Source organism: Ruditapes philippinarum, unplaced genomic scaffold (genome assembly GCF_026571515.1).
Source record: "Ruditapes philippinarum isolate M1 unplaced genomic scaffold, ASM2657151v2 ctg6804_1_1_1_1, whole genome shotgun sequence".
NCBI classification, from domain to species: Eukaryota; Metazoa; Mollusca; class Bivalvia; order Venerida; family Veneridae; genus Ruditapes; species Ruditapes philippinarum.
In genome coordinates, this window is record NW_026859616.1 from 1 (window position 1) to 118,845 (window position 118,845).

The following is a 118,845-nucleotide window of genomic DNA, read 5'->3' on the forward strand; positions in this document are numbered from 1 at the left end:
CTCTTGCCAATAAAAAACTTTGTAGGGTATTGGAATCAATTTTTTTACCCTCTTCAAATTGCTTCAGTGAAAAAACACATCATATTTCGTGTAAACATTGTTACATACATACTTCAGTAAATCAAATGAACACATCATTCTGCTTGTAAAGACAACATAAAATAAGTACCAAATCTTCCATCAATCCTTTGCCAAATTTCATTGTTTTGCTTGGTTTAAGTGTTCTTTTATGTAATGCAAACAATAAGAAAGTCTTATGGCAACTTTCCAGGCTTTACTGGTGGAGAAAAAAGAATACCCCTCTGAATTATTCAGGGCACCAAAAGGGCAACTGTGCTGTATTCAAAAACTTAAATTTAAAGATTCCACAAGAGTCTCAAAACACTCACCCCCTGGGGCCGGATCAGTTATTTTCACCCGAGCGTTTTCTCTGGCAGGGTTGTGAGCACCGGTTGGTACGTATCTTCGTAATAGCATTCCCGTCCTCGTACTGTAATCTCCGTCCACTTAGAGGGCAGGAGGTAACATTTGTCACGTCGCATTGAGGCTAGTGCTTCACACAATCCACTTTAAAAAATCATTCATATTTTTTTATAAAATCAAAATAGATTAAAACTTTTCAAAAGACAATCTGATCACTAAGGCTAAGCCACAATGCAAGTATAGTTTTAGTTAATTCTGAATTGTTTTTCAGGTTTCTATGCCAATTTTAACACATTTTTGGTCATACTTCGGCAAATGATTGCCTGCATGCTCTCCTGGATAACCAACTAGTGATACCCAATTTTGGGTGAAAGTTAGAAATTTTAAAAATCCAGACAATCCTGAATTAAGAAGTTTAAATTGCTATAGTTTTACATAGGAAATAGAAGGCTTTCAGGAGATTGAAAATCCTGAACTTCAGGAAAAATCCTATAAACTTTCACCCATGTGACAATATCTCCCCAAGTTACAGACTACCAATCTTACATGATTTCTAAATCTACAGTGAAGACATATGACCATTTAAGCCTCAATGTCTAAGATAGATATTCAGGAATAAATTTCTCTTTGGCTACAAAAAAAACAAAAACAAAAAATAACTTTTCATAGATACTAGTGAAGTATGGTTCAAAGTATAGAATTTTTTTTAACTTGGAAACTTCCTTCCAAACTTGAGAGGACAATAAAGTAAAATAATGACACTATCTAAGCTTTAATCTTGTGCTTCCACATACCCATATTTCATTTTCTTGATTATAATATATAATTGCAAAGATTTCAAAGCCAGCCAACAATGTAAAGAATGCTTGCATAGATCTACCAACATTAAAACTCCTATCTCATTTCTTGAAGAATTTAACAAACTTACTTGTATCCCAGGCTCCAAATGCTGAAGTATGGAGACATTTTCTAGCTGCATTTAACATTGGTATGACACTACCAGGTGGAAACAAATCTGTAAAATATAAAAATTATCTCTTCATTTACATTGGTAAAGGTTTGAACAAGTACCTTATTTAACTGCCCATAAGACAAGTTATATAAATCAAGACTTTATAACAGCCAGTCTGTCTTGTTAATGAATGAATTATGGCCCTTGCAAGAGCAAACATTTTGATTATATCGTCCCCTTAACACTTCTATAACAATTGAATTAACACCCCATTTTTGGGGATGTGAAATTATTCTTGTACTAAGTTAAAATTCTTAAAATTGTCATAAAAGATTTTTTAACATTTATGTTGAAAATTATCTTCAATATATTACAGAAGCCTGAATTCATATATTGAGAGTAAATAATAAACATTCTCATTTTATATATTGTAGTCAATAAAAATTCTCAACAAAAGTTTAAAGTGTGTACAATTTAAATTGTTTGCTTCTATTGATTTTTTTGTTGTCCCCCCCCCCTCACAAACTTCAAGGCCCTAAGCCTCACTCACAGTGTTATCAAAAACATCTCCTCTAACACTTTAATGTAATTTAATTAAAAAGAAGCATAGAAAGAGCTGAAGAGCTGTTGGAATAAAAATGATAACAGAACCCGATTAACCCTTAGCCAGCAGGTGGCGCCGTAATTTACTCATGTGACCAGTGCAAACCAAGATCAGCCCGGTATATCCAGTAGGTATATCTGAGCCGTCTCATAATGGACTACTTTGTTCGCTTATTCTTTTTTTATTCATAATTTGGCCACTAAAATCCTTTTATTTTTGTGGAAGAGAATAACAAAATCCTACAAGTCTGAAAGGAATATTTATTCCAGGGGTGTGTTCATAAATATGTTTAATTGGAAAGATTTTAGCATAGAAAGAGCTGTTGGAATAAAAATGATAACAGAACCCGATTAACCCTTAGCCATCAGGTGGCGCCGTAATTTACTCATGTGACCAGTGCAAACCAAGATCAGCCCGGTATATCCAGTAGGTATATCCTAGCTGTCTGATAATGGATTACTATGTTCGCTTTTGTTCGGTAATTCTTTTTTTATTCATAATTTGGCTACTTAAATCCTTTTTTTTTTGTGGAAGAGAATAACAATTATTCTACAAGTCTGAAAGGAATATTTATTCCAGGGATGTGTTCATTAATATGTTCACATTGAACACAGCGGGGAGTTACTTGTACAAGCAATTAGTGATAATTTTCTGTCTACTGTAAAGAGCTATACAGACTGCGGCCTTTTATGAATGTCAGACGTTTCCTTAAGAAAGTCTTATAATCGTACAATAATTATAAATAAATGATAACTACATCTCCATCAATGCAGCCCTGTTTATTATACAGTATATTTCCCTGACGGCATCATTATGAGACCGTATAAGAGAGAAATGTAAGTTTAACTTGAGCCTAAATCCTTAGTACTCTCGCTGGGAGCTGAAATAATTTGTCTGTGACAATTTAATTTGTACAAGAAACAGAAGCATCATTAACTATACATTGGCATCTAAATTTTATCCTGCCCACTCTAAATATCTTAAATGGACTTGTCCATCTTTTAATCTGGACAAAAACATTAATTAATTTGGGGAAATTTTTGAATTGGTACTGATTGAGTAGCAATCACGGTTGTGATCTATGAGGGGCTCGAACTAAATTATATATGGACTAAGCTGTAGACACCTAGAACACCACTATATGCTAGACTTTACTTTTGAAATTGTATCTTATTCTGAATTAAATTTGTTATACTTATTTTTCAATTGCTATACTTATTATATTTATATATTCCTTCAAATTACTATACATATAATAATATGTCCAATTTATTTTTTATCTTTTATTATAATAAAAATAAATATATGTATATTATAAGAAAGTTCTGTGTTCTTAAAGTTGCAAATGCATATCTTTTATACAAACAACACCTGTCACCATGCAAAAACCATGCACACCATAATTTGTGATTACATACACAAGCCCATTCATATAGCGCACTCTAGCAATGCAAACAACCCCAAATAGAAGCACAAACAACATGCAACACAGAGAATATCTCATGAATATCAATTTTGCAAATTTCTAATTGATTATGTAACAAACCAAAGACGCATACAACTGATAACCCTAAAGCTGTTGAATTTCTTATACTTGTACTAATATTCTGCCTTTCATTTTTGAAACTGTTTATTATCAATATAGGATATAGAAGATAAAAATCCAAAGTCAGACACCCAACAGTATTTGGTCAGACCAAATAAAGGTGAAGACAGGCCTGGCTCTACACTAGTGGAAAAGGTTAATCATCCTTAAATGGCTTCAGATATGCTGGTAAAATATCTTTAAAATATAGCTCTACTATACATGTACTAGTATATATATCCACAGGAACTTGACATTCTATCAATAATAGAAAAATATAAGTAAATATAAGAAATAATGCCAAATATACCCCTCTATACTATGAATATTATAAAGCTGGGGGTGTTTCAATAATTGAGCCGCGTCATGACAAAACCAACATAATTGGTTTGCGACCGGCATGAATCCAGACCAGCCTGCGCCTCTGCGCAGTCTGATCAGGATCCATGCTGTTCGCTTACAAACCCTATTACAAGTAGAGAAACTGATAGCGAACAGCATGGATCCTGATCAGACTGCACGTAGGCACAGACTGGTCTGGATCCATGCTGGTCACAAACCCACTATGTTGGTTTTGTCATGACGCGGCTCATATTTCTTGTTTATTTAAATATTTTTCAATTAATGATAAAAAATTGGAAAATTTGTTTTACAAATTAGAGTTTTATGAATAAATAATACTTACCTGACATTACTATATGGATTTCTCTCTCTTGATCCGCATAATAGACTCATATCCGGAAGATAAACTTTTGACCTCTAGTAGGTCACTTCCGGTAGAAACCCATGCTTGATTCAGTATCTTTATCTGGCGAAAGTGTTCGCCAACAAAATACTAAATGACTAGTGGGGTAGGTCCCAGGGTGGGTAACATGTAATGTCAGGTAAGTATTATTTATTCATAAAACTCTAATTTGTAAAACAAATTTTCCAATTTTATTTCATAAATAAACTTACCTGACATTACTATATGGAATTAATTAGATTTTATAGCAGTAATGTAGGTGGTGGGAGTCATTTAACACATATTAATCTATAAATTCCCACCAAAGATCTTAGTAAAATATACATTTGGATACATACATGCATATGTATTAATAAAATATATTTCAAATTTGATAATTTACTCACCACATAGAGTAGAGTGAATGCAGCAAGACTTGATGAAGACTTCATAACAATATTCTTCCCAATTCTCATAAATACCCAATGAAGTACAAGTACTTCTTTATGTACAAACACATCCTATACAAGTACTTATTTAAGTACATCTATACAAGTACTTATTTAAGTACATAAGTAAAAAATCATAACAACCCTGCGATCCGCAAGATAGGAGATACCACACATTATATTCAATATATACCCAGCTGTGTGCCATCACAGCTTCATGAAATCTACATTTACTGGCTTTAAGTAGTATTTAGTGAAAGTGGTCTCCCTTGACCAATCTGCCGCTTCCATTATCTGTTGAAGAGATGCACCTTTGAATAACGCCCATGAAGGTCCAATGCTACGTGTAGAATGTCCTCTAATTTTCCCAATAGATTTTTTCTCCTTTTTGTAACAAAATTTGATAATGTCCACTAACCATCTTGAAATTGTATGCGCTGTCACTGGTTTATGTGGTTTTTTCATAGATAAAAATAACTTGATAATATCTTGTCCATTTTCAGAAATACGAAAAGGTTCAGTTCTTTTTAAATAGTAAGTTAAACAACGTTTAGGGTTCAAAAACTTGTTTGGCAACGCAGGAACAAAAATGTTTTTACCACAATGATTTGGTCTATCCTGCTTAGATAACCCTGGTCTAATAAATGTAAGTCCATGTTTTTGAACATTAACAGAGCCTTCACCTAATTGTAAAGACTGTAGATCGCTGCAACGTCTAAAAGTTGTTATAGCCAGTAAAAAACAGGTTTTCCATGTTAAATACTTCAATGGTACATCTCTCAAAGGTTCAAATGGAGCTTTTTCCAGACATCCTAAAATGAAAAGAAGATTCCATTCAGGCACAAGTTTTTTAATTGGAGGACGTTCGTTAAAAACAGCTTTAAGAAGGCGAATAATAAAAGGATGTTGACCTATAGGAATATTCTCCACAGGTGCTAAAACTGATGATAGCATGGATCTGTATCCATTAATAGTGCGATATTGTAAGCCTTTTTCAAATAAATGTGTCAAAAAGTCTGCACAATCAGTTAAAGAGGCTGTATATGAATCAATTTGCCGTTCACAACACCAGCTACAAAATTGTCTGAACTTAGATTTATAGTCTTTTTGAGTACCATGTCTCCAGGATTTGGCCAAAAGTTTTCTTGCTTTTTCAGAAAGGTTTTTTGACATGAACTTTCGGTCGATAACAACCATGCAGTCAGACTCAACTTCTCTGGGTTGGTATGAAGAACCCTCCCCTTGCATTGTGTTAAAAGAGTCGGAATGCATGGAAGTCTCAATGGACATGCTATCAAGAGGTTTAGTATCTGTGTGTACCAATGTTGTCTCGGCCACTGTGGAGCAATGAGAATCATAGTGCATCGGTATTTCTTCAGGTGACTGAGAACTTTGGGAATAAGAGGCAATGGCGGGAACGCATACACAAACATGTTCTGCCATGCAATTGACAGGGCATCCTGAGCAAAGGCTTGTGGATGGGGAATCCAAGAACAAAACAGGAGAGTTTTCTTGTTCTTGTGAGTGGCAAAAAGATCTATCATTGGTTGACCCCAAAGACTGAATATTTTCTCTACTACAGCACTGTTCAGAGACCACTCTGTTTCCCTTATTAGTTCCCGACTCAAAGTGTCTGCTAACACATTCTTTATACCCATTATATGAACTGCTTTTAACTTGATATTGTTCTTCAGAGCCAAATGCCATAAATCCCAAGTTATACTGTTCAGTTGAGCAGACCTTGTCCCCCCCTGATGGTTTATGTACTGACAAACTGTAGTATTGTCCGATTTGACCAGTACATTGCAACCCTTCAAGTGAGACAGGAACTGCTGAATACTGAACATCACTGCCATCATTTCCAGACAGTTTATGTGTAATAACTTCTGTGTTATGGTCCACTGACCCTGACAAGTTAGGTTGTCCATGTGACCACCCCAACCCCATTTGCCACTTGCATCTGTGGTCACTGTAACTGGAAAGGCATCTTTCAGAAAAGATTTGCCCCTTGCTATGTTTTGATCCAGTAACCACCGATTTAGATTTAAAATCAGCTGAGGAGTTAAAGGAACCACATGAGAAAGAACCATTCTGTGTGGACTCCAATGCTGAAGCAAATGCAGTTGAATTGGTCTCATGAACAACCTTGCATTCGGAATCATTTCTAGACAAGATGCAATTGTGCCCAATAATATCAGATAATGTCTGGCTGTTGTTTGACCTGCCAGAATGTTTGACACAGATTTTTTTAACTTTTTTAATCTTTCTAGAGTTGGAGAGACACTGCCGTTTATCAAATCGAACTGAGCCCCTATGTAAGTCAACGACTGAACTGGTACTAATTGTGATTTGTTTTTGTTTACAATGAAACCTAGTCGATAAAGGAGACTGAGAACTAGTGCTCTGTTTCTTAGAAGAAAATCTTTCTTTTGATTTACCAGTAACCAATCGTCCAGGTAACTGGCAAGACGCACATTGAGCTTTCGTAGGTGGGCCACCACTACAGATATTACTTTGACAAAAACTCTTGGTGCACTTGTCGGACCGAAACAAAGTGTGCGAAACTGGTAAACAACACCTTTGTATTGAAAGCGGAGATATTGCCGATGACCCTTGAATATCTTTATGTGGAAATATGCGTCTTTTAAGTCTAGAGTGAGAGCCCAGTCTCCTTTCTCGACAAGGTTCAAAACTTTTGATAATGTGTCCATTTTGAAATGTTGTTTGTGGAGATACTCGTTGAGGGGTTTCAAGTTTATGACTGGTCTCAAATCCCCAGTCTTTTTTGTCACTAGAAACAACGTACTGTAAAAACCTGAATGAATTTTGTTGGGAGACACAATTTCTATAGCTTTTTTGTCTAAAAGATTGTTTATTTCTGTGTTTATAACAGTTTCGTCCTTTAAAGGAACTTTTGTAGGTTTTATACCCTGAAAAGGTGGTATTTTTAGAAACTCCAGTTTGTAACCGTGTTGGATTATTTCTAAAACCCATTTGTCTGTGGTTATTTTCTGCCATTCTGGAAGGAATAGTGAAAGTCTCCCCCCAACGGGTATCTCCGGCCATTTTGCAATTATACTTACAGAGTCATTTTCCATCTGATTTTGCCAATTTTCCTCTACCTGGAAAGGATGTTGATCGTCTTGGGTAACTACCAAAACTGCCCCTTGACTTATATGATGACTGCGGTCTGCTGTCAGTTTTATCTCTTGACAGTCTTGGGATACGAAAATTATCCCACTTAGAAGTAGAAGCTGACGGCCTGTCAAAAAATCTATCTGGAGTAGGTCTTTTACTCGAATCTGGTTGGGCACCCGAGAACTTCCTTTTAAAGCCAGACCTTTTAACATCTGGAATTAAATCGTCAATCTGTTTCTTTTTCTCTTTGCGAGCTTTTAACAAAGACTCTAAACCGGCACCAAACACACCCTCACCAGTTAAAGGTAAATTAGAAAATTCCAAATTGTCTGGTTGCTCAAAAAGAGCAGTATCTGTCATAGCTACCGATCTTCTGATAACATGGTGGAACGCCCCTGAACGACCTAACTGGTCAAGAGCCTTAGTTGACATGGCAAACACATCTTTAACATGTTGGGTTGCCTTCTCTTTATTGAAATCGTCTGATTCCAGAAACTGTAGAAAATTACCTAAGCTCTGTTGGATGTACATCTGTATAATTAAACCTAGACGAGCTGCTTGTTGCCCTTTGTAAGCAATTTTTTCTACCATTTTACAAGGCTGAGTAAATAAAGTCCTGCCTTTACTTTTAACAAAAGAGGCTCTGTTACCAAAACGTTTAGTTAAGCAACATTCAACTAAAGAATCAAGAGGAGGCACCTGTAACCATTTTTCTGATTCACTGTCCACAGGAAAAAGATCAAAATTTTCCTCAGAAAAGGCAGACAGAAAATTTGGCTCTTTACATCTGTAACTGTTATTTAACACTTCAATTTGTGATGAATCTAACACCAAACCATCTTTTTTTTTCATTCTTCTTAACCAGGGCATCATCCCCAAACATGTCCACGAGACATTTCTTTTGCATGTCTGATAAATGTTCTTCTCTTTGTGAAAGAGCACTTGCAGAATTTTCTAACTCACAGTCCGATTTTTCGGAGTCATAATCACGTGGGGAAATTTGTCCATGAGCCATAATAGAAACTTGATCTTCTAAATCACTTTCATTATCGCTAAATAATCGTCTTTGTGACGAATTTTGTACCGAAACCGTCGACTTGTTTGTCAAGTCCCTAGAACTTCCCTCACGAGGGCGAGACTGTTCTTTATCTAACATTTTGTGTAACATGTCTTCAATAACAGAAAAACGTCTACTCAATTCATAATACTTAGAATGTTTTTTACCCTTTTTCTTCTTACTTGACCTTGAATGGTGAGGAATTTCACTCGATCCACGAGGCGAGTGCGACGACGTGTTTGTCACGTCGGAACCACTATCCGAGGCAAGTTCTCCTTCTTCCGCCGATTTATTCGACGCCATAATCCAATAGAAGTTGAATAAAACGAAACTCAACTAATAAAGTAACTTTCTAAGTCCAAAGACTTTGAAAAGAGTCTAAATTCACGGAGATGCGAACACTTTCGCAAGATAAGAGAAACTGAATCAAGCATGGGTTTCTACCGGAAGTGACCTACTAGAGGTCAAAAGTTTATCTTCCGGATATGAGTCTATTATGCGGATCAAGAGAGAGAAATCCATATAGTAATGTCAGGTAAGTTTATTTATGAAATAAAATCAAGCTCCTGTGATATATCATAAGCATCACTCATTAAGCACTACAATTCATTTGAAAAGTTAAAAAATAAACACATGAAACTTACAGTATAAAGCTTGACCTATAGTATTACAGTTTACAGTACAATGTAAAGACTATATACACAGCAAAGCTTGTCCCAAAAGACCAAAGCAACTCACTTTTAAAGCACACCAAATGCAAGTACTTTTTATTACAAGACCTGTGATTAGGACAACATGCCCGACTTTTGTCATAATGCTTGATAGTAAAACGGAGTCTGGACAATGTAATTTTTTTTAAGTTCAAAAAGGAGCATAGTTCTGTCAAAATCCATGTTGTAGGCCTTGGTCAGTGACCTCCTATTATGCACTCAAAATAATACCTGAAGTTTCAACCTATTCCTTTCAGATTAGAGAATTCCTTTCAGATTAGAGATAAAACCAACCTAAACAAAAAACGGAACTAAAGTGTGAAGCTGCCGCCTATGCGAGTACAGCAGCTCTCCCTATTCTTCAAATAGTTAAGCTAAAAATCAAAGTTTGAATAGTTTAGCATTTATAAAAGTAAGTTTCAAGGATAAATCAGCCAATTTACTTTGAAGCTAATAAACTTTTGGCACAAAGTCTTAGCATTAAATCAAATAACAACAAAAAGTATGCTGTCCATTTCTTTGCTCTGGCTCAGGATTCAAAATGATAATGTTTGGCCTAGGTAACCAAGACTCAATTGGTACTGTAATAACACAGATAAAGTTTAGGCATAATCATTATTGTGTTTCATGGTGAATAAAAAGAGAGAAGTTTTGATCAAATTATTAAGATCCATAAATAATAATTAGCATTTCATCAGATAACTATGCAGAAAAGCTTGACCTTATAAGTAGCAAGGATAAACAAATTTCTTGCATTCTTGGCATCATAGTTAAACATTTATCATAATCACTTTAATACAACAAAGGTTACAGTTTATTACATCAATTCACAGCTTGAACAGTTAACTTTATATAATGGACTTGCCCATTAACTCAGTGGACCTTTCCATTAATGTTTTAAGGACTTTCAATTTCAAAAATGTCCAAAGTGAGCTATACACAGTACAGAATCAAGCCAGACTGTAGAAATGTTCAGGCTGGCCTGATTCTATACTTGTAGCATTTAGGCAAGTCCTACTTGTAGCAAAGGCAAGTCCTATATGTAATAAAGGCAAGTCCTATTTGTAGCAAAGGCAAGTCCTTATAAATGCAAAAACAGCATGCAAAGAAATTAGCATTCATTAAATTCCAATAAAAGCTAGCATTCACATAATTTTTACAAACCTGGGAAAGGATCAGGTAGGATTATTGGAACACCAATGTCAGGATACTTTGGGTCAATGGGGTGACGCAACATATTTGGGGGTCCTAAAACAACATGATGGTGTTTATTCACACACGCACACACAGAGTTCATGCAAGACAAACAACAATATGGTAAAATACTGTTACAATGTGATGGTATTATTATTAAATTAGAAAAATACTATGTGGTATCATAAGTTATCTAATTTACCCTTTAACTTGCTGGATTTCTTGAATTGACTCATCTAACTTTTTTAGTTTTGGAATTTGAAGTTGATCAGCCAATAGTAAAGAGCCTGGTCAGATTAGGGGGATGTGCAGGCTGGTCTGGCTCTAGCTATCTTTCATTTAACAATATTTAGGAATATCAAATTGAAAATTTGAAATTGGTCAGCCAACAGTATAGAGCCTGGTCAGCCTACACGGATGTGCAGACTGACCTAGCTGGCCATTTACTAGTGGCAAAGTCTAATATCACTTCAAGTCCAGCAGGCTAAGGGTTAATGAACATTGCTATAATATATTAATTATTGCATGTTTGTAACCTATATTTTCACAGTAAAATCATGACAATTATATTACCTATCTTATAATGGCAACAACAAATTTATTAAAGTGGATTGGTCTGCAATACAGTATGTTGTTGATAAAAACAATAGAAATTTAATATATCATTTGGATATTCTCATGAACTATTAAGTGAAAGATAAATGTTGATTTAGTGATTTAGTATGAACATTTATATGAATAATAATAATATTTTGTTCCAGAACAATTTATATCATCTGCTATATAAATATATGTAATAATTCAGATCAGTTGTATCTCATACTTGCCAACAACTGTTATATATATTTAGTTTGTGCTTTGTTGTTATGTCTGTCTGATACTAAACATTATATATCAACATAATCATTTATTGTTTTACATACCTTCCATCATTGACCAATTCACTTTAATTATTTATAATTTTATTTAAAGAGTGGACTTGTGCAGTATTATAAATTTGTGCAAAGACTTTCAGCAGGTTATATGACCATATATAAATGCCAGTATGCTATATAACCATAATACCTAGCAGCTGGGGGCATAAGCTTTAACTTTGTACCTCATTTTAAACTGTTTATGCCATGTCGTAAATATTCATAACTAATAATGTTTTTATAAGGCAGAATTTTAGAAAATGGACGCATATTTACAACTGTGTGTCAATTAAAGATATGCTAGCAAATTCAGTTTCAAAAACCTTGACCTTCAATTTACAAAATCACAAAATAATACTGATGATTGAAAAGATTAATGCCTGTACAATTATATCTGCAGAATAATTTACCCATCTCTTTAAGTATTGAATTCCGAAATGCACTTTTACAATATGCTACATCAATTAACAACTATGCTCTTTGAATCACATGTTTTCTAAATTGTTTTCTGCTAGGAAATTTGCCATATTCTAAGATACATAATAGATTCTACTTCACTTTATCAGATCATTAAAATTTATCAAGTGCCAATTTCAAGTTCACAGTTGGTGTAGATGTAAAATTATAGCAGAAACATGCTCGTAGACTTTAAACAAGATTGCATTTGAGAAAAATGCTATGCCACCGCATTAATACAACACTAAATAGTAGTGTAGGAACATATTTATTTTTGTTTCTATACAATTGAAGATTGCTCTGGGGCAGGGCAATTTCAACACTAGGGGCATAATTAAAACAACTTTAGTAGAGGACCTAAAGATGATATTATATACCAAATATCAAAGCTTTAAGCCTTGTACCTTCAGATAAGAAGATTTTTTAATTTATTACTCTATGTTCATAGTGAAAATCAATGACCCCGAGGGGTGGGGCCAATTTTGACCCAAGGGCTATAACTTGAACAATCTTGCTAGAGTTTCACTACACAATGTTTCATGCAAAATATCTTACCTCTAGCATTTGTCAATTACTAGAAGATTTTTTAAAAAGTTTTTACTATATACATATAAGGATAACCAATGACCCCCGGGGCGGGGTCGATTTTGACCCAAGGGCTATAATTTGAACAATCTGGGTAGAGGTCTACCAGACAATGCCTTATGCAAAATATCTAAGCTCTAGGCCCTTTGGGTCCTTATAAGAAGGTATTTTAAGTTTTAACTATATGTACATATAGTGAAAATCAATGACCCCTGGGGCGGGGCCGATTTTGACCCCAGGGCTATAATTTGAACAATCTTGGTAAGGGTCTACCAGACAATGCCTTATGCAAAATATCTAAGCTCTAGCCCTTTTGGGTCTTTACAAGAAGGTATTTTAAGTTTTTACTATATGTACATACAGTGAAAATCAATGACCCCCGGGGCGGGGCCCATTTTGACCCCAGGGCTATAATCTGAACAATCTGGGTAGAGGTCTACCAGACAATGCCTTATGCAAAATATCTAAGCTCTAGGCCATTTGGGTCTTTACAAGAAGGTATTTTTAGTTTTTACTATATGTACAGTGAAAATCAATGACCCCTGGGGCGGGGCCGATTTTGACCCCAGGGCTATAATTTGAACAATCTTGGTAGAGGTCTACCAGACAATGCCTTATGCAAAATATCTAAGCTCTAGGTCTTTTGGGTCTTTACAAGAAGATTTTTTAAATTTATTCTTATAATTCCTTTCGGTTGCCATGGCAACCAGATTTCTGCATGGAATGAAATTCTTTGAACAACTTTGGAAGCGCTTCACCCAAGGATCAATCCTGCCAAGTTTGGTTTAAATTGGACCAGTGGTTTTTCACAAGAAGATTTTTTAAGTTCACTATATAATCTATATAACACACACACACACAAACAAACACACACACAGGTGAATCGCTATATGCCACCGCATCGCAGATGCTGCGGTGGCATAAAAAGTAGCCGATGCCTCAAGTATTGGGCCTTACGGGTTTGTATACTGTAAAAGCAGAAAATTTTGCAAGGGCTCAAATTTCTTTAATTTCTTAAATTGAAGATTGTATGGCCCCTGAAAAAGAGAAATATTTGCTAAGTATCTAAATATCATATAAATTCAACAGAACTGAAGGTAGAAATCAGAGAAAATTTCACCTTGTCAGAAATGTTAGTTTTGTAGCCTCACAAATACTACTGTTTTACAGTATTTCTGCAGCCTAAGCTGATAGCTGAACAGCTCAATTTAAGTTTTTTAATACTGAAATCACATAAACAAAATTAAATTTGGACAATTCCAAGTTGCTCTTGAATGTGCATGCAGGTTTGCAAGTCACATATTATTAGGCAAATCTGTAACACCACTTGCTTTTTGGAGAAATCTAACACTGTTAATTTATTTGATAGTTTTAACTGGTAAGTACTTCTATTTTAAAGACAAGTTGTTCTTTGAAAAAAAAAATGAAATTCAGAAATTAATAATGTACTGTTTCATATATTTTCTAAATTCTAAAATCTAAAACCAGGCTTTCAAAAGAACTGAAATGAAATTCATAAACATTTAACAATAGAACATGCAGAACTTTACAGTAACATTTGAATTCAAAACATCCATAATATACAACAATTATTGAAACATTTCAGTTGCATTCACTTAACAATTTCCATGACAACTAATTACAGGATAAGAATTATTTAAGAAAGTTTGCCGTGTAGCTACTTTCATACTTATTGTAACCATGGCAACAAACCCCTCAAGAATTGTCGAGACTCTGCCTTTTGGATTTTCAAAGCCCTTGAAATAAGCCCTTGCGCCCCTCCCCAGCATGGAAAGTCAGATGCTAAAACTGCTAAAACCTCAGCACTGTGACTTTTGCACATATTCCTGGTGATTTTGGTGCCAAACAAAACCTCTGCATTAATCTATCAGTTCTGAGACAGATGAAAGTAAAAATTTGGCTTAATTTCCTATCATTTCCAATTAGTTACAATTGACTTGTACATAACAAGTTCCGATCAGATATTATAATTATTGTATTTACCCGCGTACATTAGCCAGGTTGCCTATATGACAGGCATCCTGATTTAGCCTTAAAATCTGAAGTCTTATAAGGAGAATGAAATTTTTGGGGAAAATTACAAGTCAGTTTATTAATTTCAAAGTAAAAAAAATCTAAAAAAAAACTCAATGTTAACAGTCACTAGCATATCAACTGAAATATTTCAAATATATGTAAAAACAATAATTATTGTTTATTCAAAAAGAAATAGGAATTTCTAAGTGAAATCTAACAAGCACTCTGATAGGATAACAATAATAACATGTGGGAAATGTAACATGCACTTTGATTGGATAACAATAACAACACACAGTGATGAAAATGTAAAAAGCTACCTGATTGGCTAGTTGAATCCTTGTCTAAAGGTGGTGATACTGATCATGCAAGAACAGAAATAGTAATACAATAATGTGATCAATCTACATGGGAAAACTACATGGAACTGATATGTGAAAAGTTATAAATAAGTTATCCAGTATTGAAAGGCACAAGTCTTTTCATATCATTAAGACAGCCTTATGTTTAAACATATTCTTCAATTTCTGGCTCTTTTTAAAGTAAGGAGTATTATTCAAATGATTGGCTACTTCTTCTGAAGGACAAATATGTCCTTTACCAGATACCAAAAATCTTTGATTGAAAATTTCTGAGTTTTGAACAAAGAATATAATTTTTTTTATAAAGTTTGTTGATATAATTTTCTCACCTTTTTTAAAGTATAAATTTATTTTACTTCAAACAACCTTTTTTTGATTACACAAGTCAATTTTTGAGGAACTGACATAAGTATAAACTAACAAGTTAACTCCAGGTTCAAGAAAATGGTAATAAATAAAGACTTGGTCAAGCCAGGATGATTATTCAAACACATTGCGCAATAGCAACAATTGATAAAAATGTACATGTACGGATAACTTCTAAATATATGTCAAGTAAATTTACAAAATGAATATGGAAAAAGGTATGATATGTAGTTTCTTTAAAAAAAACTAGACCTATCACTGAAGGTGATTAATACCCCCACCAGCAACTTTGACTTTTTGAAAAAAAAGTAGTCTGAAGAAAAATTTGAACACAAACTATCAACTGTGTACAAAGAAATATTTCAATTAATTGTAATCACAACTGGGGTCTCGAAATAAGCTTGCTATACACCAAATTTGATTACAATATCTCATTCCTAACTCTAGTTATTGTCCGGAAACAATTTTTCAATTTTTAGTAACACTTTAAAGGTGACCTTGACCCTAGGGGGTCCAAATGCAGTACCAACCCAGGTCTTCATATAAGCTTCCTTTACGCCAAATTAGATTACAATATCTCATTCCTAACTCTAGTTATAGTCAGAAAACCATTTTTCTATTTTTCCTTACGGTGACCTTGACCATGACCCCAGGGGGCCCAAATGCAATACCAACCCAGGTCTTCATAAAAGCTTGCTATACGCCAAGTTTGATAACAATATCTCATTCCTAAGTCAAATTATTGTCCGGAAACCATTTTTCTATTTTTAGCAACGGTGACCTTGAACTTGACCCCAGGGGGCCCAAATGCAATACCAACCCAGGTCTTCATATAAGCTTGCTATACAGGGCCCAAATGCAATACCAACCCAGGTCTTCATATAAGCTTGCTATACACCAAGTTTGATAACAGTATCTCATTCCTAAGTCAAGTTATTGTCCGGAAACCATTTTTCTATTTTTAGTAACGGTGACCTTGACCTTGATCCTAGGTGGCCCAAATGCAATACCAACCCAGGTCTTTATATAAGCTTGCTATAGGCCAAGTTTGATAACAATATCTCATTCCTAACTCTAGTTATTGTCCGGAAACCATTTTTCTATTTTTAGTAACGGTGACCTTGACCCCAGGGGGTCCAAATGCAATACCAACCGGAGTTTACACATAAGGTTGCTATATACCAAGTTTGATTACAATACCTCATTCCAAACTCTAGTTATCGTCCGGAAACCATGATGTGGACCGACCGACGGACCGACCGACGGACCGACAAGCTGACTCCTATATACCCCCCCCTAAACTTCGTTTGTGGGGGTATAATTATATCTTTTTACAAAATGTTGCTGAAAAATAAACGCTAGGAAGTTTCTGACCATGTAAACATGATTGTCAGTAAGGTCATACCTCAGTTTCGTGCCATGTAATACTACATAATAATACTAGCTTAAGGTCACTAAGTACCGAAACATAAACATCTAAACTAACTATACAATAGTGATTTATAAAAGGTCTCAAAGATTCCTTACAACACTGAAATAACTTGCTCTTAAAATTTTTAAAGAAAAAACTAGATACTGATTATTTTACCAATTATTTATCAATGATATGTAAAAAGATGAATTGAGTTTAGATGATCAGAAAATGAAATTCCACCTTTATGTAAAACAAAAAATATACAATTTTCTCATCTGATGGACTAGGACATATCTTAATCACTGATAAAATAGAGGTAATAGACATCTATAGACTTTGATTCTAGAAACAAATCTTACCATAGATATTCTTCAGGTTTTGATAACATGGGAGTAAAATGGATTAGACTCCTCATTCAATCATGATAATGCCAATTAGACATCACTGTTGATGTCATGATCTTTTACCAAGCATGCATACAGAAATTAATGAGTAAATTTACTTGGGAGTAAATTGTAACAGCTATGTTTTATTTTATGATGCCAATTAGAGATCACTGTTTGCTCAAGGTAAAGCCATGATCTTTTGCCAATCATGCATACAGACACTAATGAGTTAATTTAATTGGGAGTAAATTGTAACAGCTTTGGAGTAAATTACAACAGCTATGTTTTATTTCAGGATAATGTAAAGGTTGGTTAATCATTATCATACTTCTATGGGAAATGTTCTGCATAGCATTAGAATATAAGTCTATAAGGTTAATTCAGTGTTATAATAAATCTCTATTTATTTGTGTGACAATTTGTAAAAATAAAATGTTTATTTTTACAAGAAATTTCTTTTATTTCTAAAGATATACTATGCTAAAATTTGATATTTAAAAATACTGATAACTGGTATACAGTCTCTCTTTAAAAGTAAAATAAACACCTTTCGAATAAACACAGAGAAGATAATGTGAACTACATTTTAACACAGTTTGAAATATATAGTGACATTAAAAGAACAAAATAATCTTGACCAGTAATTGGGAAAGCAGCTTTCAAAACATAGTTTTGTACTCTCTCACTCAGTAAGAATTTTCTAGATTTCATTAAATTTCGGATATAAAAGTATTTTACCAAAAGATGAGCATAGTATATCTTAAAATGGCATTTTTTACATTAAAGAAAACTAATAATCTCTACTAATCATAAAAATATTAATTTTTAAGACACAAAACTATTTGAAATACACTATAAATTGTACTTGATGCAAAGCATGATGTCTTAATTACAATTCGCATATTAAAAGCTATGTGCAATCTAAAGAAATGAGAGAAAAAATCGTTCAATATAAATTTTTTTCCCTATTTCACTGTGAGCTTTTGTGAATAAACATCTACCATCCTGTTACATCTATTAAATGTTTTGATAAATAGAAACCTATACCATACCTTTGAGGCAGACATGTTGAATCATATGTTTGACAAGGGCTATCACTGTGGTATTGAGCATTAAAACACTACCAATCTCGGAGAAATAAAGCGACTTCTGCCGTACCCAACATGGTTCATAAAACATCATGTATAAACTGGTTCCAAAATGGTTCCAATATGAATCCATGTACCTAAAAATAAATAAACACTAAATAACAGTGTTATGTACATGTGTTTCTCTTTTTTTAAACATGTCCCTTAAAGAGACCTCTTTACTATGTCAGAAAATGTCTATACTGATATTTTTTCGAAAATAGGGTCTAAAATTCCCAAATACTATAAATATTCATAATCTGACAATTGTCGTGGGTTTTGATATTCCCCAATTTCCCTTATACTAATTTCACAACTATAACTGAAAGATTTTTTGCATTGAGCAAACTCAGATTAATTATAAAAGAATGAAAGATTAAATATTAATTCTGATAAAACATAATTATGAATGATGAAAATTACATATACTGTGAGATTTTTGAAAAATGTGTTTTTCCAACAATGTACTCTTTTAATTTTTTTTCTTATTAAACCTTGTGACTACGCTCTTGGGTGTAATAATAATAACTTTATTTAAAGAGGCAACACAGTTAGGCAAGCCAAGTCTTCCCTATGTGTGTATATAACCAAAATCCAAAAGCTAACTAACTTGTTCTCAAACGATTTAAATAAAAACCCAAACAGATCATCATCTTTGTGCAGTAACAGGTTAATTCCTATTAAATTACCGTATATGTTAAATTATATGAAGAATTTAACCCATTACTGCAATAAGGTGACAATATATAGTTTTTCTACCAGCATTATTCTACCAACACACCTTTGTATTATGCACAAAGTTACTATCTGACATCATGAACCCTTTTAGAGTGGAAATATTACCCCTGTCATGTCCTTGGATTAAAATAGCGGCACACATCAGTCATTCCGACAGTAAATAATATAGCCATGTCATGCCTGTGTACATTATATACTCAGGTTACAATTTACAAGAAACTTGAATGCATGGACACAAATAGCATCAAGATGAATGACACTGTTCAATAATGCTATGAACTTAAAACCACAACTGTGCTACTATGAATGTGATATTAAAGCTGCACACCTACAGATGAGCCAAATATTTCAAGAAAATCAATATTGAGGAAAATGTACTAACATTTTAAGAAAGGGAAAAACATTCAAGATCCATGTTATATTTTACATGTTTATAATGCGCGGTTTAAGACTGATTTTGCAGTATTTTATCACCATATTTCTACTGCGTTACTAACACAGTAGGGGCTGTTTTTACATATGTTGACCACTTTTTTGGTATTTTTCTTGGATTGTAAGTGCCGATTGCAATATGTAAATTACTTTCTTTGTTCACCTCACAATATTTTACTTTTAAATACATGTCCACAATTTTCATGAAAATTAACATGAATCTGGAGGCGTGCTGCTTTGTAATACGAACGATAGGTCCCTTAAAAGTAGCACACAAAAACATGTTTAATTCCAAGTCAGACAAACAACTTGACGAAATCTCAAAGAATCCCTTCCTATATTCAAAGATGGACAAGTCAATTTTGTACAAAATGGCTTCAGCAAGTCTGATGATTCATAGCTTTATTGTCAGTGACAGTCTAAACAATATTCTATAGGCCAGTTCTCCCCATCAAGAGAGGACCTAAAATGCTTTATTAATATTAATTCTGCTAATCTTCCAAAAATTTGCATTCCAAGGTGCTTAAGTTCAAAGTTATGCTGACAACTATTTAAAAAAAAGTTTCATGGCTCTTGCAGTTTTGGGGTTACACATGACACAAGTTTTAAAATGCTATTACTTACTAATCTCAAAGGAAAACTCAGATGATCTCAAATAAGTTTGCATCAAGAAGTTCACATGCTGACAACTCTTTTTAGAAAGTTTAATGACTCTGGCAGTTACATGCTACTAACATCTGGCTACACAAACCAGTCTTCTTATGGACAGCAGGGCAGTGTGAAAGCAGGTCAGACAGACAAGAGCAAAGCTTTATGCCCCATCACACAGTGTTGCGGGCATGCATGTATCTTGGCTGGATTAATAAATTAGAATTACAAGCAATAACCACAAAACGAGACAAATTTTCTCACCTTGATGTAAGCTGCGACTTTATTGAGCTGTCTGCAGAATCACCCCAGGAGACCGACTTCCTCAAAGAATCACTTCTTGAAAGCACTGGTGTATCACCACGCGGAGGTTTACCCGAATTCATCATGCTCTGACTGTACTTGACAGCTCGCCTCGATTTCTGATGGTCATTTCTCCGCAAAAGGTTCGTCGAATTGCACACAATTAGTAGAAAGTTTTCAGCAAAGGAGTGTTCTCCTCGAGCTAGTTCCACTAAAGGAGATTCCGAGTCTGACAAATCAGGCGCACGTACACTGCCGACCTTAAGTATAGCTGCACTAAGAGAGGTCTATTAATATGCTACAATACAGGTAGCAGTATCCCATAATCTGAATTTAATGGGTGTCGTTTTATCAGGGCTCGATTCATTGTTTTAATCATGACTAGATTTCCTACCGTCCAACAAAGTTACGGTGCAATTGATGAGGTTTATTCCTGAATAAAGAAGTTTCACAAATTCGTGATTTGTCGTAACAAAAACCAGAAATGTGTTTCCAAGAGCTGAAATATCTTGACCTCTCATGGCAATTATACTTAGCACCCTCGAAAACTGGAATAGCATTTAAACATAATTTCTCCGATATTTGCTACCAGAGTTTGTAGAATCAGGACTTAGAGCACTTTATATGTTGTAGGTACAAAAAGATTTAATAAGGCCTATTTTAGAGGTAGATGTATGATTGTCAATGTTGTAAGCCATTTATAATTCGGTTCAGATCTTCGAGACCACGAGTTATGTTCCATATCATTTCATGCGTTAAGGCGTCCACATTTCCGTGAGCAAAAACTTGTAAACCTATCTGAACAAACTTTTCTAGCCACCATATAGCTTTGTTTTGTAAATGTATCAATGATAATTTTATACGGTCGAGCTGAAAATGCAATGAACCGAGAACCGGTTGTAGCCACCGATTTGTGTGCAGTTTTTGTTTTATACATTTCCAATGACCTATTAAAGTTCGTAAATCTTCACATAAAGCATTAAGGCAGAAAATTTTACTAACAGGAAATTCATCGACACAATCATGCGTAATTTGATATAAAATTTTATGCTCCTCCATAACTAATTGCTGTAAATCACGCACGAACGTGATTGATAATTTCAACCGATACAAACAGTCTCTCATGAGTTCCACGCGAGCTCGTTCCTCTAATGTCTGACGTAGGTTAACATATCGCCGCCCAATCTGCGTCGAGTGCCGACAATGAGTGAAGCTGGAACCTCCATGATCCGGTCCCCTTCTTGCTATGTGATATCCTGGTTCTAATACCTTTAAGATAAACCAATTGAGCCGCGTCATGACAAAACCAACATAGTGCGTTTGCGACCAGCCTGGATCCAGACCAGTCGCGCATCCACGCAGTCTGATCAGGATCCATGCTGTTCGCTTACCAACCTTATTACAAGTAGAGAAACTGATAGCTAACAGCATGGATCCTGATCAGACTGCGCGGATGCGCAGGCTGGTCTGGATCCATACTGGTCGCAAACGCATTACGTTGGTTTTGTCATGACACGGCTCAACTGCATTTCTTCACTGATTTTTATCATTATCTTTGCATTAAACTTTTTCAAATCATTCAATATAAAAAAATACAGAATATTGAACATAAGGCCATTATTTTTTGATATTTCGGTTTACTGACCCGCCGACTCTGTATTTTGGGAAAGTGAAAAAAAAAAAAATCTGCCCCCAAAAAAATTCTGTGTTGTCTTGAAATAAGCCGCTAATAATACGACTTGTCAAAGAAACGTCACGGTAAGTATTTAAACTACCTGGTAGTCATATGCCAGACTATTTTACATACGATTTATACAGTGAGATACGCAACCGGTTATCTTTATTCAAGAATAGCCTGTCGTCTGCTAGTTGGGGAAAGTGTTTATTGGTGTATTATGAAAGAATGTCTGTTAAATGGGTCAAGCCATTCTCACAGAATTATAATTAGGCTTTGATCATATTTCATCAATGCATTTAAGGTCCAAATGCGTAAAAATGTAAAAAAAAAAACAACTACAAAAACAAACAAACAAAAAAAACACGCCAAATTACGTAAGCAATTACATTCAAGGACAGAGCGAGAGAAATCTGCTGCAATTGACAAGATCAGTATTTTCAGATTTAACAAAAAAAAAAATAGTCTTTAAAAGCAGATTGAATAGGTTTTCAAACAGACAAAATAAAAAAATGCACTTACTATTAATAGATTTTTATGTCAAAAATTGACTCGCTAATTATCGGATAAAAATATTTTCACAATGGGCAATAATTAAACATGTGTAATTTTTTCTTGACAGTTTTTTTTTTAACTTCTGATCTACAAAGAAATGAGTGCAAGTCAGCTGAGTTTCGGCACCTTTGATGATTCAGATTACACAGCAGTGTGTAAACATCAAAGAATGACAGATTCTTTTGAAGGGCTGGCTTGCCACTTGTCATAAGTCATCGTGTGTAGATTTCATGTGTGTTTTTAAACAATGGCAATGTGAGCAAAAGTTGTGTTTTTTTTTTTGTATTTAGACAATCTTTGGAATAGACAATCGGCGATGTATTTAATTTCATTGCTCTAGTAAGTACTATGTATATGATGTATGCACCACATTTATAGTTATGAAAACCTTTTTTTTTTTTTTTTTTTTTTTTCCCGCCGCCGACCCTACCCTTTTTTGGAAAAAATCAGTAAACCAAAATATAAAAAAAAATTGGCCTAATTACAACAATACTTGTATAAGTACAACTGGTCCATTTTCTTACATTGTCATCACTATTTAGCTGAAACGGTGTGCCAATTGATCAGTTAGGATGATTATGTTAATGTTTGTTTGGTTGGTAAGATTTTATGCAATTTTAACACATATTTGGTCATCATTTTTCACATAATTTTATTAAAATCTAATTAAAAGATTGAACAATAATGATATTTAATGATTTCTCTTTGACAGCCTTTATATGAATATTAAGCTAGTCTTTATATGTGTATTAAGCTAGTCATGTGTGGTCAATTTTTCACTTGCAATAAAACAACAAGAAGACAATTAATTTAACAACCTATAAATAATTCTTTAACCACTGGGCCAAAGCTAAAATTACATCACTGGTAGATATTTTACTCTTGCCCTACAGTCTCACTTACATCCTTGCAGAGCCCCAGTAGACGTCTGGGGTGATTAGGAAACGACCGGGAACAACCAGAGTACATCCGCAACTCTGCCAGCAACGTCCGGGATGATTTGGGCACACCCCACTTTCGACCCCGGATGGAATAAAATATCTAATATCACCGGGGTTGTCCAGGATGATCTGGGAGGTATAGCTTTGCTGACTTCATCCTTAGCTCTGCTGGGAACAACCGGGTAACACAGAGGAAGCACCGTAGCTCTGCCCGCACAAACCGATGTTTGATCCGAGGTATGATACAGCTGGTAGAGCTATGGTGAATGCCGACAGAGCCCCGGAGGATGACGATGGAGCTACAGTTGAACCCAGTAAAGCCTGGTTCATTTAAAAAGAATCATGACAATTTTCAATGACTGCACTTGTTTGTATTAAAACCTTCCCATTTCCCTTCTATCCAGTCTTGCGTAAGGATGTTTCAGAAAAGCATCATAAATTACTTTTCTGGAACAATAGATATTATATTTAACAAGAACCGGTTGAACAGGGTGATGCTCCCCAAGAAGGTTTTCGACACAGGAAAGTATAAAAAAAATGAACAAAGGGCAAAACTCCAAAATAAGGCAAGGCAGATGAATCTCTTATAGTTTCAGAGTTATGTCCCGGGTAAAATTCAAAGTGTAAAAATGAACAAAGGGCAATAACTCCAAAATTAGACAAGGCTGTGTTTAGGTTCTTAAGCATTGCAGTTCTATCCAATGAGATCTATCTACCTACAAAGTTTCATGTTGATATCTCTTATAGTTTTAGTGTTATGTTCAGGACAAAAGTAAAAAAGTAAAAATAAACAAAGGGCAATAACTTCAAAAAAGGTAAGGCAGAGTTATGGTTCTTCAGCAATGCACTTCTACCCAATGAGACCTATCTTCCTACAAAGTTTCATGTTGATATCTCTTATAATTTAAGAGTAATGTCCCGTTCCAAGTGTCAAAATGAACAAAGGGCAATGACTCCAAAATTAGGCAAGACAGAGTTATGGTTCTTTTACAATGCACTTCTACTTAATGAGATATATCTACCTACAGGGTTTCATGTTGATATCTCTCATACTTTTAGAGTTATGTCCCGGACAAAGTTCAAGCGTAAAAATAAACAAAGGGCAATTATTCAAACATTAGACACAGCAGAGTTATGGTTCTTGTGCACTGCAAACCTACTCAATGAGATCTATCTACCTACAGGGTTTCTTGTTGATACCTCTTATAGTTTAAGAGTTATGTCCTGGACAATGTTCAAAGTGTAAAAATAAACAAAGGGAAATAATTCAAAATTTAGGCAAGGCAGAGTTACGGTTCATGTGCACTGCACACCTACTCAATGAGATCTATCTACCTACAAAGTTTCATGTTGATACCTCTTATAGTTATAGAGTTATGTCCCAGACAAAGTTCAAAGTGTAAAAATAAACAAAATTATCAAAGGGAGATAAAAAATGTCAGATATAAACTAACTGCACAACAGAGTTATCTTCATAAGAGGAAGTTAAAAATAAATCCAGTCTAATTGGGAAATTCCTGAAGTGTTTTGTTTTGCTTTTTAAATATTGAAAATCTAGTGACTTCAGGACCTTTAATCTTCTGCAGATATAAACAAACAGGTAATAATTTAATGATTATTGTATACTACTGACATGTTTCATTAAAATTTATTTCAAAAAGAGGTTAAAGTTTTGTATTTGATTAAAGATTATATGCTATGCTCAATTTTGAATTTGCGACCATATTTTGACTGCATCTACAAGAAACAATACCAACGGAAGGATAATAATCAGCACTCAAAAAATATTTACAGCGGTTAAAAAGTTATGGAACGGACACAAAATGTAGACTTTTTATTATGAAATGAAGACTTTTTAACATTTGACCTTTAAGTGTGACTTTGACCTTGGGGTAGCAACCCAATTTTTGCGCTGTGCACATCATCTCATTATGGTGATCAAATGTGCCAAGTTATTTCAAAAAAAATTCAGCGGTGTTAAAGTTGCGGGAGGGTTTAATCAAATCAAGATGAATAAAAATAAAAAAGGATTATTTCTTTAATTGAAACCCTTGAATACACTTGTTTTATTTTGATAAGCATAATGTGTTGATTATCAATATAAATTGACAAGGTGTCACCTTGCTAAAATTGTTGATTTTTATTGTAATGTTTTTATTGTATTAAATGTTTTAAGTTTGTCAGATTTAGTATGAATAAAAAGAAATTCTCATAAAAAGTAACTGTTGTTCTTCAAAATATTATGACACTTTTGTATTAACATACAAGAAACATGAATCTAGTACAGTGTTGAATAACTTAATTACATCAGTATGCAAAAATCACATACATGTATATGCTAATCTATTCTCAATATTACAGCTAAAGCACATTCAAAGATTGTTAAATTAATAAAGGCAGATCATAATTTAATTGTGAAGAATAATACAAATTATCTTGTATAAATATCTTGTGTCAATCAGTTTTCATCATCAAAGGGAGGTGTTAAAATCAATGTAATTAAAAATACAAATAAAAATAAAACATTTTGACTTTGTTTTGAAATCAATTTTAATCAACACTTAAATCAGGAGTATAGTCTGTATTCATTAAAGTTTACAAAGTTTTACTTTTTTGTTTATATCTGCAGAAGATTAAAGATCATGAGGTCACTATTTTAAAGCGAAACAAAATTTTGAGAATTTTGCAAATGTTAGTATCTAGGATCTTTGGTTTTCTGAAATGATTTTACTTCCTCTTTCTCTTTTAATTATAAGAAGATAACTCTGTTCTACAATCACTTGATAAACAAACATCATGTTAAAAAAATGTTAAACATATTATTTATACACTGCTTATAAAACAACAAAACTTGATAGATAAATATTTGTATAAAAAATTCTATGAAGGAAAATTTATCCATTTAACAATAAAAAAAATCTGATTGTGGTGATCTTAAATGGAAAATCAGTAAAGAAATTACATATGTCAGAAACTTAATAATATTTTAAAACATTAATGACATCAATATAATATTTTCAGAATGTATCAAGTACCAGATTACAACCAGACTGTGTCAATGAAGCTATCAGAGGTTCTGGCTGATATAGGTGTTGATGAGAGAATAGTGATGAAGAGGAGAAGAACATGGCTTCTGATAGAATCAATAGAAAATATAACTCACCAACTACTTGATAAAAATGCTTCAGCATACATTTTTGGGAGTCAATCAGAGGGTACAACTACAATAGATTTGCAATCAGACCTAGATCAACTAAATTGCGATAAAGCATTCCCTGTGATACAAGACTGGAGTGACTGGATACCTGGTTTATATAATCTATTGATGATTCAAGATAATTCTATATCTCCTGGATATTGTTTACTTCAAGTGCTGAGAGATGATGCTCCTCTTCCTCTTGATGGTGAATCTCATCACTTAGTATTCAAAGACAGAACAGGAAAATTACTTTTAAAGAAATTTATAGTATCTTTATTCAATATTAACCGTGAAATACATGGGCCAGCAGGTTTTGAACAAGGACAACCAGGCATTAGTGATAAAGATTCTGTGTTTGCTCTACATTGTACAACATGGCCACAACAAGCTAGACAATGGTTGGATCAGCAAGGTGAAGGTCAATGGCCATCTGCTGAAATGAAACAATATTGCAGCAGAACTGGATGCTTCGTTGTTGGTGTTGGATGTAGAGGCAGTGAACATGAGCAACTTGAATGGAGAATATCAACATCTTTAGCAGAAAGGTGTTTAATGTTTAACCTGAATATTACGCAGATTCGCTGTTATGTCTTAATGAAAATGATTTTAAAAACATTTATAAATCCACTGTTTAAAGATGTTATTACAAGCTTTATGTGTAAAACTGTACTCTTCCATTGCATTTCTAATGCACATTCTAACATCTGGAGAGAAAATAACTTACTTTCTTGTCTATCACTGTGTTTATATCTCCTGTACAACAATATCATTAATGAAAATTGTCCACATTTTATCATACCTGGGAACAATTAATGAGGGGGAAAATTTCACCTGCAGTCAAACCATATATCCTGGAAATATTAAGCAATATCATCAACAGTGAAGGAGTAGCACTTCTTTGGATTAAATGTGATCTTGGTTCCAGGCTGCAACGTAAGGTTTTTAATTTAGGTACAATCAAGACAAGTGACATTATTTCAGGATCACTATTATTTAGTCTAGCTAAACATATATATATGACACTGAAAAGAATTAATAATCATCTTAAGGACAGTAGTCCTAATGGAGCTGTAGAAATATTAAAGAACTATGTATCGAAGACAATCAACTGTCAATATGAAGGATTAGATAAGACAGCCAGTCATTTTCTGTTACCATGGTATTGTACAACACTTGGATCTGTCCTGGCTTCACTAAACATCTATCATTACAACACTGTATCAGCAGATACCCTCAAACTCTTTCAACTTGGTCTGAATACAGATGTTGCATCAAATAAACTGAAACTAGCTTCAATCTTATACTGTGTTCAAAAAATACAAAAAGCAGGCCTAGTACTCAGTGAGATTGAAAGAAAATATGATCTACAAATTGTTGAGTCTGTCTGTATTTGCCATCTATTTAAGAAGGAAACCATTTGGACCAGGATTCAATCAATTTATGTGACAATCATAATGAAGAAATCTTACAGTATACAACAGCATCATGTGTTACATTTATGCCATGTGAAATTCACGGTGTACCAAATGAACTCAGATATGAAATGTTTAGATCTACACAAGAGGATAGAATGTTTCGTACAGAAGAAGACAACACATGGATGGATAGTGCTGTGGTGGATTCCCTCCCTTACCTTTACTTTCTACAATACAAAGTTTACAGCCATTTAGGAAGACATGACCAGAAACAAGCTGCGCTCTTCAAACTTATCAGAACCATAAAAGAGGAACTAAACCTTGGACATCGGGAAACAGCTCTAAATATTCTCGGAAAATGCATGGAACAAGAAGGTAGAGCAGGAGACGCTTTTCAGTGTTATTCAATGTCACTTAATATAAGGGGGAGAAACAATGCTGCAAAGATTCATATCACCACACTCTTATCTGTACTGATAAATACAAGGACATAAAAAGGTATGCAAAATATGTGGAAATGACTAAAGCAAGACAGTGAGACAAATGAGTGGTAGCTACAAGCTAGATTATGACACCAACATTCGTGCTCAACATCATTTTTATTTTTCAAATAGCAAATTTCTTGTCATAAGAAACACTTTTTGATACATATGTGTATGTCATCCATAATTCCATATATGAAAGAGATAAAGCAAACTGTCATATAGTCTGGCTTTCATGTCTGATTGTTGATATTTCATAGTCTGGTTTTCATGTCTGATTGTTGATATTTCATAGTCTGGTTTTCATGTCTGATTGTTGATATTTCATAGTCTGGTTTGCATGTTTGATTGTTGATATTTCATAGTCTGGCTTTCATGTCTGATTGTTGATATTTCATAGTCTGGTTTTCATGTTTGATTATTGATATTTCATAGTCTGGTTTTCATGTTTGATTGTTGATATTTCATAGTCTGGTTTTCATGTCTGATTGTTGATATTTCATATAGTCTGGTTTTCATGTCTGATTGTTGATATTTCATAGTCTGGTTTTCATGTTTGATTGTTGATAATTCATAGTCTGGTTTTCATGTCTGATTGTTGATAATTCATAGTCTGGTTTTCATGTCTGATTGTTGATATTTCATAGTCTGGTTTTCATGTCTAATTGTTGATATTTCATAGTCTGGTTTTCATGTCTGATTGTTGATACTGTATTCCTAGAAATGTTCGCGGATACAATATTTCGCGTTTTTCACAACGACGGCATTTTCGCGGAGACAAACTTTCGCGGAAATGTAGTAACCGCGAATTCCGCGAATGATAAGTCGCTACGGCCCTAAATTACGTTTTTGGAGGCCTACGTTTTTATGCATGACTTGCCTGTTGGGTGTTTTAATTATTTTTTTCTTTGACAAGTCGCGCCCAAAGCGCAACGTTACTCGATACATTTTCATCTATTGACTAGTCGAAAAAAAAAAAAAAAAACAAAAGGTCGGTTTTTTTGTTCCTGTGAACAAAATTCATATTTCCATCACCTTTTTCATTATGTTATTAAGTAAAGATTTAGTCTGACCCGTTAGCTTTGATTCTCATTTAAATCATACCTGACTTTATCTGTCATAATTTCGATACGTATTTTTTTACACATTTTTACACATTATCGGACTGTACATAGCTTTTTATTATAACAACTGTTTATCAATGTAGCACTTGATCGCTATTGTACTTTTAACAAAGGATTACACCATACTCCAAGCAAAATAAATCCAAGTCATTCAATGTTCGCAAACTGTAAAATGCGTTTGTCAACGTCCGTGACTAGCCAAATAACGTCAATAAGCATGTTAATTACTAATAATTGATTTTTTCTTTTTCAGCCTGCAAACTAGTATCATACATAAATAATTCTTTACACATTTCTATAACACCTGTGTTTATATGTTAGTTTTGTGTAAGTAATCTATATATTTAAATATTCTACACTTTTTATGATATATTTGGTTGAAGCTAGAAATGTTCGCGGATTTGTTATAAGTGGCATATTCGCGGCTATAAAGATTCGCGGAATCATGCCTACCGCGAAAACCGCTAACTTAAAATGCGCGAAATCTTTTCTAGGAATACAGTATTTCATAGTCTGGTTTTCATGTCTGATTGTTGATATTTCATAGTCTGGTTTTCATGTTTGATTGTTGATATTTCATATAGTCTGGTTTACATGTCTGATTCCGTTGATAAATTTCATAGTCTGGTTTTCATGTATCTGATTGTTGAGTATTTCATAAGTCTGGTTTTCATGCTCTATGGTTGATATTCATAGCCTGGTTATTCAATGTCTGATTGTTGATATTTCATAGTCTGGTTTTCATGCCTGATTTGTTGATATTTCAATAGTCTGGTTTTCATGTTTGAATTGTTGATATTTCATAGTCTGGTTTTTCATGTTTGATTGTTGATATTTCATAGTCTGGTTTCGATGTTTGATTTGTTGATATTTCATATAGTCTGGTTGTTATGTCTGAATTGTTGATATCATTCATAGTCTGGTTTTCCATGTCTGATTGTTGATATTTTCATAGTCTTGGTTTCAATGTCTGATTATTGATATTTCATAGTCTGGTTTTTTCATGTTTGATTGTTGATATTTCATAGTCTGCGTTTTCATTGTCTGAATTAGTTGATATATTCATATAGTCTGGTTTTCATGTCTGCATTGTTGATATTTTCATAGTCTGTTTTCAATGTCTGATTTGTTGATATTTCATAGTCTGATTTTCATATCTGATTATTGATATTTCATAGTCGTGGTTTTCATGTCTGATTGTTGATATTTCCATAGTCTGGTTTTTACATTGCCTGATTGTTCAGATATTTCATAGTCTGGTTTTTCATGCCTGACTTCCTGTTGATATTTCATAGGTCTTGGTTTTCATGTTTGATTGTTTATATTTCATAGTCTGGTTTTCAGTCCTGATTGTTGATATTTCATAGTCTGGTTTTCATGTCTGATTGGTGATATTTCATAGAAATTTCCTTTTATGGTTTAGTTTTGAAAAAGAAGATGGTACTATTTCTTCATTAATTCATGTAGTTGATTTGAGTACCCGTAAATAAATCCTGTCAATTTACCATAATTGTTTCTTTTCATTTTAATTTGTTACCATTAGTGTTAATTTTCAACAAATTGATTAAATCAAATTTTGTATGTTCACTTTGTACTCATTTAAGGATTCACTGGGATTCTGACAATTTTGGATTTTGGCTAATCTAAGTGAAACTTGATTACTTCTAGAATCTTATATAATTTTCTAAACGCATCAAAGGTTATAAATACATTTTATGTAGAGCGTCACTTCCCAATTGGTCAGGGAACAGCAAATGATGTTGAAAGATGCCATTATTTAAATTCTATCAGATAGTCAATACAAGAACTTAGTAAGTTACCATTTCCTAAATGCTGGTTTAGTCCAGGGCTTTTTTGTCCTTCTATAACAGGGGCCGATATAAGGCCCCTTCACAATTCAAAATTGCACTTTTTTCACAAAGTGGTGGAAAAAAATTCACAATTTCAAAAGAAATTTCAGAAATATTGGGGCTTTGTCTTTGAAATGCATTGTTTACCCTCCAGTTAATCATGATTTACGCCAATTTCAAGAACACAGAAATAGTTTTAATCAATTTAAATGGTTTAAGCACATGTTAAGCGGGTTAAAGTACTGACTTGAAGACATTTTCCTTATTGTCCCCCGCCTTTTCGAAGAAAAAAGGGGAATATAGAAATAGGCTCCTTCCGTCCGTCTTTCCATCCGTCTGTCCGTCACACTTTCGTGTCCGTTCCATAACTTTGTCATTTATCAAAGGAATTTGATAATTTGGCACAAAGTTTGTTATAATAAGACAATGTGTCATGCGCAACAACCAGACCCCTACCTTGAGGGTCAAAGTCGCACTTGCTCATTCAAGGTCAACTTGTCTATTTGAGGGGATATGTCGTGTCTGGTCCATAACTTTCTTATCTATGAAGGGATTTTGTAAATACTTGCCACAATTGTTCAAAATAGTCAGATGATTTGTCATGCGCAAAAACTGGTCACCTACCTCCAAGGTCAAAGATTAACAAGTCACACTTGGAGGTCAAAGATTAACATAGTCTGTTAAAGGGTATATTTTGTGTCCGGTCCATAACTTATTCATACATCAAAGGATTTTGAAAATACTTGGCACAAATAGTCACTATAATAAGAGGATGTGTCATGCGCAACACCTGCATCCCTACCTCCAAGGTCAAGGTCACACTTAGAGGTAAAAAATTAACATAGCCTGTTATAGGGTATATTTTGTGTCCGATCTAGAACTTATTCATAGTTCAATGGATTTTGAAATAACTTGGCACAAATAGTCACAATAATAAAACGATATTTCAAGTAGAACACCTGGAAGTCCTGAGATCCATACCTCAATCTTTTGAAATAGCACAATTTTATGCTTCATATAAAACTTCCCCGAGGCGGGGGACGTTGGTAACTCTGTTACAAATTCTTGTAAATAAGGATCTGGCCTGGAGTGCTCATCAAGGTGCATGTACCTTTGATGTTTAGATGCTCTTGATGGAAGGACTTTGTTAAAGTTAATGGTCAATGTTTGTGACAAATAAACAAATGGAGACTTCTTAACAGATAGACCAAAGGAATTATGCTCTCCAAAAATAATTCGCGTATTTGAAAACTATGAAGTATACAAAATAAAGTACACAAAATGTATTAAAGAAAATATAAGTTATTTATTTGAACTTTAACCTGTAAGAACTGAAAGTAATCAGCCTTTGCCACCTGTATTGAGAGGAAAGAGTTTGCCCCTATACCCACCTAGAATATGGTCTGCACATGAATTTAAACTTTAAGCGACGCCCCTGAAAATAATTGTTTGGTGGGCTATAAAACTTTAAGTCTCTAAAATGCTTTGGTATTGTCATTTATATGATATGGCCACAGGATAATATGTTGTAGATACCAGTGATTTTTTTCACTGTATTTTACAGGCGAATAAAGGCTGTTTCCCCTAGCCCAAAATAGGTATATTTTCCCCTAAAAATGCTAATATTTTCCCCTAAAATGCCTCGTGCTCTTCCTTACCAGAACCATAACTTAACAGCATCTGACTTAATCATCTAGAAGACAGAAATCTGTCCCTACAGATAGCCTCTGCTATGTACCATGCATGGTAAATTGAATTGAACTTAATCTTTTTCACAAGAACAGGTTGAACCGGGTGATGCTCCCTCAGAGAAGGTTTTGGACACAGGAAAGTATAAAAAAATGAAAAAGGGCAAAAAATCCAAAATTAGGCAAGGCAGAGTTATGTTTTTTGCACTGCACTTTATATTCCATGAGATCTATCTATCTATAAAGTTTCGTGATGATATCTCTTATAGTTTCAGAGTTATGTGTTGGGTAAAATTCAAGGTGTAAAAATGAACAAAGGGCAATAACTTCAAAATAAGACAACGCTGGCATTTCTAAAGGTTCTTAAACAATGCACTTCTACTCAATGAGATCTATCTACCTACAGAGTTTCATGTTGATATCTGTTACGTCCCAGACAAAGTTCAAAATGTAAAAATAAACAAAGGGCAATTATTACAAGAAAAGCTGATAGACAGGTGAAAGGATGGACTGACATAGCAGCGACTATATGCTCATCCTTCGGGGGGGGGGGCATTACGAAAATTATGTATATGTATACTGTAACCCAATTTATATTCGCAAATACAAATTTTCGCGTTTTGCCGAGGTCGGACATATTCGCGAATATTAATTTCCGCGTTTTCTTGATTTCCGAAAAAAAAATATTCGCGGATTGGAAAGTCTCGATGGGGCCGTAAATTCCATTAGCCGACTATTAATCTTCAATAACTGAGGTCATTATTGGTGTCTTAAATAGGTTTACGATACGCTAGCCTTATATTGTATTGGTAAGTGAACTGTGATCACAATTCAGCAAAACATTTTCTCTATATATGTACATGTACGCATCGTTCGTCTTCATTTCTAAACATGCCGTTAAAAGGGTGGTTGATAAAAAATAAACCCTCAGAAAAAATACCTTCTCCAATCAGGGATCGAACCAACGCCGAGAAAATTATGTTATACAAGTCGCGCAATCTAACCAACTGAGCTAGACAGGCTGTTAAATTTGACTGGTAAAAATCGATACTAGTATGAAACCATCTTGTATTTCACTGTTTGTAATTATGTACACCCAATACCCTTTTGTGATGCCCGATAGGTTTATACCACCTTTGTCTAACAATTATTTTATAGGATCCAAAAACAATAGCCTTTTGTGATGCTCAATAGTTTTCCCACTTTTGTCAAACGATTTATTCAAACAAAAATTTTATAGGTCCAAACAAGTAGCTTTGCATGAACAACGTCTAAAATAAAAATTTCTCTCCAATTTATTCGCGAAATCGTGCGGACTTATTCGCGCAAACAAATATTCGCACTTCGTGGCCATCCGTTAATAAAGCGAATATTAATTGGTCGCGAATATTCGTTGGTGTTACAGTATGTAATAATTTTCCTGTGTTTTTAATCCACCGGAATTCTACCAAGGCTCTGCCTGGATTGACCGTGGCTCTGCCTGGGTAAACCTGGTCTCTGCCGGCGTAATCCGGGAACCACACTGGGGAAGCGCCGGCATGAACCGTATCTTCACCTGGGCTCTGCCTGGATGGTCCGTATCACTTCCTTGGTGGTTAGTTGGGAATTACCGTAGTAACTAGTGGTAAGTGTGACTGCAACAATAATTTCACCCAGGATCATCCCCGATCATCTCAATAATTTACCGGGGTGGTCCTGGGCTCAGCTGGGAGTAAGTGAGACTGCAGCATAAGAATCAAAGTATATATTGGGAGGGACAGAGACTCTCTCAAAATTAGGCTACCAAATTAATGAAATTAATTTTCTAATATTACTCTCAATGCTCTCAAATAATATTTGATGTTTCCTTACTGTCAATAAACCATCACACAGTCCACTGAACAGATTAACTTATATTAAATTATTCATCAGCAACTCAATAAAAACATGAAATTATTTCCCTATGGATGGCAATTAAAATCATTAATATTGCTATTTTGTATCATATTTTGTACTCATATTTTGTACCATTTTCATCAAATATATATCTAAAACACTATTAGTGCATCACTTTTACCATTGGGGTTTAAACTATATTTTGTCAAACGAAATGCTTCCATTTTTCAAATTTGTTGAATCTAGTTTGATACATTTCATCAGGACCAACTATCTGTTAAAACAGTGTATCCGTCAGACATGTACTCCCAAGGGTGTAAAGATTCAAAATACATTGTATAATTTTAATTTAGTGCTTTTTCAGTCCTAATTATAATTTAGTGCTTTTTAAGTCTGCATTAATTCCCTTAAATTTATTGCTAAACAGTGCATGTTAAGAAAGGACCCACTTTACTTGTACCCTAATAGGGAACACAGCTTCCCATACATAGTTTATTTATTCTTTTACTTAAAGGGAAAGACAAGGTTAGAATAGAAACTTGATTTCAGAAAAAGAATACTATAAATAATAAATCTGCAAATTTTCTGCCGCCAAATTATAATATTAAACGAATGATAACAAAATTTAAATCGCTAAATCACCGATTTCTACAAATCGGTAGGCGCGGCCATGTTTGTGTATTGGCCATATAAAAACAGGTGCGCGTGATGTCATTTCCCCACATCTTTAGATTTATGATAAATCTAGTTGAATCGTAGCGAAATTTATTATAATAAAGTATTTTGATCAGACAATTTAATTTTCACAGGAGGTGTAGAGAGAGATTTTATTCTGGTTTCCAAATACGTAAACAATATCAAAAAAAAAAAAAAAAAAAAAAAAAAAAATAATAATAAAGAAACAGAATAAAAAATCAACGTCTACTGGTCGCACCACTTCAGGCCAGTGATGCTCGTTACTCCAAACAAATGCTATGTAACATTAAAGTCTCATCTTAATGTAATTAAACAATATTTCACAGATTAAATAAATACACATGTATTATTTAACAAAGTTTCACAATCAAATAATGCAATTAAATAAACAAACGCACCAGACGACATAATTGGCACTGTTAATTATTGAACGGCCGATAAATTATCATTATTATGAAAAAATCTACTAAGCACGCTGTTTTAATAGTACATGTAATTTTAAATTTTTGCAGTTGATTTCTGACCTTTTTCAAAATTAAAAGGTGTGAACATATATGTTATAATTTGATGTAACACCATTTCAAAAATATAAGCAAACTATTTTGAAAAGTAAATTTGTTAACATGTCTGTCAACGTATGAATCGTGCGTGGTTATTTATTAACTTTGTAATCGTAGCCTAATATTAACTGCAGGCACAAAACATTTTATTGGGCTGCTCAAAAATCTAATTTGCATAATTTATTCACACAATATCTAGTTCTTACTACTCATGTCTAATACTGTGCATTATCAATTTCAATTGTTCCTAATATGCACCAAATGTTCCTGTCACACTGTGAACTGACGATTTTTATTGCTCCTTGTATGCCTCTGTGTCGACAGACCTTTTGATCATGCACAATGATTGGTTAATCACCCTTGTCAAATATTCTGATGACGAAATAGACATCTATCTTTTATAACTGAATGACCTTAGAGGAAATTTAGTTCCGCACCTGTCAAGTTATACTGTAAATTACAGCATTTCAAAAAATAGCAACACATTTTTTTTCAGTTACCAATAATCATTTTAAATATTAAGTAGAATTATGATTTTTTGTTTTATTGGAGTAGAAATCGAGTGGTGAAAGCGAAAGGGTTCTATCTGCATTTCACAAAATTTTACAGGAGAGACAAAAAACTTGATTTATTTTTTTTGAAAAACAAGTTATTTTGCTTTATTTCTGTGTTTAGATACAAAAATTTTGTCATATAAATGAATTTTATAAGTTTGAAATAATTAATATGGTAAAAAAAAATAAGATATTTTGATAAAATGTCACTTAGAACCATGTCGCATTAACATAAAGTGAAAAGATGTTAATTTTGTCAAGTTCTATGTGCAATGCAATTTTCTCTTTTTACTTATTTTAAGGTTATACATATTATTCTAAGACATACTTTTAATGCTTTTTAATCAATTTAGATAATAAAATGGACAATGTCACATAGGACCTTTTTACACTTAAACTGAAAATTTGTATTTATTTTAAGCGCGAAAGAGTTCTAAGTGCCATTGATTTGTGGTCTTGAATGTTCTACTACTCAAGTAAAAATCCAATTTTTAGCCAAGATTTGTTTTAAATCTATGTTAATGAGAAATATAGCTTTAAGTTAAAAGAACTGAATTTTGAATTTTAAAAATATTTTTTATAACATACTGCACATAGAACCCTTTCGGCATTTAACTAATTCAAACCCGGTTGACTGAACAGGAACAATTTTGGTAGTTATATTTTCATTTTCATTCAAAAAATAAAAGGAGGTCAATGCTTAAAATTTTGCATGTATATACTTGCAAACTTTTGTGTATTTTTCATAGAAATAAATGGTAAAACAGTAAACAGAATATGAAAGCCATTACATTTTAAATGTTATGGTCAAATCAGATTAATCTGGGTTGTTGAGACATTTTTTTTTTTTAATCCTATAAGAAGTCACTTAAACACTCAACTTGATTATTTAGTGGCATCACTCATCAATTTTTTTATCATCCCAAACAGTGTTCAAACCAGATGAACCTGAACAATATTTATGCGGTAATAAAAAACAAGAAGTTCAAAGCTGTTACTTGGCATGCATTTTCATGTACATGGAAGTCTTAATCTATTATTTTTCATTACTAAAAAATAGTAAAAATCATAAAAAATGGAAGTATAAAATTCAAACATTAAATTATGGTCAGAGCAGTTTACCAACACTTCATTAAAACACATAATTTTGCAGCTTTTGTTTCTTAAACAGCCTTAAAAACAAACAATACAATCTATTTTTTTATTATAAAGAATGGAAAAAAAATCATTCATCTTTAAAAAAAAAAAGACCACTTTCAAAGAATGTTTTTTAAATTTTGACTATGAAATCAATAACCATTGGGTTTACTCAGAATCAAGCTATTTAAAATGTAATTTACTTGTTTGTTGTGGCATTTTATTAGCAATTGTATCATTATTTTCATAATGCAAACATGATCTCTCTCATGAACAAATTTACAGTCATTTTTTCAACACTGGATAACATTAAACTTAAAAATTTTTAACCATCATGTTGGATAAGCCCAATTCCCACTCTTTTGTAGTGAATTCACCCCATTAAAACCAAAAGGGTAATTTTGGTTTGATGTTAGTAAAATAAGGGTATTTTTTACAATTGGGGTTTGTGGGTTTTGTGATAAAAAAAAATTTTTGTTTACTGGAGCACTTTCAAAAAATTTTTTTCAATTCTGCCAACATAGATTTTAACCCAATGATCTTACCCATTCCAGAATGTCATTACTAAGTTCTTTACTGTTCCCAGTGTTAGCAATTATGGGGTAAACATATCTATTTCAGTTGTTTTTAAAAGTAAATTTGCCCGTCTTTTGCAAGACTTTTCATTTTTGACCAATTTAGACATGGACTTTAGTGTCTTATTTAATTTTCCTTCAGCCCTGAAATACCATTTTTTTTAAAGAGCACACATCTGTCAAATTATAAGTTAAACAGCACACAAATGAGATTGTTACATTTCTGTAATTGAGGACTCCATCCTAACTGAACTGGAAAACCCGGATCAATTGGTACTTGAGTCCCAGGTACTTTGGTAAAGTTGAGGAAAAAATCTCTAACCCACTGGTTCTTTTAAAGAATATTGTTGACTTAACTGGGGTTTCTTGCTAGCCATTTCCTTAGCAGCCGGATCCTCACAAAAGTTCTCAAGTTGAGTTTGAGAAAGTGTTTGCCCTATAAGGAGAAATAGAACTAATTTTTTGGGAAAACTCTGGTATTTTGAAGAAACCAGGGCCTGTGGATTCAAAGAAAACCCACATATTAACAATGTAGTTGGAGTATTCATTAGGCGCACCAGGGACAAACAGGTCTTTCACTCAAATTAAATTTCAAATATTTTTGAGGTAGGGACTTGGGGTTCAAAGGGCCAAGGGTTTCATTATGTTTACTATTTTTCAAATACACTTTTGTACACTTTACCATATTAGACAAATGTCAAAGTCTAATTTAAAAATAATTATTATATTCCCAAAAAATAGATATATTTTTTTCTAAAACTGAAGGGACAAAAACGCAAAATGGTTTCAATTATCATCAATTGTATTTACAAGATGTAGATAAAAATATTTGCATGGACCATTTCTGTCTCTTTCAACAGGTTTTTTGGAATTATTGATTTTCAGACTTAGATAATGATTTTTGCAGCAGATATACAATAATACATCAATTATAGCTTTTCACCCCCCCCCAATAACTTTTTTTTAAAGTTCCTATAGAGTTTTTTAATATTTATTCATGGTGACACAATAAAATTACAATTGCATTTTTACACACTTACTTCCAAGATTAACCCTGAATTTGATTGCCTTGCTACGGTTTCTTTTAGGTATTTTGTCTGGGTGTGTTTAAATATTTGTATTGGAAAAAGTTAATATTAAATTCTTTAAAACTTTCTTTCATTGAAAAAATAGTTTTTTGGCTGATTTAAGGGGCTGTAAAACAATACAGATTGTTTGGTGGTTATCCCCTTGCCGTTTTTTAAGTTGAAAATTATGAAATAGGGTTTATAACTGTGGGCTGATTCCTGCCCTACATGCATTACTAGTATGGACAATTGCTTTGCCACTATATGATCCCTTTTTTTGGTTGTTTTTAAACATTAGATTACTTTGGTTGTTATATGACCCTTAAAAAAAACATTCTTTCAACATCGGGCTGTATGGCCTTTACTTATTGTTTTTGTAATGGAAGTTTAAGATGCTGTATCACATCACTGTGGGCTATATGAGCTGTATTGTTTCTGATTATCTCTGTGATATATGATACAGTACATTTTTATATTTAGCTACAAGTATATATGTATATGGCATTGCCTGTTCGCCCTGGCCTGTTTGGTTTCCCACTGGGCTCCTTTTGGGTGGTCCTGTGTATAGGATGTGTAGCTGAATGCCGCCTATTCTTGTTGATCTTTATTTTCATATTTTGTGGTTATAGCATTATTTTTCATGTTGCTAAAATGTTAGATATTATTATTCGTCTTGGGCTGTATGAGCTATACTACATTGGTCTTGGTTATCACCATGCTTTGCTTCAGATTAAAGATATAAGATAGTGTTGTCACCATTGGCTTTACAGCCTATACTGCATTGCTCTTGGTTGTGCTTAGCTTGAGGTTAAAGATATAGAATTGGCTGTGATGCCTTTGATTATCACTGTGCTTTGCTTGAGGTTAAAGATAGAAGATAGTGCTATCACCATTGGCTGTATGACCTTTACTGCATTGCTCTTGGTTATCACTGTGCTTTGCTTGAGGTTAAAGATAGGTAATAGTGCTCTTGCATTGCTCCTCACTGTGCATTGTGTGAGGACAGCGGTATGTTATAGGGTATATAAGCAACATTTATATAGCATTGACAGTTGTAGTTATAACTGCTCTTAGTTTGAGTTTAAAGATAAGAGCTAGTGCAATCATTGTGGCCTTTATTGTTTTGTATCACCTTTGGCTGTAAGAAAGTTCTATCACCATGGACTGTAAGAGAGTGCTTTCTCACTAAGCAGATAGAAAATTCCATAAATGTTACTAAAAAAAGCGGTGTTGGAAAATTTTATCTCACATGGGCTTATCTCACACTCAACGTGCAGCACTTCTAAAAACGTATTCCTACACATATGTGATTCACTCCTATGTAAACAAAAATGAAACGTCAAAATGTATTAAAAATATGTGAGCTTATCTATTAAATTGTTCACGGAATCAAAAAAGCTTGATATTAACTTTCACACTGCAATGAGTCCTACTCTACCTAGGTCCGCCCTTGTCAATAATGATCTGTACTAAAAATAGCACACTTTAAAATATGGCAAAATCCCCGCCCCGCTTTTTAAAACTAGGCGTAGCAAGTAGATTCTACTGATATTTATTGTGTCCAGGTGAGTGAGAAAAATAATCAATCATTGGGTTAGATAGAGGATAGGGAAATCCCAACCCTCGGGCAATCGGTTCCATTGGGAACTCGCCAATGTTCGTTCCCGAGGAACCGATCACCCTCGGGTTGGGATTTCCCTGTCCTCTGTCTAACCCAATGATAGATTCTATAAATCACCATGGGCTGTATGAGAGTGCTGTTCCCATGGGTTGTATAAGAGTGCTTTCACCATGGGTTGTATGAGAGTGCTATCACCAAGGGCTGTAAGAGAGTACTATCACCAAGGTTGTATAAGAGCGCTTATCACCCAACGGGCTGTATGAGAGTGCTATCACCAAGGTTGTATAAAGGGCGCGCTATCACCAAGGCTGTATGAGATGCTATCATAAGGGCTGTAAGAGAGTGCTAATCACCAAGGGCTTACTGAGAGTGCTATCACCATGGGTTGCTATAAGAGCGCTATCACCAAGGGCTGTATGAGAGTGCTATCACCAAGGGTTGTATAAGAGCGCTATCACCAAGGGCTGTATGAGAGTGCTCTCACCAAGGGTTGTAAGAGAGTGCTATCACTAAGGGTTGTAAGAGAGTGCTATCACCAAGGGTTGTATAAGAGTGCTATCACCATGGGTTGTATGAGAGTGCTATCACCAAGGTTTGTAAGAGATCGCTATCACAAGGTGTTATAAGAGTGCTATCACCAAGGGCATTGTAAGAGGAGTGCTATCACTAAAAGGGCATGTAAGAGAGGTGCTATTCACCAAGGGCTGTTTAAGAAAAAGTGCTATTTCACCCAAGGGCTGTAAGAGAGTGCTATCACAAAGGCTGAAAGAGAGTGCTATCACCGAGGGCTGTATGAGAGTGCTTTCACCATTAGCTGTGTAAGAGAGTGCTATCACCATTAGATATAAAAGGGTACTGGTACTATCATCATTGGTTGTATGAGGGTGCTATAATCATGGACTGTAAAAGAGTACTTTCACCATGGGGTGTAAAAGAGTGCTATCACCATGGGCTGTATGAGAGTGCTATCACCATGGGTTGTATGACAGTGCTATCACCATGGGTTGTATGACAGTGCTATCACCAAAGGCTGTCACCATTGGCTGTAAGAGAGTGCTATCACCATTGGCTGTATGTGAGTGCTATCACCATTGGCTGTATGATGATACTATCATCATTGGTTGTATGAGAGTGCTTTCACCATGGGCTGTATAAGGGTGCTATAATCATGGACTGTAAAAAAGTACTTTCACCATGGGTTGTAGGAGTGTGCTTTCACCATGGGTTGTATAGAGTGCTATCACCATTGGCTATAATTGAGTACTATCGCCATTGGCTGTATGAGGGTACTATCACCATTGGTTGTAAGAGAGTGCTATCACCATGGGCTGTAAGAGAGTACTTTCACCATGGGGTGTAGGAGAGTGCTTTCACCATGAACTGTAAGAGAGTGCTATCACCATTGGTTGAATGAGAGTGCTATCACCATTGGCTGTAATTGAGTACTATCACCATTGGCTGTAATTGAGTACTATCGCCATTGGCTGTATGAGGGTACTATCATCATTGGTTGTATGAGAGTGCTATCACCATGGGCTGTAAGAGAGTGCTATCACCATTGGCTGTGAGTGCTATCACCATGGGCTATAAGAAAGTACTATCTGTCTATCACCATGGGCTCTATGAGAGTGCTATCACCATAGGCTATAAGAGACAGTCATCAAATTTAGGTGGCCGATTGCCAGTAAAAAATAGTTCGGGCCAGTGAAAATTTTAAGAAAATTTAGGTAAATATATAGTAAATTCAAAACTGGAATTCAGGCTAGTAAATTCATTGACTGAAGATAGTGATATTACCATGGGCTATAAGAGAGTACTTTAACCATCCCAATTATGAGAGTGCTATCACCATTGGATGTATAGGAGAATCATGACCACTGGCTTTGCTTTATCCACATGTTTTGTTTGACTAAACTAAATATCAGTGAGTATGGTTATCAGTGTATCTTGTTTTGACTTCAAAATATATGATAAAGTTTTAATGGTCACAGTGAACTAAATTGAGCTATAAGGCATTGCTCCCTCTGTTATAGGTTAGAATATTTAGACAGTGATCATTGTGGCCTTTGTGCGCGATACTACATGTGGTTGCTATCCCTGTGATTTGCTTGAAGTTATATATATTACAAAGTTCTATCACTGGCTATATGAAACTTGTAGTTATGCTTTGATTTGAGACTAAAAAAATATTATATATAGCTATCACCATGGACTGTCACTATCACCGTATGAAATATTTGCATTTTTTGGGTGAGTTTTACGTCCAATGACATTGCGATGTCATATTGCAATTTCCAGATTTAGTGGAAGAGATAATATTTCAGGCGCGCCCCCTCCATGAATTATTTCAGGCACCTGATAGAACACACCATTTTCTATAAGCAAGCTGGATAGCTTCCTGACAAGAATGATTTCAAAGTTTCCTGGGTGGCATTTTGCTACACTCCATTGTGAGGGGCAAGTTGTTGAGGTCAACATCCTTAACCACCGGCCGAAGATCTAGTTTATTTTCACTCTCCATCAAGCTTCCTTAAATAATTCATTTAGCTAATAAGAATGAATATAATAAATAGAATTTATTACACAGGCAAGTACAAGAAACATTAGACCATGTTAAGATTAGTTAAAGAGGTTATTCTAGGTGCGCATTAATAATAATAATGCGCTTTGTAATCTCCAAACTTAACTTTTCAATGCTAATTCTAAAACATAAATATTTCAATTTAATACAAAAAAATATTATAATAAAAATAAATACATTGTTTTTTGACAGAATAATCCTAACTTTTGTTGAAAATGGTAATTTGGACACTGATCCCTAAAATTCATGCTAACACTTAGAACCTTTCAGAAGTCAAATGTATTGCATGGATTTTTAACAGTTAATGCGAAAACAGTTCTATGTGCACTTTCAATTTTTTTATATTTTTTTTCTAAATGGCAAAGTTGAATATTAATAATATCTAAGAATGCCTTTACCATTCAAATACATTCATATTTATGCTTTAAAAGGACAATAATATTTTGAGTTAGATGAACCACTTGCCTGTTACTTTGTTAAATGCAAACAGTTCTATTGCTTTCTGAATAAACTGTTTCGATTTACAACAATTTTCATACTGCACATAGAATTTAGGAAATTTATGGTTCACATATTTATGTTTAATTCAAGTTTGATATTTTATCCATAGATGTGTTATACCTTATAATTACAAATACTGCAAAAAGTGGGATTTATGGAAAAATGTCAGTTAGAACCCTTTCGCTTTCACCCCTCGAAATGCTTATCTGTTGGAAGGATTGCGGTAAAGTATATACGTGGAAAAAAGCTATAGAGATTGGATAAAAACCCCGACAATATGCACATGGACAACCTGTTGCTGTTGGACCAGTTTTGACTGGGTGCCTAAATAACCTAACGGACAGTTTTTGTTTTCATACGTTTTAGTCAGAAGTCTGGATGCCCGATTTTCCTGCGCCATTCTCATTTTTAGCGTCAATGGCGGAAAATCGCGTCCTGAGCAAATTTCTGCATATTGGATTTAGTTGGATATTTTACGCTGAAAAAAAGATACATGACCGGCGATGTACCCAGTATTCGCGACAGCTTGTCTTAGCAAAAATTAAGTACAAAATAAAGGATATATCGTCATTTGAATAAAGTTTCTCATAGTACCCAAATTAAATTGATGTTTATCTATGAAAAAATTAAGCGTCATTGCTTAAATCATGGTGTAGGGGATCTTCAGCAAGCTTGAAAATCGGACAAATGATACTTAAGTAAACAAGAGGGCCATGATGGCCCTGAGGTCGCTCACCTGTATATAGGCCCCCAGGGCGGGGACAGTTTAAACCCCAGGGATTTTATTTGAACAAACTTGGAAGACACCCGTTAGAGATGTTTATGATGTTAAGTTTTTACTACACACATATAAAGAAAAATAATGACCTTTCCCCCTTTCTCCTCTCCACTCCTCCCCCCCCCTCCCCAGGGCCAATTTTAACCCAAGAGCTTTTATTTTGAACAAACTTGGTAGACACCCATCAGAAGATATTTCATGCTAAACATCTAAGCTCCTAGCTCATTTGGGTTTTTTTAAAAAAGATTTTTTAAGTTTTTACTATACACATATAGTTAAAAAAGAATGACACCCATTGGGCGGGCCAGTTTTGACCCCAGGGCTTTTCATTTGAACAAACTTTGTAGACACTTACTAGAAGATGTTTCATGCTTAATATCCTAGCTCTAGCTTTTTTGGGTTCTTTCAAAGAAGATTTTTAAAGTTTTTGCTATACATATATAAGGAAAATCAATGACCCCCGGGGCGGGCAATTTTGACCCCAGGGCTTTTATTTGAACAAACTTTGTAGACACTCACTAGAAGATAATTTCATGCTTAATTATATAAACTCTAGCTATTTTGGTTTTTTCAAAGAAGATTTTTTAAGTTTTTGCAATACATATATAAGGAAAATCAATGACCCCCCGGGGGCGGGCCAATTTTGACCCAGGGCTTTTATTTGAACAAACTTGGTAGACACCCATTAGAACATGTTTTCATGCTAAATATCTTAGCTCTAGCTCTTTGGGTTTTTTAAAAGAAGATTTTTAAGTTTTTACTATATGCATATAGGGAAAATCAATGACCCCCGGGGCGGGCCAATTTTGACCCCAGCGTTTTTTATTTGAACAACTTGGTAGACATCCATTAGAACAATGTTTCATGCTAAATATCTTAGCTCTAGCTCTTTGGGTTCTTTAAAAGAAGATTTTTTTAAGTTTTTACTATATGCATATAGGGAAAATCAATGACCCCCTGCGGGCAGGGCCAATTTTGACCCCAGGGCTTTTATTTGAACAAACTTGGTAGACACTCACTAGAAGATGTTTCATGCCAAATATCTAAGCTCTAGCTCTTTGGGTTTTTAAAAGAAGATATTTAAAGTTTTTTCTTTCGGTTGCCATGGCAACCAGAGTTCTGCATGGAATTAAATTCTTTGAACAATTTTTAAAGGAGACCACCAAAGGAACATTCCTGTGAGTTTGGATGAAATTGGCTTAGTGGTTTATGAGGAGATGTCATTTAAAGTAAAAGTTTACAGACGGACGGACGACGGGCGGACGCCGGGGACGAAAAGCGATCACAAAAGCTCACCCTGTCACTTTGTGACAGATGAGCTAAAAAGTAGACACCAACAAAAAGATGTTTCCTGCTTAAAAATCTAACCTCTAGCTCATTGGGTTTTTTAAAAGAAGATTTTTTAAGTTTTTACTGTACACATATAGTTAAAAACAATGACACCTCTGGGGCGGGCCAGTTTTAACCCCAGGGCTTTTATTGAACAAACTTTGTAGACACTTACTAGAGATGTTTCATTCTAAATATCTAAACTCTAGCTATTTGGGTTTTTTCAAAGAAGATTTTTTAAGTTTTTGCCATACACATATAAGGAAAATCAATGACCCCCTGGGGCGGGGCCAATTTTGACCCCAGGGCTTTTATTTGAACAAACTTTGTAGACACCCATTAGAACATGTTTCATGCTTAATATCTTAGCTCTAGCTCTTTGGGTTCTTTAAAAGAAGATTTTTTAAGTTTTTACTACATGTATATGCATATAGAGAAAATCAATGACCCCCTGGGACGGGGCCAATTTTGACCCCAGGGCTTTTATTTGAACAAACTTGGTAGACACTCTCTAGAAGATGTTTCATGCTTAATATCTAAACTCTAGCTATTTGGGTTTTTTCAAAGAAGATTTTTTTAAGTTTTTTGCCATACACATATTAAGGAAAATCAATGACCCCCGGGGCGGGGCCAATTTTGATCCCAGGGCTTTTATTTGAACAAACTTGGTAGACACCCATTAGAACATGTTTCATGCTTAATATCTTAGCTCTAGCTCTTTGGGTTCTTTAAAAGAAGATTTTTTAAGTTTTTACTACATGTATATGCATATAGAGAAAATCAATGACCCCCTGGGACGGGGCCAATTTTGACCCCAGGGCTTTTATTTGAACAAACTTGGTAGACACTCTCTAGAAGATGTTTCATGCTTAATATCTAAACTCTAGCTATTTGGGTTTTTTCAAAGAAGATTTTTTAAGTTTTTGCTATACACATATAAGGAAAATCAATGACCCCCGGGGCGGGGCCAATTTTGACCCCAGAGCTTTTATTTGAACAAACTTTGTAGACACCCATTAGAACATGTATCATGCTAAATATCTTAGCTCTAGCTCTTTGGGTTCTTTAAAAGAAGATTTTTTAAGATTTTACTATATGCATATAGGGGAAATCAATGACCCCCTGGGGCGGGCCAATTTTGACCCCAGGGCTTTTATTTGAACAAACTTTGTAGACACTCACTAGAAGATGTTTCATGCTTAATATCTAAACTCTAGCTATATGGGTTTTTACAAAGAAGATTTTTTTAAGTTTTTGCTATACACATATAAGAAAAATCAATGACCCCCGGGGCGGGGCCAATTTTGACCCCAGGGCTTTTATTTGAACAAACTTTATAGACACCCATTAGAACATGTTTCATGCTAAATATCTTAGCTCTAGCTCTATGGGTTCTTTAAAAGAAGATTTTTTAAGTTTTTGCTATATGCATATAGGGAAAATCAATGACCCCCTGGGGCTGGGCCAATTTTGACCCCAGGGCTTTTATTTGAACAAACTTGGTAGACACCCATTAGAAGATGTTTCATGCTAAATATCTTAGCTCTAGCTCTATGGGTTCTTTAAAAGAAGATTTTTTAAGTTTTTACTATATGCTTATAGGGAAAATCAATGACCCCCTGGGGCGGGGCCAATTTTGACCCCAGGGCTTTTATTTGAACAAACTTGGTAGACACTCACTAGAGGATGTTCCATGCCAAATATCTAAGCTCTAGCTCTTTGGGTTTTTTAAAAGATGATACTTAAAGTTTTTTCTTTTGGTTGCCATGGCAACCAGAGTTCTGCACAGAATTAAATTCTTTGAACAATTTTTAAAGGTGACCACCAAAGGAACATTCCTGTGAAGTTTGGATGAAATTGGCTTAGTGGTTTATGAGGAGATGTCATTTAAAGTAAAAGTTTACGGACGGACGGACGCCCGACGGACGCCGGATGAAAAGCGATCACAAAAACTCACACTGTCACTTTGTGACAGGTGAGCTAAAAATAGTGTCTTAAAACACGAATTTCTCACTTATAGAGTTTATGTCAACAGAAAAACTGTCATGGTACCTCTTTTCAAATGATGAATATTTATATTAGACGGACATCAATCCATCAATTCCTATTCCTTTAAATTAGACAAATTCAGTAAGAATTTAATATAATTCAATAAATTTCTGTGATTAAGTGTTTTACTCAAGAATGAGCACAGTATATCTTTAAAGAAGAAAGGTTTTACATATAGAATAAAGAGTTGGAACAGTGAAAAGAATCTCTAAGCATGTTTTATAAAACTAAGTTGACACTTTAAGGAATCTCAACTGTTTCTTCATTATATCAATGTTTAGAAAAATTAAGATACATTTTCATGTAATAGGTTGACTGTTAAAATTTCAAATTTTAAGATATTTCTATAGGAACAAATTATTATACATTGTAATTTTAACATTTGAACTGCAAATTATATTTCATTAAAAATAAATTCATTAATTTTTCAAATGTTAAGATCAAAGACCACAAAGTTTTTTTGACAGTGAATTGATCCCAATATTCAAAATAACGTTTATTTTCTAAAACAGAAATCAAGCACAGTGATAACCAATGTCCTAATTAAGTCAAAAATTGCAAACACAACTGCCAAACAAAACAATTCAATTTAAAATAAAAAATAATGGATGCACTCCATCAAATGAATGTTCTCTATCTTTATCAAATTAATTTCATTCCATAACAATCAAGATTATTCCATAGACGAAAAAAAAGTAAGAAAAAAAAAGAGAACAATTCTGGGAAAAACCTATTTATTGGTAAATAACCCACCCAGTTATTGTCTGTCTATGAGCGACAATGCTACATTCTGTTTCCATGGTAACCAGAAATCAAATTGCATCAATCATACCGTTTCATAACATTATATAGAACAACAGTGTTATCAAAGTGTTGAGATACAAAATAATTTATGTATGCTGAAAATTTTCAATCTAATCTTAAAACAAGGCCATGAAATTATTCAATCAAGTCTTTTTCCAGCCAAACAAACTAGCCAAAATATTTTTGGAAATATTTAATCTAATCTAATAAATGGCCAAAACACATGTTTCTGTTAAAAACCATAAAGAAATTTTACAACACCTACAATAAATAGATTTTTAAATATCTAAAACTAGAAATATGCCCATCAGGAACAGATGCCCCCCCCCTCCCATTTTCTACTGTTTTGTCATTCTACAGACGGACAAGTGCAAATCTAAATGATGCATAGATAGCTAGCAATATCAGGTCATTAACATAAAGGCCTGTCTGGGTTATTTATCTGACTATTCTCTAAAAATGCTTAAAAAAAAATGTCAATGAATTTTAAAATTTAATGACCTTGAAAATAATTAATCTAATCTTTTTAGGTAATTTTACAAGTCCCTTTGCTTTTCTATTTTGAATATTTTTTCTTTATAATATAGAAGGTACTCTTGTTCATTATGAAAAAAAAAAAGTCTGTGTGATCACCATAATCTTACATTTCTTGTTTTGGCCTATATTTAGATAATAACTGATTTTTTTTAGAATTTAGAAACTGATGTAGATTTTAGAAACAAAGGGTTTGGGCCAAATTTTTTCCTTTGGGTCTTATTTTCATTTTTACATTAAAAAAAGGGTTTATTAAGCCCGGAAAAGTTAAAAGTGTTGAGTTGCATTTGTTTTCAATTTGGGGTGGTTTCGATATTAAAAAAATTTAATCAAAAAATTTTTGATAAGAAATTTGCAGCAATTAAAATTTTGATTGTCTACTTAACAAAAACGCACTCCCTTTTTAGATAATATTTTAAATTATTCAAAATCGCAAAATGTTATAAGAAAAAAGATTAATTTTTCGAGGGTTTATTCAAAAAAAAAGTAAAATCTTTGGAAAGTAATTTTCCGGGAAATTTTAAAAAGTCCTGCCCAAATTTAGGGGAAATATTTACAATCAAATTTTTTGGGGCAAACAAGAAATTAAAAATTGAAGTTTTAGTTTAGCCCAAAATATAGTTAGCCAAAGTTCAGGCTGCATTTGGGTGTAGAACAATTATCCAGTGCACAAAAAACCACTATAAATATAATATTATAAACATTATGTACCTGAAAACATCTACGTAGGCATTTAACTGCTTCTTCCCCATCGTTCTCATTGAATGATTTAACCTGGCACGGATCATCATCCTGGTGATTGTCCCTGTTGTTAAGTATACCCAGATATTCCTGCACCAATGTCATGGAATTCTACAGAACTCCGAGCATTCGCAATTTGCCCTTGTAGTGGTGGAGGTTGGATAAGTCCATTTCCTAAGAGCTCACCAAATGCTTTTCAAATCAGATTCCTTCAATAACATCATTGCATACTTGAATGTTCTACCATCTTCTTTTAAGCCCTGGCTGAAAAATATAGAGAAAATTAATTGTACATCAATTTATAAGAGCTCTGCATGTTTAATGCATTATAGAATCTACTACTAATTTATGCTGTCATAAGATTTTTTGTATTTCGCACCAACACAGTATAGGTCATATGGTGACTTTCAAGCTTTACTGGTGAAGACAGACCTTAGGCACAAACAGGCACCTGATTAGAACTACCAACGTTCTGTAAGCCAGCTGAATACTTTCCTCACAAGAAAGAATCTAAAGTCCCTGTCGCTACTCGGACCAACATTTTACAAACCTATGTATAGCTCTTGACAAAAATTTTACACTTAGTGTTACAATGACCTTGACCTTTGATCTAACAATATATAGAGGTCACCAGCAGTCTATGGACAATGTTACTAACAAGTTTCACAAACTTTCACTAATTCTTTCTCAGATAATTGATTATTAGAAAGGGTTATAAACTATTTCAAGTGTGACCTTGACCTATGACCTAATGACTTAATAATCAATTAGGATCATCTTCTGGCCAAGAGCAATGTCACAAGAAAGTTTCATAAATCAAGAAGTTATTGTGCAAACATGGATTTTTCAAATAAGCACCACTATGACCTTTGACCTATCAAAAGAGGGTCATCTTCTGGCCATGATTATCTGTCCTACAATGTATGAAGACATGAGACAAGTGATTGAGTGGACAAAGATGTGGCTAATGGATGGAAAGACAGACAGACAGATAAGCACCAAACCAGAATATGACTGAGTGTATAAAAAGTAATCAATACAAATGTATATTGGAGAATCACCACTTATTTTTAAATAACACAAAATTTGTAACAGAGTTACCAACGTCCCCCGCCTCGGGAAGTTTTATATGAAGCATAAAATTGTGCTATTTCAAAAGATTGAGGTATGGATTTCAGGACTTTCAGTCCAAAATTATGATTAATGCTAGATCTGCAAATGTAACAATAAATTTATTAAAGAAATACTAGTAAAATGAAACACGGAATTTAAAATTCTATCATGTTAACCTTAGACCTCTAAGTGACCTTGACCTTGGAGGTAGGGGTGCAGGTGTTGTGCATGACACATTGTCTTATTAATATTAATATTTGTGCCAAGTATTTTCAAAATCCCTTTAACTATGTAGAAGTTATAGATCAGACACAAAATGTTAACTTTTAACCTCTAAGTGTGACTTTGAACTTGGAGGTAGGGATGCAGGTGTTGTGCAAGTGACTACTTGTAGCAAGTAACTAAAAAATCCTTTGATCTATGAAAAAGTTATGGACTGGACACAAAATATACCCTGTAAAAGACTATGTTAATCTTTGACCTCCAAGTGTGACCTTGACCTTGGAGGTAGGTGACCGGTTGTTGTGCATGACACATCATCTCATTATTGTGAACAATTGTGGCAAGTATTTACAAAATCCCTTCAAAAATAAGAAAGTTATGGACCGGACACGACATATACCATCAAATAGACAATGTTGACCTTGAATGAGCAAGTGCGACCTTGACCTTGGAGGTACGGGTCTGGTTGTTGCTCATGACACATCGTCATATTATAACAAACATTTGTGCCAAGTTATTTCAGATTCCTTTGATAAATGAAAAATTTATGGACCGGACACAAAAGTGTGACGAACGGACGGACGGAAGGACGGACGGAGCCTATTACTATATCCCCCTTTTTTCTTTGAAAGGCGGTGGACAATAATCAAATTAATACTGTAAAATAGATATATACATTTTTCTTTTCTAAATAAATGAAAAAAAAACAAAATGCCATTATGATTTTAATATATAAATATGAAATTTATCATTTTGCTGATAAAACAAAATGAATAAATTATAACTTTCTCTCTTTTTAAAGAATTTCTTCATCTGAAACTGACTAAATTCATCTAACTGTAATAAAAATGATTGATCAACCAAATTAACACATTAAATTTGTACTTATAAACTGTAACCCGCATGCCATAAAGAAAAGCTAAAGCTATGGATGAAAAAGTTGACTTTATATTGCAGTAGATAAATAGACTAACTTTGAAGTACCAGTAATTACTAACTGCATGCAACACCAGCTCATTATCACCATATAAAATATAGATGGCAGAAATGTTTTCCCTGACATGTCAAAGTCAGAAGTTATTGATTGGAAGAGCATTATTATTACCAGGTAACCACCACTACATAACGTTTCCATTAAATGTGACATAATTTGTTCCATTAAATGTAACATTATCATTCAACTGATCTTTGTAGTTTTACTTTGAACAATTACCATAAAAAACTCTTCTTGTCTCATGCAAGAATATTTTATTTCTTTTTTGTTGTTGAATTTTTAAATTTTAACCCCTGATAAGGTGGTTCAGTACTTATCTCTCAATTTAGAGCCAAGGTCAGATTGCAGTGGGGATTTTTTTCTGGCCCATTTTGATGACTGATAATAATGTCATGATCCTAATGCCAAAAAGTGAAATTACTACTTTGTTTACATTTTACTACTTTTATGACAAGCAATTTCACATTCAACACTACTTTTTGTCAATTGATAAGCATCTTTAACAATGCTGTAAAAACCATTTATTTAAACACCATAAATCACATGTTTGACCTAGTTTCTAAAGAATGAAAAAATTTAATAGTCTCCAAGGCTTAATGTGCCTTTAAATCATTTCTTTTTTTACTTAAAATACTTCAAATCAAATATGGACATTGCAAAATTCAACACAATAAAATATGTCCCTTACTCAAAGAGAGTCAGTTAATAAAGGGTTTAATATGTATTTATTGACCATATTAATTAATTAATATACACTGTACATTATACTGATAACTACCGACAAACCGTACCTTTAATTGAGATAAAGAACGTCAATTCTTTCTTGATGAAAACAATTGATTTAACATCGCTATTCTCATTGTGGATAACAAAAAACCTTTAAATTGCCCGTAGAAATTGTATTGATTTAGAACTTTGCCGACAGAACTAGTCAATTGTAAAATAGTATTACTTACGCATAACTGCCTTACCTTATTAAACTATAATGAGTTACTTAAATATAATGTAGTTACTTTAAAATACATGAAGCAAAAACATTGAATGATAAAGAGTTATTTATAAGTCATAGAAAAAAAGCTTGCAAATAATCAAATATTCAAAATCCATTCTTAACTCTATTTGAGTGAAAAGTGTTGCAACTCATTTCAATTTTGGGTTATTTTCACAATGAGAATAATAATTCTTGAAAAACAGAGCAAGCGTATTTTGATTTGAAATTTTGCACACTAGTTACTGGTCACAAATTTATGGAACATAATTAACGAAAAAATTTTTACAATCCCGCCTTGTCAAAAAAAAGCTCAGTGGAGTCCCTTTAATAAATGAGTTTAAACTAATAATTGAGTAAGGGTCCTAACAAAATCAATAACCAGTCACTACAAAATATACATTTAAAAAAATTACATATAATTATATTTTACAATGTACATTCCATACATTCTACCAACCTTTACAAATTCAAATAGTTTTATACATCAAACAGTTTTATATCCATACAAAACAAATTTAATGCCTCATTTCTATTTATAAGATCTCCATCCACCACTACATAAAAAACGTTATCAATAAAATTTCAATTGAAAATTTGTACTTCAATTAAAGCACAATTTTGCTCATTTTCTTCATATTCAAATACAAAACCTTCAGCTGCAAAAATACACACCTCAGTAAAAACAGACCTTGAAAAAGGTTTTAATTTTAAATATTTTTCTTTTAACGGATTAACTTGACCTAAATTAAAAAAAAGTACAGGAAATATTCAAAGCATTACAATGAGACCAAAGAACTTGCTCTCACAGAATATTTTTAAAAAACCTACATTGGCTTGAAAGTTTAAAAAACCATCCAGCGTGGTTTTAAGCATAGCCCCATAAGAAATTAAATTTTTTATTGTAAGAAGTTAAATATTGGGCAATATTTTATTAAGGTTAAGAGATCATACCTTAAAATATGAATTACCAATTTCAAAAATGAAATTTCATGCTCGATATTTGCTTATCCAATTTTTAAGCCTTTATACAAAGAAAAAGAAACTGTTAGAGCTTGAAAATTAAGTATGTAGGTAAACAAATATGTGATTGTGAAATTTTTCAAGGTGAAAACTAAACAAGTGTTTGTGTTTAAACAATCAATCTTTGAGTGTGTAAACTTAAAATGCTGTTAAATAAATTTATAGAAGGTAACTTTATATCATTTATAAACATGTCAACTAAAAACAAAGAAGGCTATAAACAAAATACCTCTTATCTTAGCATGAAATTATATTAAAGGCCCATCAAGCCTCAAAACCTTAATTTATTTTTTGGTTGGGTTTTATATAGCTTTACTGGAGGATACCTCAGTTGCTCCTGTGTGCATTATTTCAGGCACAATCCAGCTACTGAGTACAACCTCCAACGTTCCTTAAGCTAGCTGGATAGCTTCATCACATCATAAAATTTGAAAGTCCTTGTTGGGATTCAAACCCACAGCAGTGACGGGCAAATGGTTTGAAGTCAACAACCTTAAACACTCAGCTATAGATAAATATCTTGCATTTCTTATTTCATTATCACAACATTATAATATTCCATTTGTCATGGGGTGAGAAAAATGTGCAGCCTGACTGGGACTCGAACCTGGGACCCTCGGAATACCATACCACGGCTCCACCGACTGAGCACCCGGCAATTACAATCTTCTACCAAATAGTGAATTTTTAACCCATGACATTATTACAAATAAAAAACACTTTTTGTTGTTAGTTTTTTGTTTCACAAAGAAAGTAAAATTCTGAGGGTTTAAGGGGCCCCTTAAGTAAAATAAATAGCTCGCACTTAAGCAATAAAGGGAATTTTTTAAAGGCCATTATGCCCCAAAAAATCTTTTATGTTTTTTAAAAATTTTTTTTTATTTTGTTCTTATCAAAGTTTATCAAACATTATATTTTGCTACTTTCATAACAAATAACTTCACAACCAGCTCTACTTTCTATTCATCTAACATGCTCTGGAACAATTATTTGAGCTGCGTCACGACAAAACCAACATAGTGCGTTTGTGACCAGCATGGATCCAGACCAGCCTGCGCATCTGCGCAGTCTGATCAGGATCCATGCTGTTTGCTATCAGTTTCTCTACTTGTTATAGATTTTGGTAAGCGAACAGCATGGATCCTGATCAGACTGCACGGATGCAGCTCATTTAAACATTATGAAACTCATGTTTGCCCTTTCTAGAGAAGGGAAAATCAATTTATTTCTGAGTCATACTGTGCCTTTAAACAAAGATTCCATTTTAAAGATCATTAGCAAATATATTATCATGTACTCGTAAAGTGAAGTATATTATGTAATATATCTGATTAGTATACAATACATATACAAAGAAGTCATTCATGTAATATTGTACCTTATCAGATTAAGTGCACTGCAGTTCTTGAGGGGAGGGGGCGGGCGGTTATTGGTCCAAAACAAGCAAAATTCAAATATCACATTTTCTGGCATAGTTTGATTTAAGGTGGCAGAAAATTTAAAGATTCATTCACCTCTTAAGGTGCAGACAAAAGAAGGAAGCAAACATGTCAACATCAGAAAGTTTTAAGAAATTAAAATTAATAATTTAATCTTAAATACCAGTTTCGAAGGGTTGCATGCAGTTCTTTGTTGTAAAATGCAAATTTATTTCACAACACAAAATTTGTCACCTTAGTGTACCAACTGGTTAACTCCTATCACCTTCGTGCACCAACTGGTTAACTCCTATAAGATCTAGGAGGACTTAACCCATTACTGCACTAACATGACAAAATCAAAATCTACATAACTCAATTTACAATTTCAACAATACACCATCTATTGGACAGATTTATCTCCCCTATTCTTACATTTCTGATAGTCAAATTTCAAAACAGTTATTGAAAAGATCCCAATCAAAATTACAGTTGTCACACATCCAAATATATACCTGCGTATAATGACAAGATAAATTAATTAACGACAGACTTTTGTCAAATGCATTGTGCAAAATTATGTAAGATGACTGTTAAAGATAATAAAAATTATGCATAAAAAAGATCACAATTTTCATCAAATCAACATGTTCTATCTTGAGATAAACCACACAGCTTTGTTTAGTTTTAAAATGTACGTCACTCTGGCACAACTAACTTAATCTGGTCACAATAATGTGATGATCTAATTTTAAGTTGGAGGTCTGCCTTATTTATATGGCATTGGCAATCTTGGCAAAGTTATAGTACTAAACAGATTTTTTAAGAAGGTAATTTAACTTTTTTCTGACTGCAAACTGTAATACCTACTTAATACTTCTAAGTCAGTCAGTGAAAAAAATCCATGCTAGAGTAAATCAATGATTTTTAAAGTAGCTAAGTTTCAAAATGAATACTTTCAGTGGCAGACCTTAAATGCAAAACTGTGACCAAGTATTTTCTAAGTATATAAAGGGGAATAATTCAGCAAAAAATTATAAAGAGGAATAATTCAGTAAAAATTCATGCCAGAGTAGTGGGTCTTGGCAAATAATTTAAAATTGATTGCAAAAATTGATTTTTCAAAAATAAATACATGTACTTTCTATATTAATTGTTCTGGAGAACCTTTAAAAGCACTGGCAAAAGCTTAAATTAATCATGACATCTAAAATTGCAAGCAAAAGATATAACAATGGCAATAACACCGACAGAACTTTCAACACCACAGGTGAGCAAGATAACCTTTAATAGTATTTATAACAACAAGCTTAATCTATAACCTAGAAATATACAAAGAGAAAAATAATATGTCTTTCAACCACAGACAAGTGGTTCAGCCTTTGTCTTCAGACAACATTTTCTTTTCCTTGGAGATTGTAGTTACAGTAATAAACAAAGCTCATCCACCCCCAGCATTCCAAACATCTTTCTGACACACATAGATATGATGTATGAAATCCTTATCAATATAGAATTGAGCCGCGCCATGACAAAACCAACATAATGGGTTTGCGACCAGCATGGATCCAGACCAGCCTGCGCATCCGCACAGTCTGATCAGGATCCGTGCTGTTCCCTATCAGTTTCTCTTCTTGTTATAGAGTTTGTGAGCAAACAGCATGGATCCTGATCAGACTGTGTGGATGCGCAGGCTGGTCTGGATCCATGCTGGTCGCAATCCCATAATGTTGGTTTTGTCATGGCGTGGCTCAATTGTCAGTTTCTCTCAGGCCAATTAAAAAACAAGAGGGCCATGATGGCCCTGAGTCGCTCACCAGAAACAACTGTTTTTTTTTCAGTGTTATTTTTCAAAGAACTTGCTGAAAGACCATTCCAGCTCAACTTTTACTTGCCCTTCTAATTTAAATTATTGAAATATTTTGCCCTAATATTTTGGAGGCTTTGTTAGAAATATCTATGTTGCAAGTGTGTTCCCATAAGACTATGTAGAATAAAATAATGCAGAATAAACAGGACTAGGATTTCATGATATTTACGGACAGTCTGTAAATTTTTGGACGAGCCATAATTTTACAGATTTTTGTATCTGTAAATATACTGACATTAAGTAAGAAAATAGTAGAAGCTGCATTAAAATTCTAAACCACAGGTTAAAATTAATAAGGTTACATACTATATGATTAAATGTAACAGTATGGTGAGATTCAAAACAATACGATGACTTTCAATTTTCACTTTTATTAAATATTTCAAAATCATCATACAAAGATGGAACTCACCACATCACCTTTGTAAATATAAACAATCAATAAAAAAAACTAGTCAGAAGCTGCGGATTTTAGTGTAAAATTAAAAACAGCGAATTTCACATTTAATATAGATTTGTAAATTTATGGATTGAAAAATCTTTAAATTTCTAGACTATCCCTGGGATATAAGATAATGTCCCAGACTATCTATAAATTTACGGACAGTCCATAAATATCATGAAATACTAGACCTGATAAATGACCACTACAGCAGGGTTAATTTTGATAGAACATTTTTTCTTGATAACTTTGTAAATGAATACAAAAAATGTCACATGCAAAATATGTAAGGTGTTTACAGTATGGGACAACAAACTTTTCATTTGAGGGCAAATATGTGCCCAATCGGTAAAATTAGGGTATGACTAAATACCGAATATGAATTCATATTCGCGAATATAAAGAGAGTACCAAATATGAATATTACTTTCATAAAATTTTGGCATAGGGTCAAATATGATACCATATTGAATATTTGTTACTTGAAAAATTAAAGCATAATAGTATATTTTATAAGCGTTGTTTTATATGCATGTATATAGAGTGGGTGGACCAACGTTCGGCGTAAAAATACTATATTTGATATGGCAAATTCAAATCTACGTCAACAAACCTCAATGTTTTATGTCCATTTTTCAAGACTGATGATATTGTTTTAAATAGCCATTGTGTAAAAACTAAAATTCGCTAATCACATAATGATGTGCATGGCTTGAGCTATAGATACTGATAGTCCGGATAAACAAGAGTGGTTTGCGTGAAATTGTACCATAGCTCGGCGGACAAATCTACATAATGCAGGATTGTTTTTCGAATAAAATCTCATTTTTATCTTACAAGAAAACATATTGAATAAATTGTAACAACCAAATTAGGTTCATACATTTACAAGTACCCAACTTTTAGTTGAAATTTAATAACCCCAGAACTCTAGTGTTAAAAAAAATTAATAATTTATATGTTGGGGATTACATACGGTTGTTCGTCTGCTATTAGCATTGTCACGTGACTTTACCAGCAGTGAACTACACCAGGATAAAATGGTGAAAGATGTAAATAAAAGCACCAGTCGGCAGTGACCTCAATCGGAGATAACTTGAGACATTTTCAAATATTCTAAAAAAAAAAATTTTTACGCCGAGCATTGGTATGCGCGGAGCATTGGTCCAACCACTCTAGTATCAAATTAATGTTCATATTTTGTATTCATGTCATTCTGGTATATTTCTGGTCACAATAATTTGCAAACAATGCATTAAATTCATTTAATTTCATTCAATGACATGATGCAAGTATATAATATTAGTCTTTGTTTACGAAACAATTTCAGACAAAGTTCATTTATATCTATTTAATATTCATATTCGGTATCCTCGTTCTTACCGGTAAAATTATGGAGCTTTGGTAGCGTCTATCAAGCGTAACAGACTAGTTCGGAACTTCCGATTTTCAGTCAACTCTCATGACCAGTACCATACGGTACTAAAGTACTCTAAAGTTTGTGCATCCCGATGTGAATGATTTGTTTATTTCAGTAATACAAACTGTGCAAGTAATTTTAATAACCAAAAATTCCTTACATGCCTTACGAAAAAAATATCATTTTGCTTGGATTTCTCTGTTGTTCCAGCATTCGCCGATTGATTTGGTTTGGAAACCTCATTTGGTATAGGCGCAGAGTTGTTTACGGTAAATTCTGTCGCTCCATCAACGTTAACATTGTTGTAGTGATTACAGGTCTAGGCCATTTCCAACAGCCTTGCTGTTGGGTTAACCCTTCAGCGACGTGGTTGAGTGTCCGCCTTGTAATTGAGAGGTCCGGAGTTCAAAACCCGGTCACCACCTGAGGATTTTTCAGGTTTACAATAATGGCGACGAGGTAAAACAATAATGACAATGCATAGAGTGTTTCAATTGACTAGCAATCAATTATAGATCTATAGAAAGACGGGACTGTGCATCTAGCATGTAACTGTCTCCTACAGGGAACTTTATAGGTAAACATTAAGCATAAGGTATTCACGACGGTTTTCGCGGGACTGAAAAAGTACCCGGATAGTTCTAGGAATGAGTGAATTGAGTTCTGCGTTGGCTGGCGAAGTGCGAACATCAAGAACAAGCTTTGGTAAGCTCCCGGCCTGTTTTCCCTTCTTTAGGCTATGATTTAAGGAAATACAACATTGGCGACGAGGATTAAAACTGGATAGCAGGGCAGTGACTTTTGCATGTCATAAACGTCGTTCATTTGTAGTCAATTTTCGCGACATTCTGGACCGTTGCATAAATTGGAAAATTGACTTTGACATTCAGTTGACATTGTGAAATAACCACTCGACGATAGCCTAAAGGGTTGATGTACTAGTATTTTTTTGATTTTGTGGCTTCTAGCTTTTATTTAAAAAATACTTGGTCAACATAAAGTTTGGGAAACTGCAGAATGGTATGCTTTTTATAAATAAATAATTCCACTCTAAATTCATAGTAAAGCACGCCCAGTATTGTCTTTTTATTTACTTTAGCCCTTTTCAGAAACGACTTTGAAGATATTAGAGACAGTGACAGCATAAAGACAGCGTGAAAGGTATACAAGTTATCTACCTTGAATATCTTATTTCAGTTGTTTACAAGTGTACCAGGATCACCAAATAAATTATTTCTTGTATTCTATATCAGAAATAATTGCGGATAATTAATTTATTGTACATTTTTTTCAGAAATATTTTACAGAATTTCACATAAATTTTTGATTTAAATCTTGAATGTGAAGTAAAATAAATTAAAGCAGCTGTGACAAAGTAAAGTCTGTATTATTTAAAGGAGCTGTCTCAAGTATTCAGTAAAAACATTTGATTTAAAGAACCTGTCTCATATAAGTCGATTAAATTTTTTAAAGTAACTTTTTAATTAATATTCGGTGTATTCTATACTCGAATAAGTGGAATTTATTTTTAAAGCTACTTTCACATATATATTCGGTGTATTCTATACTCGAATAAATAAACTTGTATTAATTTTCAATTGTACTCTATACATTGAAAATTTGTGATTACATTGTGTCCGCAATGCATTGACTGACTTAAGTTATCATCATGTCAACATTTAATGTAAACACAATGACTAAAGAGGAGTTGATGAAATTGCCAGCTATTGGTGCGAAAAGGGCAACAAGTATAGTCCAGTTTCGACAAATGCATGGCAAGTTGACGAAAGATGATTTCATCACCATAATGGCAGGTCATCTTAACCCAGATATGTTGAAATACATTGATTTTTCAACACCAGTCAACTCCGAGTACAATATCTTCAAGTGGGGGGGGGGGAGTGTTGCTGTGACATTTACCACAAGTACCACGCCTGTTGCAGTAGTTTGCAAGCCCATTCATGTTGGTAGCAGTGCTACAACAACAATTACAGTAAGTAGTACAACTACGCCTACTGTAACTAAAGGATCTAGACTTGCAGCTGGATTTACCTTGCGAACGCCAGTTACTAAAGCAGTTTCGAAGGTAATGACTACATCAACTACAACCAGCAGCGTGAAAACCAAGGTAATTACAGTTCCGGTTACCAAAATAACAACTGCTGTGACGGTTGCAGCTAGTAGCACATACATTACAGTGAGTGCAACCGGTGCAACACCAATTATGTCAGCCCCTACGTCTTTAACAATACCGGAGATGGAGGCATCCCGAGGTACGCCACACATTGAAGATGTTTTGACTCAACTTCTTACCTTAAGTCAGGGTATGACTAAAAGAGATTTAATAGACTTGATATCTGCATTACCAGAAGCAAATGCAAGTGATACGGATGAAGATTCTACTGCAATAGATACACCTTGTACTTATAGTACAGGTTATATGCACTATCAAATGGATCCTTGCAATACAGGTATACTTGGTTCTTCTAGAACAAGGTTTACAAGTACGGTAGATGATGTCAAGCCTAAATATTTCAGTAACAGTGCATCCAGGTCATACAACACTAAATTGGACACAGGGTATGGCAACCCTAAATGTATATCTCCTAAGAAAGAATATACATCTGCTACTTATGTATATGGAGATACACAACAACAGTCGAGGTCAACTAAAGGGTCTTCTAGACATTTAGATAGATATGAATGCCAGAAGAAAAATTCAAGAAGAGACCATCGAAGTTACCATACCAGATCAGAAAAGTCAAGTGAAAGTAGCGGTAATAGTAGAAGCAGATCAATCGGTAGAAAAGATGTTCAGTCCAGATACAGTAGTGATGGTAGAAAGAATCGGGACAAGATTGGTTACAGCAATCGGTCTTCTTCTAGAAACCGTTTGTCAAGAGATGACAAGTACAGTCGTAGATCACGGTCGTCTTCTAGACACCAAAGATCAAAATCCAGAAGTCCGAGCTTTTCAAGGTCAAGATCATACAGATATAGGAATAAATCTTCAAGCAGTAGCAGTAGCACGAGATCTCGATCAAGAGGCTATGGTCATTCAGGGTCAAGACGTCATAAGTACGGGTCCCATGATAAGTATTGCAAGCCATCTAGACGACATGACAGAAGTCGCTCTTCCAGTTATTCTGATCGAAGCAAGTCAGAAAAGAGGGGTAACCCGAAGGAACTTCCAAGTATTTTGCGGTATGATGGGAAGACAAGCTGGTTATCTTTTAAAGAACAATTTGAAAGTTATCGAGCTGTTTCGAACTGGACTGACAGTGAAAGTAAAGATTACCTTACTTGGAGTCTTCAAGGTAAAGCGTTAGATTTCTTCACAATAACAAATAAAGCAGGGCATTGCTATTCATATAAGCAAATGATGAAGAAATTAGAGACCAGATTCGGCGACCAGGAACTTACCGAGACGTCACGTGTTAAGTTCCAGCAGGCTAGACAAGCATCAGATGAATCTTTAGATGATTGGGCAGATCGAGTGCTGACACTTTCGACATACGCATTTAAGGATCTATCCGAAGAATACAGAATGCGAGAGGCAATTTCGAAGTTCTGCCAAGGATGTATTGATAGAGAAGCAGGAAAGCATGCATGTTTCGAACATCCTAGGAGTATACAGGCTGCACTTAACGCTGTGAAGCATCACCAGTATATCTCTGAGGCAGTTGATGGCAAAAAGCATTCTAGAAGATCTAAAGATGATGTTTCAATTAATGCAGTAAATACATCAACTGAAGCCAGGGTGGAACAATTGCTGAACAAAGCTATGGAACAGCTTAGCAGTAAAATTCAGCAATTGACTACAACCAATAAAGAAACTGAATCTAGGACAGGAAGAGGGCTATCATGTTTCTTTTGCAAACAAAGGGACCACATTAAGAAAGACTGTCCAGGATTTAAAGAATGGTTGAAGAAAAAGGGGCTATCTAACACTACGGAACAACAACGAAATCCAGCAAATCGTGATTTAAACAAGAAAAGGCTGAATGGAATGGCCAACCGTTCAAGCCCGCAGAAGTAACTGGTCAAAATGGTAAAGATTCTGCGACTTCTAGTCCGGAAGCTGATGTCATCTGTGAAGAACAACCAGTTACAGATCACGAAGATGTTATTAGCCTTCGTAAAGGTGACAAGACTTCTAGTCAAAGTCATCAAAAATCATCTCAACACCCTAAAGTTACTGCAACAATTAAATCTGATGAAAAAGACCATACAGATGGCATGACTTCTAGTCATGTTAATGAAAGTGAAGATATTTTGAAAGATGGTAATACAGTCAAATTAAATTTAGGTATCCAAGAAACACAGAATGACGGAATTGTCAGCGTTCATCAAGTGCGAGCTGGTTCTTCTTTTGTGTTACTGACAGTCGGTGATCAAGAAGTCAAAGCAAGAATTGACTCTGGTGCTGAAATTACCATTCTCTCTTCAAAAGTCTTCGCTACCTTGAGCAAAAAGCCTGCAAAAGAAAAATATGTAGTTATGCAAATGGCAGATCAAGAAGCAGTACTAAAAGGCTTTATCACTAAACCATTAAGATTGCAACTCGGATCTCAAGTATTTCATGAAAGAGTTTATGTTGCACCTATTAGTGATGAAATGCTGCTTGGACATGATATAATGCATCATTTAGGAGTTATGATGGATATGCATTCAGACACTTTAATTGTGAATGGTGAGCAGATTCCCATGAATACAAGCTTTAGAGAGGGAAAGCTGACTATTGCAAGAGTTTCAGTGGCAAAACGTACTGTGGTTCCGCCAAATTCAGTTGTTCGTATGTCATGCAGTCTCAACACACATCTGAGTGACTATTTTATAGAACCAGATGAAAAGTTGAATACAGTTGGTATATTGATGCCAAGGACATTGATGTCTTCAGATACGGAGCCAATTGTTTGTTTAGTCAATCCTACTGACTTTTACAAGACATTCAAGAAGGGTAAAGTGATTGCAAATGCATATGAAGTAGACAATATCCTAGATGAGCAAAGCGAAGTTGCTACATCTCTGCCTAAAGAAAATGAAGTGACTTCTAGTCATTCTAAAACTACATCGTCTAAATCTCGAAGGATTTCTAGTTCTACGAGATTAAGAGTTAGAACAGTCGCCGAACAGTTGTGTGAATCATTAGAGACTCCAACAGAAGTAGTTCCAGAGCATCTGCTAAAGTTGTATCAAGCTTCTACTGAACATCTTAATCAAGGGCAAAGTAAGAAGTTAGCTAAACTCCTTAGCGATTATGAAGATGTTTTCGCTAAGAGTGATTTCGATTTGGGAAGCTTTACTACAATAGAGCATACCATAGACACCGATGATGCAAAACCCATAAAACAACGCATGAGGCGCACACCAGCTTGTTTTGTTGGGGAGGAAGAAGAGCATCTGAAGAAAATGGTGGATGCCGGTGTCATACAGGAGTCTGTATCAGAATGGGCGTCCTCTCCAGTTCTGATCAGAAAGCGTGACGGATCTGTAAGATGGTGTATAGATTACAGAGCCCTTAATGATGTCACGGTTAAAGATACTTTCCCATTACCATTGGTCGAAGATTGCTTAGATACATTGTCGGGAAGCATCTGGTTTTCTAAATTAGATGCAAACTCAGCGTATTGGCAAGTCAAGATAAGTGAAGAAGACCGAAAGAAAACAGCGTTTCTAACAAAATACGGTTTGTTTGAGCATGTTAGAATGGGGTTTGGTCTGACCAATGCACCAGCCACATTTTCCAGAGTGATGAATCTGATATTGCGTGGATTAACTTGGAAAACGGTACTGGCATTCTTAGACGATATATTGGTGCTGGGAAGGAATTTTGAGGACCATCTGGGAAATATAGCCGAAGCCCTAGAAAGATTCCGCACACATGGTTTGAAGCTAAAGCCAAGAAAATGTGTTTTCTTCCAAAAAGAAGTAGAATTCCTTGGAAGAACAGTTAGTGGGAATAAAATGGCCATGACTTCTCGAGATATAGAAACAGTAGCCAACTGGCCATGTCCAAAGTCATCCAAAGATGTCGAAAGGTTTTTAGGCTTAGCAAATTACCATCGTACATTTGTCAAGAACTTTGCGGATATAGCACTGCCGTTATACAAACTAACAGGAAAGAATGAATTTCATTGGGGCGATAAAGAACAAGAAGCATTCAATACTTTAAAGGTAGCTTTAACATCACCACCAGTTTTAGCTTTACCAAATCAAGAAGATTCTTTTATATTAGATTCGGATGCTTCGGATTCGGCTATAGGTGCAGAATTTCTTCAGGTTCAAGATGGAGAAGAGAAAGTCATTGCTTATAGCAGCTTTTCATTGACTCCAGAACAAAAGAACTATTGCACCACCAGAAAAGAACTTTTGGGCATTGTGAGGTTCACGAGGCAGTTTAGGCATTACCTTTTAGGAAAAGTCTTCACTGTGAGAACTGATCACTCCAGTTTGACCTGGTTATTAAGATTTAAGGAACCACAGGGTCAGCTGGCTCGATGGATAGAGGAATTTTCACAGTACAACATGATTGTTAAACATCGAGCTGGATCGAAACACGGCAACGCGGACGCGCTGTCAAGAATTCCGGAAATTTTGACACCGTGTAAATCGTATATAGCTGGCATGAAGCTTGCAGATTTGCCATGTGGTGGATGTCCTTACTGCATTAGGGCTGACGAGCAATGGGCCAGATTTATTGATGATGTCGACGACTCAGTAAGATTGGCTCAGCAGGGTATAACGACATCCAATTCAGTGAACGTTCATATGGGGGCAACTGCAGAACTGTGCGGGTCAAGTCTTGAAGATGTAGCAAGTATTAGGATCCAGGTTCATGATGAATCTGACTTGAGTACATCATGCAGAACAAGAGATGCCCAAAACTTCAAACAAATAACTTCAGTAAAAAGGCAGTGATATGATGAAGAAAACAGTACAGATCTTCTAGATCGTACTGAAACAAATACAGATAGCATCGGTTTTCTATACCATGCTGATACCGGAGAAGAATGGAGTCTTATTGATTGCGTGCTCACGGCAGATGTCACAAGTTTAGGCGGAAGTGATTCTCATTTCGATATAGTAACGTCAGGCATCGGAGAGGGAAGGCAAAATTTCATTAGTCTTTGTCCAGTAATGTCTATGGATGAAGATAGTTCAAGTCTTCCTTCTTGCTGGGGATTCACTTTCGAGGATCTACAGAAATAGCAATCCAAAGATAAAGATTTTCATTTCATAATTGACTGGTTGAAAGACAAGAAAGTACCAGATGAAGGAATTCTATTCCTCTCTAGTCCAGAATCCAAATTCTATTGGCTTAATAAAGAGCTATTCCATTTGGTTGATGGTGTTCTTTTTAAAAACAATTCAGATGCTGAAGATCTACAGTTAGTTATACCTGATAGTTTAAAGGAACAGGCATTACTTTGGCATCATGACATTCCTTCAGCAGGACATCAGGGAGTAGCTAGAACAAAAGCTAAACTAAAGGAGAAATTCTTTTGGGTTCGTCTTTCAAGAGATGTTGAATCTTATGTGTCATCTTGTGCTGTTTGCAATCAAAATAAGAAGAAAAAGCGATATGGTAAGGTACCACTTACTGAATATCAAGCAGGGGCACCTATGGAACGTGTGCATATAGATTTTCTCGGACCTTTGCCTAAAACGTCGAGGGGTAACCAATATTGCATGATGATGGTTGACCAGTTTACAAAGTGGGTAGAATGTGTACCACTACCATCCCAGAAAGCGGAAGTGACTGCAAAAGCTACCATTGATGACTTCTTTAGTTGCTTTGGTTTCCCATTCCAGATATTTACAGATCAGGGAAGAAACTTTGAAAGTCAATTATTTGAAGCTCTTTGCAAGGCTCTTCATATACATAAAGCAAGAACAACGCCATATCGGCCATCCAGTAATGGTCAAGTGGAAAGATTTAACAGAACGTTGCTCGATGCTGTTAGATGTTTCATTGGCAAGTCTCAAGATAGTTGGGATCAAAACATTCAGCAGATAGCGATGGCGATCAGAGCTTCCGTAAACCGCAGTACTGGATTCACACCAAACATGTTAATGTTGGGAAGGGAAGTTAATACACCAGCACAACTGATGTTTCCCAATGCAAAAGCTGAAGCCCCAGAAGAGTATGGTGAATATATATCAAATCTTTTGCAAACCATACAAAAAGCACACATAACAGCGAGAAATACTCTTAAGACATCTCTGAAGCGTATGAAGCGTGATTATGACCTAAGAGTATTGTACAGACCATATTCAGAGGGAGATGTTGTCTATCTTCTAGATACAGCATCTACTAAAGGTAAATCTCGCAAGTTATGCCCTCCATGGAAATGTCCAGCCATAATAACAAAGAAGCTGTCAGCAATATTGTATCGGGTGAAATTGCGTAATGCTATATTCGTCACCAACCATGATCGGATGATGCCATGTAGAGATCGAACATTGCCATCATGGATAAAAAAATACAAGGATACGCCTGAATCCGACGCTGACGAGCCAAATACTGAAGATAATGAAGTATACTGCATCTGCAGGAAGCCATGGAACGGAAGATTCATGATACAATGTGAATATTGTGATGAGTGGTTTCATGGATCATGCGTCAACATCACCTCTACAGATGCCCTTGACATTGACCGATATAAATGCCGATCATGTTAGGACAATAACGTTAGACTGAGATGAGGGTGAACGTTGTAACTTTGTTATTCTTTTTGTATTTTTCAGTTATGGCACAGAAAATGAATACAGAGAATTTTGAGGTTATCGCTCTGAAATACCTGGAGCAAGGACGCATATACACACCAGCCAGGGAATTTATTAATAAGATTAGTTTGAGATTCCCTGGCGTTCAAGATACTGAAAAACGTCAGAAACTGATATTGGATATGGTTAATCTGGTGAAGACCAGATTAGCAACATATAGAAACAAGAAAACCTGGAGAGCTTGGTTACAGGAAGCAGCAATCCAGTTGGACTCAGCTCAAATAGCCCACAGGGATTGGATCTCCAGCAATATCTGGATTCTAAAGGATAAGCCAGTAAGGAAGCCAGATCCTCCAAGTCCAAGGGAGGATGATATTTCGGATGATATCTTGGCATTGTCGGCTGGAGAGGAAGAAGTGGCGGCTCTTCTAGAGTCCCCTTCTAGTTCACCGAAGGTACCGATGGAAGTGTCGATTCTTCTAGAGTCCCCTTCTAAGGTGTCCGTGGAAATTGATCCAGATATTGTTGTGAGCAGTCCTAGAAGATCACCAAGGAAGGCCATAAAAAAGAGTCTTATTCAGGAACCTTCTAGGAATACAGGAAATCCAAAACCCATGGTTAGAGCTGAATCCTCAGGGAGACGGGAGAAACGGGCTTCTAGTCCGTCTTCCAGGCATGCTTCACATCAAGAGCGTAAGAAGGCGAAACTTCCTGTGGCTTCTAGTTCAGAAGTTCCTCATTCGCAACCCGCACAACCTACCAGATTGTCTGTTACTTTCGGACGAACGGGTGGAGATCGTAGTGTCGCTATGGGGAGGGGTATGACCATAGATTACCCCAAACCATTTCATCCTGAAAGGCGTGCGGCTCCTCCACCTGCTTCAAGCTGGAAGAAGCAGAGGACAGAAGATACATTGCTCAAAGTCAGGAAAGCGATAGAAGAGAAAAGATCTACAGGGAAAAGGCGGTCTAACAAAAGGATGAACGTTAAATGCTGGGTGCCAAACTGTTTGGAACCGGCCCAGTATATGAAGGTTCATGCCTTCAAGCATCATGTCCCTGGGATTTTCGATGAAAGGCTACAACATGTATACAATCATTTATAATCCATATGTGTAACGCATGATCAACACCATACTTGTGTAATTGTCCCTTATTATGTTATCGCTATTAGCGAGGACCCCCTCTTAAGGTATCTGTTCACACTAAGTAACAATATGACACTTGTTATATTACCATGTTGATCATGTTGAGCATAATTGTTTATTATACAATAAATGTAATTTCTATTTTAATAAAAAAAAATACAGATTTTATGAATATTGTTTTCTTTTCGTTTTTTGTGTGTGTTTTATGCGCTATTTTAATACTGAGTTTTTACGTTTACTACTATATTAAGAATTCAATAGGGAACGATCTGAGATAAGCATCGTATACGTCACTGATAAGAGACCTGTTCTAAAAATAGCCACACATCGATAACTTTCGGACAAGGAAACTGGTTAATCTACATGTAGATTATACAACATGTAATGTTTACGAATACTTTTAATCACATTTCTTTCAATGGAAATGATGTTCCTGGGGTTAAACTTGCGTAAAGCATGATTGAGATGGTTTAAAACCATCAGGAAAAAAAGATGATATGGTGAAAAAGAAATAACTTTCGGGGCAATACTTTCCCTGCATGTCAATTTGAGAAAAATGCCGGCGCTTGGCAATTTGTTTTTGTTTCACTGTTTATCAAAATTAGAAATGGTGATATGATATGGTATGATTTTAAGAAATTGGGACTAAAAATGAAAAAGTATCTTTCTGTCCCAGATATACCGTACAAAATTTTGTTTATATGTAAAATACGCAGATTGGAGAAGTCATGAATCTATCCACCAAAGTGCTACGAGTATTATATTAATGACTATAATATCTTAAATTAATTCTTTAATAATTTTAGAATACGCAAAACTCTGCATTTTTTCTATTTTACCTAATAAAAAATGCCAATTCTAGTAGTTACTTTATCAGAAATAATGTATACGTACACGCATGCTTGCATGTATATTTAAACTGAATTGACAATTGAGGTCCGTGATTTAACATACACTGTTTACGTATAGACAATAAAATACATTTGTTTTTTATTTTATGTCTCACACAAAATATTTGTTGTTAAAATCATCGCCAATTTAGAATTACTGGTGCATTTTGTAAACTTCGCCTCATCAATCAAAAGAGTCAAACTTTTTTTCTGCCTGAATGACAAATGACAAATATAGAGGCCAGAACAGAGTGTGACATATGTTTAAATTTAACTTTTCAAAAGTACAGTGTGTAATATAGTTGTCCCTTTTCTTTTCACACTAAATTCCATTTCCAACTTGTTTGCATTCTACAATTTCTTAAAATATTGCATGTAAACAAAGTAAATATACGCTGATTAACATCATGTATAGTGTGAACTCCCTAATCCCTTGTCCGAAAGTCAGTACAGGTGATGTAGTGGTGATAAGGTAAAATCTATTTTTAGAACAGTGTTACCTTCAGATCGAAGGATCGACGATTATAAGTCAAAACTTAACTGGAAATAGTCAGTAAATCATGGTTAATCTTTCAATATATAATATTGTTTATTCTAAAACCATATACCTGTACATTTGTATTTTTCTTTATCATTTTTGAAATTATCAATCAATTGAATAATTCATAAAATCTGATTTGTAACTTTGAATAATTCCTCGGAATCTTTACTAAACACGAATAACAAATTAAATAAAATGTTTTAAAGTTGATAGTGTCATATTAATGCCATAAAAATGTACATTTTTCTCAATTATTGTACATATTTATTGTTTTCATCTCATATAGATAAAATATAACATGCGATTTGTGTTGTTGGTTTTTTTTTTCGAATTGTATGTTTATGTATAATAATAATCAATCAATTCGAGAGTTGATCTGTGTTTATTAATTATTGTAACCAAACTAAGTGACAAACATTCATTTTGAAAAAAAGCTTATTTATCTGTAAAATATTTGTTCTGTTCTGTAACGATATCAAACATCTACTCTAAAACCGGGAGAGACCGGACAATAAACGTGTGGTACTATTCGCCGGTCATTAGTAAATCCCGGGAGAGACCGGGAATTACCGATAGGAGTACATCCCTCTATAAATAGATTTTCGGAATATTTAGGTCATCAACTCATTATTCTATTAACAGCTTTCGGAATAACATACCATAATAACCCACTGTGTACTACAAAATGATAAGCAAAAATACCCCGAAGAGCGCGATTTATTGACGGAAAAGGTTATTTCATTTGAAAATGTTTGCATTGCGAAATTCTCCAGTTCGCCATTCATTGTACATATCGCGACTAATTAATAATCAAGCACCCTCATACCGATCGGAATGATCGGCTTTTATTATTGGCAACTATAAAAGGCTCGAGAAGTTGCTGTCGCCCTTTCACAAAATCTCATTTCATTCCAATAGGCGCCGCGCTTCGGCGCGGACGCCAATAACTTAAGCACATTATACAAGATATATAAAAACTTAGTATAAATTCCATTCATATTCACTTAATTACATCACTTCATGCAGTGTTTTCTCTAGAGAGCGTTTTCTGCTTTTTTGACACAGTACTTTTGCATTTGATGCCGTGTGTTTTCCGTGACGCATATTTTTGCTACCGTCGTAGTATATATTTGTTTTCTATAAATAGCATGAATTTCATCAGCTGATCGGTCACATGATTTATCTTAGACGCTTTAGTGATTATTACATGTTAAAAGCGCTCAGGCGCTTCAGATTGTGACGTCATTATCCGGGTAAATTCACAAATGTCTGCTTCGAAAAAAAGCAGCCAAGATTGACTTCATTCTTCAATAAAGACAATGTTGTATTTCCTTAAATCATAGCCTAAAGAAGGGAAAACAGGCCGGGAGCTTACCAAAGCTTGTTCTTGATGTTCGCACTTCGCCAGCCAACGCAGAACTCAATTCACTCAATCCTAGAACTATCCGGGTACTTTTTCAGTCCCGCGAAAACCGTCGCGCATGCGCATGCAGTCCGGTAGGTCTAGGACCACTAAATCATTTCCTGCATTCACAACACTCCCCCCCCCCCAACTTTATGAATGAAGGCTTCGGTCTTGGGAGTAATGCTGTGAATGCATCAGTAAAGAACTAGAAGCTCGTTTACTTCCTTAATTGTGAATTAATATCACATCGCGGCTTTAACTTACCCTAAATAAGTAGGCTGTAGAGGAAGGACTAGAAGTCCTTTTGGTACACTGGCGTTTGCTGTAAAGATTCTCAAAGGCTAAAAGCCACCTGGAACTTCATTTTTTCACAACCACCAGCCTGGATGTTATCGGAGAAGATCTCCTTGATACTCGGATCAAAGAACACTGGAGTCTTGATCTGTATTGAGGTTATTTCTGTTGTGGTATATACCTGGAGCAATCTGGATCATTTCTCAGATGAACTAGAAGTTTCAAACTGAATATAATAATGACGCTTTTACTGAAAAACTTGGAATCCAACCAGCACCTTACTTGGATGAATTATCAACTTTAGACTGTGAACTAGAAGTTCCACCAGTTTCCTGCTGGTTTTTACTGATACTGCCCTTCATAGAGACACAGGGCGTTTGCGACTGTGATCTCCAGAATCCTTTCAGGCGATGATTTTTGAAGACGGTGAGCCACTGCATTCGCTGCTCTATACAGTTGTCCAGGCGACGATACTCTGGATCCCCTACCGGGAAAATATGGTGCATCGGACTCAAGAAGCAGACGAGACTCTTTAAATTTCTCGGAGCGCTGCTATCTGGTCACGATTAAAGGAATCCACCAGACTAGTGAAGCCAAAGTACGTCCTTGGAAATGTCTCCAACCATTTCTTAAGCACAGACTGGTCACCTGTGAAACAATGTAGATGTATAGGGTGACGTGATCTAACGTACTTCTTTAGAACATGTAGAAGAAGTAAATATGCTTCTGTACCACAGTCACCCTCTATTCCACGACAATGAATAACCAGTACATGTCGTTCTTCCAACTTGGGCAGTATCGCTTCAATCAATTCCACCTGATAGTGCCAATACTTCATTGGCTCTGTATGATCCAGTCCAATTTCCCCCAAGAACTGTCACTTTTGGGAGCTGTAGGAGGTTGAACAGACGTTCAAGGCCCTCTTGTCTTTCCCGATGTCCTTGCTTAGCATGTCTTGGATGGAAACCGACAGCAACTTTCATATCCCCTGGCAGGCCTAGAAGGCTCCGCTCAGAAGGATACGTTCTTGGATCACAGAAGACGGCAACTTCTCCCTACCAACTTGATCCTTTTGTCATGATCAACAGGAACCTTTGCTAGAATATCTTCTAATGTACCTGATGAAGGAAGACTCAGTTCTCGCAAAGTCCTGTCCAGGTGGAAATGACTGTCATAGGCTTCTGGTAATATTTCAGCGGGTTCCTCTTCAGGCTCATCAAATCACCATGCCCGTCTGGAATAGGAAAGCTAGACTTCCAGTACTCCCTTTCTTCAGCATCTAAACCTGCTGCGATTAACTGAAGTACCTTCCAATGGATTAGAGCACCTGGTGAATTGATGGGCTCCAAAAATAAATTCCTTCGGAACTTCGGATTTAAGAAACCCACAGAAAGCCTGCATAGCTTCCGTCTGAGTTGATGACACCATTGTATCCCCTGTTGATAGTAACAGTTTCTGAATCCTAACAAATGACATCAACTCATCAAGGGATGCTGCTGGTTTTACCAAAAGCCACCTGGCTGCTTGGATCAGAGCGTTCCTTCTTCCCCGCAATACCCACTCATTGTCAGGTTTGTAGCCTTTCATCGAAAATCCCAGGGACATGATGCTTGAAGGCATGAACCTTCATATACTGGGCCGGTTCCAAACAGTTTTGCACCCAGCATTTAACGTTCATCCTTTTGTTAGACCGCCCTTTTCCTGTGAGATCTTTTCTCTTCTATCCCGCTTTCCTGACTTTGAGCAATGTATCTTCTGTCCTCTGCTTCTTCCAGCTTGAAGCAGGTGGAGGAGCCGCACGCCTTTCAGGATGAAATGGTTTGGGGTAATCTATGGTCATACCCCTCCCCAAATAGCGACACTACGATCTCCACCCGTTCGTCCGAAAGTAACAGACAATCTGGTAGGTTGTGCGGGTTGCGAATGAGGAACTTCTGAACTAGAAGCCACAGGAAGTTTCGCCTTCTTACGCTCTTCATTCTTCAATAAAGACAATGTTGTATTTCCTTAAATCATAGCCTAAAGAAGGGAAAACAGGCCGGGAGCTTACCAAAGCTTGTTCTTGATGTTCGCACTTCGCCAGCCAACGCAGAACTCAATTCACTCAATCCTAGAACTATCCGGGTACTTTTTCAGTCCCGCGAAAACCGTCGCGCATGCGCATGCAGTCCGGTAGGTCTAGGACCACTAAATCATTTCCTGCATTCACAACACTCCCCCCCCCCAACTTTATGAATGAAGGCTTCGGTCTTGGGAGTAATGCTGTGAATGCATCAGTAAAGAACTAGAAGCTCGTTTACTTCCTTAATTGTGAATTAATATCACATCGCGGCTTTAACTTACCCTAAATAAGTAGGCTGTAGAGGAAGGACTAGAAGTCCTTTTGGTACACTGGCGTTGCTGTAAAGATTCTCAAAGGCTAAAAGCCACCTGGAACTTCATTTTTCACAACCACCAGCCTGGATGTATCGGAGAAGATCTCCTTGATACTCGGATCAAAAGAACACTGGAGTCTTGATCTGTATTGAGGTTATTTCTGTTGTGGTATACCTGGAGCAATCTGGATCATTTTCTCAGATGAACTAGAAGTTTCAACTGAATATAATAATGACGCTTTTACTGAAAAACTTGGAAATCCAACCAGCACCTACTTTGGATGAATTATCAACTTTAGACTGGTGAACTAGAAGTTCCACCAGTTTCCTGCTGGTTTTTACTGATACTGCCCTTCATAGAGACACAGGGCGTTTGCGACTGTGATCTCCAGAATCCTTTCAGCGATGTTTGAAGACGGTGAGCCACTGCATTCGCTGCTCTATACAGTTGTCCAGGCGACGATACTCTGGATCCCCTACCGGGAAAATATGGTGCATCGGACTCAAGAAAGCAGACGAGACTCTTTTAAAATTTCTCGGAGCGGCTGCTATCTGGGTCACGATTAAAGGAATCCACCAGACTAGTGAAGCCAAAGTACGTCCTTGGAAATGTCCTCCAACCATTTCTTAAGCACAGACTGGTCACCTGTGAAACAATGTAGATGTATTAGGGTGACGTGATCTAACGTACTTCTTTAGAAACATATAGAAGAAGTAAATATGCCCTTCTGTACCACAGTCCACCCTCTATTCCACGACAATGAATAACCAGTACATGTCGTTCTTCCAACTTGGGCAGTATCGCTTTCAATCAATTCCAACCTGATAGTGCCAATTACTTCATTGGCTCTGTATGATCCAGTCCAATTTCCCCAAGAACTGTCACTTTTTGGGAGCTGTAGGAGGTTTGAACAGACGTTCAAGGCCCTCTTGTCTTTCCCCCCGATGTCCTTGCTTAGCATGTCTTGGATGGAAACCGACAGCAACTTTTCATATCCCCTGGCAGGCCTAGAAGGCTCCGCTCAGAAGGATACGTTTCTTGGATCACAGGAAGACGGCAACTTCTCCTACCAACTTGATCCTTTTTGTCCATGATCAACAGGAACCTTTGCTAGAATATCTTCTAATGGTACCTGATGAAGGCAAAGACTCAGTTCTCGCAAAGTCCTGTCCAGGTGGAAATGAACTGTCATAGGCTTCTGGTAATATTTCAGCGGGTTCCTCTTCAAGGCTCATCAATCACCATGCCGTCTGGAATAGGAAAGCTAGACTTCCAGTACTCCCTTTCTTCAGCATTCTAAAACCTGCTGCGATTAACTGAAGTACCTTCCAAATGGAATTAGAGCCCCTGTGTGTAATTGATGGGCTCGCAAAATAAAATTCCTTCGGAACTTCGGATTTAAGAAACCACAGGAAAGCCCTGCATAGCTTTCCGTCTGAGTTGATGACACCACTGTATCCCCTGTTGGATAGTAACAGTTTTCTGAATCCTAACAAATGACAATCAACTCATCAAGGGATGCTGCTGGTTTTACCAAAAGCCACCTGGCTGCCTTGGATCAGAGGGCGTTTCCTTCTTCCCCGCAAATACCCAACCTCATTGTCAGGTTCATAGCCTTTTTCATCGAAAATCCCAGGGACATGATGCGTTGAAAGGCATGAACCTTCATATACTGGGCCGGTTCCAAACAGTTTGGCACCCAGCATTAACGTTCAATCCTTTTGTTAGACCGCCTTACCCTTTTTCCCTGTAGATCTTTTCTCTTCTATCGCTTTCCTGACTTTGAGCCAATGTATCTTCTGTCCTCTGGCTTCTCCAGCTTGAAGCAGGTGGAGGAGCCGGACGCCTTTCAGGATGAAAGGGGTTTGGGGTAATCTATGGTCATACCCTACCCCATAGCGACACTACGATCTCACCCCGTTCGTCCGAAAGTAACAGACTCAATCTGGTAGGTTGTGCGGTATTGCGAATGAGGAACTTCTTCTGAACTAGAAGCCACAGGAAGTTTCGCCTTCTTACGCTCTTTGATGTTGCAAGCATGCCTGGAAGACAAGGACTAGAAGCCCGTTTCTCCAAACCGTCTCCCTGAGGGGATTCAGGGCTCTAACCATGGGTTTTTGGATTTCCTGTATTCCTAGAAGGTTTCCTGAATAAGACTCTTTTTTTATGCCTTCCTTTTGGTGATTCTTCTAGGACTGCTCACAACAATATCTGGAATCAATTTTCCAACACCTTAGAAGGGGACTCTAGAAAATCGACACTTCCATCGGTACCTTCGGTGAACTAGAAGGGGACTCTTAGAAGAGCCGCCACTTCTTCCTCTTTCCAGCCGACAATGCCCAAGATATCAATCCGAAATATCAATCCTCCCTTGGACTTGGAGGATCTGGCTTCCTTACTGGCTTATTTCCTTTTTTAAAATCCCCCAAAAAGGGAAAATTTTTATTTGGGCTGGGGGAAGGGATTCCCCCCCCAATCCCTGTGGGCCTATTTTTTGAGCTGAGTCCAACTGGATTCTGCTTCCTGTAAAACCAAGCTCTCCAGGGGTTTTTTTGGTTTCTATATGTTGCTAATCTGGTCTTTCACCAGATTAACCATATTCCAATATCAAGTTTCTGACGTTTTTTTCAGTATCTTAACGCCAGGGAATCTCAAATCTAATCTTATTAATAAATTCGCCTGGCTGGTGTGTATATGCGAAAAAATGCTCCAAGGTATTTCAGAGCGATAAACCAAAATTCTTCTGTAAATTCATTTTCCTGTGCCATAACTGAAAAATACCCAAAAAGAATAACAAAGTTAAGAACGTTCACCCTCATTTCAGTCTTAAAACGTTTATTGTCCCTAACATTAAAAATTTCCCGGCCATTTATATACGGGTCAATGTCAAGGGCAATCTGTAGAGGTGATGTTGACCGCATTGATCCCATAAAAACCAACTCAATCAACAAATATTCACATTGGGTAATCATGAATCTTCCGTTCCAGGCTTCCTGCAGATGCAGTTATACTTTCATTATCTTCAGTTATTTGGCCTCGTCAGCGTCGGATTCAGGCCTATCCTTGTATTTTTTTATCCAATGAAATGGCAATGTTTCGACTCTACATGGGAAATCAAATCCGATCAATGGTTGTGACGAATATAGGGCATTACGCAAATTTCCAAACCCGATACAATATTGCCCTGACAGCTTCTTTGTTATTATGGACCTGGACATTTCCATGGAGGCCATAACTTGCGAGATTTACTTAGTAGATGCTGTATACTAGAAGATAGACAACATTCCCTTCTGAATATGGTCTGTACAATACTCCAGGTTATTAATCACGCTTAATATTACGCTTCAAAGATTCTTGAAGAAATATTTCTCGCTGTTATGTGGCTTTTTGGTATGGGTTTGGCAAAAAAGATTTTTTTTGATATATATTCACCATACTCCTTTCTGGGGCTTCAGCTTTTGCATTGGGGAAACATCAGTTTGTGCTGGTGTTTAACTTCCCTTTTCCCAAACATTAACAGTTTTGGTGTATTGAATCCAGTACTAAGTTTACCGGGGAAGCTCTGAATAGCCATCGCTATCTGGCTGAATGTTTTTTGATCCCAACTATCTTAGAGACTTGCCAAATGAAACATCTAAAAGCATCGAGCAACGTTTCTGTTTTAAATCTTTCCATTGACCATTACTGGATTGGCGAATGGCGTTGTTCTTGCTTTATGTAATATGAAAGAGGCCTTGGCCCAAAGAGCCTTCAAATTAATTGACTTTCAAAGTTCCTTCCTTGATCATGTAAATATCTGGAATGGGAAACCAAAGCAAAACTAAAGAAGTCATCAATGGTAGCTTTTTGCAGTCACTTCCGCTTTCTGGGATGGTAGTGGTACACATTCTATCCACTTTTGTAAACTTGGTTCAACCATCATTCATGCAATATTGGTTACCCCTCGACGTTTTAGGCAAAGGTCCGAGAAAATCTATATGCACGCCGGTTCCATAGGTGCCCCTGCTTGATATTCAGTAAGTGGTACCCTTACCATATCGCTTTTTCTTCTTATTTTGTTGGCCCACAAACAGCACAAGATGTCACATAAGAATTCAACATCCTCTTGAAAGACGAACCCAAAAGAATTTCTCCTTTAGTTTAGCTTTTTTTCTAGCTACTTCCCTGATGTCTGCTGAAGGAATGTCATGATGCCAAAAAGTAAAATGCCTGTTCCTTTAAACTAATCAGGTATAACTAACTGTAGATCTTCAGGCATCTGAATTGTTTTTTAAAAAGAACACCATCAACCAAATGGCAAATCAGCTCTTTATTAAGCCAATAGAACTTTGGGATTCTGTGACTAGAGAGGAATAGAATTCCTTCAAAATCTGGTACTTTCTTGTCTTTTCCCAACCAGTCAATTATGAAAATTGAAAATCTTTATCTTTTGGAAATTGCTATTTCTGTAGATCCTCGAAAGTGTGAATCCCCAGTCCAAAGAAGGAAGGACTTGAACTATCTTCATCCATAGACATTACTGGACAAAGACTAATGAAATTTTGCCTATCCCTCTCCCGATGCCTGACGTTACTATTATCGAAATGAGAATCACTTCCGCCTAAACTTGTGAACATCTGCCGTGAGCACGCAATCAAATAAGACTCCATTCTTCTCCGGTATCAGCATGGTCTAGAAAACGATGCTATCTGTATTTTGTTTCAGTACGATCTAGAAGATCTGTACTGTTTTCTTCATCATATCACTGCCTTTTTACTGAAGTTATTTGTTTGAAGTTTTGGGCATCTCTTGTTCTGCATGATGTACTCAAGTCAGATTCATCATGAACCTGGATCCTAATACTTGCTACACTCTTCAAGACTTGACCCGCACAGTTCTGCAGTTGCCCCCATATGAACGTTCACCCTGAATTGGATGTCGTTATTACCCTGCTGAGCCAATCTTAATGAGTCGTCGACATCATCAATAAATCTGGCCCATTGCTCGTCAGCCCTAATGCAGTAAGGACATCCACCACATGGCAAATCTGCAAGCTTCATGGCCAGCTATATACGATTTACACGGTGTCAAAATTTCCGGAATTCTTGACAGCGCGTCCGCGTTGCCGTGTTTCGATCCAGCTCGATGTTTAACAATCATGTTGTACTGTGGAAAATTCCTCTATCCATCGAGCCAGCTCTGACGCTGTGGTTCCTTTAAATCTTAATAACCAGGTCAAACTGGAGTGATCAGTTCTCACAGTGAAGACTTTTCCTAAAAGGTAATGCCTAAACTGCCTCGTGAACCTCACAATGCCCAAAAGTTCTTTTCTGGTGGTGCAATAGTTCTTTTGTTCTGGAGTCAATGAAAAGCTGCTATAAGCAATGACTTTCTCTTCTCCATCTTGAACCTGAAGAAATTCTGCACCTATAGCCGAATCCGAAGCATCCGAATCTAATATAAAAGAATCTTCTTGATTTGGTAAAGCTAAAACTGGTGGTGATGTTTAAAGCTACCTTTAAAGTATTGAATGCTTCTTGTTTCTTTATCGCCCCAATGAAAATTCATTCTTTCCTGTTAGTTTGTATAACGGCAGTGCTATATCCGCAAAGTTCTTGACAAATGTACGATGGTAATTTGCTAAGCCTAAAAACCTTTCGACATCTTTGGATGACTTTGGACATGGCCAGTTGGCTACTGTTTCTATATCTCGAGAAGTCATGGCCATTTTATTCCCACTAACTGTTCTTCCAAGGAATTCTACTTCTTTTTGGAAGAAAACACATTTTCTTGGCTTTAGCTTCAAACCATGTGTGCGGAATCTTTCTAGGGCTTCGGCTATACCGTATAAGTACTTATTTCTGCGGGCTTAATATTTTGCGATTTTTGTTAAAATAAGGGGTTTTAAATTTCTGCGTATCTTATTTCTGCGGTGTCATCATTCTCGCATTGATGCTGTAATTTCTGAGTTTTAATCAGGATTTCTTTTACAAAATTAACCGATACAAACAAACATCATTTCAAGATGTGTTGATGTTACATATACATTACTTCCAGTTAACATGCAGACAACAGGAAATGTACATTATTTTTGTCGTTATCATGTTATATCGGTATATACACGTTAATAAACAAAAATAAAAAACGTGCAATGACAACAATTTTAATACTGTATGTGTATAAATTTGAAGTGTGAAAAATAAACAATGGCAAAATCGCACGCAAGACACAAGATATTGTACAACAACATTGTTGTATGTGTATTGCACGCGTCAAACTGTAACAGTTTTATTTTACAAAAAAATCAAGTTAAGGGTGAACGAAAATCAGACAAACATTATATTTATTTAAACAAAAAGAACAAGCAAAGTAACATTTCTTTTCTAATAATATATTCACGACTGATACATAACTAAAAATCCCATTTACAAAAGCCGATAACGGTAAATGGTAATGTATATGTAATGTATACAATTCCGGTAGTTGACATATTCCGACATATACAATAGGGAAAGGCTTAATTTTCTGCGGTTTTTAAATCTGCGGGGTCGTTATGAACCGCAGAAATAGCAGAAATAAAGTTCCCGCAGAAAAAAGTACTTATACGGTATATCCGTTGCTATTAATAACCACGATCATAAAGAAATAACAAATAATATTCTAATTTCTAGCATGCCGATCATGAACAATGTCTTTCGTCCGTTCATTCAAGTGATATACAATTCTGGTAAAACCCAATGAACCATTGAAAAGTTTATAAGAATATCTTGTCATCATATATCTACTAGTTCATCTGCACCTGCTGTTTGGACGCCCTTTGATGCTTTGCATCAATGCTTTTCTTATTTCATCCTCAAATAATTTCATCAGCAAACAGCAGGTCATTCACATGATTGTATGAAAAAAATTCCAGCATGAGTTGTTTCCCTTTCATTAAACTATAATTTGAAGAAATGCCATGGTTTGGGGTATCTTAGCTTTAGCAGTCCCTAAAAGGGGCCAATCAAATAAATATGAGCATTTTTTATAAGAGATTACTATAAGAATGCTAATAACAAAGTTTGGTGATCATCCATCAATAAGTTCTGTAGAAAAAGCTGTCTAAAGGTTTATATCATTTTTAGCTCCCTTGACCCCTAAAAGGGGCCTATCAAATTAATATGAACAAATTTGCAAGAATGCTTGTGTCTGGTCATATCCGGTAAACTCTGGGATGTGAAAGTATCTCTGGAATTGTGTAAAAAGTGTTTTATTGAAATGCTACTATATTTATATATTTTTGTTTGTTTTTCAAGATTTTACACAGATTTCAAAAAATGTTTAGTCCACCTAATCATCTTTTATGGCCGACGAAACATGTGGAAAAGTGGTCAAGGTTGTTCACTTTATCTCAAATGATTGTTGAGATTAGAATAATGCCTCCTCTTCGTATATTCAAGCTTATGAAAGTGTATATTTTCGTAATTATTATAATAGATTTTACACAGATTTTGTTTTGAAACTGGTTGTTTTTATGTATTATTTACGTGTGTATATATTATAAATTAAAGTGATACAACATTACAAATGGATAGACTCAAGGGTTTCAAATATTGGTATTTTATCCGGAAGACGCAAGATGGCCTCTGGGGACCATCAAGAGTGAGAGCAGCTTGTTGGAACCACCGGCCTTCTGCTCTTCATTACTGGAGGAAATGAAAGAATCTATATATCTAGCTACCTGAAAGGAGCTCGAACAATCATCAATTAAAGGCAAATCATCTTCACCACTCGACCAGGAGCTCTGATTATTAATAGCGAGCTCGACGAGCTGGCCCGAAGGGCCTGCTCGCAAAAGCGAGCTTTACGGTAACGCGAGTACCTGCTAAGTGATGGTTTTGAAAACTTTCGTCCAAAGTACCGAATTGGACACATCGCAACCTTTCGAATATAAAGATAACGATAAAAACTGAGGAATTCTGACTGAAAACGGATGTGTAGACTGGTCACCCGCGCACGTCTATGGGAACCATAATTGGACAGAGAACCAGAATAACGGAAGCCGAGTATAAAAAATGAAATTGAAGGCGCCATTTTGTTTGAAAAAATCTGATAATTATAAACAATTTTTTGTCGAATTTTGTTGTGAAAACTATCTAGAATGAAAGAAAATAGTATAACTAAGAAAATGAATCCGAACACCAATATCTTTTATTCAGTCGTTAACGCTGTACAGACGTTTAAGTATTGTTTACGTGACGTCACAATGTAGCGCCAAACAGCACGTGCAAAACAAACAAATCAAGTACGCTATTTTAATGTCGCAAACGTTTTAAGTTTTACATTTAGATCTTATTCAATTTTAATAATCTTTATTTCGCTTGAAAAAATTATAGAATGAAATAAAATAAACAAAGTTTTATCAACGTTTTCAAAACTCGTTGTCATTTAACGACAGGGGCGGAGCCATATTTAACACACAGTACTGTACGTGTTACGTCACACGCACTCGTCACTGCATTTGACATAAAAATGAGCGATTATTTCCTACTATTTCACGTTAAAAGTACATCTGGGACATAACTTATGTCCCAGAGTACATCGAGCTCGCTTTGAGGCTTTGCCTTTTTCATATTAACGGTTCATTCTTAAACATAACTATACATGTATCTGTATCAGAAATTTTCAAAGGTATAAAGCTATAATTATCTTCTGAACTCTTTGGTTTTTGGCTTGCAGCCCTATTTGTTTTGGAAAAGTTGTTCCGGTTAGGTGGTTTCCTGCTTACATTTGTTAGTGCATGATTGAACGGGAAACCAGTTGCAATCGTGCCAATCGCAACTTTTCGGCCCTTTCCGTTACTCTTCGGATTAATTATAATAGCCGAGGTTGTTCCGATTGCAATCGCCACAATTCGGGCGATTCCGTCATACTGCGGAATCAGACGAAGTAATATTACGGAAATCTAAGCTATTTTAGTTACTTTGGAAATCCCAGTTTGTTTTTCTATTTTTACTTGATTCCGTTTAAATTCTTTTTCAAGACGCAAAAGTTAGTTTCTTTTATAATTGGTTTTTGTCTTTATTAGTGTTATAAAATAGAGAATGGTTACTGTAGTATTATTCCGTCTCCAAAGGTCGGTCCTGCTTACCAAAATGTCGTGACCGAATCACGCATGGTCAAGTTATATTTAGATCTACTGACATAGTTTAAACGTCTTGCTGAGCTAATCTAAAAATAGCCCATGCATATCATTAACCTTACCACGTCCATAGATATTTTAGGTGTAACATAGTTGATACATGCTTATTAATTGGTACCACGTAACGAAGTCTTTTAGTGCATTCACTTGTCTCTAAAGCTGCTATAGAAATGAAATTAGCAACTGCCAAAACGAATGACTCTCTCTGCGAAAAAAGTGGAAATGAAATGTCCTTCAGTACGATAAATTGATCTCCACGTGAGAGCCAATGTTAGTATTTTTACGATTGATTATTTTAATAGAGAATAGATTTCGAATCGTTTTTGACAAAAAAATATTCATTTATACAAAAAATGTTGCAACTGTTATCGTCATCATGTTCCCCGTTCAGTTATAAACAGTGGACTTTAAGTCCCTATTTACGCATAACCACTGGTGCTCAAACAAATGGGCACAGGTGCTCGTCCAGTCTTGGGCTTACCCTACCTATCCCTTTAAAGGTGAAACTTTTTTTTTCGAGAAAAAACTGTATAAACCCTTTATGATATACAAATACCGTAATTCAAAACAAATTGTGATAATAAATTGAAACAAGAAAAAAAAACACAATTTTAAAGGGAAGCTAGGGATGAAGACACACTGAGCAAGCCTTTCCTTTTAAAAGGAAACTTTATTTCTGTTGTTGTTTTTGGGTTTTTTTACAGTAAATCTATATTGTTTCAATAATCTTATGGTTGATTCTTGAAAGATAGGAACATAGAATGTTTCCGTTATCGTCTGAAAGGCGACTCATCATACTTACTTTTATCCCCAGTAGCTATACTTACCTTTTACAATCTGGTGCCATTTGTCATCTTACTTTTATCCCCTTCAGTTTCTTCCCTTTGACAATATTGTGCCATTTGTAATCTTCCTTTATCCCAAGCTGTTACTTCCCTTTGACAATCTGGTGTCATTTGTAATCTTACGTTTATCCCCAGCTGTTACTTCCCTTTGACAATCTGGTGCCATTTGTAATCTTACTTTTATCCCCAGCAGTTTCTTCCCTTTGACAATCATGTGCCATTTGTAATCTTATTTTCATCCCAAGCTGTTACTTCCCTTTGACAATCTGGTGCCACTTGATATCTTTTATCCCAAGCAGTTACTTCCCTTTGACAATCAGGTGCCATTTGTAAACTTTTATCCCAAGCAGTTACTTCCCTTTGACTATCTGGTGCCATTTGTAATCATAAGGGTTAGACTTTCATATTTTGTCAAACACAAGTAAACATAACTCAAACACTGTATATAAAGATCATTTTATTAATCAACAAAAGGGGCTGATCAGCAATATAACAATACCATTAATGACTAAATACTTTGGTCAATGTGACCCATTTCGATGAGTGTTTTGATGTTATTAAATAAGACTATGCAAGTGATTTCAAATATTTCCAATAATAATTATTTTTAGTTGAAGCATTTGCACTTCTAGTCTGTTTTGTGAGTAAAAAAATTATGATACCAGATTTTAGCAGGAACCATATATGGTAATGGACATTAAAAAAAAGTGCGAATAAATTAAAACGAAAATCCATTTAAGTTGATTTAAAATCACTTTTGTTAAGCCCCTTTTTAACTACAGTATGAAATACACATTCATATTTTTATCAAAACAATTTATTGACTAACAACATTTTCAAATATGATCACAGGCTTGGCAAAATAAATAAATAAATAAATAACAAAACTATAACTAATGTTGAATGTGGTCCATACACTCACTCATACACTCACCAATGTGCTTAAATCAAAGTTTGGAAGGGATGAAGAGGGGTTGGGGCAAACTTAAATACAGTTTGAAAGAACATGCCTCTCAGTTAAACGGGGAGACAACAACAATGTACATGAATTAATATATTGAGAAATTTTTATCCCAAAAAATCAAGTTTTAAAATACGTAACAATAAACTGTTAGTATGCCAATTTATGACACTCGCAAAACTTCAGGACATTTTCTAAGTTTCTAAGTAAAAAGAACATAATTATGTTAAAATGCAATTTAAGAGTTGTGAATCTTAGCCTCCCGAGTAATTTTATTGAAAATTTTAAATTAATATATAAACTAAACTTAAAGATAAAGAAATACTATCGCAATTGGACATAACAAAGTGATTCCTACACAGTCTTCCCTAACACTGTATGGTGAAGGTATAAAAATTTAATAAGCAAAAAGCTACAAAATACAACAATAATAAGTTAATTATAGAGCTATGCACAAATAAATTAAGAAAACAAAACTAGCCTAAAGTTTTTATACAACCTATTGTTTAAAAGTATCAACATAATGTAGCAATATAATGTGTCCCCTTCATGCAGTAACAGGTTAACTCCTTATATAATTTAATGGGTGTTAACCTGGTACTGCACTAAGGTGACAAAGTATCTGACATGAATTGGAGTGGAAATTTCTGTCCACATTAAAAACATTTCAATTAACCATATAGAAATTGAACATTTAAAAAAAAAACATTTTGCCATGTTTTCTCGTTGATTTGATTGTATATTTTAAAAATCTATTAAAACCTTACCTCAAATTAATGATTTAAATTTACCATATATTATAGTCAGTGAAAAACAAAGTAAATATATCAAACATTTTGTTACTTACAACTACCATTTCTTATTTCAGATTTTTTAGGTAAAAATGTTTTAAGATTTCTGTGAAAATCATGTGGTGCCAAACTGACATAACAGAATAATGACATTCTATATTTAATGAAGACATCTGGCAAATCATGTGAAATTATCGTATAGTTATTTCTTTCAAAATGTACCTGTACCAATGAATAAGTAACAGAGCATAATAAACATTTATTTGGCATTAAATAATCATGACATATTTATAGCCAAAGAAGCTATAAATTATAAAAAAAAGTAGAAACAAAACATGAAATAACAAGCATTTGATAGTATTGCGGGCAATACAGTAGTCCCCTACCGGTCCCTCAAAAAGTTCTTTAATTGTCATACACTCCTGTGTATTGCCATTTATAATAATTTGAGGATGAAGTCTGTATTTGAAAATATCGACCACAAAACATAATAAAATAAGTTTGTCTATATCACAGTAATGTGTTAAGTTTCCATGCTTAGTAAGGAAATTATGTTTATACAACCTTGTCATATTATTACGATGTGGGATTTTAAAGTAAATCCTATAAGGAATGAAGAAGTTGGAGTGAAAATACCAGTTTCTCGAAAAAAATCTAAGTTCAAGGGGGACATAATTCTGGAAATAGTCTTGCTAGAGTATTTAACCTTCTCAAAAATGTCGAGTGATAATAAGAAACATATATATGAAGTTTGAAGTAGATACATTAGGAAATATAAAAGTTATTTAAAAAAGACAACATTTTTTCCCCTAAAAAATCTAAGTTCAAGGGAGGTAATACTAATAATTTTTTGCTAGAGTTATAAACCTTGTCACAAATGATGTGGTTGATGACCAAAAACTTATATTTAAAGTTTGAAGTAAACACCTTAAGAAATAAAGAACATATAGTGAAAAAGCTGAAAAATTTTAATCAGAAATCTTGAAATTCAGGCTATTTGTTGCCATAGCAACCAGAATTTTCAACATAGGAAGAAAAAAAAAGACGTGCATAATCTCCATACTGCCATCTATCCATATATCAAGTTTCATAAAAATATTTTCAGTACTTTTAGCGTTATCGCGGGATCCAGTTTTGTGGACGGACGGACTGACAGACAGACAGACAGACAGACGGACGGAGGGTAAACCTAAAGTCCCCTCCGGTTAAACCGGTAGGGGACTAAAAATACCAAATATATTTCATCACAAGATATATAAATAATTTGGCAGCAGCTTGTCTAACATTCTCAACCCAAAGTCAGAATATCAGCATAGGCAAAGGTAAGAATGCAACGTTCAATCTTCAAGATCAACAATTTGTCGCATATAATATTCATTTTTATTAAACTGAAAAGAATTAAGTAAAGAGCACAAGGTTAAGTTTCTCTATTAACACATTGTTACTGTATGTGTAAAAGGGGAGATAAATCATTGAATGGTTTGACTTAAGTATCGTAGCAGTTATATGCCCTTAAATTAACTGAATGACATTCATATTAAAAGTAACAGCATGGTTAAATGACCTGGGGCTTACATATCCAAGCAAGTCTAGGAAAGAGAAATGTTTCATACAAGCTTTATAACCTTAGTATCTAGGTGGTGTTTATGAAATGATAACATTATCAGATGAAAAATATTTCTTTGTTACATAATATTCATTCAAATAGAAATTATCCTAACTCGGGAAATGTGCGTTTTTCCCCAGCTGATCCGTAGATACAAACAAACTTTTACCGCTATAGCTTCAGGGTGCACTACAAATTACAATGGAATAGTGAACCTTTTTTCACTTATTTCAAAGCTGTAACTGAAAAAAGTTTGTAACTACAGATTAGCTGAGAAAACCCCCAAATAGTCTTAATTCCGGAGATAGTCTATTAATTTGAAAGTCAGTTCTACATAATACACTATGTATTGACAATTATTCATACATTTTCTAAAATTAACATTCAGGTCTCTGCCTATTTCCGCAGTATCTACAGTTTCAGTTAAGATATGATTTTTATGAAGTGAGTTATAGCACTTATTAACTGTTGCACATACATGTCATGTGATAGTTATAGCACATTTTCTGCAATAAATTTTTTTCCACATCAGTTACGTCTGATTTTGATACAGCAAAAAATATGTGTTTAATAAGTCAAATGTAATTTCTGACTCTGAAAAGTAAGATGATTTTATGATCTAAAAATAGGTTAAGTTAATGAAAATATTTCTATCTAATCTAGCAATAACGAGAGTGAGCAATAGGCTTACAACAGTAAAATGTTACTATTAAGAATTCTATTCATAATGTACATGTATTGTGATATCAACTGTATAAAAAAAATAATTTTCATACATAAAGTACATGTAATGACAAAATAATAATTTGTAAACAAAAAATGAAGACAAAGATCTATGTAAAGCCACAAGCAAAAACTAAAAAGCAAAAGCTCTACTTTCCTTCAATTTAACTACATTGTGTAGATTTCAAATTCTATAAAGCTTGCCAAAGTATGGAAAAATTATAGAAATAAATAAAAAAACAATAATTATATCAAATATACAAGGTACTGGCAAAATGTGATAAATCTCAGCTTTGTGACATATAGATTGTTTTTCTGAGCAATATAATGTGTTCCTCTCTTCTTCTGCTGCAGCATCAAATATGCTGACCTCACTTCCTCTTTGATTTCATTGGTTCCCAGTAATATGAAAGCCAGCCAATAAATATCAAGTATTCAAACTGAGGCTAAGGAAGGTTCAGCTGGTTTCCTAAAATCTAATTCCTCCATTGTTATGGATCTAAAGATCTAAACACAATCGTGTATGAACATTTCATTTACATGTATATATTCAAACATTGCTTGCAAAAACTGGCAAGGTTCTTCATGTCTTAAATCAGTTAAAATTCTACTAATCTACCAATAAATTTCAAAAATGAGCCTAGATGTAAAGATTCAAAGATTCTCCTCCTTGCAAGCATTAATTTCCAGTATACAAAAAAGAAATAAAAAACCTATTCAGGAATATCTAAATTTAGACATGATGAAATTCATATCTAGCTGCCATTGATTCAACAGACCTTTAAAATCATCCACACATTAAGAATATAAATTATAACCAGGACAGGCATTTCTTTCCTTTAAAAACTGATTCCTTGTAAACAAAAAGAAAAACAATAAAAGCTTGTTTGTAGATGTTGCTATGGCAAGTTGAAACTCGATTCCTGCTCCCATGGTTTCCATTTGTTCTCGAAATCGACCAATCATTACTTAGAAAAAACTCAATTCCAGTTTCCATTGGTTCCCTTTGTAGTACCAATTGACCAATCATTATTGAGGATCTGGATTTAAACATGATGAAATCCCTCGCCAGCTTCTGCCAGTTCCCTGCACTCTGAGTGCCAGCCATTCGTTTGGATTGGACACGTGGCTAATTTTGTCCTCACTTTCATAGACTGATCTCTCGCCTTGAATATAATCCATTGAATTGTCTTCACCTGCAGAAGGAATATGTCATAAAAATAAATATCATATTGTAGATTACCAAATAAAATCCATCTGGACTTTAAACTACCATTTATTATATTCATATATGTTTTTTGTTCTCCAATCAGCAAATAATAAATACTTCCATGCAAATCAAGCTTAAATGATTGAGATGTTTACATTTTAGTAAGAAAGCATTATCAATTTAGATTTTGAACATTTTTGGAAAAACTGCTCTTTCTTATCCAAAAAGAGATTGATCCTGAATAAATGTGTGAAATTTCGAGTCAATATCTTCATTGGTTACTTTCACAAAATGTTTTAGCAAGACCTATTGGTTTTGGACAGCAACCCTCAATACTTTAAGCAGTAAATAAGCCTCCCCACCAAGTGTCACTCGGTTACTGACACCAGGGCTAATACAAAAGCCACACTACTCCTTTATTTATTAACATAATGCAATTAAAAAATAAATCTTACTATTTTCAGACGCAGATCCCCTGAACTTGCTGGAAGATCGCTTGAATGGCTGCTTCATTAGGATAAGCACAACACCACTGAGTGTTTTGAGTACTGGCAGATCTAGAATGCTTTGTTGTACCGTTTCCATGACGATACTCTGATGTAACCATGACTTCATGTACTTTACATCACAACCTAGTTGACACGCCCCTGTGTAACTGTAGCAATGAGAGCATTAAAAAAATGATGAAATATAATTATATTGTCAACATCCATGATTATTCAACTACTTACAAACTGACAAGATTTGTTTATATCAAATTTCTGTTTATGAGCCCTGTCTATCCATCATTCCTAGTTTATCACCAGTATAATTTCCACCATGCTGTTACAATACTTGCCATGTCTAGATCTAAATTTCAAATTGATCATTTTTAGGAAATTTCAAAAACTAAAATTCTCGTGCTATTTCAATACTAAAATTCATAGCCAATTTCAGTGCTAAAATTTCCAATTCCCAGCCATATTCAATACTTATATTGTCTGTCAACTTCTATACTAAAATAATTAGTTAAATTGTCAATTCTTAGCAAATTTCAATACTTATATTGTCCTTTCTTAGCCAGTTTCAATGAAAAAAATTGTCCATTCTTAGCCAATAATAATACTAAAATTGTCCATTCTCAGCCAATTTCAGTACTAAAATCGTCCATTCTTAGCCAATTTCAATACTTAAATTGTCCCTTCTAAGCCAATTTCAATACTAAAATTGTCCATTCTCAGCCATTTTCAATACTAAAATTGTTCATTCTTAGCCAATTTCAATGTAAAAATTGTCCATTCTTAGCCAATTTCAATACAGAAATTGACCATTCTTAGCCAATTTCAATACTAAAATTGTCCATTCTTAGCCAATATCAATACAGAAATTGACCTTTGTTAGCCAATTTCAATACTAAAATTGTCCATTCTTAGCCAATTTCAATGTAAAAATTGTCCATTCATAGCCAATATCAATACTAAATAGTCCATTCATAGCCAATATCAATACTAAAGAGTCCATTCATAGCCAATATCAATACTAAATAGTCCATTCATAGCCAATATCAATACTAAATAGTCCATTCATAGCTAATATTATTATCAATACTGAAATTGTCCATTCTTAGCCAGATTTAAAACTAAAATTGCCCATATTTTGCCAATTTCAATTCTGAAATTGTCTTTTATCAGCCAATTTCAATACTAAATTTGACGTTCATAATTATACAGTACAGAGTTTAGCTATACTAAAATATATGAGCACCGTCATGCGATTTGGGGTCTTAATGACATAATGCGCAAACATCATAAATGACGTCAAAAGTCATACCGGAAGATCATTGCGAAACTACACATGTTAATCTAGAAGTTTTGTTTACGATTATTATCGACAGGTTACACGTATTTTCTTTGCGTAAAATGGCCGAAGAGCTAGAGGTAAGTTTCTTTATTCGTGTTTTTTAACAATCTACTGTATGTTTATGTTTTAAATCTGATTTCATTTGAATCAATAATGTTTTGAAGGTCAGTCGGTATTTGAAAACGAAAGTAGAATACATTCGTGAATCTCTTTTCACATCAGGTGCCTATTTAAACGCTGGAAAAAAGTTTATCATGGTTTATAGACTAGCATGAATGTTTCGACATTTATCTTTTTCTCTAGAGCTATTTTTATTTTCATCTAGAACTAGAATCTAATAAATTAAAAGAAAAATATTTGCCGCTTTGCGAGACTAATCCTAGATGTAGTCTACATGAAAATAGATTCTATTTACAAATGAATATATTTACACATAACGAATAAACACTTAAAACTTTGGTATATGGATCGTACATGTACATTTTATATGTGATAACTAATTTGTTAAATAGCTGGAATTAGTGTGTAAACTGTCGTCTGGAACCGCGCTGTTTTTCAGTTTAAACACCGCCGTTGTATAAAGAAAATATTTCTTCACTGATAAATGTAAATGCCTCTGTAGCTAAACGGTTACGCCGTTCGCTTTTCGTGCGGGCGGTTGAGGTTCAAAACCTGCCTCTATCTTATTTTTTTAGGCATTTTTTTTAATCACATGCTGATTAAACAAATAGCAAAAAGTTTAACAGTAAAATGTTAAATTTTTAGATTTTGCAATTAATTTTTCTATTTATTAGTCATTTATGTTTGATATTAGATTTTGCATAAAGAGGTATGATTAATATATTATTTGTATTTTATTTTCAGGAACTAGAGAGCCTTTTATCAGAGCATTTTGGCAGAACACCGTTTACTACACCCTGTAATACCCAGGAAGATGTTAGTAGCAACAGCGGTTCTGACCAAGACATCAGGGAAAATAGTATAGTGGAGAGCCTTGTTATTATATAATTAACAAACTCTTATCATCACTTATTCCCTCTGACAAAAAAACAAACAAAAACATTTCAAAGACCTTAAACCAAGGACAGCCTTTCTTCATACAAATACATGAAAATAACAAAATTGGATTATTTTTATAAAATTTCAAAAATACAGACCTAAATTTGATTTTTTCCTGAAGTATAAATGACATCCATGCCTGACACAGTGCCTCGGTTGCTATGGAGATAACACTGAGTTGTACCGTCTGCTTTAGCTTGCTAACACCCTCTAAAATAGGCTCTAATATGGTCTCTAAGGCATGTTCTATGTATATATTGTGATCTCTAGGTACTTCTGAAATAATAAAATTATTCTATATTGATGAATTGCCATGTACAACAATAATTTTTATTTGTTTGGGTCGTCAGACCAAACAAATAATGGTAGCGAAATTTCAGACTCTAATGCTGTTAATTGCAAATGCCGAAAGTAGTCCGCTTTTGAGCGGTTACTTTCCTTTGTATGTAACACTAAGGCCGAAAGATTCAGGGGAGATCACTGCGTAAATATGGTCACATGACAGGCGCATTAATTTTCAAGCAAAATAATTCCCGAATGGTCGAAGATTTCTAATATTGTTTTATTCTTTATAGATATACATGCTTTTAGTAGGCGCCATGATTATTTACACAAGTGTTAAACAACAGCTAGCGTCGTTACAAACCCTAATTTAGAATAAAATGGTTTTCTTCAGGCCGTTAACATATAAATTCACCGTGGCCGAGGGGTTTGTGCGCTCGCTTAGGAAGTGAGAGGTCTGGAGTTCAAATCCCAGTTAAGGCAACTCTTTTTTTTCCGAATTGTTTAAGTCAAATAAACATTGGATTGAATATCAGTGTTGCAATTAGTCTTATAGCCAATCTACTACAATTAAAACGCTGGAAAGCAATTGTGGCACTATACAAAAACAAATTGTTTTATAATCTCATAACCTTCACCTTTCTGACATTCTGAGACCCAAACAAATTTAGCGCCTTCTGTGCTTTGATTTATATTCTAAATTGGTCGAGTATGTTACTGTCTTAAATTTATATAAATGTTCAATATGTTCAACACTTGATTATACATTACTGATTATAATATTAAGAATAATTTTGGCTTTTGAGCTAAGTCATTTAACTCTTAGCCTGCTTGCATCAACCCATTTTCCTTATGCTGTCTGCATATGGTCTGCACTGATTGCTATTCAGGAAGTACTTATTTTGAAATATTCCCTAAAAATGATGAATGGTTTAATCAAAACAGACGCTAAGATAGGCAAGTCCATTCTAAATATTTTATAATTTAGCAGGGTAGGTATTAACCATGTTCTGCATGTACAGATTTTTTCAACAAAGGCAGTAACTATTTAATACACGACAACAAGTTTCCAAAATATGACAGTCATATCAAAGATTTGCCATAATCAATTTCTAAATTTTTTAGTCCCTGGTTTACTAATAAAAAAGTTTATCTGCCAACTTACTCTTTACTAGAAACCAGAAAGGGTGTCCTTAATATCTAATATAGAGAAAATAAGAACCCAACAATAGTTTGTTTTGTTTTTCTGTAAAGAGTTCAAATTTTGAAAATTACGTTAGATTGCAATCCTTGGCACTCAAAATTCAAAACATGATTAAGTGATAATCTGCTACTTCAATTTTCAATTATGATTTAGATATTTTCTTGATATTATTTCAAGAAATTTTATGTAAATACAACTGATACAATTCTTGGCATTACCTGCTTCTGGTTTTTTCCTCCACACTTTTCCAACTGGCATATTGCCTTTGAAATATTCCATCGCAGAACTGGTACAATTTCTTGAGAATTGTTTCATACTAAGGCTAGACAGTCCCTGAAAACATACAGAAACAATGTTGTGTTAATTTGGAAGGCACAGATAGACCAACAGTGAGATTTTAATATGCCACCCTTTTGAGAGCATAACAAATTATCTTAATGGCATTGAAAAATATCATTCTGTATTCGATTAAGCGACCTTTTTATCTTTCTGGTTAAATTGAAATAAAAGTTTGTTATATTAAACACTACCATGCTAAATACTTAAATTGGATTGATGATACTAATTCTCTCAGGTTGATAGTTTTACCTGGTTTTTATGCCAATGTTAAAACGTTTTTTGGTCAAAAATCTCTGCGGCTCGTCCAGCTAACCAGCTTTCCTGGCTAATCAGCCAGTAACTTACAATACCTCAAATAAGTGAGCCACTACTAATATCACATGATTTCTGAATCAACGATAATAGACAAGAGAGACAAACTATAATTAGTCTGAATGTCAGTGAATAATTGTCACCGAGTAGTTACACCAAGCCCGAGGATCGATCCAGCTTCCCCTTGATGACAAGTTGGTAGCTCTCTTTATTGAGCTTAGTGGGCAGACTGTAACAGTCAACTTTAGTAGTACTTTCAACTTTCAGTGCTTTAAAATACTAAAGACGTTACTGCAATTTATCTAAGTTGCATGTTTACAGCTTCCATTTTATCAAATCGAGACAATCAAAATGCTTAATACTAGTGCAGTATGTAACTCTCGGATCGTCAATTAGATTTTTACTTATCTGTTTAGTAGAGGCGGGGAAGCATTGTCAAGTTTCAAAGGCTGGATTTTTGGCAAAGAATAGCCTCCATAATTCATTCATATGGCAAACGAGAAACTGTTTGCAACATGCACCAAAAATAATAATTTGTCCAAATGCATTCGCTCATTCAAGCTCTCGTGTTCTGAACATTGGCAAATTCAGAGCGTGAAAAATACTATATATGTATGTAAAATAAGAATGATTTTGATGGGTTGTTTTCTATTGATAATTTTTCTATTGATGTAAAATTGCTTAACTATTGTCGATAATATTGTAAGTTTACTTCGACTTTAAGTGTAATGGTATGTAGCCGATTTGTACATAGAGTGACGGGATGTTTAAGTGCCTTCGTTATAGTTTTTGTAATTTAAATTTTTGCAACGTGTTTACTAATTCAGTTGACAGTTGAAAAAATGGGAAAATTTGTCACTTAATATGTATGTTAAAGTCCTATTCTAATGCTGTCATTTTTTGTGCTAGGTGTAATTCACGGGGACCTGTATGACCAGAACATTATTGTACACGAAGTCCCTGGACAACACGACATACCAACAGACCAACGCATCCATGATGTATCTGCTGTGATTGATTTTTCTGACATATCTTACTCTTACATTGTGTTTGATATTGCTATTTGCATTGCTTATATAAGCATTGAGTGCCCGGATGAAAGCCAAGCAGACGTAGGCGGCCATTTTCTTTCAGGATATTACAAGACATGCAGTCTTAACAATGACGAGTTTGAAGCTATAAAAATCCTAATTTGTGCCCGACTTTGCCAGACCCTTGTTTATGGAGCGCATACATACGCACAGCAGCCGGGAAATGATTACATCTTAAGCACGCAAAAACGAGGATGGCCTCTACTGCACAAACTATGGAAAACGTCAACCGAACATTTATATTCAAGATGGAAAGTAATAATGAGTGAATATTAAAGTAAAGAGCATTAAAATGATTATCTTCATAATCCATTATGATATCAGAAGTAACGACATATCAGAAGTAATATTAAAAATAATATCATAAGTAACGAGATATTAGAAGTAACGCGATGTCAGAAGTAACGAGGATATGTTGAGGTCTTTGAACAACCAAGATTTTTTATCATCCTTTCCTAGCTGAATTTATGTAATGTACCTATTTTAAATTTTAAACATTCATATGTCAGTTTACGGAATTTTAGCTTTGCAAAAACGTGCCAGATTCCAAGAATAGTTAAAACTTGCTTGAAACTTGCAGCATACCAAATACAGCATATCTGCTAATGTTAACATGGCACAATACTCCATTCTATTTGTTAATACATGTACTGTGGGACAACAGGATTTCAAAAAGAATAGCAATGAATAATTCTGGTATGAACTTGATATATTTTCCAACAATATTTCAACAGTGGCAATAATAACATGGCTATCTACTGAGCTTAGCCGGCTGACTGAAACAATCAACTTAAGCTAAACTTTCAACTTTCAGTGCTTTAAAATACTAAAGACGTTACTGCTCAATCAGTATAATAATCACCTGTAGACTGTCCATTATTGTACTGAGCTGGTTTGCGATCTGACCTAATCCAATGACTGAATCTTGACCTACTTTTGATGACAGTGACTTGGATACCATCTGCGTTTGGTAAAGAGCGGATCGAGACTCGTCAATCAAAATCTGAAATTTTTTTTTTATAAATTTACCTATGATGAAACTAAAAAAAAATATATATCATATCCCAAAATTTTAAAGAAGAACTTAATGGTCTTCTTGCTGATAATTTTTTGTCTAAGAACAGTTAAGTCTTCATTGTAAAGCTTCTGTTCTATCTTAAAATAAATCTTAATAGTTTAACACTCATCAGTTAAACAAATTAGCACAGAGGAAAGGCTATTTCGGTAACTTACTAGACAATATAATTTCTAAATACCTCCTTTTTTTAAGGATTGACAATAAATCATGTTTGTCATACTATTGGTGAGCCAAATTAGTCAGTGACTGACCCACTCAGTCAGTCAAATTTTTATAATACCTCAATTCATATGTAATTTAATGTAAAGTCCTACCTACATTTTTTATTAAATCTGAAGCACAAGAACAATTAATTATTCATTTTTAGTGAAATCGATTAAATTACCTTTAAGTCAGTTTGCGAAATGAGCAGGAAGTTACCAACGGCCATTGATGCCAGATACTGATGTGTTTTATTACGACACCATAGCAACGATACACTAGATGTCGCCACCAGTCTTGATGCTACAGCAACCATCTCGTTCACAGATGCTGGTAAACCTGAAAGTACAAGAAAAATTGTCAATTTTTACATACAAACAACACTTTAAAAACATCATCTTCCGGGGTAAAGGTCATTATTCTTTAGATCAGAATAAAGCAGACTGTCGGGTCAAGGCGAGGGCAAATCAAATTAATCTAATTAACTTAAAGATATAAAAGTATCAGTAAAAAATGTTAAATCCTTTGCCAAATTTCATTGTTTTGCTTGGTTTTAGTGTTCTTTTATGTAATGCAAACATTATGATAGTCTTATGGCAACTTTTCAGCTATACTGGTGGAGAAAGAGTCAAGACTCTGCATTATTCAGGGCACAAAAAGAGCAACTGTGCTGAATCCAAACCTTAAATTTAAAGATTCCACATGAGTCTTAAAAACACTCACCGCCTGGTGCAGGATCAGTGTTTTCACCGAGGTTTTCTCTGAGCAGGTTGAGCACCGGTTGGTACGTATCTCGTAACAGCATTCCCGTTCTCGTACTGTAATCTCCGTCCACTAGAGGGCAGGGGTAACATTTGTCACGTCTATTAGAGGCTAGTGCTTCACACATCACTGAAAAAAATCATTCATATTTTTATCAAATCTAATTACATTAAAAATTTGGAAAAGGCAATCTGGCCACTAAGGCTAAGCCACAATGCAAAGTACAGTTCTCGTTTATTTGAATTGTTTTACAGGTTTCACCAATTTATAACATAGCCTATGCTAGGGGGCATGAGGGATGTTGCACTTATTCATTATCCCTCATGTACAGACTCAATCAAACCGAGTCTGCAATTCTGATGTAATTTTGTTGTGATTAATGCTTCCGAGGGATCACTTTGTTTCCAGATTTTTTTGGTCATATCTCGGCAATTGATTGCCTCACATGCTCTCCTGGATAACTAACTAGTGATACCCACTATCTCCCCAAGTTACAGACTACCAAGCTTACATGATTTCTGAATCAGCAGTGAACACATATAACCATTTAAGACTTGATGTCTGAGATCAACACTCAGGAAGAAATTTCTCTTTGGAAAAATTACCATGAAAAAAACCCTTTTCATAGACACTTATGAAGTATGGTACAAAGTATAGGTTTTTTTAACTTGGAAACTTGCCTCCCAACTTGAAAGGAGCATAATGTAAAATAATGACACTATTTTAGCTTTAATGTTGCACTTATAGAACTAAGATTCCACATGCCCATTTCATTTTCTTGTACATGTAAATATATATTAAATAAAAAAACGCTAATTTAAATTTGCCGTAGCTTTTGACCTTGCAGCCTTCTTCAGCAGCATTTATTATACATACAAGGAGGCCATAAGGTCAAAAGCTAGGGCAAATTTTAATTGACGTTTTTTTATTATATATGGCAAGTTAGAGATTTTATATATTTTATATGTAATTGCAGAGATTTCAAAACCTAATATTATTGGTCAGGCAACAGTGTAAAGAATGCTTGCATAGAGCTACCAACATTAAAACTCCTAACTCCTTTCTTGAAGGCTTTAACAAACTTACTTGTATCCCAGGCTCCAAAGGCTGAAGTATGGAGACACTTTCTAGCTGCATTTAACATTGGTACGACACTACCAGGTGGAAACAAATCTGTAAAATATAAATAGTATCTCTTCATTAACATAGGTTTAAGATTTGTATATTTGTACAAGTACCATATAAACTGCGCATAAGACGAGTTATATAAACAAAGACTTTTATTAGTTTTAACCAGTCTGTGTTGTTAATGAATGAATTATGGCCCTTGCTAGAACAATTATTTTGATTATATCGTCCCCTTAATACTTCTATAACAATTAACACTCAATTTTTGGAGATGTCAAATTATTCTTAAATTAAGTTAAAATTCTGAAAATTGTTGTAAAAATTTTGAAAAATATATGTTGAAAATGATCTTCAATATATTAAAAAAGCCTGAAAACAGTTGAATTTATATAATTATTATAGAAAGTTAATAATAAACAGTCTCATTTCATATTATTGAGGTAATTCTCAACAAAAATTCAAAGTGTGTACAATTTAAATTGTTTTTTTTAATTGACTATTTTCTTGTTGTTGTTCTCCCCCTCACAAACTTCGAGGCACTTAAGGTCTCAGTGTGTTATCACAAACTTTTAATTGTAATTTAATTAGGAAGAAGCATAAAAGAGCTTTTGGATTCAAAGAATCTGATTAATCTGTAGGCAGCAGGTGGCGGCTAAATCTACTCGTGTGACCAGTGCAAACCAAGATCAGCCCAGTATATCAGGTATATCTTGTAAGTATATCTCTGAACAGGCTGATCATGGTCTACTTTGTTCCCTAATTCTTTTTCTTAATTTAGCCACTAAAATCTTCTCTTTTTTGTGGAAGAAAATAACAAAAATTCCACAAGTCTGACAGGAATATTTATTCCAGGGTGTTCATTAATATGTTCACATTATACACAGCGGGGAGTAACTTGTACAAGCAATTAGTGATAATTTTCTGTCTACTGTAAACAGCTATACAGACTGGGGCATTTTATGACTGTCAGACGTTTCCTCAAGAAAGTCTTATAATCGTACAATAATTATAAATAATAGATAACTACATCTCCATCAATGCGGCTCCCTGTTTATTATACAGTATATTTCCCTGGCGGCATTAGAATGAGACTGTAATAAGAGAGAAATATAAGTTTAACTTGAGCCTAAATCCTTAGTACTCTCGATGGGAGCTGAAATAATTTGTATGTGACAATCTTTCAAGCTGGACAAAAAACATTCACTACTTTAGGTAAATTTTACTTTTAACTGGTACTGATTGAGTAGCAATCATGGTTGTGATCTATGAGGGGCTCAAACTAATGATATATGGACTGAGCTGCTGACACCTAAACCACTACAGGCCACTGCTCTCTTTATTTTTTAAAATCGCATCTTATTCAGAGTTAAATTTGTTATACTTATTTTTCCATATTTATATATTCTTTCGACTCAAATAATCAAATTACAATACATATAACAATATTTCCAATTTATTTCTTTATCTTTTATTAAAATAGTAAATATATGTATATTATAAGTAAGTTCTGTGTTCTTGAAGTTGCACATGCAAACATAATAAACAAACAGCACCAGTGTCACCATGCAAAAAAACCATGCACACCACAATCTGTGATTAAATACACAAACCCATTCATATAACGCACTCTAGCAATGCAAACAACCCCAAAAGAGAAGCAAAAACAACATGCAACACAGAAAATATCTCATGAATATCAATTTTGCAAATTTCTAATTGATTACATGTATGTAACAAACCAAAGATACATTCAACTGATAACCCTAAAGCTGTTAAATTTCTTGTACTTGTACTTGTACTTATATTTTGCCTTCCATTTTTTAAACTGTTTATTATCAATATTGGATATATAGAAGATGAAATTTCGAAAGTTAGTCACCCAACAGTATAGAGCCTGGTCATACCCCATTAATGTGCATACAGGTCTGGCTCTAAACGCTAATCATACTAATTTGGCTTAAAAGAGGATATGGGTAAAATATCTTTAAATTTAGCTCTAATAAGTCTATACATGTACTAGTTAGTATAATATACTCAAGCACTACAATTCACTTGAACAGTTTAGCATCAAAAACAAGACATACACAGCACAAAGCTTGACCTATAGTATTGCAGTTTACAGTACAATGTAAAGACTATATACACAGCAAAGCTTGTCCCAAAAGACCAAAGCAATTCACTTTCAAAGCACACCAAATGCAAGTACTTTTTATTACAAGACCTGTCATTAGGACAACATGCCCGACTGTTGTCATTGCTTCAGATAGTAAAACAAGAGTTTGGACAATGTAGAATTTTCTAAGTTTAAAAAGGAGCAAAGTTCTGTCAAAAACAGTGTTGTTGGCCTTGGTCAGTGACCTCCTTTTATGCTCTCAAATAATGCTTGAAGTTTCAACCCATTCCTTTCAGATTGGAGATACCAACCTTAAACTCACTGCAATGACAATGCAGCACACAAAAATTTAACCAAAGCGTGACGCTGACGCCTATGCAGTTACAGCAGCTCTCCCTATTTTTCGATTAGATAATTGAGCTAAAAAATCATAGTTCAGCATTTATTAAAGTAAGTTTCAAGGCCAATCAATCAGCCAGTTTACTTTGAAGCTAATTAACTTTTGGCACAAAGTCTTAGCAATAAATCAAATAACTACAAAAAGTATGCTGTCCATTTCGTGCTCTGGCTCAGGATTCAAAATGATAACATGTTATAAAACCATGGTTTAAGCATTTAAAAAAAATATTTATCCATGGTAAATACATGTATGTTTAACATGTAAAAAGCATTAATTCACAGCAGTTTTAGCTTGCCAACAGTATTTAAGAATCAAGGATACACAACAATATTTGGCCTATAGATTGGTACCAAAATAGGGTACCAAGACTGCAACTGGGACAGTAACAACACAGATAAAGTGTAGGCCAAGTACAACTGCATAATCATTATTGTGTTTCATAGTGTAAAAATAGAGGTAAGTTTTGATCAAATTATTAAGATCCATAAATAAGAATTAGCATTTCATCAGATAACTATGCAGCAAAGCTTGACCTTATATGTAGCAAGGATAAACAAGGTTTCTTCAGTTTAATTAAAAGAAAATCTTTAAAGAAAGCTTCAACATTTTGTCAATTATTTCTTGGTTTCAGTTAAATATTTATTATGATCAATTTAATACAACAAAGGTTACAGTAAGCAGTTTATATCACATCAATTCACAGCAAATCTTGGACAGTTAACTTTATATAATGGACTTGCCCATTAACTCAGTGGACCTGTCCATTAATGTTTTATGGACTTCAATATCAAAAATGTCCGAAATGAGCTATACCCTTGAGAATCTTAAGCTAAACTGTAGAGATGTGCAGACTGGGTGATTCTATACTTGTATAAGGAACCCCAAATATGAGTTATATTTTTATATTACATAATGCATATTTTTGTACATTTTTGTATCTATATTTTACTTGTTTGTATTTTCAAATTTAAACCTTAAAATAACATGTATTTTTACAGTAATAACTTCTTCAAACTTTGGGATAGAAACCATCATTCTTAACATGTCAAACATACTTAAGATGTTGTTAAATCAACACATTTTGCTTAAGCCAAGGAAGCACTTTATGTCTTTTTAGCACTTTTCTTTGTTCAACAGATGGACTGTTTTTTATAGAGTAAATACAAACAAATACAGAATAATAGTTGAGTAAAATATCACAGCTTTATTTCCTTCTTAGTTTTTGACATTTATAACTTCAAAGTGAAAACCCATTAATAAATTAATTCTACTTTTCAAACAATTCCAAAACATACCTATAAAATAGACAGTTTAAGGCTAGACAGTCATAATTTCTTGGACTGTCAATAAAGGATATATTTTGACTTATACTGTCTATGTGTATTTCTACAGGTATGTTAAACTTTATTTTATATTTTAACTCATGTTAAACTTTATTTTATATTTTAACTCTTTTTCTAAAATCTATAGGAAATGAAATTTTGTAAATTTACTTTAATTACTGACTTGTTAAAATATAACTTTATGTTTTACTTACAACATATTTTTCATAATTTGACTTATATTTTTGGAACACATGAATACATTGAACATTGATTTTTGTAATGTAAATTAAGTATTTTATTATATACATTTTGTTGACATGGTACCTGTTACCTATTTTAATTATCAAAATGTTCTCATAATGCTAAGTGAGTGATTATTTCCCCAACTTAATTTTAATGAATAATTGTTATCATATTGAAATAAATTGTCTATGAATTTTATATATTGATACACATGTATTGAGAATTCTTAATTAAGAACATGTCTTATTATACATTGTATTTGTAATACATAATTCTTGGACTGTCAATAAAGGATATATTTTGACTTATACTGTCTATGTGTATTTCTACAGACTGTAAACAAAATAGAAATCCTTCCCCCCACACAAGCAGTTCGTTAAAGATCATTAAAGATACCTCGTTAAACTTGTAGCATTTAGGCAAGTCCTACTTGTTGCAAAGGCAAGTCCTTATAAATGCAAAAAGCATGCAAAGAAATTAGCAATCACTTAATGCCAATTAAACACCTAGCATTCACACAGTTTTTACAAACCTGGGAAAGGATCAGGTAGGATTATTGGAACACCTATGTCGGGATACTTTGGGTCAATGGGGTGACGCAACATATTTGGGGGTCCTAAAACAACATAATGGTGTTTATTCACACACACACACACACAGAGTTCATGCAAGACAAACAACAATATGGTAAAATAATGTTACAATGTGATGATATCATTAATTTGTAAAATACTATGTGGTATCATAAGTTACTAGTATCTAATTTACCCGTTAACTTGCTGGATTTCTTGAATTGACTCATCTAACTGTTTAGTTTTGGAATTTTTCATTAACAATATTTGGGGATATCAACATGAAAAGCCAATAGTAAAGAGCCTGGTCAGACTAGAGGGATGTGCAGGCTGGCTTGGCTCTAGCTTTTAGTTTTGGAACATTCCATCAACAATATTTGGGGATATTAAAATGAAAATTTTGAAATTGGTCAGCCACAGTATAGAGCCTGGTCAGATTACACAGATGTGCAGGCTGGCCTAGGGCAAAGTCTAATATATCTTCAAGTCCAGCAGATTTAAGGTTAATGAACATTGCTATATAATTACTACATGTTTGTAACCTTTATTTTCACAGTATAATCATATCAATAATATTACCTATCTTAAAATGGCCACATTAAAGTGGAATGGTCTACAATGCAGTATGTTGATAAAAACATTAGAAATGTATAATGTATTATTTGACTATTCTTATGACTTGTTACTAATGAAAAAAAATGTTGATTAAGTTCCAAGTGATTTAGTATGAACATTTATATGGATAATAATAATATTTTGTTCCAAAACAACTCATATCATCTGCTATATAAATATATGTAATAATTCTGATCAGTTGTATCTCTCACTTGCCAACAACAGTTATATATATTTAGTTTGTGCTTTGTTGTTATGTCTGTCTGATACTAAACATTATATATCAACATAATAATTTATTGTTTTATATACCTTCCATAACAGACCAATTCACTTTAAATTATTTATAATTTCATTTAAAGAGTGGAATTGTGCAGTATTATAAATTTGTGCGAAGACTTGTGGCAGGTTATATGACCAATATATAAATGCCAGTATGCTATATAACCCCTAATGCATAGCAGCTAGAGTAATATATGCTTACATTGTACCTCAGTTTAAACTGTTTATACCATGTCGTAAGTCTTTATAACTAATAATTTATTTATAATATAAGGTAAAATTTAAGGTAATGGACCCATATTTACAATTGGGTCAATTTAAGATATGCTAGCAAACAACTGAAAATAAGGGAACTTGCATATCATCAACATTAAGTTTGTTTTAATGTAGATAAATCTATTTAAGTAAGTCTGACTACTGACTCAGTTACAAAAACCTTGACCTTCAAAAAATGTTTCTGATGATTTAAAAGATTAATGCTCGTGCAATTATATCTACAGAATAATTTACCCATCTCTTTAAGTATTGCACTTTCACAATATGCTACATCAATTAACAACTATGCTCTTTGAATCACATATTGTCTAAATTGTTTTCTTCTAGGAAATTTGCCATATTATAAGATACATAATAGATTCTACTTCACTTATCAGATCATTAAAATTTATCAAGTGCCAATTTCAAGTTAAAAGTATCTATTCACAGTTGGTATAGATATAAAATTATAGAATTAACATGCTGGTAAACTTTCCAAAAGGCTATGAAGTAGCGGTGGCAAGTAGCCTATGCCTCAAGTACTGAACCTTACGGGTCTGTATATAATACTGTAAAAGGAGAAATTTTTGCAAAGTTTTGAATTTTTATTAATTTCACAAATTGAAGATTTTCTTAACCACAAAAAAATATTTGCCAAGTATCTAAATATCATATAAATTTAACAGAACTGCAGGTAGAAATCAGAGAATATTTAACCTTGTTAATTGGTTGGAAATGTTAATTATGCGAAATCTTAGCCTCACAAAAACAGCTGATTTTACAACATTCCTGCAGTTTAAGCGGACCCTATAAACTGCTGGCTCAGATCAGCTCATTTTTTTTTGTATTTTGATACTGAAATCACATAAACAAAATTGCCAATGGACATTTCCAAGTTCATTAGGTAATACAAAAGATTTTACATTAATCCGGCTGGTTGCCCTTGGATGTGCATGGCTCACTTCTGACGTAACATAGGCAAGTCTTCTAAACCACATGCTTTTCTTAGAAATCTTACAATGTTAATAGCTCTGACAGTCTTAATTCCTAAGGACTTCTATTTTATAAAAAAGTTTAAAAAAATTCAGAAATTCATAATTCACGTATTTTCTCAATTCTAAAATCTCAACACAAGCTTTCAAAACAACTGAAATTAAATTCATAAATATTTAAAAATGGAACATGCAGAACAATGAAGTAACATTTAAATTCAAAACATCAATAATATACAACAATTATTGAAACATTTCAGTTGCATTAATCATTTAACAATTTCCATGACAATTAAATACAGATTAAGCTGGATCTCCTAAAAGACTGGGATCCTGATTTTGCCTTGAAATTTGGAGTTTTTACATTGACACTGTTTTTAGTGGCATGAAATTTTGGGGAAAGTTACAAGTCAGTTAAAAACTCAATGTAAAAAGTCACTTTACAGGCATATGAACTGAAATATTTCAAATATATGCAAAAACAATAGTTTATTCAAAAAAGAAATAGGAATTGCTAAGTGAAATCTAACAAGCACTCTGATAGGATAACAGTAATAACTAGAACTGCCACTATCATGGCGTGAATACCCCCGCATACCACTTTGTCAGAATCAACAGTGGCCATTTAGAGCTCAAGGACAACCTCCTTGCCAAATCTGAGGTTACTAAGCCAGTGCATTGCTAAGTTATGTATTCTACATGCTTCAAATGTGAAAATGTCAAAATCAATACATTGCTAACAGGACATTCTTTAGCAATTGAGAAGAAAAGCTTTTTTTTTGTCAAGGTCCCTGTGACCTTGACCTTTGACCCAGTGACCTCAAAATCGATAGGGGTCACCTTATAGTCATGATCAACATCCATGCCAAATATGAAGGCCCCTGTGACCTTGACCTTTGACCTGGTGACCTCAAAATCAATAGGGGTCATCTACTAATCATGACTAACCTCCATGCCAAATATGAAGACTGTGGGTCAAAAGAATCTTAAGTTATTGGGCGGACAAGCTTTTTGAAGTCAAGGCCCCTGTGACCTTGACTTTTGACCAAGTGACCTCAAAATCAATAGGGGTCATCTACTAATCATGACTAACCTCCATGCCAAATATTAAGACTGTGGGTCAAAAGAATCTTAAGTTATTTGGGCGGACAAGCTTTTTGAAGTCAAGGCCCCTGTGACCTTGACTTTTGACCTGGTGACCTCAAAGTCAATAGGGGTCATCTACTTATCATGACTAGCCTCCATGCCAAATATGAAGACTGTGGGTCAAAGGAATCTTAAGTTATTGGGCGGACAAGCTTTTTGAAGTCAAGGTCCCTGTGACCTTGACCTTTGACCTGGTGACCTCAAAGTATACAGGGGTCATCTACTAATCATGACTAACCTCAATGCCAAATATTAAGACTATGGGTCAAAGGAATCTTAAGTTATTTGGGCGGACAAGCTTTTTGAAGTCAAGGCCCCTGTGACCTTAACCTTTGACCTAGTGACCTCAAAATCTACAGGGGTCATCTACTAATCATGACTAACCTCCATGCCAAATATGAAGACTAAGGGTCAAAGGAATCTTAAGTTATTGGGCGGACAAGAAAAAACCGCCGGACAGCCGGACGGACGGACAAGCTGATTCCAGTATACCCCCTTTACAACTTTGTTGTGCGGGGGTATAACAAGTGGGAAATGTAACATGCACTTTGATTGGATAACAATAACAACACACAGTGATGAAAATGTAAAAGGCTACCTGATTGGCTAGTTGAATCCTTGTCTAAAGGTGGTGATACTGATCATGCAAGAACAGAAATAGTAATACAATAATGTGATCAATCTACATGGGAAAACTACATGGAACTGATATGTGAAAATATATAGAACAAAATTATCCAGTATGGATAGGCACAATTCTATCGATACATTTATCATTTAGAAAGTTTCATGTTTAAACATATTCTTCAATTTCTGGCTCTTTTTAAAGTAAGGAACAAATGATTGGCTACTTCTTTAGATGTCCCTTACCAGATACCAACAATTTTTTATTGAAAATTTCTGAGTTTTGAACAAAGAATCAATTTTTTTGATATACTTTTCTCACCTTTTTTTAAAGTATAAATTTATTTTACTTCAAACAACCTTTTTTTGATGACACAAGTCAATTTATGAGGAATTGACATTAGTATAAACTTACAAGTCAACTGTTTCAATAAAATTGTTATAAAAACTTGGTTATGTTATTCAAACATATTGCGCAATAGCAAGAATTGTTAAGAATGTACATGTACTGATCACTTCTAAATAAATGTCAAGTAAATATACAAATTAAATATGAAAAAGGTATGTAGCTTCTTTAAAAAATTATATCTATTATATCTATTTATAAAATGTTGCTGAATGAGAACCCTAAAAAGTCTCTGACCATGTAAACATGATTGCCAGTAAGGTCATACCTCAGTTCCGTGCCATGTAATACTACATAATAATACTAGCTAAAAGGTCACTAAGTACCGAAATATAAACATCTAACTAACTACAATAGTGATTTATAATAGGTCTCAAAGATTCCTTACAACACTGAAATAACTTGCTCTTAAACTTAACAGAAAAAAATAGATATTATTTTTTTTTACCGATTATTTATCAATGATATGTAAAAGATGAATTGAGTTTATATGATCAGAAAATGAATCCACCTTTATGTAAAACAAAAATATACATTTTTCTCATCTGACTGACTAGACCATATCTTAATCATAAAGAATATAGAGGTAATAGACATCTATCACTTTGATTCTAGAAACAATATCTTACCATAGATATTCTAAAGCTGATAACATGGGAGTAAAATGGATTAGATTTTTCATTCAATTATGATAATGCCAATTATACATCACTGTTCAGTCTATGTGATTTCATGATCTTTTACCAATCATGCATACAGAAATGAATGAGTAAATTTACCTGGGAGTAAATTGTAACAGCTATGTTTTATCTTATGATGCCATTAGACATCACTGTATGGTCCATGTTATGTCATGATCTTTTGTCAATCATGCATATAGAAAGTAAATTTTCCTGGGAGTAAATTGTAACAGCTATGTTTTATTTTATGATGCCAATAAGACATAACTGTTCACTCAATGTAATGTCTTTTTAATCTTTTGCCAATCATGTATACAGAAACTAATGAGTTAGTTTAATTGGGAGTAAATTGTAACAGCTATGTTTTATTTCAGGATATTGTAAAGGTTGGTTAATCATTATCATATTTCTATGGGAAATGTTCTGCATAGCATTAGAATATAAGTCTATAAGGTTAATTCAGTGTTATAATAAATCTCTATTTATTTGTGTGACAATTTGTAAAAATAAAATGTTTATTTTTACTAGAAATTTCTTTTATTTCTAAAGATATACTATGCTAAAATTTGATATTTAAAAATACTGATAACTGGTATACAGTCTCTCTTTAAAAGTAAAATAAACACCTTTAGAGTACACAGAGAGAAGATAATGTGAACTACATTTTAACACAGTATGAATACAAAGTGTCATTAAAAGAACTGGCAGTTTTTTTTAATAAAGAACAAAATAATCTTGACCAGTAATTGGGAAAGCAGCTTTCAAAAGAAAAGTTTTGTACTTTCTCTCATTCAATTTAGAGATATTCAGTAAGAATTTTCTAGATTTCATTAAATTTCTGATATAAAAGTATTTTACCAAAAGAAGATGAGCATAGTATATCTTTAAACAGCATTGTTTACACAAAGGAAAACTAATATTCTATACTAAATTTATAGAAAAATATTCATTTTTAAGAAACAAAAATATTAGAAATCGATACACTATAAATTGTACATACCTAATACAAAGCATTGTGTCTTAATCACAATTCGCATATTAAAAGCCATGTGCAATCTAAAGAAATGAGAGAAAAAAATCGTTCAATATAAAAAAAATTTCCTTGACTATATCACTGTGAGCTTTGGTGAATAAACATCTACCATCCAAGTTACATCTATTAAATGTTTTGATAAATAAAAACCTATACCATACCTTTGAGGCAGACATGTTGAATCATATGTTTGACAAGGGCTATCACTGTGGTATTGAGCATTAAAACACTACCAATCTCGGAGAAATACAGCGACTTCTGTCGTACCCAACATGGTTCATAAAACATCATGTATAAACTGGTTCCAAAATGGTTCCAATATGAATCCATGTACCTAAAAATAAACACTTAACAGTATTGTGTACATGTGTTTCCCTTTTTTAAACATGTCCCTTAAAGAGACCCCTTTACTATGGCAGATAATGTCTATACTGATATTTTTTCGAAAATAGGGTCTAAAATTCCCAAATACTATAAATATTCATAATTTGACAATTGTTGTGGATTTTGTTATTCCCCAATTTCCATAATACTAATTTCACAACTGGAACTGAAAGATTTTCACATTGAGCAGACTCAAATTCATTTCAAAAGAAAGACAGATGAATCATTAATTCTGATAAGATATAATTATATGTATGATGAAAATTACAGATACTGTGAGATTTTTGAAAAATGTCTTTTTCCAACAATATACTCCTTTCATTTTTTTCTGAATAAAACCTTGTGACTTATAATGCATATGGGTGTAATAATAATAATAACAAGCAATTATCATAGTATTGCAAGCAATCCATAAGTCCCCTACCGGTAAGAGCCCAAGCACCATTCTGAAGGGCCATTCACTTATGTTTCTATTTTAAGTAAATTTGTTGAAAAAGTTCTTTAAAAGTGATCACAGTGAACAGACAGACAGACGGACTGAAGGACAGTCTAAAGTTATTTTTTAAACATCCCTGTTATCAAAATATAACATTTTAAAAGCAAAATTTAAAAAAAAAGGAGATAACGATGTCATACATGATGTGATTGTAACAAAGAACAATTAGTAATGAAGGTATGAATATTGAATATTTATTTTGAAATTGAAGTAAATGAAAGTTAAAAGAACAAATAGGAAAATTAAAAGTTTAAGGAGGAGATAATTCTGGAAATATGGATGCTAGATTTATAAACCTTGTCATATTATAATGATGTGGGAGTTTGAAGAAAATTCTATCATGATTGAAGAAGTTGGAGTAAAAATTACCAATTTCTCAAAAAAAAGTCTAAGTTCAAAAGGGGCATATTTCTGGAAATAGTCTTGCAACACTCACAAATGTTGAGTGATAATAAGAAACATTTATATGAAGTTTGAAGTAGATACGTTCAGAAAAAAAAAAGTTATTAAAAAAAACAATGTTTTTTTTCATGAAAATTTTAAGTTCAAGGGAGGTAATTCTGATAAATTTTGTGCTAGAGTTGTAAACTTTGTCACATATGATGTGGTTGATGACTAGCAACTTATTTTTAAAGTTTGAAGAAAATACCTTAAGAAATAAAGAACTTATAGTTTAAAAACTTAAAAACTAGAATAAGAAATCTTGAAATTCAGTCTATTTGTTGCCATAGCAACCAGAATTTTCAACACAGGAAGATAAGAAAAGGATGTGCATAATTTCCATACTGCCATCTACCCATATGTCAAGTTTCATAAAAAATATTTTCAATACTTTTTGCGTTATCACTGGATCCAGGTTATGTGTAAAATCTGCCATATTTTCAGTCTATTTGTTGCCATAGCAACCAGAATTTTCAGCATAGGATAAAAAGAAAAAGACGTGCATAATCTCCATACTGCCATCTATCCATATATCAAGTTTCATAAAAAAATTTTCAGTACTTTTTGCGTTATTGCGTGAACCAGGTTATGTGTAAAATTTGCCATATTTTCAGTCTATTTGTTGCCATAGCAACCAGAATTTTCAAAATAGGAAGAAAAAAAAAGACGTGCATAATCTCCATACTGCCATCTATCCATATACCAAGTTTCATTAAAATATTTTCAGTACTTTTTGTGTTATCGCGGGATACAGTTTTGTGGACGGACGGACTGACGGACGGACAGACGGACTGACGGACAGACGGACGGAGGGTAAACCTAAAGTCCCCTCCGGTAAACCGGTAGGGGACTAATAATAATAATAATGATAATAACAACTTTATTTAAAGAGGCAACACAGTTAGGCAAGCCCAGTCTTCCCTACGTGTGTATATAACCAAAATCCCAACGCTAACTAACTTGTTCTCAAACAAGTTGAAAAAAACCCAAACATAACGTCATCTTAGAGCAGTAACGGGTTAATTCCTATTAAATTATATGTTTAATTATATGAACAATTTAACCCATTACTTCACTAAGGTGACAATATGTAGTTTTTCTACCAGCATTATTCTACCAACACCTAAGTATTTATGCACAAAGTTACTATCTTCATGAACCTTTTTGCCCCTTGTCATGTCCCTTGATTAAAATAGCAGCACACATCATTCATTCCGACAGTAAATAATATAGCCATGTCATGCCTGTGTCATTAGATACTCAGGTTATAATGTACAAGAAACTTGACTGCATGGACACAAATAGCATCAAGATGAATGGCACTGTTCAATAATTGTATAAACTTAAAACCACAACTGTGCTCCTATGAATGTGATATTAATACATGTAAATCTGCTTGCGAAGTCTGACAAGGCTATAGGCTCTAAACAGTAGACTGCTCAAAGTTAGCAGATTGCTTTTTAGTATTTTTCTATATAATAATATACACCCATTTGGCGCCTCTGCTCATTCGCTGTCACAGTAATAGTAAAAGCCTGGCTTTCAGTGGCAAGGTAAAATTTTTGTAATCCCAACTATATAATTATGTTCCTTAAAAGTAGCAAACTAAAACATGTTTAATTCAAAGTCAGATAAACAACTTGACGAAATCTCAAAGAATCCCTCCTATATTCAAAGATGGACAAGTCCATAGTACAAAATGGCTTCAATAAGTCTAAGATAAGTCTAAGGATTCATAGCTTTATTGTCAGTGACAGTCTCAAAGGAATGATTCTACAGGTCTCACTCTCCCCACCAAAAGAGGACCTAAATATGCTTTATCTATATTAATCTGAAGTTATAACTCTGCCAATCTTCCAAATATTTGCATTCCAAGGTGCTTAGTTCAAAGTAATGCTAACGACTGGTCAAAGAAAGTTTCATGGCTCAAGCAGTTATAATTTACACATGACATAAGTCTTAACATGCTTTTAATTAGTCAAGGGAAAAATTCAGATGATGATTGATCTCAAATCTTTTTCTTTTTTTTTTTTGGAAAGATTTATGACACTGGCAGTTACATGCTACTATCATCCGGCTACTTAAACCAGTCTACTTACAGACAGCAGGACAGTCTGAAAGCAGGAGAGACAGACAAGAGCAAAGCTTTATGCCCCCTTAACAAAATGTTCCGGAGATACATCTTCCTTGGCTGGATTAATAAATTAGAATTACAAACTATAACAACAAAATCTCACCTTGACGTAAGCTGCGACTTTATTGAGCTGTCTGCAGAATCACCCCAGGAGACTGACTTCCTCAAAGAATCACTTCTAGAAAGCACTGGTGTATCACCACGCGGAGGTTTACCCGAATTCATCATGCTCTGACTGTACTTGACAGCTCGCCTCGATTTCTGATGGTCATTTCTCCGCAAAAGGTTCGTCGAATTGCACACAATTAGTAGAAAGTTTTCAGCAAAGGAGTGTTCTCGTCGAGCTAGTTCCACTAAAGGAGATTCCGAGTCTGACAAATCAGGTGCGCGTATACTGCCGACCTTTAGTATAGCTGCACTAAGAGAGGTCATGCTACCAGTAGCAGTATGATAATCTGAGGTGTCTTTATCAGCTCGTTCATTAACGTGACTAGATTCCTCCGTCCAAACAAAGTTTGGTAATTTTCCTGAATAAAGAAGTTTCACAAATTCGTGATTTGTCGTAAAAAACCGGTGTGTTTCCAGAGCTGCATATCTTGACCTCTCATTGGCAATTATACTTAGCACCCTCGAAAACGGAATAGCTTTAACATGTTCTCCGATATTCGCTACAGAGTTTGTAGAATCAGGACTTAAAGCACTTATATGTTGAGTACAAAATGATTTTAGGCCTATTTTAGAGGTAGATGTATGATTGTCATGTTGTAAGCCATTTATAATTCGGTTCAGATCTTCGAGACCACGCGTTATATTCCATATCATTTCATGCGTTAAGGCGTCCACATTTCCATGAGCAAAAACTTGTAAACCTATTTGAACAAACTTTTCGAGCCACCATATAGCTTTGTTTTGTAAATGTATCAATGATAATTTTATACGGTCGAGCTGAAAATGCAATGAACCAAGAACCGGTTGCAGCCACCGATTTGTGTGCAGTTTTTGTTTTATACATTTCCAATGACCTATTAAAGTTCGTAAATCTTCACATAAAGCATTAAGGCAGAAAATTTTACTAACGGGAAATTCATCGACACAATCATGCGTAATTTTATATAAAATTTTATGCTCCTCCATAACTAATTGCTGTAAATCACGCACGAACGTGATTGATAATTTTAACCGATACAAACAGTCTCTCATGAGTTCCACGCGAGCTCGTTCCTCTAATGTCTGACGTAGGTTAACATATCGCCGTCCAATCTGGGTCGAGTGCCGACAATGAGTGAAGCTTGAACCTCCATGATCCGGTCCCCTTCTTGCTATGTGATATCCTGGTTCCAATACCTTTAAGATAAACCAAGTACATTTTTTCAGTGATTCTTATCATAACATCATCATTAAACTTTTTCAAATCATTCAATATAAAAAAAATACAGACTATTTAACATACAATACAATACTTGTATATACCAAAGGACAACTAGTCCCTTTTCTTACATTTCAATCACTATTTAGCTGAAATGGTGTGTCATTCCATCAGTTTATGTTAATATGTTTGTTTGGTTTGTAAGATTTTATGCAGTTAATAATTTAACACATATTTTGGTTATCATTTTTTATATAATTTTATTAAAATCTAATTAAAAGATTGAACAATAATGAATGATTAATGATTTCTCTTTGACAGATTTTATATGTATACAGTTGACTCTCAATAAGTCAAAATCGCTTTACTCAAAATTCCGCGTTAGTCGAAGAATTTCTAAAGTCCCGTCAAATTTCCTTCTTTATCTTTGTATTTTAACTCCGCTTAGGTCAAATTTTGACTTACCGAGACTCCTGTTTAGTCGAAAAGAAAATTTGGTCCCGTCAATTAAAGCCCAACATATTTTCATCTCAATTAGTCGAAGTGTGAAAACAGCCGACTGATCAAAGGTCGGCGATATCAAGGTGAGATATTGTCACTCGTGATTTACACGTTTCATAGTAATTTTTAATTGCCGGTCATCACGTTTTGTTTACACGTCGTATAAGTGGCTTTAATCCGTTTCAGCATTTAATTTGTTTTAACAGTTAGATAACTAAATTAAAAATTAATTGCATTTCATTAAGAAAGTTGACTCGTGTCAGTCTGACGGGTGTTAGTCAAATAACAGCCTAGGTATTGATGTGTGTTATCAACGTAAATAACATTTGTATAATTAATGTTCCGTCACTTTGCATACATTAATTTGTACTTCCGGTTCACGATAGTTGCTACTTTCGTTTTCGTCCGATGATCAATCGAATTAAATATAATTGTGTGTTTATGTTTCACTATTAATATAAATGTATTAAATTTTTAATGATATATTTTTGTTCATTTATAATTTGTAGTTGTAAGTGTTTTACCGTCATTTCAACAGTTAAATATTGCAGCATTGCCGCTAACAACAATAACAAACCTACTTCTTTGCAAATGTATATACATGTACGAATGCCAACGTAATAGCGGAAGTTCCACGTTACTCGAATTCCGTTTCTTTCGAAGTAAAATGCCCAGTCCCTTGGATTTCGAGTTACCGAGAGTCAACTGTATTTAGTTAGCCTTTATATGTATATTAAGCTAGTCATGTGTGGTCAATTTTTCACTTGCAATGACACAACAAGAAGACAATTAATTTAACAACCTATAAATAATTCTTTAACCACTGGGCCAAAGCTAAAATTATATCACTGGTAGATATTTTACTATTGCCCTACAGTCTCACTTACATCCTGGCAGAGCCCAGGTAGACGTCCGGGTGATCAAAGAACGAGGGTACAACCGGGAACAACCGGAGTACATCCGTAACTCTGCCAGCAACGTCCGGGATGATTCGGGCACATCCCACTTTCGACCCCGGATAGAATAAAATAGTTAATATCACCTGGGTTGTCCAGGATGATCTAGCTTTGCCGGCTTCATCCTTAGCTCTGCATCCGGGTAACACAGGGGAAGCATCATAGCTCTGCCTGCACAAACAGAGGATGATCCGGGTTACGATATAGCTGGTAGAGCTAAGGTAAAGCCCCGGTGAATGCCGGCAGAGCCCCGGAGGATGACCATGGAGCTACGGTTGAACCCAGTTAAGCCTGGTTCATTTAAAAAGAATCATGACAATTTTCAATGACTGCACTTGTTTGTATTAAAACCCTTCCCATTTCCCTTCTATCCAGTCTTGCGTAAGGATTTTTCAGAAAAGCATCATAAATTACTGTTCTGGAACAATGGATATTATATTAAACAAGAACCGGTTGAACAGGGTGATGCTCCCCAAGAAGGTTTTGGACACAGGAAAGTTAGTATAAAAAAATGAACAAAAGGCAAAAAATCCAAAATTAAGCAAGGCAGAGCTATGGGTTTTTGCACTGCACTTATATTCAATGAGATCTATCTATCTATAAAGTTTCGTGATGAATCTCTTATAGTTTCAGAGTTGTGTCACGGGTAAAATTCAAAGAGTAAAAATGAACAAAGGGCAAGAACACCAAAATTGGACAAGGCTGTGTTTAGGTTCTTAAGGTTGCATGCTATCCAATGAGATCTATCTACCTGCAAAGTTTCATGTTGATATCTCTTATAGTTTTAGAGTTATGTTCAGGACAAAAGTAAAAAAGTAAAAATAAACAAAGGGCAATAACTTCAAACAAGAGCTGTCACAGGAGACAGCGAAGCTCGACTAATAAAATACTGGACGCAGTAAGGAGGACAAAACTATGAAAGAAAAATCAATTATGTATAATTATGTATTAAGTTATAGTAAAAAAAATAATATTTGTTAACATAAATTCCAAGATCAAGGGGAATAATTCTAGAAAAATAGTCATGCTTGAGTTATGGACCTTGTCACACAACATTTGGGTAATGATAAGAAATATATATTTGAAGTTTGAAGTAGATATTTTAAAAAGTAAAGAAGTTATTATATTTCTTAAAGAAAATCCTAAGTTCAAAGAGAGATAAATGTGTAAATATTGCTTCAAGAGTTATGAACATTGTCACATAAAATGTAATTGATGACAAGATAAGAATTTGAAGTTTGAGGTAGATACCTTTAAAAAAAAAAGTTATAGTAAAAAATAACATTTTTCTAGTAAAAAAAATCTAAGTTTATGGGGAGATAATTCTTGCAATATTGTGCAAGAGTTTGAACCTTGTCACATAAGATTGGGATGATGATAACATAAAAATTTTGAAGTATAATTACCCCTTTTGAAATAATAAGTAAAGTAAAAAAAAATATTTTTTTGGAAAAATTCTAAGTTCAAAAGGGGGAAATAAA

General features: G+C 34.4%; 6 protein-coding genes across 7 annotated transcripts; 2 read left to right on the forward strand and 4 right to left on the reverse strand.

Annotated features, from left to right (window-relative positions):
* Nucleotides 1–4,944: 4,944 nt before the first annotated feature.
* LOC132757245 (uncharacterized) lies at nt 4,945–7,755 on the reverse strand. Its single transcript, XM_060748459.1, has one exon. It carries the CDS (start codon nt 7,753–7,755, stop codon nt 4,945–4,947), a length of 2,811 nt encoding a protein of 936 aa, XP_060604442.1.
* On the reverse strand, nt 5,410–9,464 carry LOC132757243 (uncharacterized). The gene is made up of 2 exons (XM_060748457.1): nt 7,821–9,464; nt 5,410–5,549 (listed from the first exon to the last, which is right to left on the reverse strand). The coding sequence occupies exon 1, from the start codon at nt 8,746–8,748 to the stop codon at nt 7,825–7,827; it is 924 nt and encodes a 307-aa protein (XP_060604440.1). The 5' UTR covers nt 8,749–9,464; the 3' UTR covers nt 5,410–5,549; nt 7,821–7,824.
* Nucleotides 9,465–14,971: 5,507 nt separating this feature from the next.
* LOC132757240 (uncharacterized) lies at nt 14,972–51,187 on the reverse strand. The gene is made up of 5 exons (XM_060748452.1): nt 50,906–51,187; nt 21,289–21,873; nt 20,566–20,891; nt 18,409–18,581; nt 14,972–15,187 (listed from the first exon to the last, which is right to left on the reverse strand). Exons 1-5 carry the CDS (start codon nt 51,038–51,040, stop codon nt 15,042–15,044), a joined length of 1,365 nt encoding a protein of 454 aa, XP_060604435.1. The 5' UTR covers nt 51,041–51,187; the 3' UTR covers nt 14,972–15,041.
* LOC132757242 (uncharacterized) lies at nt 23,804–29,095 on the forward strand. 2 transcript variants are annotated; one of them, XM_060748456.1, is made up of 3 exons: nt 23,804–25,375; nt 26,405–26,466; nt 26,797–29,095. In XM_060748456.1, exon 3 carries the CDS (start codon nt 26,798–26,800, stop codon nt 27,785–27,787), a length of 990 nt encoding a protein of 329 aa, XP_060604439.1. In that variant the 5' UTR covers nt 23,804–25,375; nt 26,405–26,466; nt 26,797; the 3' UTR covers nt 27,788–29,095. The 2 variants fall into 2 exon arrangements, with proteins under 2 accessions (XP_060604439.1, XP_060604438.1); XM_060748455.1 differs by lacking the exon at nt 26,405–26,466 and having other exon boundaries at nt 23,809–25,375.
* Nucleotides 51,188–61,225: 10,038 nt separating the features above from the next.
* On the forward strand, nt 61,226–70,261 carry LOC132757241 (uncharacterized). The gene is made up of 2 exons (XM_060748454.1): nt 61,226–61,586; nt 69,177–70,261. Exon 2 carries the CDS (start codon nt 69,179–69,181, stop codon nt 70,259–70,261), a length of 1,083 nt encoding a protein of 360 aa, XP_060604437.1. The 5' UTR covers nt 61,226–61,586; nt 69,177–69,178.
* Nucleotides 70,262–90,143: 19,882 nt separating this feature from the next.
* On the reverse strand, nt 90,144–115,885 carry LOC132757244 (uncharacterized; the record flags this gene model as incomplete). Its single annotated transcript, XM_060748458.1, is given in 12 exon segments — nt 90,144–91,091; nt 91,561–91,760; nt 94,102–94,279; nt 95,708–95,822; nt 98,094–98,234; nt 98,695–98,849; nt 99,234–99,401; nt 100,359–100,445; nt 105,014–105,097; nt 108,942–108,980; nt 111,248–111,420; nt 114,645–115,885. Coding segments are annotated over 12 exon segments (2,748 nt in total), but the record flags the coding sequence as incomplete, so codon positions are not given.
* Between the last annotated feature and the right edge of the window lie 2,960 nt (nt 115,886–118,845).

Coding starts and splice junctions, on each gene's coding strand:
- LOC132757245 (XM_060748459.1), bottom strand. CDS start 7,755: ATGGCAGAAAATAACCACAGACAAATGGGTTTTAGAAATAATCCAACA.
- LOC132757243 (XM_060748457.1), bottom strand. CDS start 8,748: ATGATGCCCTGGTTAAGAAGAATGAAAAAAAAAGATGGTTTGGTGTTA.
- LOC132757242 (XM_060748456.1), top strand. CDS start 26,798: ATGTATCAAGTACCAGATTACAACCAGACTGTGTCAATGAAGCTATCA.
- LOC132757240 (XM_060748452.1), bottom strand. CDS start 51,040: ATGACATTGGTGCAGGAATATCTGGGTATACTTAACAACAGGGACAAT. Junction 21,874..50,905: donor GCCTACGTAGATGTTTTCAG/GTACATAATGTT, acceptor TTTATCTTAAAG/GTATTAGAACCAGGATATCA. Junction 15,188..18,408: donor TCAACATGTCTGCCTCAAAG/GTATGGTATAGG, acceptor TTGCATGATCAG/TATCACCACCTTTAGACAAG.
- LOC132757241 (XM_060748454.1), top strand. CDS start 69,179: ATGGCACAGAAAATGAATACAGAGAATTTTGAGGTTATCGCTCTGAAA.